Source organism: Equus przewalskii, chromosome 1, assembly GCF_037783145.1.
Source record: "Equus przewalskii isolate Varuska chromosome 1, EquPr2, whole genome shotgun sequence".
Classification (NCBI taxonomy): Eukaryota; Metazoa; Chordata; class Mammalia; order Perissodactyla; family Equidae; genus Equus; species Equus przewalskii.
The window spans coordinates 91,950,511-92,052,727 of record NC_091831.1 but is presented as its reverse complement, the minus strand read 5'-3'; the positions used below and the strand labels follow the sequence as shown (position 1 = coordinate 92,052,727).

Sequence of the window (102,217 nt, the reverse complement as noted above, 5' to 3'; positions counted from 1 at the left end):
CTCTGTGTCTCACTGGCCTGCCTTGGGGTTCGGGTCCATCCCTGAGCCAATTTCTGTGGCCAGGAGGATGGAATGCCTTAGTGAATGGCTTAGTTTGGGTCACATGCAGCCCTGGAGTGAGGTGCGGGGGCACCTTCTTGCAGAGGACCATGGACTGGAAGTAGGACTGGAGCAGACACCCAGAGGAAGATCATGGGCTGGGAAAGTCAAAGTAAATGGATACAGGGTGGTGGGCAAAAGGTAATAGATGCCCAGCATAAGTACATAGTTCTATTGTGCTGCAGTGCCCAGTACAGCGTAGATGGATGAATTGTTGGATGGAAGATGGTTCGGGACCTAGTAGAGTCATTCCAAGGTAAGCTATTCCTGGAGAAAAACTTGAAAGGGCAGGTGTGGAGAGCTGGAGAGTGGGCACAGTTCTGAGAACCTAAGGCAGAGAGAGTGGGACTAGATGCTTTAAACCAGTCACTCTCAACCCTGGCTGAAGATTAAAATCACCTAGAGAGGCTCAACAAGATGCCACGGCCAGGGCCCCACCTCCAGAGAGAATGATTTAATTGGTCTGGGTGATGCCCAGACATCAGTAATCCTTTAAACTCCCCAGGTGATTCCAGTGTTCTGCCAAGGCTGAGAACCATTGCTCCAAGCCTTATGGTGCTCAAAGAGAAGTAGATATGAGCCCCAGAGGCCCGGGAGTTTGGGAACCGGTAGGAACAAAAAGGAACAAACAAACCCTAGTTCACTGGCTAGGTTTTCTTGAGACTTAGGGCTCTGGACCGGAACCAGGAAACCCAAGGAATTTGCGGGGCCAAGGAGGTGCAGTGCCTCGTCTGAGCACAGGGCAGAAGCTATTCACTCTAAAGGCTGTTGGCTCTCTCTGAGAGGGGCTGGAGTTATACAGGTCAGTCGCCTCTGAACCACAGTAGCAGAAAGCTGGGCACCTGTTTGCACATCTGGAGTAGCTGGGACGGGGCAGGCTCAGACAGGTGAGGTGAGATTCCAGAGCCGTGACTGAGGAAGACCCAACAAGACTGGGATGAGTTAAGAAGATGGTAAAGCCCTGTGTAGCACTCCAGCTGGAGACGCTGAGCAGATGGTGATGCTTCTTAAGGACATATGGAATCCTGAGGGAGGGGACCAGCAGTGAACCAGAGAGGAGAGAGGATGAGTGCCATTCTGGACAAGCTGAGACGCAGGAACCTGAGGAACACACAAGAGGAGCATCCAGTGGGCAGGTAGATATAGCGGGTATAGAGCTTGGAAGGAAGATGTGGGAGCCATCGGCAAGACAGTATCAGAACTCAGGAAGAGCAGTTTGAAGGAGCAGAGATAGAAGGCATAGATGGACTCACCAGGGGAGGAGAGGGAGCCTGTGAGGACCAAAGTGTGGCCGTTAGCACCCAGGGGCCATCCTGTTCTAGACGTGGATCAACCTCCTTTCGGCTTGATCCAGCTGAATCAAATATCTTCTTTTTAAAAAAATGAAATAACTCTTTACCAGCAAACTAAGAGCAAAACAAAAACAAACAAAAAGCAAATAATGCAAAATAGAAACAAGTGGGTTTTCAGTTCATTTCAACGTAGCAAATATTTACTGAACGCCTACTACGTGCCAGACTAGCCCCAGATGGCTCAGCTGGCATGGACCGCTTATCAGACACAGCCCCACTCCTACTCTCTTTCCAGCCCCATCTGGGAGGCCACAGTGGCCTCCTGGTTCCTAGGATCTTTGCCTCCCATGAAGCTCAGTTCATCCACCAGTTGTTCTAAGTGAGGTCCCCCTGCAAATCTGGGGTCCTCATGGCAGGTGATACCTTTCCTGAAAGCCACCTGTTTCACATCAGCTGCCCCGTGGGTTTTTGGCTCTCTCTGTTCCACAAAGCCCTTGCCTATGCTGGGCTCTCCAGTAAGAGCTGGCTTCTGCTCCAAGGCCCACCTCCAGCTCTTTTCCAGCTCCTGTGCAGGGCAGAGATGCATGATCTGGCAGTCGGCCCAGAAATGAGTACACCTTTTCTGGCTATATCTGGCCATCTCCAATACTTGCCCCTTTCTGTAAGTTCAGAGTCATAATACCAGAATAGTTAGCAGAAAATCCCTTTGAATCAAGATAATACCTCAAAGCAAGAGGCCAGTGGATCCCTCACAGTCACCAACCGCTCACAAGAGACTTCTCCTTTCGCCCTTTTCTTTGCCATTCCTCATCCCCTCGTTCCCCCAGCAAACACTTCCCTCACCCAGGTTGGTAGCTGAGGGCTGCGTCTTCAACGGACCCTTCCCTTTAGAAATTTGCTTTTTATTAGACACGATCTATTGTTCTCTTTGCACACACCATCTCTTTTATTTGCATAATTCTCCAATCTACCAATTCTTTACCTCCTTGTAAACCACTACAAAGCTGTCTGAGCGTCTGGTCTGCTTTACTCAACTACCCTTTTAAATTCATGTGCTTTTTTATATTTGCTGGTTTATCACTTTGTAAATATCTTCCTCAGTTGGTTTTCGGGTACATTGTCTCCCAAACATGTTATTTTTTTCTAATTGTAGTAAAGTATACATAACATAAAATTTACTATTTTAATCATTTTTAAGTATATGGTTCAGTGGAATTAAGTGCAGTCATGTGCCACATAAGATTTCGGTCAGCAGCAAACCACATATATGACAGTGGTCCCATAAGATTAGTACCATCTGGCTTAGGTGTATGGAGGGCTGTAGCAACAACATTTGTGTAAGTGCACCCTATGATGTCCGCACAACGAAACTGCCTAACGACACATTTCTCAGAACACATGCCCGTTGTTAGGAAATGCATGACTGGACGCTCACATTGTTATGCAACCATCACCACTATCCCTCTCCAGACCTTTTTGTTATCCCTAATCTGGACGAGTTTTTCAATGCCTAGAAAGTATGGACATGTTCAACTTACTTTTTTCCCTAGCTCTGTGCATAGTATGTGCTCCATAAATAATCTTGGCTAATTAGAGCAGGGAAGAGGTTCAGTAGAAAAGGCACCAAATGGGCACCCACAGCCCACCAGGCCGCCTCTTCTAAGATTACTTCTCATTAGAACAAGAAGGGGAAGGCTGACCCAAGAAAAGGGAGAAAACAAATATACACGTACTCTAGCTGGGGCCCCACATCAGGCTACGAGCTGGCCTTGACTACAGTCTAGGAGTCTGAGGCCCCTGAAGAAGGCCCCTGTCATTTCTTCTGAGAGGACATGAGACCCTCATGGAGTCCCAAGTCGGGCCAAGAAAAAAACAGACAGGGAACAAAAGGACTTGGAGGAATGGACTGAGCCCATTGCCACAAAGACACCTTGAACAACCACAGCAGTGTTTCCCAAACTTGCCTCATCGTATTGATCACTCAGGACGTTTATTAAACAGACCAGTTCAGTACTTCTGGGGTGGAGTACGGGAATCCACATGTTTAATAAGTGCCTGGAGTGATTCTTACGAAAGGCAAATTTGGGAAAGAATAAACTAGCCCGTTCCATCAGCAAGGTGGGGCAAACCTAGCCTCCTGGGGCTGTGCAGACAGAGGCTCCCGGCCAGACTGACTTCATGCTCCCAGTGTTAGCGCCACAAACACACGTTCTTTTACACGCCACACAAGAGAGAGAGACCAAAATAAAAACTGGAACGCCAGGCTTATGACAAGGAATGGGTTTATTGAAAGGCAGCCAGATGAAGAGATGGGGGTTCGTGAGAACTCAGATCCACTTCCCGGAAGGAAAAAAGGCAGGGGTTTTTATTTGAGGTTTTAGGTAGGGAGGGGGAGCCTGTGGCCTTGCTGGTGGCGCTTTCCCACCAGCCTGTGTTTGGCCTTGTGAGGGTGCTTACAGCAGGGGGATGGTGAGATGAGGGAACCCGCAGGTGGGTGTCCTTGGCTGTCAGCCTCCCTGGTGGACGGTGGATTCTGGCACCAGGAAGGCAAGGAGTTGGGACCTGGGAAGCTTCAGCTTCCTGATATTCTCTGCACATCAGTTTCTCAGTGATAAACTGCAAAGGAGCAGTAATTAGCCAACACTTCAGTGTGAGCCCAGCATGAGGCCACCTGGGCTCTAACGATTTGTAACTTCTATTTGCCCTGTGGAGCTCAGGGATAGGAAGGTTTTAAAACCCAATATTTACATAGGAATCTAACTTGAAGAAGCGGGGAAAAGGGACGGTGCTTTTGGTTTTAGTCCCACATATGCTGGGTTCAATGTTGGGGAACCAATATCAGGGCCGGCATCACTGGGAGCTAGTCAGACCCTTGGGCTGCTTTCTGGAACCCTCCCAGGCCTAGTGGGCCCCGAGACTCCTGTGGGCCTGCTGCCTCTGCACATTTGGCCCCTCTTCCTTCAACATCCTTCACGCAGGGCCCATGTACACACAGCCTCTTACTTCTGCCTCTACTGCTGAAGGCCTTGGATGATCCCAAGTCCTGGCAGCCCTGTCCCCTGGCTCGGTCCCCTGGCTGAGGGATGACAGTGAGGTGCAGTCCTAATTTAGAACAAAAGAGCTAGGTATTCGTTGGCCAGGTATTAATTAGGGAATGACTATAGATGTCTGGTGACATCATCTTCTACCTTTAGATCCAGCTGGGTCATTGTATGGAAACAAGTCAGGAAGTTTGTATCTATCAAATCTGAGGACACTGTTTACAGAGGGAGACACTGGATACCAGCTCTGAAATTTCACCTTGGGGCCCTTCTGGCACAAGCCTGCCGAGTGGAGCTGGGAAGCTCATTCACATTCAGGTTGCTCCAGGCCTTCCACCGCCCCCCTGTGCCTACAGACAGCGCAACCACCCCAGAGTACAATGGGTCAGGGGGTGATGGCAAGACAGGCTAGACATTCAGCAGTCTTTTAATAAAGCCAGTTAGGCTTTTTAAATTAAAATGCAATTTTTTTAAAAGATTGGCCCTGAGCTAACATCTGTTGCCAATCTTTTTTTTTTTCTCCTTCTTCTTCTTCTCCCCAAAGCAGCAGTACATAGTTGTATATTCCAGTTGTAGGTCCTTCTGGTTGTGTTACATGGGACGCTGCCTCAGCGTGGCCCGATGAGTGGTGCCATGTCCACACTCAGCATCAGAACTGGCAAAACCTGGGCTGCTGAAGTGGAGTGCATGAACTTAACCACTTGGCCATGGGGCTGGCCCCACTAAAGGCAATTTCTGAAATAGCTCCTTATTTATCTTTACTCCAGAAAGTTTACATAAAGCAGTGTTTCCATGGAATGTCAACAGGTGTTATGTAGCAGGGAAAGGTTCCATACTCCACAGGTTTGGGAAATAGTGGGCTAAACGAAGTGAAATAGGTTTCTTTACTGGTCTGTTTTTTTTTTTTTTTAGGAAACTTTAATATGTCCATTAGACTTAAGAAACTTTAAGAAATGAGTACAATGTACTGTATTTTCTAAATTAAAAGAATTTGTTAACAAAGCCTTAAGTAGTTTTTCAGAGCACACATTTTGGAAATGCTGAAATAAAGGATACTGTTACCCAGAGCCTGCTCGAACTATAAGAAACAAGCAGTTGCTCTTGTGATTGCTCACAGGGGAATGTCGCCTCCCTCTGAGGTAGGTTCCCTTCGCAGGGTCATGAGGTAGAGCAGAGCGGTTCAGTGAGCGGCTGTCTGGAGTCTCGCCTGGGCTCCCCCACTTGTTAGCCTCAGGCATGTTATCTCACTTCCCTGTGCCTCAGGTTCCCCATCTGTAAAATGGGCAACACTGGTACCGCCTCTTGAAGGCTGTGGTGAGGGTTAGATAAAGCACACATTGAGCTATTATTATTAAGCAACAGAGGCATCTCTGGAAGGAGGGTGGGTCCTCCAGCCCACCTCTGGGCTTGATTTTCCATTAGACAACCAGCAGTCACTTAGAGGGTATAGCACACTTGGCACTGGGAGTAGAGCAGAATCGAGGGACGAATGAAAGGAGTAAGAATAAACTGAAGAGAGCCATTGTGCCAAAGCTCAGAGCATCTGGGAGGCAATACGGAGGTACAGGCAGGGCGATGGGCACAGGATGAAGAGAAGCGGGCATTAAAAGGTGGAGAAAGAGGGAAATAAAAGAATCAGGTCAACCTTGTAGCAGGTTATATAGAAATACGTACTTATGCGGGTCAGTAAATGCATTATAAACACAAAAAAGGGAAAACAGGTAGAGGAGGAAACGAAAAGAGTCAAAACCTCACAATTTCTCTTAAGACAGCATTACCTGTAACCTGTGATGCCCTTGAGAACCCCATCACTGCCTGAATCTCTGTGATATTTGTCTGGACAATGTGGAAAAGTGAATTCTACTAAGAAGCCTCCAGAGGGTGAAGGATGTATGAAACAAAGATGCAGAAAAGAGAAGATACTAAAAGCCCAGAGAGAGTGGAGAGGTTCTTGCTGGTGAGCTCCGGGGCTAACCTGGGGCCTCTCAAATTAGGATTGCAATCAACTCACCGGCACTTCATGACTGACATCTACTGCCACACACCAGTGTGGGCCACAGCAGGCAAAGGACTTCCTCAGAGACTCTTCAGGGAACATCTGAGTAGAAATGGAACTTTAATAGCATCTTGTCCAACTTTAGTCATCTTCGGATAAGGAACTTTAACTTCCTTAAGATCTCATTATGTCTAAGGATGAACTCAACAGGTCAATTCTGGGAAACGTAGTTTGATCTCTTAAAACCACAACGCAACAAGTCAACTCTAAGAAGGAGATTCGTGAGGCAATCTGGGAAACTGGAAGACTGTTCTTGATGACATTAAGAAACAAGTTTTTTTAGGGATGATAATGTGTTGTAAACAAGTTTTCAAAAAAAAGAGTCCTTAGCTTTTTAGAGATGCACAGTGAAATATCCACAGTTTGCTTGAAAATAATGCAGCAGGAGTAGGGGACCCGTAGATCAGGGTATCAACAGAGTTAGGCTGGGTGTGAGCTGCTCATTGTTGAAGCCGGCTGGTAGGTAACTGGAGTTCATGATACTGTTCTGTTTGTGTGAAGTTTGGGATTTTCCATTAAAAACTCCATGAAGCATACACATCTCATTGCACAGACAAGCCATCTAATGTAAATCTCTAAGTATAATAAGCATTTTATTCATTCATTCAAAAAAATACATATATATTAAATTATGGTAAAACTCACATAACATAAAATTCGCTATTTTAACTATTTTAAAGTGTACAATTCATGCGGCTGGCCCCGTGGCCGAGTGGTTAAGTTCGCGTGCTCCACTGGAGGCGGCCCAGTGTTTCGTTGGTTCGAATCCTGGGCGCGGACATGGCACTGCTCATCAGACCACGCTGAGGCGGCATCCCACATGCCACAACTAGAAGGACCCACAAGGAAGAATATACAACTATGTACCGGGGGGGGCTTTGGGGAGAAAAAACGAAAAAATAAATAAATAAAAGAAAAATCTTTAAAGTGTACAATTCAGTGACGTTTTGTACATTCACAATAAAAATATTCTGGAATTGGATAGTGGTGATGGTACACATCTGTGGCCAATCTTTGTTTTTTTTTCCTCCCCCAAGCCCCAGCACATAGCTGTATATTCTAGTTGTAAGTCATTCCAGTTCTTCTATGTGGGATGCCGCCACAACATGGCCTGATGAGTAGGGTGTAGGTCCATGCCCAAGATCCAAAACAATGAACCCCAGGCTGCCGAAGCACAGTGCTCGAACTAAACCACTTGGCCATGGGGTCGGCCCCCTAAATTTTATTTATCTTTTTATCACTAAAGTATCCAACATGGTTTAAAATTCAAAAGGCACAAAAGGGTTTGGAGCGACGTTTCCCTCCCATCTCTCTTCCCCCAGCACACAGGCCTTTCAGAGGCATCTGGTTTCTTACGACATATCCTTCTAGATGGGAAAAATTCCTTTCCTCCTGCTTCACTCCAACAGCAGCATTCTATACACACTGTTCCGCACTTGGCCTTTCTGCACTTATCTTGGGGTTCCCTCTATAACAGAACAGAAGGAGCTCCCTCCCTCTCTTTACAGCTGCATAGTATTCCATTATTTCAGACTGCCTCCCACACTATGGTAAGTGCTTTGTGGTTACAGAATGAATAAAATATGGTCTTTCTCCCAGGCAGCTCAGCGTCTAAAAAGTACTTTCTTTTGAGAAGGGGAGAAAAAAAGACAAACTAAACGCTTCAGCTTCAAGGTGGATCAGAATCTCAGCTGTCTTCGCAGTTGAGCCCTTGGAAGAGAAAAGAGAGATCTCCAACGAAGGTTCTGAGAAATCCTGGGAGACGAGCTGGGCGTCACCAGCAAAGGTGACAGCAACTGTTGCGTCTCTTCCACATTCCTCTCTAAGACGGAAATGATCACATCACTTGTTTCCTCTCTTCCTTCTTTTCAGATTAGAAAAGGAATTCTCATTGGGAAATTTAGAAAGTGCATGGAGGAGCAGAAATTATCTATTTTAATAGTAGCTGTGTGTAAGAATTTATAATAGCTGCTAAAAACTGCATTGCATTGATACACAATAACTTCCTAAATTACCTGCCCCTTCACTTCTGCATTTTAGAGCTCCAGGAAGCAAAGCCACGACAGATGTTTATTTTAAGGAGACAGAGAGAAATCTAAGTACATACATCAAATGAGACAGGGTAAGACAGTTGGAACCAGATACGTATATTTGAAAATTAGCTCTACAAAACTGAAACCGTACTAATGAATAATCTTAGGGAGGATGCTGGGTGAGAAAGAGAAGAATAGCAACTGACAGTTAAGACTCAGAGATTCCAACAACTACAGGATAATAAAAATAAAAATTAAAAACTCTGCAAATTAAAGAGAGGAGGACTCACTTCAGTAGAGTGGAACCTCTGTGCCCTCGGTAACCACAGAAGCTGCCTTCTGTGCGGGAGCATCTGCTGAACTGAGCTGAACAGGCTGTGAGATGAAGAGGGAGCTGGGACCTCTGCCAGGGAGCAGTAGAGGATTCACGTGCAGAATACTGAGGCCTGCACACGGTCAGGGCCGTACACCGTGACTGGGGGCAAAGGATCCAGCGTACAGTTGTAGCTGAAGCCACAGGAATGGATACGGTTCACATGAGGAGCAGGGAGAATGGAGAGAGGTGACAGCTAGAGTCCTGAAGAGCAGTGTCATGGCAGCCAAGAATGCTGAGCAAGACCTCCTCAACCTCAGACCAGAAATTCTTCTTGCCTGAGGCAGGGGGAGGACAGAGCTGTCAGGAGGGTTGGGGATTTTCAGGTGTCTCCAGATCAGCAGAGGACTTGAGAGGGCCCAAGAGAAGGGGAGGCCTGTTTGGGTGCCTGAGAAGAGGTCCCTAGGACCAAGGATCTTATCATCAGGGCTCTGACAAATGGACAGGACTCTTCCTTCCCTAACAATAATAATTTTCTCTGAAAACAGGCCTAATAATGCACCTTCCATTAGCATCAAGGCTAAATTGGACTCCGCTGACTCATAAGTCTTTTTATGCCTTCAGTTCTGATCCTTGCTTCCCTTACAGCTCGGGAAATGACAGCACTATTCTCTCTCCTGAAGAATCTATTTCAGGGATGGGCGGTGGACGGTCCAGAGTTGTGAGTGCTATTATTACCTGTGGCCCAGCAGAATCCTTTAGAGCATTCACTTCAAATGTAAAGGAAAAGAGAAAACCCAAAAGGAAGCAGAGCGAGATCTTCTAGATAAACCCTCTGAGATGAATTTTCTTTATAATCAAGTCATCTGCATGGAAAAAAAAAAGTCAAACGAGTGGCCACTTCATAAATCTTGCCATGTAGTGTTTGCATAGCTCCTTGTGGCTCAGAAACAGAATTGACTAAGCTAATATGTGGGGTAAAATTATCCAATTCCTGTTTGACCAAAAATGGCTAATGATAAACAAGTTTCATCCCTGGCAGAATGCAATTCAGTTCGGCAAATGTTTATTAAGCACGAACTGTGTTCTAGGGAGGCAGAGGTGGAAAGCCAAAGTCCACGGCCCCGGGTGTAACCCCAGAAAAGGGCGCCCTGGATGACCCATGGGCAGGAAACAGTTCGTTCAAGTGGAAGGTGTATTTCTCATCGGAAATTAATAAACTGGCGTCTGGTTTACCGAGAGACCAGTATGTGCCCTTGGTTATATAAGCTTGGTTAGCATAAGCCAATCCTTGATAACGACAACTCTGATTTCTGGATGTTTTCAGCTGAAGCCTGGGTGCTGGATCATGCCACAGGTGCAGGTAATTAAAATCATTTTGGGAGCATAGGGGAAGCTCACATGCTCCTTCCTGCTGTCTCAACTTTCCACAGGGCGCTAGGGCATGGCTCCTGTTTCTAACACCGTGACTCCTGTCCTCCTTCTCTGAAAAATTCTGAACCAGGTGAGGGAAGAAGTGGTGGTCAGAGGCAGGAGAAGGCGGGGTGGGGGTGTGCAGAGAAAGAGGCAGTGAGAGAGACAGACACACACACAGAGGGAGATGGACAGAGGCTGCTGGGGATGCAGAACCAGCAAGGGTATCATTTCTTAACGTTGAATGCTTTTCAAATAAATTTCAGTAATTGTGGCACTGAGGGCCCCTAGCCTGGATGGCTAGCCAGCCTTATTCTGACATTTTGCTTTATTATTATTATTATTATTATTATTTTGCTGAGGAAGATTCACTCCCAGCTAACATTTGTGCCAATCTTCCTCTATTTTGTATGTGGGTCGCCACCACAGCATGGCCGCTGATGAGTGGTGTGGGTCTGTGCCTGGGAACCAAACCTGGGCCACTGAAGGGGAACGTGCTGAACTTAACCACCATGCCATGGGGCTAGCCCAACATTTCTCTTTAGATGAACTCTTACTGTGGACATTTTATTTAAAAATTCAAATAGATTTTAAAGGATTCCTAGAAGTAAGATACTATGGCTCTTGCTATCAATCTCTGACTCTGCTAAAGTCAGTCCAGGTCTGGACCAGTGCCTCCAAACCCTCTCTCCACTGTGAGAGATGGGGTGGGACACGGGGTGGGGTGTGGGGGGGAACTAGCTCTTTCTGTCACAGCCATTACTAACATCATGATTGTCATCTTCCCAAGGATATCAGGAGGCCAACTACTCAAAGTTAGATGTTTGGACCCTAAGATTTTAATTACTAAATCCTGCTCTTAACATTTTCTGTGTTCTGTGGCCAGTTATCCTGGGGTTTCACTGAAGTGCCTGCCATATATTCAAGCAGATCCAGAGCTGCTTTTCTTTCTTTCTTTTCTTTTCCTTTTTTCCCTTTTCTACGTGCTTTGGACCTGGTGGCATCTCACTTTGTGTGGGCTCTCAGGAGACATCAGAGTCTGGGGACACCTCCATGTGACACAGAAGAGGCAGACACCAGGGAGCCACCCCCCCGGTGCCCCCTTCAGATCCCTTGCACTGCTTGTCTCCTGCCTCAGGGATAAACCGAACTGAAAGTAACTGTGACCCAAGTCCCAGCTGTCACTGGCACCCCGAGACTCCCAGGTCTGGCTCGAGCAGCATCTAAACGGAAGCAAATGGATCTTGGTTCAATGAATGCCACAGAACACCTGTCTTTGAATCTCCCACGACAGAGGGCTATCTTGACTAGCCTGCCGTACAACTCGTCTCTCTCAAATGACAGCTCAGATATGCTGTTCTTCACGTTCCTTGGTACCCCTTCGATGGGAAGGAGAGAGTCGAGTTCAAACCTCCCTTCCTGTTTGCTTGTGTAACCTTGGGCAAGTTACCTATCATCTCTAAGCCTTGTTTGTAAAAGAAGAACATCCACCTAGGTGGGTTATTGTGAGGACAAAATGAGATAATATAGATGTGATGCTTTGCCCAGTGCCTGGCATGTAGTAAATGGTCAATAAACAGTAGTGGTAGTAGTGTTCACATTCTGACAGCTGTTTTCACAGGACGATTGCAAAACATTTGCATCAGAACCTCTCCCTATTCAAATCAGCCAAGCCAGCGTCCTACTGTAGTCTGGAAAACGGTGAGGAAGGAGAAGGGGGACTAACACTTGTTAATCCTCATCATCTGGTGATAGAAGATAATCATCATTCTAAACTCACTTGAGAAATGAGGAAACTGAGCCTCTAACTTGCCTACAGTCCCTCAGGTTGGTCGGCATCTAAAGCCAACGCCCTTCCCACCTAAAAACGCCCAAGATCTCCGTCAGCAAAAGCCCTCTGCCCACCTGCGGGAGGGGCAGGCTCCCACCCACCACAGGGAAGACAGCCAACTCCGTCTAACTAGAACAGCTGAAATCGAAGAGGGACACGCACCTCCCCAAGTGAGCTGGGATCACAGCTCGTGTTCCAGATACGACAGGGATGACCTTACACAGGGGGTCCCGGAGGGCTCTTGGGAGAGGGGAGCAGCAAACGCCCTGTGAGCTGGCCTGAAGGGAAATGGAGCAGCCTTGGAGGCTCTCTCTAGAGAGTACTCAGCGGAAGAATTACCAGTCTCCGTCCTCCACACCCAAAAATCCAGATTCCTCACACGGTCTTAATTCTGGCAATCCATGCAATTTGTTTCCCCTGGTTGACTGCAGGCTGCTCCGATATTTTCCTCTCTGAAGTCTCTCTATACTTAGGCAGCCAGTTGGAATGACCTTTTCCTGGGCTCCATCAGGTCACCGTGCACTAGTTTATATAATGCATATGCTACATCACAACTCTCTTCCACCTGACTCTTCAAATAGGCCTTAAGACGTGCGCTCCACACTTTCTGAATTCTCTCCACTGCCCCCACAGTAAGCCTAGAAACATACTGGATCTTGATAAATGCTTGTGGAGTGAAAAAATAAGTAAGGTCACAAATCTTAGGAGAGTCTTTAGATAAGGGTTTTGTCTAGAGTTCTATCTACACAGAAACAAAATATTAAATAAACGACAAAATTTTGTGTTTAGTTTACAAAAATGAGCGAATGAAAGTGAAATGCTAAAGGAAAAAAATTAATTTTCACTGCAGAGAGATAATGTGCTTCCAGCTCATTTCCAGCCAGTGGGGGCTGAGTCATGGGGAGGCTGTCAACCACCTTTCTGAGAAGCTCTCGAGGCACATGTGTCATTGGAGGGAACAGATGGGACCTACCATCAGATGAAGGGGGCGCCTGTGACTACTGGCATGCACTGTTTTGCCAATGTTCCCCCTCCTTTTGGAGGATTCACCTTCATTCTCACCCACTTCCTTAAATGTTTACCTTTATATTTGCCAACTGTTTGATTTGGTGTTTCAACTGTTCTGACCATCTGCTGGGAGAAAACTTCTGGATTATGTCACAGTTTTGGGAACAACTCATACAGTTTTGGAGTTGGAGGACAACTTAGAAATCAGCAAGTCTGACTCCTTCGTTCCTCTGTGCACAACGCTTCTTCAAGGCTGTGCGTCAGCCCCAGTGCTAGGTGCTGGGGACGCAGAGACAGCACACATGGTGCCCCGACTCCTGGCACTTCCACCCTAGCAGGGAGGATGGCCATGAAAACAGACGGATTCAATAAAGTGATGCGGTGCCACGATGAAGCGGTGTCCAGGGAACGCATGTGCTGTGCACAGGAGGTGGGCTGAATCTTTATATATGGTTGAGCGTTTACTGAGTCGGGAGGAAGTAAGTGGGCAAAGATTAGTCAAATATAAAACTGGAGGGGCTGGCCCCGTGGCCAAGTGGTTAAGTTTGCGTGCTCCGCTGCAGGTGGCCCAAGGTTTCGTAGGTTCGAATCCTGGGCGCGGACATGGCACTGCTCATCAGGCCACGCTGAGGCAGCGTCCCACATGCCACAACTAGAAGGACCCACAACTAAGAATATACAACTCTGTACCGGGGAGCTTTGGGGAGAAAAAAGGAAAAAAATTAAAAAATCTTAAAAAACAAATAAAAAATAAATAAATAAAACTGGAGAGGAAGGTAGGGGCCAGACCAATAAACATTTACGGAGCACCAACTATGTGTCAGGTTGCCAGACTCTAGGCTAATTGCTAAAGAGGTGAAAGGCACAGCCTTACTCTCAAGAATTTTATAATTTAGGTGGATATAAACAAATCACAGTACATTGTGATAAATATGTTGACTACATAGGTTAAAGATATAAAGGAAGAAATAATCAGTTCTGCTTGGAGATGGGGACAAAGTGGGGTTGTATTACAGAAGGCCACCCAAAGATGACGTAATAGGCTAAGGTTTTCCAGGTGGACCAGAGTGGGGAGGTCACTGCACACAAAAGGAACAGCACCTGTACAGCACGGCATGGAGTCTTCCAGGAACTTGAGACAGTTGGATACGTCTGTGCATTCAGTTCACTTAAAGAGAGGAGATGTAGCTGAACAGATAGCAGAGAACAAAATCTTAACAGGCTGTAATGCCATGCTAAGGAGCTTAGAGTGTATTCCAGAAGCAATTAGGGACCACTGAGAGGTGGATAGATGAAAGGATAGATATAATTAGCTTTGTGCTTCAGAAAGAATCTTCTCTGAGCTGGCTGGTAGATACATAAGGATTGGTTATATTATTATCAATTCTTATCTGTATATTTCATAATAATAAAAGATGAAAACTACTAGCAGGGGAGAGAAGGGTCTGGAGGGGAGCAAAGCTGGACACAGGGACCAGTTAGAGGCTGTCACCATGGTCTGTACGAGAAGGGATGAGAGTCAGAACTCAAAGAGGGGCAGAAGGAAAGACAAGGAGTGGACAAACAGAGAGATGGTCAGGAGCTGAAGTCCACAGGACTCGGGGAGGGACTGGATGTGTGGGATGAGCGAGAGGGAGGAGTCCAGGATGACGGCCAGGTTTCTGGTGTGGGTAACTGGGAGGAAGCTTTCTCTGAAAACGGAGAGAGAGGTAGATGAGCAGGTTCAGGAAGAAAGATGAACTCACATTTAGACATGTGATGGAGACGCCTCTTGGACATCCAGATAGAAACTTCTAGTAGGCAGAAGTATTTATGAGTCTAGAGCTCAGCTATGATGGATGGCTGGAGGTCTCCACTGTTGAGTCATCAGCACAGAGCCAGAAGCTGAAGCCATAAAGGAGACCGAGGCTGCACAGGCAACACAAGGAGAGGACAAACGGGGCCACAGGGACACCAACACTTAGGGACAAGCAGGGGAACGAGTCAGCCAAGGAGAGAGACAGAGAGAAGAAACAGCAACCCAGGGCAGAGGACGATCGTGGGAAACTTGGAAACAAAGTGAGAAGAAGGCTTAAGGGAGGAAGGAGATGAAAGCGTCAGTGCTGCACGGATATTAAAGAAACTGAAGATTTTAGACAGATGTCATTGAACTTGGCCCTAGGTCAACCCTATCCTAGCGAACCTTGCCAGAGCGATTTCAGGGGCGTGCCTGGGGCAGAAGCCCGACTGCAGTGAGTAGAGACGGGAGAGCAGTGTCCTACTGCGGGTAGGAAAGGACACCGCGATATTCAGAGGAGGACACAGCACTGAGGGCAGGTATCAGCTCTGTTTTGAGACCAGAGAAACTTGAGCAAGTTGACATGGCTGGGGGGGGAGGGGGCAGAGCTAGTGACAGGGCGAGCTGAAAACGGAGAAGAGAGAAGGAACACCTGCAGGAGCAACGTGCAGAAGGGCATGGGGCGCAATGACCAAAGACACAGCAGGAGCAGGAGACAGAGAGACAAAAGGTGAAAGGGGCAGGAAGAGGTGCAACCATAGGCACGGGACTGGGGAGCCAAGGGCATGCATGCTGGAGCCTCAATTTTACCTGCCACCTAAGAAACAAAGTGAGAAAACTAAGGCCCAGGGAGGTGAAGACTTGCATGACACCCACAGGGAGTAAGATTTTAACTCAAGTTTCTTGACTCTGTGCCTGGTGCTCTTTCTATTCCCTATGTTACACTCACTTATACTGAAGATACTTGCATTAGTTGAACACATTTTAAAATGGGGCTTCTTGTGCCTTTCTTTTGAAAGATTACAAGGCAAGGCTGGCTTCACACAAGGGCAGAACAGGCCCCCTGTCACCAAGGACAGTAAGCTTGCCAAGGCCGTGGACTGAGACTCAGAAGACGCGCCTTCTTAAAATGGGCAAGACAGCAGAAGCTCACCCTCAGAGAAGGAGGCTTACTCACACCACTTGTGAGTGCTTAGAAAATGCTCATAACACTCAAACTGTGATTATCACTTCAATGAAAAAAATTCTGGAAACTACCTGGAGGAGAGAACATGGTAGCAAGGGGCAAGGGGTGGCTGAGAGGGAACTCTGGACAACCGCTTGGTCTCTGTGTACATTTCCAAGGTCTCTTCTAAGTGTAACACACATATCTGATGAAGAGGTAGGTAGGACCAAGATGCTGAAGTAAATGACCAGAGCTAGCCAACGGAGCATCCAGAGACACTGGCCATAGAAAATGAAGGGAGGATACCAAAGGTTAGAGGCATCATTGGCCTTGGATGGGCCCTGTTAAATGGAATAGAAACAGGCAGATATTGTACAACTTCATCCCAAACCACTTCCACTTAAACATAGTCTGTGCCATTATTCACACAACAAACATTAAGAAAAAGGTGAGAAAACACCTTTGTATCACAGTCACAGATTTTAGAACTGGAAAAGATTTCAGTCCAACCCCTTAAGCCCAATTCACAGCTTTTTCTTCCCCAAGATTGCTCATCTTTCCTTCTTCTGTGATTTCCTCAATGATATTGATCAGCTTCTATGGTAGAGCAGTGAACAAACTTGCAACCAGCACTGGCTTGCTTCCTGAACTCTCCTGAGAAAGGTTCCTACACAAAGGGCTCCTTCCGTGGCAGGATGACGCCAAGGTGGAGAAGTGGATTGAGGTTTCGTAATATCTCATCAAAACAATTCCATGCAATTAAAGCTACAGGAGTACAGACGTGAATCTAAACCAATGCCTCATATAGCTTGAAATATCTTCTCAGAGAATAAACACCGAATTAACATATAATAGCTCTAATTATCATTAGCATTTACATAGCGTCTTTCCTCACTTGAGCCTAAAGCACTTTATATGTGTAATAACTAATTCTTGCAACAACCTCACGAAGCAGGAAAGAAGCAAGGACTATTATTCCCATTTTGCAGAAGATAAAATCAGGGCAGGGGAATGTGATGAGAAGTGCCCAGATCAGAAAAAGTGAGTGGAAGGCTGTCATCTTTCAATTCTTGTTTGGGAACTTATTTATTGAGATCCATCCATGTGCTTGGCTCTGTGGAAGATGGTCAGTGTGTTTGTGGATGGGGTGGGGTGCGAGGGTGAGAAAGGGAGGGTGGTTTGAACAACACGATAGGAGGACAGGAACATTTGGGAGTCTGTAATTCCAACTCCAGCCACAGGCACAGAAGTTCAGTTTTGCCACTGGGCACAGTCTAGGAACTACAAACTCAGCGACGCCTGTCTTGTCCCAGATATGACACAGATATTCACCTACTCACTTATGAAGGAAATGGACATTAAAAATAAACCGAGTATTCAATTTATACATTCCTGACAGGAGGAGAAAGGGTGAGCGGCTCTGCCTTATAAGGAAATGAGCTGAGATGAAAACTATACACTCACACATTCCCTGACAATGCTATCCAAAGCAGCAGCCCGTTGCCCTCTGTCCCCTTGACTTAATTCTTTTTTTTTTTTTTAACAGATTGGCACCTGAGCTATCAACTGTTGCCAATCTTCTTTTTTTTTCCTGTTTTTTCTCCCCAAATCCCTCCAGTACACAGTTGCGTATTTTAGTTGTGGGTCCTTCTAGTTGTGGCATGTGGGACGCCACCTCAGCATGGCTTGATGAGCGGTGCCATGTCCGCACCCAGGATTCGAACCTGTGAAAACCTGGGCCGCTGAAGCAGAGTGAACAAACTTAACTACTCGGCCCTGCGGCCAGCCCCTAATTATTCTTCATAGCCTTATTTGTATTCAGTGTTTTTATTGTCTATCTCCTCCACTAGAATGTAAGCTCCAGGAGGGCAGGCCTTTTATCCTTACTGATGTTTTCAGGGCCTACAACAGTGCCTGACATCTAATAGGTACGCAAAAAATGTCTGTTAAACCAAAGAAGAACGCCTGAAGGTTATAGTTCCAGTTTTGCCACTGGTCAATTCTGTGACCTTGGAGAAGTCATTTCGTCTCCTGGGGCGTTACCTTTAAAAAAAAAAAAAAAAAAGCATTCAACCAGAAAATCCTTTTCAATGCTTCCATGTTGTGATTTTATGTATTCAATGAACCATAATACAAGGCAAAACATGGTAAGTGGTACACTAGAGTGTAGTGGGTAACGGTCCCATTTCCTGTCTGTCCAGCATCTTCAGAATACCTTTCTTCTGTTTAGAGAATTTGCTATCTTATGAGTCCTGGCTCTTTAAGGAGGAAACCAGAAGCTCACTCACCCAGCCTTCCTAAATTTTGCTAGGGACCAGCCATAGCACTCGGGTTATGCCCATGACATGCACCTTCAAGAGTTTTTTTTTTTTAAAGGTGAGCAATGTGAGGAAACAGGTACCATGTGGAGCTCAGTCTTGGGGAGGTTGCAGGGGCAGAGCTCCGCCTTCCAGGGCTCACAGCAACCACGTCCTGGAAGAGACGGGGCAGTGCCGCTGCAGCCGAGCGGTTTAATGTGGCTCAAGATTTGTGGAGCAGGGAATGCAAAGGAGAGAACAGTGTTTCAATGAGGAAAAGCAAGGCTTTTTGACGTATCACAGATTTAATCCAAATCCTGCCCTGCCACTTACCGGCTACACCCTCGAATAAATTATATAATCTCCTGAGCCTCAGTTTCATCATCTTTAAAATGGTCATCATCCAAAGCCACTCAGGGCTTCTGACAGCAGGGCTCTTTCAATGTCAGGATTCCCCAGGGACTTCCGCTGGTATGTTTTGCCTCCAGATCACCAGGTAAAGGTGAGGCTTAAAATGACGGGTAAAATTAGGTTAATTTACAAAATTGCTAGAAGATAAAACACTGAGATTTAACACTAATAACAGAGCCACTCAAATCAACTAACAAAAGGCAATCTTTTCCATGAATATCAACAGGCCCAAGGACATTATTACATCTAGCAGAATATATTAATTGATGCTATAACAATGACTTTTAGTTGCCAAGCAAAGACTAAATTATGGCTCATATACTCTGGTTATGGCAGAGAAATCAGTACTACATTTTATGCACATTTCCATCAAAAGTGGTTCCAATAAAAACATTTTGGTGCTTAAAGACTAAGTGTCAGTTATCTGGAAAATTCCCTGTCATGGAACAGATTATTTCCTAGTGATGCCAGAAAGTGAGATAAAATAACTGACATCAGAATATGAGAAGACATTATGGGCATAAATAGTTTCACTTGAAAATTGGCTGGAACACTTAGAACTTTTCACAGAAACTCTCAGAAGCCTAGGAGCTCCTGAGTGCCATTTATTAATTTAAAGAAAAGAGATATACTCTTTTCTGTGTAAGTCCTCCTTGCCTAGAACTAACGCCAAAATAAAATCATAAGGAACAAGGCAGCCGACCTTTAACGACCCTCCTTTTCCCAAATATCCTCCCTGACTCCTGATACCAGGTGAAGAAGCATTTTTCTGAGCTTTTCAAATGTTACATTGCTACCCATGTATTTATTCTAATCTCCTCTTCAAGTTTATATTTCCTGTTCCTGCCTCCTAAATATGGGTATTTCCTGAGGCGTAGGCCTTGGCCTTCTGCTCTTCTCTATAAATACTTTCTCCTTTGGAAAGATCACATACACTGATTATTTCAACGGTTGTTTCTTCATGGATGACTCACATATTTACATATTTAGGCACAGCCTCTCTTTCCTCAGCTTTAGTCCTGTATTCCTAACAACCCCTAAAAATCTTCTTTTGGATATTTCACTGCCATCTCAAATTCTACAAATCTTTTTGAGCTCAGAGCTCATTTTTGCTTTAAAACCAACTCACCCTATGGCTATCCCTTTTCAGTCCCAATTTCCCAGGCTTAAAGAATTGGAGTCTCCTCTGATTCCTCCTAATCCTTTTCTCCCATCATCCACGCAGTTACTAAGGATAGTACTATTCACCTATTGCAACCTTGGTCTTTCCACTCTCATCTTGACTACCCAACATCAAGACTATCCTATATCGCCATCCATACCGTCCTACATACTTTTGCTAGGTTAATGTTTCTAAAACATGGCTTGGGACATTCGTAGTTCCATCATTCATTCCACACTTACTGAGTGCTTACTTTATACAAAGCACACTGTCACCCACTCCAGAATGCAGAAATGAATCAGATAAAGGTCTGTTTGTAGTCTAGTAGGGGGAAGACTTTACATAAATAATTTTAGTTCAAAATTAGAAAGCAGTAATAACTGAATAAATACACGAAGAATGGTTCAGAAAGTATGATGGACATTCAGTAGAAAGAAAAATTATTTCTAGATGGAGATGTCACTTCGTTTGGCTTTAAAGAATGGGAAGAATATAGGGGCCGGCCCAGTGGCGCAGCAGTTAAGTGTGCACCTTCCACTTCGGTGGCCGGGGTTCGCCAGTTCGGATCCTGGGTGTGGACATGGCACTGTTTGGAAAGCCACACTGTGGTAGGTGTCCCACGTACAAAGTAGAGGAAGATGGGTATGGATGTTAGCTCAGGGCCAGTCTGCGTCAGCAAAATGAGGAGGATTGGTGGTGGATGTTAGCTCAGGGCTAATCTTCCTCAAAAAAAAAAGGGGGAAGAATTGAAAAGATGAGGAGGGAAGGGTATTCCAAGCAGAAAGAGACAGGAACAATCTTTAGAAAGGTAATGCATAGTTCATGCACAAAGTGCCTCACATGGTCTGGTTTGCCACGGACAAAGGGAGAACGAAAGGGGGATGGCAGAAAACTAAGTCAGAGTTTTGAATACAAGTTAATAAACTTGGCCTTTAATCTACAGACAACAGGAAGCCAGCGAAGATTTTCGATCACAGCTGTGCTTGAAAATGACTAAACCTACAGCACTTCTATGTAAGCTGGGCGAGTGGTGGAGTGATGCTAGAGGAAGGGCATCAAAGAGAAAGGTACTGCATTTCCACTGTTCAGGGAATGATAATGAGAAATTTGATTGGGGGAGGCAAGAGTAAGGAGAGAGGATGGACGCCAAAATTAATGCAGAGGTAATGGGGGCAGAACTTGTCAAGTGACGGGAGCAAGTAAAAGAAATAAATGGCATTAAATACAGACATCGATGTTTCCAGGCTGGAAAGTGGCGGTAATATCAACAAAAAGAGGGCAGAGTGTGGAAAGCAATTTGGGAGGGCGGGGACAGGTGATGTTTGGCATATTCAGCGTTTATACACCTGCAGAACATCCAAGAAGAAACAGCCAAGACTCCTGGAGGTAGCCGGGCCCAAAGGCGTAAGCTGGAGCAGACGGCGGGTGTGTTCCGGCACAGACACACACACAGCGCACTACGGCGACCTCACCGCCGAGGTTCGTCCGCGCAGGAGTGCAAGGTGCAGCGCGACGGGTCATCCCTGAGCGGCGGAAGTCATCCACGCGCGCCGGCTCTTGCGGGCCGCGCTCTCCTCGCGCTGCAGAGACCTGGGGGCACGCGGCCGGGAGCGGCCTTTCCCTCCCTGCTTTGCCTATTTCCAGAACTTCCGTCCCGACCCGTCCCCGGCTCCCGAAGGGGCTTACTATAGGGCGCGGTCCATTCCCGCCCAGTCACCAGGCAGGCTGAAAGCGCAGGGAGGGCCTCGTCGCCCGCAGCCCGCCACGTGACCACTCCTGCCGAGCTTCGCGCGTCGCACTAGCGGTCGAAGCACTGGGCCAAAGCCACAAGGCGAGCCTTAGACCTCGCGAGAGTTGACAGGTCCGCCTCCGCCTTTTCCGGCCGGAAGCGGAAGTCAGGTGGCCGTCGGCTCCTGGCGGAAGTGAGTCGGTTACCGGGAGCGCCGGAGTGGAGCGCGGGGTGTAGGGCCGCCTGGTGGGCCGCAGGTGGGTGTGTTTCTTGCCTGTTTGGCCGGCGGAGTCCGGCCCGCGCCGGAGCGACGCAGCCCTTGGCCTGCGAGTCGCCCGCTGTGGGCGGCGCGGAGGAGGGGCCGGAGGGCCGCGCGGCGTGGGGAGGGGCGCTTCCGGTCTGGGCTCCTGGGCGAGCCGGGCGCCGCTACCCCTCGCGGCCTGTCTCTTGCCTGCTGGGGCGGAGGGGCCGGGGACGGGAGCGGAGCTGTCGCCGCCTCTGGGCGGTGTGCGAGGACTGACGTGAACGGCAGGGCCTCCTCTCGGCGGAGCGGCGCCGGCCTAGTCCGCGCGAGAGCGGCTGCTGGGGCCGAGGCCCGGAGGACTGGCCTTGGAGCATCTTCTGGCCCTTCGCTGGCTCCTCGAGCTCGGGCTCCTCTCTGCAGTGGGCGTTGGAAGTCTGCAGGGCACTGTTACTCCAGCCCCTTCGTTGACGGAGGCCCTAATGGCCGCCCCCCAACCCGCACCCCTTTTCAGGGTTTCCTTCGAGGGAGCCAAGTTGTTTTTGTTTTTCTTTTTCCCCTCCCACAGATCGAAACAGCCTGAACGTTAAACGGTGCAGCTGCCTCAAATCCCTGAGGTAAGTAAAGCTTGGGTCCGTTAAAATTCTGTTTAAATTTTCTTCTCCTGAGTGATGATGAAGATGGTCTGGAGGGGGTCGTAGGGGAACGTGAAAATAGGGTGGCGCGTTCGCCTTGCCCTGGGACTTTTACTGCCCGTCTGGTTAGATGTGGGTCATCTTTCTAGTGGTTTCTGTGATTCCTACAGAAATCCAGGCACGAGTTTAATTAGCTGGATTTATTTTGAATCATACCTTGGATTTAAGAATGTGGCGTCAGTTTGCCGATCCCAGACGCGTTGAAAGTCTGGTATTTAGTGAGGCGCGCGCTCTAGAGAGCAGCAGCCTAAAAGGGAAGACGTCTATGTGCTGCTTCTTGCATCCAAACAGTAATCTTGGTTTAATTTTGTTGGGATGAGGGCACTATTATAAATGTTAAAATATTTGTATTTGTTTTGCGGGATTTGGAGAAAAGACAAACTAAGGGAGAAGCTGTCTTCCAACATCACCTCTCTTTGTCAGAAACTTATGACTATAAACTGAAGTAATACAGGAAGAAAAATAATTTCAGGATGTCCGATAAGAGGGAGAGATTTGATTTTAAAGTTTTAGCGCGATATCACATATGCCCCAAACCATAAAACGGCTTTCAGGAGTCTTGGGGCAAAGAGCAGGAAGATGGGGTTTGGGTTAGGAGAGGCAGGGGATGCGAATACTGACCAGAACTTGGTCAAGGAAGACTGGGAAGTGGGGGCTACCCACGGAATACTCCACGGCTGGCTTCTAGGTCTTGGGTGAAGATGAAAAGATGTCAGCTCCCTCCTGGGCGCCGCGGCCCCACTGTGGGTAGCCGTGCCGAGGCTGGTCACCTGCCACCGGTATTTGCTGTGGTTTCTCGAGGATTAGGCCTTCTGCAGCCTAAGCCAAATCTTTTCCGAGAGGTGGAGGGCCCTGAGAATGTGGGTGAACAAGTACTGTTTGAGTGAATCCATAGATGGCCTGGAAAACCCAGCTGATACAGATTTCAGTTTTTAGAGCCATTAGACAATATCTACAGTATTTATTTTTCCTTTGTCACAGTTTCTGGAATAAGAATACGTTGGATACCAGTGTAGTAGTTACCCTAGACTGTTGTAGCTGTGTATTTAAATACCTTTCTAGGGGCTGGCCCCATGGTTAAGTGGTTAAGTTCGCACACTCCTCTGCGGCAGCCCAGGGTTTCGCCGGTTCGGATCCTGGGTGCGGACATGGCACTGCTCATCAGGCCACACTGAGGCGGCGTCCCACATGCCACAACCAGAATGACCCACAACTAAAAATACACAACTATGTACTGGGGGGCTTTGGGGAGAAAAAGGAAAAAATAAAAGAATAAAAATAAAAACTTTTAAATACCTTTCTATTGTCATGTCTCTTCCGTATTTTCATTCGTTCTCTTTTTTGTTCGCTCCTTTTTTCTTTTCCTATAAACACCCTTAGGTATTTTCTCCTGGGAAAAATTAGAGATAATCTTCTAGTAACTCCTTAGGTACTGCCCTGTCTTTTTTCTCCTGTTCAGCCATGCTTCTTGAAAACTTAGTTTATAAGCAGTGTAGATTTCTACTTCTTTACTTTCCAGTTGCTTCTCAATTAATTGCTGTCCTGCTTCAAATCCCTACCACTCTAAAAGAGTCACCTCTTAATGGCTAAATCCAATTAATTTTCTCTTCTTGGTTGTTTCTACCACTGTACCATTCAACACTGACAGCCATTCAGTCTTTATTCTCTTGCCTTCTATGATAATCTCTGCTGCTTATCTATCTGTGTGTTCTCTTCTTATCCCTTCATCTTCAACTTTTTTTGTGTGTGAAGAAGATTCGCCCTGAGCTAACATCCATTGCCAATCCTCCTCTTCTTTTTCCTTAAGGAAGATTAGCCCTGAGCTAACATCTGTGCCAATGTTCCTCTCTTTTTTGTACACGGGATGCCTCCACATCATGGTTGATGAGCGGAGTAGAACTGCACCCAGGATCCAAACCCGTGAACCCGGGACCCCAAAGTGGAGTGCCGGGAACTTCACAACTCAGCCACTGGCCGGCCCCTTCAACTTCTTTATATTTTGATATTCTCCAGGATTCTGTTTCTTTTTTTCTGGCGCTTAGGTAACATCTTGCCAAGCTTCCTCTTTTTTTTTTTTTTACCCTCCCAAAGCCCCAGTACATAGTTGTATATCCTAGTTGTAGGTCATTCTGGTTCTTCTGTGTGGGACACCACAGCACAGCTTGACGAAAGGTGTGTGGTCTGTGCCCAGGATCCGAACCGGAGAACCCTGGGCTGCCGAAGCAGAGCGTGCGAACTTAACCTCTCGGCCATGGGGCCGGCCCCCCAGATTCTGTTTCTTGCTACTCTTCTTATTGCATAGTCTTCCTGAGGAATCTCATCCATTCTCACGGCATTCACCACCAACAGAATTGCTGCTGTCTCCCATATTTGTCTTCAGCCTAGTTTTCAGTCCCAAACACTAGTTAACTGATTCTCCATGTGAATGTACATACCATAGCTGACTTCAAACTGTGTGTGTGTCCTCGCCCACCCTTCTTCCTGTAGTTCTTATGGCACCATAGCCTGTCCAGTCATGTGGCCAGAAGCCTGGGAGTTTTCCTTTAGCCCCCTGCCCCCAGCGTCTAGTTAGTGGTTAGTTCCTCCTGGAATTCTTTTAAAATTGTTCTCAGAATCACTGCCTCAGATGAAGCCCTCAGCATGTCACCTACGTTATTGCAGTAATCTGCTTTTAGTCTAATCTCACTTACCTATTTTCTCCGCTGTTGGAAGGTGATCCTTCTAAATAGTAAATTTGCTCTGGAGACCTCTCTGCTTAAACCACCTACGACAACCCATCTCCTACCAGAAAAAGTGCAAAGTTGTTTGCATTGGACACAAAGTTTGTCAGTTTGACCCCTGCCTGCTTTTCCAGCTTCATTTCCTGATGTTCACTGCTCCTCCCTTCGTATTTACACCGTGCCCGTCTCTCCTGCTAGACTGAGCACTCTCTAGGTGCAGGGTCCATGATGTAGTGTTTATCTTTGTATCCGGCTCCTAGTTAGCACAAAGCCTATATGACAGAAATCAAGAAGTACTAAATTGAATGTCTAAAATCTGTCTTAAATTTAAAAGTACACACAGACTTTTATGGATGCCCTGCCTGTTCGCTTCTTGGTTTTTCACCGTCTGATAAGATAGTGCTCTTTTTTTAAAAAAAATTCTAATAGATATTAAAAACTGTAAGAATTTCAGAATGACTGACACTTCTGAAGCTGTTCCAAGTTTTGAAGAGATGTTTGCCAGTAGATTCACAGAAGATGACAAAGAGTACCAGGAGTACCTGAAACGCCCTCCTGAGTCCCCTCCAATTGTTGAGGAATGGAACAGCAGAGCTGGTGGGAGCCACAGGAATCGAGGCAACCGGTACGTATCTCTCCAGAGGGAGACATGCAGCTGGCTAGGCTGGGAGAGTGTGGCCCTCGTCACCAGCCCACAGGCCAGTGAGGCGGGGCCAGTGCTCTCCTCAGTGGGTGTGCTTGGTGCCTGGAACAGTGCCTGCCGAGTACGCAGCTCCTGAATATTTGCTTTAATATTTTGTCAGCACCATATATTTTTTCCTTGCTGTTCAGTTGTGTGTTTTAATGTTTTTTAAAAAATATTCTTTCTGTGGACTGTTTCATTTTCTTTGGAAACATACTTTCAAAACCCAGAGTCTTCTACAAAACTTTGTGTTAAATTCCATAAAGAAGGTATTGTTTCTGGTTTCACTTTAGAAAGAAGTTTATACAATGGAGGTTACTTCTATTTAATAATTCAAAATAGAAAGAATAAATTACTGCTTTTGTACAACTGAACAGATCTCAGTTTGCTTCCAAACTGTCCTGTCGTTTTGGTTTTGGTGTTGCAGTCTGCCTCCTCCTCTGTAAGTGTATCTGGTATCATACTGGGAGAATGACTTAAATACTAGGAAAGTTTTGAATAACTGGTGCTGTAACATTCTGTAGAGAAAAACATTTATTACTCTCTTGTTTACTGAGTATTCAATTGAGAAATAAAATGCACTGAGGTAGATTTGTCATCTGTTTTTTTTAAAGAGAAATATAAAAATCTTTTTGTTTTGTTGTAGGTTGCAAGATAACAGACAGTTTAGAGGTAGGGATGGCAGACGGGGGTGGCCAAGTGACAATCGATCCAATCAGTGGCATGGACGATCCTGGGGTAACAATTACCCACAGCACAGACAAGAACCGTATTACCCCCACCAGTATGGACACTGTGGTTATAACCAGCGGCCTCCGTACGGCTACTACTAATAGGAGTGTCAGCAGCTTGCAGTACAGCCACTTACTATGTTAACGTGACGCCGGTGCGCGCGTGTGTTCTGTTGGCCATAGTTTTACAGCTTCATTTCAGAGAGTGGATTATTAATTTTTTGGAACTTGAGACTTTAAAAAAAAATTAGATCTTACTAGAGAGATGTGATAGTTGCCCAGAATAAATACTCCCCTAAAAAGGTTGTGGCTTATATCACTTGACCTCTACCTCAGATTATTTGTTTCATGACTTGTTTGACCTCCAGGAGTTCTGTTTTACACAGAAATAAAAACTTTAAAATAGAAAATGCTTGCTTTTACTTTGTAAGATAAGGAAGTATCCATATACTCGAATGTGCTCATTCCTAAAATCTTAGGTTGGTATGGTCGACTCCTGAATGCACAACTGTGCTTACTTGTAATGTACATAACATCAGCAGGCGGAGGGTGGAACAATTATGGTGTATTTCTTTGGGCTGTTTTTGTTATGTGATGCTGGTGCTGTGTACTTACTTACTGTATAGGTCTGAGTCAGCCCCACGACCCTTTGGTCTCTTTTTAGAGGGACATCAAGAGTGAAGCCGTAAAATGAGGAAGGAGTCGCTCTCAGCTTCAGTGTCTTGGTCTAGTGCTGGGTCGGATTAGGGCACGCAGTCATTTTGTACAAACTCTAAGGCTTTTTGCCAACTTAGAAACGTAGCAGGTCAAAATCCATATGTTATACAAAAGTTTAACTGTAATGTTTCCCTTTTCCTTTTCAATCGTGTAAATGATGCTGCATTTTGACTCTGCTTATTCTTATGGTATTTAATGTGGGTTGATTTCACAATGTTCTGTTCACTTCCATATGTGCACCTTTGCTGCTTCCTATTCTGTAAATACAGTAATGCTGTAACTTCCTTTCAGAGTGATCATTATATTTCAGATCATTTTAATGGCCATTACAGTGGTTTTATTCAAATAAAATACTTGTAAGATTATTCAAATAAAATACTTGTAAGATTAAGCAATTTCTCTGTCAAGTTTTGGCAATTAGCCCATTCATTAATGTGGGGAGATGAGCTTTTTGATTTCTATTACTCTGTCCTTCATATCTGTTGAAAATGGTTCATTTGGTTTAAGAGTAATATTAAAAGTACAAGTTTCATCATAAGGCAAGGGAATTAAAAGGCAGCTTCCTAAATCTGCCTTCTCTCTTAGCATTCCCACCTAGGCCGTTGAGGTTGACTTCTCCATGTTCTGGATCCAGCTCTCCCCTCCACCCCCACTTCCTGAAGAGCCATCCTTTCAGGTAACTATTTTATTGTAAAGGATCTAATTAATAAACTAGGTAGTCACACTGAGAAGTAAATAGAATTTAAACAATAAGATAAGGGTTTTCCCTGTACCCCTCTAATTACGTCAATAGGCAGTAAGCCAGTGCTGTTACATAAAGGTAGGTCTTGATGCTACTAATACTTAGCCTAGAGAACTAAGAATGGCCTGACTGCACCCCAAGATCTTCTCTGAAAGCAGATGGATTATTAAAAATAGCTTTCAATTGATAAAACACAGGCACTGACCAGTTGGGAGTAGCTGACTGGAGCGTTAGAACAGGATCCTGGGGGCCCTCTGCTCTGTCAGCTCTTGGCACTAATTAAGGAGATCTGTGGGTCCACGGAGTAGGGTTGGAGTGAAGGGTGCATCTCAGGAACCTCAGAAGAAAGATTATTTTCCCACAGTATTTAACTATTTTAACACTGATACTCAGGCTACATGTACCCTACTGTATCAGCCTTGCTTGAAAATATGGTAAGAGTTCTTTTATCATGAGTTATTTCTGCGTTCTGCATGAGTAATCTGTGTGGTGGTGGTTTTTCTTTCCCTTTTTTTTAAACAGCAGTCACCATCAGACTGCCTCTGTATGTGTAAAACCAGGAGGAAGGGGCCGGCCCGGTGACACAGTGGTTAGGTTCGCACGTTCTGCTTCTCGGCGGTCCGGGTTCGCCAGTTCAGATCCCAGGTGTGGACATGGCACTGCTTGGCAAAAGCCATGCTGTGGCAGGCATCCCACATATAAAGTAGAGGAAGGTGGGCATGGATGTTAGCTCAGGGCCAGTCCTCAGCAAAAAGAGGAGGATTGGCAGTAGTTAGCTCAGGGCTAATCTTCCTCAAAAAAAAAAAACCAGGAGGAAATAAAACACATGGTTTCTGCTTCATGTGGGAGAGACAGAAAGCAACATCAAAAAAACTTAAGGGTAATTTAAGAGTGAGAAGAAAGAATTAAAATAGTGTCAAATGGAATTAATCTCAAATAGTCTGTTGTGATACTATATAGCATTAAGCATAAGGAGTCCTGGTGTCCAGTCCTGTGCTTGCAAGGTATGTGACCCTGGAAAATCACTTAGACTCTGAGCTTTTTTGCTCACCTGTAAAAATGGGGATAATACCCACCCTGCTGTTCTTACAGGATTGCCATAAAGATAAATGACCAACTTACCAGAGCTTGAGAGTAGAAACTAGAGCTTGTGACCATTAACCCCTCAGTGGCCCATAAGTGGTGCTGTATAAACATTTTTTGAATCAGTGGGAAAGAGTATTTGGTAAGTTGCAGAACATACTGTTGGTGTAAAGGATGCAGGGTGACTGAGATGAGGTAGGGCAGGAGACTCGGAATTAAAGATTTGTGATTCTTATGTGAATTAGTACATGAATTAGCAAAAGGAGAAATTAAATCCTTCAGAAAATAACAAACACTTTAGATACGGAAGAAAGTTTCTGTGAAAGCTGAGCTAAAATAAGTAGCCTTTGCTGTTTGGAAATTGGCACTGCCGTTAAGATGTTGAATGTTGATTATGGAACACATCAGATGAATGTCCTTTTGAGACCAGCTTCCTGGGGACTTGAGATACAGAACTTGTTTTCTTTGTTCCCTGAGTGTGAGGAGGATTTGAGGTTATCCAAAATGTGATAACCATGGATCACTGGTCTCAGAAGTTTCTGGGTTCTTGAAATCATACGGGAAAAAGACGTCCGGTGAGATTTCTAGCAAGGCTTTGGTTTCCAGAGCTGCGTTCCTTATAAGACAGTGCTCAACAGACAGGATGCCATTTTCCCTTTCTACTTTATTTGCCTAAAGGAACATACAGAATTTTATGATAGAATTAAGAGTAATGAAATGTCAGTTTTAAGTGTAGAATACTAAACTGGAAGGAACTGATCTTTTGCCCTGAAGGTGACTGATATTACTCATTTTGAACTCTTTATTAGCACTACTCTTTGTTTCTAAATACAGCTTTTTAACACCTTAAAAATCTTCCTAGACTTTCTATTCCATTTGACTCAGTCCAAACAGGTTTGGCTTTGTGTGGAAATCTATTCCCCGGGCCTTTCACTTCTTTTAATGAGCACTATTGTTTATAGTGAAAGGGAATTCTTTTTCATTAGGAAATGTAAGAAATAAATACTTCCAGCTTGAGGTGGCTCGTAGTACTATTTAATAATATCAGTTAGCTGCAAGTGTTACTTGGGAAAGTGCTTACGTTGGTAATGGTAGACAAACTGAGGTATTATAAACCATTCACTGAAAAGCTTATTTGGGATTTTTCTTTGACTATCTTATATTTTAACCAAAGAAGCATATTTGCTATATATTACATATATATATAAATGGGGACTTTGAAATACTAAGTAGACTTTGGTTAATTCTGTGTGAAAAACCTAATTATATAGGTCACTCAGAGAATTTTTCCTTTGTTTCCTTAGAAACGTATACTTTTACAATCCTCTAGTTTTTAATTTAGAAGGGATTAAGACCAACAGGAGTAAATAGGATTTATTGATGTTAGTTTTTAGATTAATACTTCAGGATTCAGATATACTCAGATGTGACATTCTCTAACATCTAAACAAAGATTTCTCCTGTCTCCTGCTGTATTACATTATTATGGAGCCAGATCAACAACTAGATTTAAGTAGGAGGTTATACCAACTCCAGGGTAGCCCTGAGAGCAAATATTTCCTCCTTTCTAGAAGTCTGGTTGACCTCTACTAGGGCCAGCTTTGGGGAAAAGAGGGATGGGAGCAGAGATCTCTTGACGTGTGGATATTGTGGGAGAGAAGGGCCCTGGGCCAAGCCGGCGGCCTGGGTCTCAGTCAGTCTGGCTGCGCTGTATCAGGATACGCCAGAGTAGAAGAGGAGCGTCAGCTGCTGCCGCACTGCTGAGCCTCTCGGTGCGGAGAAACATTCTCGTCTGAGGAGTGAACGAGCAGTGCCGTGAGACTTGGAAAGTGGAGAGCGCTGTGGATGATACCCTCAGATTCTGAGATTCTCAGAATGGTATGGGAGGAGCAGGTAATGAAGAGGACGGCTAGTCTGTGACTAGCCTGCCCCCTGGCTGGATTACGTGAAAGCGCTTGCATCAAGTACTGCACTTGGTGGGCACACGCTAGGTGCCCGTGCAGCGTGAGGCGTGGGCTTCCAGCAGCAGTGTGGGGTAGCGCCAGGTGGACCTTTGACCAGCGTCTCTGTGGGCTGATGGGCTAATTCAGTTGGTGTTTTCCTTCCTGTCCCTGAGGGGCACAGAGCGCCCATGTATTAATTACCAGTGAGATGTTCTCTGGGTTTCACGTCTTCTCCTGGGACAGCTTCAGGGGACGACGCGAGAATGATCTCATGGTTTTTTCCACTGCCAGTGCCTTTAGCTCCCTAAGGGATCTCCAGCCTCTGTCTGAATTAGGTAAATAAAGCTGCTCTAATTGCTAAAGGCCAGAGCTTGTTCATTTTTGTGTGTTTCTCTCATTTTAAAATTGCCTTCATATGTTGTGTGTATACAAAATGATAAATATAAAAAGTCAAACAGTACAAATATGAAGAATCTGCATCCATCCTGTGATTAGGTCTGCTGTGTCTGCTGCTCTCTCACCATGCCCACACACACATAAACTAGATAGACATATATTTTTCCTCTTTTTACTGAAGTCAGGTTATATTATATAGATACACACACATGTATATTATCCTTTGTTCATGCAACAGAATATAACAGACATCACTCCAAGTCAGCAGCTATAGATTAAAAACTAATGATTTAATTTTCATAACAATATTCTGTAGTGTGGATTTGCCACTGATATATGATTATTCTGCTATAGGTAGACATTTTCTCTTTTTTGCCCTTGCTAACAATCCTGCATTGCTTTTGTTCATATATTCTTTGGCGCTTTTATTTTTATGTGTTCTGGGAGGTATTCTCAAAAGTTGGGTTAAAAGACCTGTTTTTTTAATTTTAATAAATGCTGTCACATTTTCTAAAACACTGTAGCAATTCACATTCCCATCAGCAACATGAATGTGTGTATGTGTCTCCCCTCTCCTTCCCTAGGACTTCAACTTTATTTTTCCCCCCTGAGGAAGACTGGCCCTGATCTAACATATGTTACTTATTTTCCTCTTTTTGTTTGAGGAAGATTGTCGCTGAGCTAAGATCTATTGCAATCCTCTATTTTGTATGTGGGATGCTGCCACAGCATGGCCTGATGAGTGGTGCATAGGTCCACACCTGGGATCCGAACCTGCGAACTCTGGGCTGCCGAAGTGGAGTGTGTGAATTTAACCACTATGCCACAGGGCCAGCCCCTTCTACTTTTTGTCTAGACGGCCACAGGCTTTATTTTTGAAATGAGAGAACTTTCCTAGGTTGTGTCTCGTTGATCATTCTTTGCCAGTGTTTCATCTGGGACACTGCACTTTTTATTCCTTATATTCATCTTTTATTTCTTCAGTATTTTTTTGATTATATCTTTAAATCTTTGTTCCATTTTTTTTGCTCTCTTCCTCAGGATGCCAATTATATATGTGTTGATTTTGCTTTGTTTGACTTCTGTCATTTTCCTTTCTTTGCTCACCTTTCTCTGTCCTGCCATCTAAATTCCATGCCATGTGTTCAGCCTCTTCTCTGTTGCGTTGTTTCTAACATGGCCTTTATTTCTATGATGCTTTTATTTTTAAACTTGATCAGCCACATTTCAAGTGCTCAGTAGCCACCTGTGTTGGCAGCACAGTTCTAGAAGAGGATTAAAGGCTTGGAAGCAGTTCGGTTGTCTTGACTCACTCCCTCATTCTCCGACCCCCCGAGGTACCTCTGGGGAAACTAAGGCTGTGAAACAATGGAAGCCACTGCGATGGTAAAACCACATCCTGCATGAGATGAGTTTCATGTAGGAATGACCGTGGGCTCTGTAAGCTGTGCTGCAAGTTTGGGGATTCCCCCTGCCTAAACTCTAGGATCAAGGGGCCTGCATGGAGCCTGTGGCAGGCAGCTCGAGTAGCATGATGAAATGCTGATAACCTTCTCAATTGAATCATAAGGCTTGGCTGAAGGAGGCCTGTGTGGGCAGAAGTAGGTGGTCTTCCTGGAGCCTGGGAAAAGGGAGCTGCTGTGCTCTGAAGCATCAGTGTCGTGTTGTCCCAGGAGAGGGGCTGATACAGTGGGCCCATCCCTGCAGCATTAGTGGGAACTCCAGATGGGCAGAGCACCCTGGCCCTGACCCCTAGTGTCCCTGGCTCTGATCCCGAGCTCTCTAAGCGGCCTTCAGATGATGACTGGCTTCTTGGAGAGATTTCCCAAAGGGACAGAACATACTCCCTAGAGGATCCCACCACAGTCTGTTTGGCAGATGTGTTCTTCACTGTGGATAAAGTGGCATCTTGTTTAGAAATTAGTTCCTTGCCAATTGCCCAGCCTAATTCCGTTTCAAAAACACTGCCTGAGTGGGATTCCCGAAAGCTGCAGGACGAGGAGAGGCACTCAGGACCGTGTGGGCAGCAGTGAAGCACTGCCCTGCACTCCTGGGCCCCGGTGAGTGCTGGGCCATTAACCCCACCCCTGAGGGGAGAGGCCTGAGGAACGGCTCCAAGAAGACCTGACAAGAAGGATCAGAGTGCGTGACGCTGGGAGTCGGGCGCTACAGAAGGGATTGCCCGAGCACAGCCCACTTCAAAGGAAGGAAGGGTCAGTTCCTTCAAATTCTGTGACTTTCTGCTGTGGCATTGTGGTGCCACCTCTTGGATATAAAATTGAAGTCTAGCTGCTTAAATTTTAGCCTCTAGTTGCGTGCACTAAGAAAACCTGAAGTGGGAGCCATCGTGGGTTCGAAACTTTATATTCTAAATGACCATCGAGGAACCACATGACCACATCCTGAACTCTGCTAAGAGCCAGAGTGCTGGTCGCCCAGTCCAGAAAGGACCTGCCTCCTGAAGGTGCTGAGTTTTTAGCTGTTTGGAACTTGAAACACTGCAAACGTGCCAGCCTCATCCTCGGGTCCTCTCGCCCTCCCCCAGCTGGCAAAGGAGTGGGGAATGGCCCCAGGAGGCAGGAGTCCAAGTTCTCTGTCCCGGCCTCTGTGCAAGGGTGAGCAGGTTTTTGCTTCTCAGTTCTGTCAGTGTGTAGTGTAGGCAAAGCACCTAGCAGCGCCTGGCAATAGTAGGCACCCAAGTTATTAATAAATTACTCATAAATCATTTTTGCAGGAGTAATTTCTCATTTATTCAGGTGGGGGTGACAGACGGCAGATGCAGTGCTAGACTATCACCACGACACCAGTCACCAGAGCTGGATGAGTATCCTTCAGACCTCATTCATGGGCTGCCTGAGGCTGGGCCCGCGACACAGGACAAGAAAGGCGGTGTAATCAAGTCACTTTATAGACTGTCGAGCGGGTAGTCACCTAAAATTAACAGGGGTGGGCAGGCTAGAATCATGTTAGACAAATGCTATCGGGGTTGGCGATTTTGAGTCCTTGGTCCTAGGTCACTGGCCCTGCCTGAGTATTCCTGGAAGACAAAGGCCGGCTGAAGAAGGCCGCATTAACTAAACTTCCGCAGCAGATGGAGGTGCCCAGGCCTTAGCGGTGGTGCTCACTAGTGGGGAAGGGCCCTGTGTGGGACGAGAAGGCATTAGACTGCTGAAGGCTTCCTCGTTTGCTGAGGAGGAATGGGAAATCCTGTCCTCGCACACAGCTCCTGAGCTAGTTCCTACCTCCAGCAAGTTTCTGATGACAAAGTGTCATTAGATGTATCTTTATTGAGAGAGAAGTCTGTTTCTTGAAAAAAAAAATCAGGCAATAAAGTTCCTATGTTAAAATATGGCCATTTAAAGTGAAGTAAGTGGATTACTGTGATGGATATTTGTTGATTCCTATCCAGCATCTAGTCCTTTCTCCATAACTTTTCTCAATTTTTGTTCAGAGATCTACTTCTCTACCCACTCCTTTGCTTTCTGAGTAGGCTGGCCCCATCTCCAGCTCGAGGATGGGCCTTGATTAGTCTAGAACAGTTAGGGTAATCCTCCTCCAGTCGCTGGTGTAGGTAACTGGTGTCACAGCATGGCACCCCGACAATTGGGGTGGTTTGGAAACTTCGTGTGACCTCACTTGGTCTGAGATAAAGCCAATGAGAGCTTTTGGAAAAGAAACACCACAGCTCTTGAGGAGCCGTTTTCCCTCCTGGAGGGGGTAACCTGTGGACATGGAGCCTGGAACTGCTGCCTTAAATTTTACCTCCGTAAAGGAAGTGGACCTGAGGAGGAAGCTGGCACTGCTAACGTGAGTCGGGTCCTTTCTGACATCCCTGGGCTGCTGAATCAAACCCATCCTGAGTGAGCCCTGCTCCTGCGCTTGCCGGGCATATGAGCTCATAGCCCTTTACTTTTCAAGCTGGCTCGAGTTGGGTTTCTCTTCCTTGTCCAGAAAAGCATCCTGACCAACAGCGATCCCTGGGAAAACCACAAGTCAAACGCCTTGAGAGCACATCCTGGGACAGAGACGAAAGAGCAGGGAAAGTTCTTATCCATGACCGTGTCACACAAGCACAGCTCGAGGTGGTGTGGCCAGTGGCTCTGAAGAGAAGGCAGCTGAGCGTCACCGCGCTCTGCCGTCCAGTGTACAGTGACCTAACTTTTCCTGTCCTTGGTTCCTATGAACAGAGTAAGAGCTGACTGGATGAGTGTCCCCAGCTCTTTCACCATCAGGAATTGTCACTGTGGGTCCTTCTGGTGGATTTTGTACTTTTAAAAATTTTGTCTATCAATACGTTTTCTTACGTACTTAGACAAAGCACACAACTGCACATTAGCTCTTCTGACAACCAAGGCAACCAAGTTATTATTCACCTTACCAAATCACTATAATTTGCACTGAACATTTAAAACAAGATATTTATTAGCTTTTGAAGCTTAGATATGATTTCTGATAGGCTTTTACAAATACTGAAAATAGCTTCCAGGTCCTCCTTCTTCTAAGGATCTTTGGAGATGCATAAGAACTACTAGATTTGATGATTGCAGTTACCATCCAAGGAGGAAGAACATTCGGTGACTTCTCAAAACCGGTAATTAACATTAAATGACAAGTCTTGATTATTATTTACTTTTTCACAAAATGCTCACTACAGCTTTAAAATGACGCAGAAAAAATTTTTGCATTTAGGTAAGCATTTTAAAATATAAAGACTACAAAGCAGTGTGACTTGTCACTTATAAACTGGATTAGAAGGCAGTCCACAATCAGGATAAAGTGCACTCAACTAGGAGTCGAGAGATCTGGGTTCTAGTTGCCATCTTGCACAGTGTGATCCTGAACGAGTCTCTCCACTTCTGGACGTCAGAAGCCCCATCAGGAAACGAACAGGGCTGAAAGAGGGCATCTTGGACATCCTTTCCGCTCTGTCATTCTGTGACGCGATGAAGTCTGAGTAACGCGTTCCAGGCTGTTCGCGGTCAGGGGTTTTAGGAGCTATAGTCAATGTTCAGTACTTTCAAAATTCCTACTTTTTTGAGTCCTGTTCTTATTTCTCCATGTTCTGTGCATTTAAAGGTATTTTCCTATTTAGCAGCTTTTTCATCAGCAGCAATTAAAAAGTTCCTCAGGGATGCACTTATCATTTCTTGCTTTTATTTTTTTTCGACTTCCTTTTTTAATTTCTCCAAGATCTCATCTGGAGTTGTGGAGGCCAAAAGCTTCACCACTTTTTCACGAGATTTACCACCCTGGACCAAAAGGAACAGACAGTGTCAGGACAACACACTAAACTTTCTCCCGCTGCTAGAGACAGCAGCCCTCGCCGGGAGGGTGAGGGGACCAGAGCTGTCCTGACAGCTTCTCTGCCACTTTCTCCTCGTCATCTGGTCTAGCCAAAGACTCTCTCTTAGATTCCACCTTACTACAAACTTTTACAACTCTCCAGGGTTTTTTCCTTCATACATCAATTTCTGTAATAATAAAAGCTGGGTATTAAAATGTCAAAATGACTAGGGAGTCCAGATATATAATATTCTGGTTTCAAGTAATTCTTTTGTTTAAATTAAAAGTGGAAGTTTTTTAAATTACCAAAACAAATATTGCAGTTTTATATAAGCTTTAAATAAAAATAGTTCCAAATATAGAAAAAATTGCTATTCTCTATACTGTTACACATTTCTGAAAACTCCAAACAAAAAGCAACTACAAATCCAAGTGCTGTAGTTCCACAACCACTTACGACAAGTTTAAAAAGGATCTGTTTGGAAACACATCCTTTAAGGTACAATCTGAGCCGGGATTTATCTAGCTGGGGAGCAGCTGCACAGGCAGCGGAGTGGGAAGTGCATCCAGGCAAATGCCAAGCATGTGCGCTGGCAGAAAATCAGAAGTGACCTGCCCCAGGCGGGGTGCTGAGGGGAGGCCCCGATCGGATGGATGTTTAGGTGCAGCCCATAATCAATGACTGAGTGCCCGCTTGCCCCTCGAGGGCGCTGTACAGTGCAGCGCCAGAAAACGAGTAGAGCTTTAAGAACCATGCATGCGGCTGCGTCTCACGCCTGCAGACTCGCTTCCATCAAGTCGAGGGCAATGCCCAGGGGCCTGTGTTTTAGAAACCATTCCCCAGTGACAGACCCGCCCCACTGCAGGCCTGTGGTATTAATGACTTCATATGAGCTTTCTCTGTCCTACTGAGCTGCTCCTGGTGAGGACGGATAATGTGGGACCAGAGATACTTGATGGACTTACTAATGGGCATGACAATCAACAGGAACCATTTAGATTTTTTAGTATGGTGAGGACTTGAAGGAAGAGATGAGCAAGATTAATCTGACAGAGCAGGTACAGGAATGAATTGAGAAGGGAGAAAATGCTGGAAATGGTGGCAACTAAGGAATATAAGAGTATGGACAGTCTGAATAAGGATTGAGACAGTATGAATGAAGGAGACTAGGAAGAATTCACAGATTTTAGTGATTAAATGAATCTGAGTTAAAAACAACTGGCTTTTCAATTATTTGGAAAAGAAAAAAATCAGTCTTTTAAAAATAATGACTGATGTGTAATAACCAAAGACGTAGAGAGTCCCACCTTATCCAAAACCACATCACTCTTCCTGAGGTCCAGGACCTTGGAGAGGTAGCGACAGAGCTCTGCGTTCGCCTCTCCTTCCGACGGAGGCGCAGCAATGGCCACACTCACAGCCTCGGCCGTCACATCTGCAAGGAAAACAGTGCGGACTTGATCCCTGCGTTCTTCAGGAAGTGAGGCTGTTCTGTACAAGCGTTTGCCTTTGCCTGGCACACAGTTTTCAGTTAATAACGCTGAATGAAGAAATGATTAAACTGATCACACTTAAGGGAACGTAAACATGATAACCGTGCCTCCACCATCACGGAAAAGAAATCCGAAGAAAAGTGCTATTTACCCACCCTGCTGACCAGGATGGGCCTACAGTGCTGGGCAGCGTCCTGGATTCAGGCAGCTGGCAGCCAAGGAGAGTGGAACAGGCAGAGCCCAGGAGGGAGTCAGGAGCTGGGCTTGACCCTGCAGTGGCCCCGAGGCAGCTCACGGGGTTCTCGGGGTCGTCCAGGTGTCCTCATCAGGAGAACGAGGACACCGGGCTAGACTCCTCGCTTACGTGAAATGCCTCTTTAATGTTTTTCAAGTGTAATATTTACTTAAACATTTACACAGCACTTACATACCCCAAGGGCACACAGACATGTTTTTAGTGCTCTACAAACATTAACTGGTTTAACCCTCATAACCACTTTAGGAAGAAACCAGTAATACCATTATCATCTCCATTTTACGACGAGGACACTGGAATTGAGAAGTAATGTGCCCAAGGTCACATGGCTAGAAAGTGATGATGGGATTCAAAAATAAAGTTGCAACACTCTGAAATCCCGGGACAAGGAGTCGCTTTTGAAGAGTGGTGCGGGCCCCTCATCCGTGCAGCCTTTATGAAAAGCCGCCGCCTGCAGTCCGCACTGCACTCGTGGGAGAGCATTTACTCAGGGCAGCGTGCGAGTGAGCTTGCGTGGGCCACAGCTGCGGCTGCTCGGGCTCCCACACTTGGGCCTCACCCGAGGAAACGACGTGGCCGCAGGAGCCACGGGAATGAGGGGGGAAAGCAAATCTCCTATCCTGTCACTGATTCTAAAATACAGTTTTTCACATTCTATCATCTTTGAAATCCAGATGTGTCCTACAATAGATGGAAAAGTGTTTAGTTCATATGGGTTTTGTCCTACTTACTGGTACATAACATACCCGTGTACCTTCTGGTTGATGGCATCTTAGATTTGATGAAACTTGGTGTCCAACAGTAGACAGTGCCCACAGGGACCACTTAGAAAATGCTGACCAAGGAGGGCAGAGCCGTGGCCAGCTAACATGGCCATTAGCACACACCAGGCCCAGCGCCCCAATTCTGAGGTCTTGTTTTCAAAATATTTTTTTTTAATTGGAATACAGAGCTTTAGAGGTGAAAAAGACCTTCAAGATAATTCAGATCAATGTTTTTCAAACTTTCTCCCCACCCAGAATCCCCCCCACCCTAATTTCCCCGGGAATCCCAGCACTTAGATGTGAACACAGCCACTCGGGAGCCCTGTCTGCGGCCTCCCTCGCCCCCTCAGAGATTCCGGAGGCTCCTGGGCTCCAGGGAATAGCCTGAAAGCCTAATGACTTAACCCAGTGATCTCATCTGACAGGTGAAGGGACTGGGCCCAGAAATGTTTCTACTGTTGTGATTTAAAACACGTGCATACAGGTTGCTGGTCGGGGCTCTCAGAGCTCAGGTGTTCTCTCCCTCCTCAGACTACCGGTCATTACACTCGACCGAGATGTCTCTGCTTTCTTTCTCTGGCCAATGTCTCCAGTTTGTAATAGGACAAACTAAAAATAATCTAGGCTACACATTTTCTCTATGTGTCATTTCTAAAATACCCTTATTTTTTTTTTTGAGGAAGATTAGCCCTGAGCTAACATCTGCTGCCAATCTTCCTCCTTTTTTTTTTTCTTTCGTTTTGCTGAGGAAGACTGGCCCTAAGCTAACATCTGTGCCCATCTTCCTCCACTTTATACGTGGGACGCCTACCACAGCATGGCTTGATGAGTGGTGCCATGTCCGCACCTGGGATCTGAACTGGTGAACCCCAGGCCACCAAAGCAGAACGTGCAAATTTAACCGCTGTGCCACTGGGCCAGCCCCAAAATACCATAGTTTTTAAAAAGGAAAAGATTCAATAGTTTTTAGTCTAGCTTGGTATGCTTTAAATATTACACATTCACTCTTCAACACTGGCTTTACACCTTTACACTAGAATCTAGAGTCCGACAGTGGAGAAGCCTCTAACTGCAGGTGTGAAAATGCCCTCGACCACACAGGGTAAACTTCCAGCGAACCAGGCAGAGGCGGGGTGGAGGGACACTGATTGATACGTGACTCCCACCTCAGTGTCCAGACATACCTGTTACAGCGTTTTGTTTGGAACCAGGCTTGGCATGGATGGCTATGGTGACACAACCTTTAGGATCAGCTGCCACAGGACCTAAGGGAGGAAGTGATGTCTCTGGTTTCTTGCTCTCACTTTTACCCTAAAACGACAACGACCACCACGCTACAACTTCACAGGTTACAAAATATTTCCCCACACATTTGACCCTTCCACTACCGCCCTTTCACCCTTAACCAAGAGAAACGATGCTCATCAGTCGTGTCCAGGAACTTCCGACCACCTAGAATGATTTCTCAACACCTTTCATGGCTCAAATCAATTCTTCCATGAAGCCTTCCCACGGACCCCACAAAGCGTTCTTTCCTGCCTTGGAAGACCCGACTCTGGCTTCCGCACCTCGTGCTGGCTCCCACCGTGTGCTCTGCATTTCCCGTTCCTCGGGGCAGAGACCATTTGTTATTCATCTTTGTAGCTCATGCGGCACGAACTAATAAAGGTTTGTGAACACCTGTGGCTGGAAGTGTCTGCGCGTGCATCTGCGGGGAGGGCGGAGAGGAAGGGGGGACGGTGATGCTGAACGCCCTACTATGCGACAGAAGCTGTGCTAGGCACTTTTCATTCCACAGACAGGATCTAAGGCCTGGGGCGGGATGCAGGCAAAGGGCACGTAAAGATGAGTAGGGACGCACGTTCCTGCCCTCGAGGAGCGCGGGCTGCGGCGACCGGAGGGGACACACATCCCTGACACACTAAGGGCCTCCAGCGCAGAGCGGGGCAGGCAGCCCAGCGCCGGGACGCGGGCCCAGCGCAGGAGCGGGGGGCGGTGCGCCCTCGGCGGGTCGCGAGGCGGAGAGGAGCCTCAGGAAGCTCGGCCCGGCGGCGCTGCCCGAGCACGAGGCGCGGGCGGACCGTCGGGGGCGGCGGCAGCAGGAGCCCGGGACCCAGGGAGCACCCTGTCCCGCCCGCGGTCCCACCGCCACGGCACTGCCACTGGCCTTATTGGTCGCACCAGCTTTCTTCGGCATCTCGGCGCCCGAGCGAGCCGGGCGGAGGGGCCAGCACCAGGTCCGGCGGGTAGCCGCCCCAGCCCGAAGAGCGACCGCAGCATCCCCGCCGGGAGGCGGGGACAGGCGCCGGAAGAGCCCTCTGCGCCTGCGCACTGCGAGCGGGAACCGGCCCCGCCGGAAGAGTCCTCTGCGCCTGCGCACATCGAGCGGGAGCGGCCCTGCGGGTCGGCGGACGTGTCTGCTGCGGTCGGAGCGCGCCCCCTGCCGGCTGGCGGGGCAGGCCTCCGCGTTCCTCCAGGACCTGCGCGGGCCCCTCCCTCCTGGAAATTGGCCCCGGAGGCGGAAAGTGGCTCCGGTCGCGTCCTGACCCCTCCCCACCAGCGGCGGGAGGGCCGTGTGCCTCCGGGCTCCTGTACCGTCCTGGGAAGACGGACTGGAGCGAGCGGCAGGGAGCGCGCAGGGCCAGGCATCTTCCGGCCCCTGCGGCCGCCGGGGGCGCGCACAGCCCCGCGGGTGGAAGGAGGGCACCCGCCGCCGGAGCCTGCGGGCGCATCCCGCGCGTTCACGGGGCACCCAGCGCGAGCTGGGCGCGGGGATCCCACGTGTGAAAAAGGAGGAAATACATTCAGACGTGCGATGTGGCCGGAGATGAGACTGGAGACGTCAGCAGAGGCTAATCGCCGAGTCCTTGAAGGGTCTGAGGCCAAAGATGGGTACAGTCCAGTTGGTTGTTTTAGAAAGATCACTGCCCGCAGAATGGCCCATGGAAGAATAGAGGTCGGGAGATCTGCCACAGAAGTGGAAGACGGTGGCCTGGGCCAGAGCAGTGGCAGTGGAGATACAGAACTGGGAGCTGATCATTTCAAGGATGTTCGGGAACTGGGGTGATCAGAGCTGGGGGAAGGACTGGATGTGGGGATGAGTAAAGGGTCAAGGAAGATACCCAGGTTTGGGAGTCTGAGATGAGTTGTTCTGTTTGGGACATAATGAGTTTGAGATGCCTGTGGGACGTCTAAGTAGAAATATTAAGGGCAACTGAAGCTTGAGAGATCTGGGCCAGTGATAGAATCTGGAGCCCTCTGAAAATAGATGCTAATTGAGGCCATGGAAGCTGATGAGAGAAAGGCTGAGAGAGAGAGAGTGCAGGGCACGGGGGCGCTCAGGACAGAACCCGAAGGGAAGGAAGAGAAGCCCCCGAAGGACATTGGCCAGATGTAGGCATACACGCAGCCAAGAAAGGGTACTTCAAGAGGGAGTGGCCAACAGTGACAAATGCAAGAGGACAGGTCAAATAGCAACGAGTGGTGTTGGTGACCCAGCCAGGAGCAGTTTCAGTGGAGAGGAGGAACGGAGGTGACAGAGTAATGCAGCTTCACTGTGAAGGGGTAACCCGTATCTGGAGGGGCACGTGGCGTTAAGCCCCATTTTTCATCTTTAAACTGGATGAGAGTTAACCATATTTGAGTGCTGACAGGAAGAAGCCGGGAGAGGAAAGGTTAGAACCGAGGGAGGCGGTAGGGTTCTGGGCGCAGCTGGAGAGACTGACGTGTCAACAGGAATTCTGACGCCCCTCTTTCACAGAGAAGGGAAGCTCAGGTGCACATGTTGGTGTGTTTATAGGTTGGTGGGAGCGGGGTTTTCTTTCATTAGCTGAAGGAGAGGGGGTTGAAGATGTGAGGAGAGTGGAACAGATTTAAGTAGTCTGGAGAATGGCAAAAAGCTGATTAGTGAAACCCTCAGCTGGCAGCACAGATGGTCTAGTTGAACCTGGAGACTGTGAAATCATCATGGTCCAATCTGTACAGTTAGATCATTTTGGTTTTATTATTTTAATTTTTTTTTTTGAGGAAGGTTAGCTCTGAGCTAACATCTGCTGCCAGTCCTCCTCTTTTTGCTGAGGAAGACTGGCCCTGAGCTAACATCTGTGACCATCTTCCTCTGCTGTATATGTGGGACACCTGCCACAGCATGGCTTGATGAGCAGTGTGTAGGTCTGCACCCGGGATCCGAATGGGCAAACCCTGGGCCGCCGAAGCGGAAGGTGTGAACTTAACCACTGTGCCACCGGGCCAGCCGCTGGTTAGATCATTTTAAATGCCTGGACTGAGTAGCCAGGAAGTTGAAGACAAGGCACATAACTGGATTCATCCAGGTGGGTTTGAGGGTTATTGAAGTGGTTAAAGTGATCAAGGATCAAAAGTGGAGAAGGAAAAAAAAAAGATCAAAGGTGGACTCTAATTGGGTAGGGAAGGAAGAGGGCTCACAGCACAGTCAAGGGAATGGCAGTCTGGAGGTTCAAGAACAGATGTAACTGGAGTGCAGCTGAGAGCTGTGGGCAGAGCGGGATGTCTGAATCTGCTTCTTCAGGGGCAGTGCAGGTCCACGTGACAATGTGCACGGCGAGGTCATGAGGAGCGGCTGACGTGAAATGGGGAAGGTGACTGGAGGTAAGGAAGGAAGGGAAAGCTGTTTGGAGGGGCTGTCCACCCCACAGGGACTCTGAGGCCACTCAGCTTTGGTAGAAGAAAGTGAACGGGGTGTTAAACCAAAGCCCTACTTTCCTTGTTTGAAATCACTTGAGAATTGAGGCACAAAAGCTGAATCAGCATCATATAGAATTGGGGTTAAGTCATGACAGCCTCAATTACAGCTCTGACAGTTACAAGGGAAATAAAGGGCGCACTTGCGATGGTGAGTTATTCATGGTATCTGGCAGTTGACTAGATGGGTGAAGGCAGGGAAGCGGTGCCAAGAACCGTGCCGCCTCTCCCACAGGGGACTCGGGAGTGGGGAGCAGGGAGGGGGGAGCCATCAGCCCCATTTGCCACCAGAAACCATGCACCTGACCCAAATCTGTCCCAAATCTCTGCCTTTGGAGGGGAAAGAGACAGGGTGGGAAGATATGTTGCCCAATGGTGTGGGGAAGAAGAGGGGCTATGATCCAGATGGCTGAAAACCCATTCTAAATATGTTTATACTGGTTCCCACTTATTTTTTTTGGGTGAGGGAGATTGGCCCTGAGCCAACATCTGTGGCTAATCCTCCTCTTTTTGCTTGAGGAAGATTGTAGCTGAGCTAACATCCGTGCCCATCTTCCTCTGTTTTCTATGTGGGACGCCACCACAGCATGGCTTGATGAGTGGGTGTGTAGGTCCATGCCCAGATATGAACCCTGGGCCACGGAGTGGAGCACGTGAACTTCACCACTATGCCACCGGGCCGGCCTCTGCTTTCTTTCTATCTTCTTTCAGTTTTTAGCAGAGTTCCATTTAAAAACCCCATCTTGTCTTAGCTTTGCCAATGGAGAAAATGGAAAATGGATTTCAAAGTGTACACGCTAGACAAGAGAGTAAATGAGCCGGGTAGCTCTGGGGCTGGGATCACCGTGGCGCATCCCCTCTGATGAAGGGTGCAGTTTGTCTAATGCAAGGAACGATTCCTAGGTTCTGAACCTGGGTGACGAGAACAGAGAGAAGAAAGTGGTTTAAAAGAGAGCCACTAGAAAGGGAAGTGGAACAGAAAGTTTCAGACACGTTGCATTTAACACAGTGAGTTCGGAGACCTGGCTCTCTAATGTCCTGCAAGCTTGTCTGTTCTCAGGTGAATTTTTTTTTTGAACAGTACAGCCACTACTTATGTGGACCTACAAGAAAGAACACTTTGATAATGCAAATAATCTCAATTTGCTGAGGAGATACTAGAATAATCACACTTTTAAAAAACAGAAAATACTCTAGTGAATACAGATGAGCCAAGTATCTTTTTGGGTCGTATTGTGAAGTGTGAGAATGATGACATAAATGTTATTTTGAGAGCCGGCAAAATAGTATTTTCCCAGCTCAGCTGGGGAGGCAGACCTGGGTTTAAATTCTGCCCCCACCACTTACTGACCTTTCTACACGGGAATTTCTTTGCCTGTGAAATGGGTTTTCCAACAGTACGGCCCTCATGCTGTTGTGAGACACAACTGAGGGCATGTGCACAGTACTCAGGGCAGACCCTGCCACTCAGCTGTCACTCAGCAGCTGCTGTCAACACGCAACAGCGGCGAGACAGTCGTCACGCTGGAACAGAGCAAGAGCAAGAGCAGTCTGCTTGCCCGCCCTCCTGGGACCAGGGGACCAGGACGAGGGAAGCCTGAGCACGAGACCGAGAGCAGCAGAGTGGCACTGGGCGGAGCCGCCTCCAGGCAGCCGCAGCATTCTTACCTGTGTTGCGTTACTTCCGTAAATTAAAAATAAGGTTAAACCTCAATTAACTAGAATCCTCATTCCAAAATGCTGTCTTACCCTCAATTTTTAGAAGAAAAAGACAAGTGACAAAAAAATAAAAGGATAATAGACATTTATTTTTTAAAAATTCCAGGGGATGTCCCGTATCAGTGAACAGTCCTGTTGCGCCTGCTATGGCTGCCTTCAATTACAATCGTTCAGTGCAACGCACTCGAAGCCTCTGAAATGCCTCAAACATCGAAAGACCAACTTGTCTCTGGCATACCATACTGTTTAAGGCAGAAGTATTTTCTACCCCATAATGGTTACTACAGAATATCTGCTGGTTAATCTTTAGTTAACCAGAACCACACATTCCATAGATATTCCAGTTAACTGAGATTTATACGCCCAAGGTCATGTTACCAGAAATAGGAAAATTTCCCTTTTCTTCAGCAATATGAAGAGACCTCTGCCACCAACACACGTCGCTACCTTCTTGAAAATATAAAATGAAATACTACTTTAGATGAAGAATTTTTATATCCTAAATAGCATTATTTAGAAAAAATTCTTGACACTTAAAAGAATTGTGATTTTTAACCATCTTCCACAACTATTTGATATACCTTAAACTTAATTACATCTAAGTTTTTTATAAGATAATCACTTTCAAGGGAAAAAAAGAATGTTATTTATATAAAAATTTTGCTTTACAAAAAAGTGTATAAATGTCATTCTGCCAGATGCCCTTCCTACCCCCTCCTAATACAGCTGTAGCTGCGGACGACAGTGAGGTCACGAACATTACACAGACTTTACTTCTTGGATAGAACTGTGTAGGTGACAGAATGTATACTTTTCAGCACGAGTGATTTTGTTGGCTATCTTTAAAATTTCAAAGTAGTTGTTAGAAATGTTAATATTTCATTTCATTTTCTGCTGTGTGAGATTATCACCACCATGAACTGATGTCTGTCTGCCAGTCACCATCATCGTCACCATCCTCATCTCAGTCTCGGGCGTTCTCGGCAGCATCCCCCATGCGGACAGCCAGGGACAGTGGTGCAGTGGGATGAGAAGGATGCAGTCTGAGACCATACCTTTAGATCGGTTTATATCCCATTATTGTGAATTTGTACAAACGCCATTTATAGTTTAAAACTGTACTATGTAACAGAGGACTATACTATTACAAAATAGCCTTTTCTGTAAATGCACTGAAAAGCTTCTTGGGCATTGATTAGGCCTATTTCTAGCAATATTCCAACAGATATTTCAAAACTCCAAATATAAAGTCAGTTTTCTTAATTTTCTGAAATGAGTTAATTCTGTAGGAAAACTGACGCATCTGGTATCTCAAGTAACCTTCAAAATAGCTAAGCCTATATACCCATCTCATCTAACCTTCAAAATAGTTAAAACAAAAACAAAAACTACTACTAACAACTACTTTATATATAACAAGAATCGTTCAATTATAAAACTGTTGAAAGACCATGAGTCAGCTGATCTATGAAATTATACAAGATAAAGCTGAAACAGCTGCAGGTTTTTTTAATAATTAAACCCAGTTCTCTTTTTCCCTAAGGTTATAAGAAAACGGAAATCTGCCTTTAAATCATGCAGAGATTTAAATCAATGTTTTTCTATCTCCTCTAAGAAACTAAAATGTTTCTTATCTTACAATTATAAATATTCATAACACTCAGACTCCTTTTTGTGGCCAGTTTTTTATGCCTTTGAGACTAGACTGTATGGTTCTATTTAGGCAAGATGTGTGATAATGCTACATTATGTATAAAATATTATTTCTGGTATTTGTCCATCTTCTATTGAAGTGCCATTATTATTGCCAGGGGAACTGAAAAAGAAAAAGACAGTCTTGCTAGCAGTGGGTGTTTCATGAACTACTTTCTTCAGTCCTTTTGTGCCGTAGTGGGAATCTGGACCCTAAACGAGAACAAAAGCTTCATTAGTAATTTTCATTTAATAAGCACTCAACTTGATGTGGTGTTTTAATTAGATTAACGATCTACTATATTTCCTTACAGCTCTTGTATAAAATTTTATGCCAAGTCATTTAATGAAAAATGAAGTTTTTGAATCAAAGCTAATTAATGATTAAAAATACTGAATGTAGAACTCAGCTATTAGGGAAGAGTGAAATGGTTTTAAGAAAATAATTATTTTCTCTTCCGTCAACCATTCAGTCTCCTACTCAAACAAAGGGCTGCTGAGGAGGAACCCTTTCTCCCGGAGCAGAGCTGTGCCGAGGCGCCTCTCTTCTCAAAGCACCGGGGCTCTGGCGCCCAGCTCCCCTCCTCCCCGTCTTCCTAAAAGGCTCTGTCAGCAACTCCCCATGACAGCCCCGAGGAACGCTGGGCCCCATGGGCTCCCCGTGTGGCGCCCCAGACGACTCGTACCTTGAGTGTCGCACACGCGGTGTAGCACACGCTGGGCAGGACCTCTATGGGCTCCTTGAACATGACCCTGAAGGTGTTAGCAGTCCCGTCACAGCTAAATCCAGTGTCATTCTGTCCCAGGGTTTGTTTTTTCTCATATTCAATGATCTGTAATTTTTAAAAGAGACGTTACATTTAAGTTAAACCAACAGACACAAAATTTCATAGAAAAGAATATAAAGCCTTTAGGAATAGCAGAGTAGACGACTACATCTCTGTGTTGTAACTTTTTCTACTTCTCTCTAATCACCAAAGATGGCTTTCAACATGCTGTCAGAAAATGGATATTTGTCACTCATCGCAGAGAAGCTGGGGAGAATGTCAGGGGGCTGGGGCTGGGCTGCAGGAGAGAGGAGCTTCCAGGCTTTGGAACTGGTTTTTTTTTTAAGGAAGATTAGCCCTGAGCTAACGTCTGCTGTCAATTTTTTTTTTTTTTTTTTTTTTTGCTGAGGAAGACTGGCCCTGAGCTAACATCTGCATCCATCCTCCTCTACTTTATATGTGGGATGCCTACCACAGCATGGCTTGCCAAGCGGTGCCATGTCCACACCTGGGATCTGAACTGGCAAACCCTGGGCCGCTGAAGTGGAACATGCGAACTTAACTGAGGTGCCACCGTGGTGGCCCTCACAACTGTTTTTTGAGAATGTCTGCATTTTATTTTATTTTTTTTAAAGATTTTATTTCTTTCCTTTTTCTCCCCCAAAGCCCCCCAGTACATAGTTGTATATTCTTCGTTGTGGGTCCTTCTAGTTGTGGCATGTGGGATGCTGCCTCAGCGTGGTTTGATGAGCAGTGCCATGTCCGCGCCCAGGATTTGAACCAACGAAACACTGGGCCGCCTGCAGCGGAGCGCGCGAACTTAACCACTCGGCCACGGGGCCAGCCCCGAGAATGTCTGCATTTTAGATACCTGAGGGAAATGAGCCTTTGCTCCTTGCTACCCTATGTCTTGTTGCTAGGAAATTCCTGTAGCATTTCCTATGTCTAAATGTTATTTACTGAAATTAAAATAACCTTAAACGCAGTATTCACGTATGTGGATGTTGAAAATGTGAAAATTCTGTCTTCACTCTAGTCCCATAATCTGCGCCAGGCACGGCGGGACACCCTCAAGCAGTTTCCAGCCACGAGAGCAGACGTGCAGGCGGCTCGGCCCGGTGCCACAGCCGGAGCCGTGAGAAGACGGTGCGGGCAGGGGAAACTCGCTGTCAGGAGCGCGGCTACACAGAGGAGAGCGGTGCAGGCTCCCGGGCACAGAGCAACCCGCGCAGAGGCTGCGGCTCACAGCCTGCCTTTGTGCACAGAGTAGACAAAACAGTAGTCGTAAGACAGGCCAAACCAACGTCTGCAGCCACGGCTCAGGACTGCAGGCCTGCCTCTGCAGGGACAGCGAGCAGAGAAGACCATGAGGGGGCTCGGGTGCTGTGATGTCCTGTTCCTTGATCTGGCTGCTGGTTAGACAAGTGTGTTGTTTGCGAAAAGGAAGCCATATGTACCACTTACAAACGTGCACTTTTCTCTATGTTTATCACAGTTCAATAAAAAATTTTAAAGACAACACAACAGTGCCCTGAAAGCAGCAGTGCGACGCCAGGTGGCTGTAGCAGTGTGATCTAGAGCAACGCACTTCCCTGCTCTGAGCCTCAGGTGGTCTTTTAATTTGGGGCGACCTTGCTTTGCTTTCTTCCTAAGCTGTTATGAAAGTCAAATTATGAGACCAAGCAACAACGACAGCAACAGACTACGTTCCAAACCCGTTGCATCTCACTGTCCCCACAAAACCACAAGGCAGGCACCACCAGTGTCACAGCAGACAAGGAAACTGAGGCTGAGAGAGGGGCATAATTTGCCCACAGTCATATCCTGGAGGTGGTGCAGCTGAGACTCAAACCCAGACCATCTATCTGGTGGTGTAGCTGGAGGGTGCATGACACCAGCCACTGGGGCAAGAAAATAAAGAGAAGTCCTATTTCTGTTCAGTTTACTCCGAGTATTCACGTTTTACCACTTAGTACACCTGTGACCCTGATGATGCCCTCCCTCAGTCTGCGCTGAGCCTGGTGTCTGAGCTAAGGGATGAGGTGCAGTGGGGGGAGAGCAGGCTTCCACACCAGCCAAGGCTGACAGCGGCCTCGCTCCCTCTCAGGCCTGCAGGCTAGACAGCCTGCTTAAGTGGGTTTCTGGATCTCATTGGATAGGATCTTGACAACACTTTTATAAAGTATATAAAGTGAAATGGGGAGTGATCATGAAAATCTTTTACACCCTTCAGAGGTTTACTGTGGTTTTTCTGCACTTAAAAAGATGGAAACAGAATTTCCTAACCTGCTTTACAATCTGTCAAATAAACAATTTCAGTGGGTTTTGAACCTATTTGTTAAAAATATTAAAAATGGGGGCCAGAGGGCCGGCCTGGTGGCACAGCGTTAAGTGTGCACGTTCCACTTCGGCAGCCCGGGGTTCGCCGGTTTGGATCCTGGGTGTGGACATGGCACTGCTTGGAAAGCCATGCTGTGGTAGGCATCCCACATATAAAGTAGAGGAAGATGGGCACGGATGTTAGCTCAGGGCCAGTCTTCCTCAGCAAAAAGAGGATTGGCAGCAGATGTTAGCTCAGCACTAATCTTCCTAAAAAAACAAAAAGGGGGCCAGCCGCATGGCCAAGTGGTTAAGTCCGCGTGCTCTGCTTTGGTGGCCCAGGGTTTCTCCAGTTCGAATCCTGGGCGCAGACATGGCACTGCTCATCAAGCTATGCTGAGGCAGAATCCCACATACCACAACCAGAAGGACCCACAACTAAAAATACACAACTATGTACCAGGGGGCTTTGGGAGAAAAAGGAAAAATAATATCCTTAAAAAAAAATTAAAAATGTAATTTTCAGAGCTGGCCCCATGGCTGCGTGGTTAAAGTTCTGCGTGCTTTGCTTTGGCAGTCCAGGTTTGCAGGTGTGGATCCCGGGCATGGACCTATTCCATCGTCAGCCTTGCTGTGGAGGTATCCCACACACAAAAAATGGAGGAAGACTTGCACAGATATTACCTCAGGGCGAATCCTTCTCACCAAAAAAAAAAAAAAAAAAAAAAAAGGGTAATTTTCTAACTGTGTTGTAAGAATGACAAATTGACATGAGTGATGTAAATTTATCAGCTGAATTTCACTATAATCCTTAGTGCACAGCATTAGAAAATGAACATGACTTCATCTAGGAGATTCTTTCATTTGGAACAAGGTCTCTTTGAGGTAGTGACATATCTTTCACCAAATCAGAGCTTTGAACTGCTGTGCATTTCAAAAACTAATGATGCATTTTGATCACAGGGCTCACCTAGGTTTTTACTTTTAAAAATAATATATAAATAACATTTTACAAAGGGCAGTTCTTTCTGCTGATAAAAGTTTGAAAGATTGCTTTCTTTTCTCATTTCTATCTTTTGTGTTTTAATTTATGTGTAAGGACAGTATGGTATATGTATAGTTTGTAAATAAAAGTACAATGAAGATGTGTTTCAAAAATAATTTTCCTAACTGGGTGTACCCTCAAAAGGGTGCAGAACACTGGTTTACTGGAAGGGAAAGAGGCGGTATTTAACCTTCTTCCAGATTAAGAAATGAGGCAGAGCCCATCTCGAGATGAGGCAGGGAGCATAGACAATCAGAAACCAGAGGGTGTTCACAGGAGTTAGAAGAAACAGACAGTTTCAAGCCCTAGAGTTCAAGTGCCATGAAAAGGCAGGGGCATCTTAAGCCAGCCAAGGCACAGCAGGAAGGACCAACAGAGGGGTTCCTGGACCAATTCCCTGAAACTACATTTTTTTGATCACTTGTAAAACAGAACTCTCTAGGCTTAAAATGCTACTAAATTACAACATCTTTGTCAAGTTACAATATCTTATTGTAAAATTACATGTTTGTTATATTTCAAGATGATATATAGTGGGGAAAACGTGTACCTGTATATTCACTTGATAATCCGTGGGACCGTGAATAGATCCATATAAACCAAATCCAACTATAGAGATTCTTCGATTAACTGTGAACCTGAGAGAATGAAGCCAAATATAAAATAACATACATAATTCAGTAAGTTCATATTCTCAAGGCTTATCAATTTTTTTAAGTACTACCTGGAATATCTAATTTTACTAATAAAAACTATCACAAATCAGATATCCTTGGAAATGTCATCTGCTTGCAAAAAAAACCTTTCCAGAGTAAATTTTAACTTAAAGGGAACTTAAGTAGAATTTATTTTCTATACTGTACATTTTTGAGAGTCAAAGGAATTTATTTAACCTAAATACCCACTTTTCTTGTAATAATAATTTTAGTCCAAATATGTTTGCACATCTCCTTCATGAACACAGCGGTGGCACCCATTGGCCTGAAGCCCAGCATCCCAAAGTGTGACTCTTCCTCAGCACGGTGAACACTTACTGAGGCCACCCGTGCGTTGGTGCTGGGGAAATAACGGTCAACTGGGCAGTCTCCACCCCATGGCACTTACAGCCTAACGGAGGACATTGACGATAAACAAGTAAAGAAAGGAATAAATCAATAATTACAAACTGTGCTAAGAGCTGTGAAGGAAGCAGGCTGCTGTAACAGCACTGGTGGTGGAGGCCTGGGGACAGGACCCCAGGGAGATCAGAATGCGATTTCACAGTGGAGCAACTGGCAAGTCCAGTTTGGTCATAATAGTTAAGAACTACACCCACCCTACTCCCTTTTATAAATGTATAAAAACTGACATCAAGTACAAATGGCACTGAAAGACTGTATAATCAGAGATAATTTGTAATATAAATTACTGATCCTCAACATTTTCGATAACAATTTCAATATTATTGTGATGATTATCATCACCACACCCCCACCACTTTATGGGCACTTCCTGTGCTGGGCACTGAGCTTCAGTTCTTTACATGAATTATTTCCTTTAATCACCATAGCAGCTCTATAAACTAAGTAATACAGTATTATTTTTATTACCGTCAGTTTTTATAGTTGAGGAAACTGAGGTTGAGAGAAATTAACTTGCCTACATCAAAAAGTGTGGCGGAGCTGGGACGTGATTCCAGGTCTGCCGGGATCAAAAGCCCACGCTCTTGGCCACTATGTTAAACTCCCAGGGCAGTATGAAGACCTCCTCAAAATTTTTAAAATGCACTTTTTATAATGTAGTTTTTTCTTATTATAAAAAAGCAACATATTCTCTGGAAAAAAAACTTAGAAAATGTAGTTAAAACCATCAAGGGGGAAAATGTAAAGCATCTCTAAACCCATCATCCAGAGCTGGGCTGCTTCCCCTCGGCACACATCCCTCCAGTCTTCTGGTTCTCTTTTTTAACAATAGGAAAATAGACTGTTTTCTATGAACGTGTATTATTTAAAAGTCATCAGAATATATATATTTTTATACCTTTATTTCATGTAAAAAGGCAAAAGATTATCAGTGATTCACCAAATATAGCTAATCCCTAGCTGTTGGACAATCTAGGTTACCTGCAGTTCTTGTTACAGAACAATGCCCTGATGACCGATCCTATACTAAATCAGCTTGCAGAGCCTAATTATTTCCTGAGAATAAATGCCGAGAAGTAGAACTGCTGGTGGGAGTGAAAGGCACATTCTTGAGGCTTCACACAAACACTATTGGTTGCGTTCTGGGGAGACCACTACATTTTACACCTATGAGAAACAATGATCGTTTCTATCTCGCTCTCAACAACCATGAGGATTTTAATTTCTTTTTGCCGTTGAGAAACTGACAAATTCTATTTATATTTCTTTGATTATTAATGAGTTAAAACATTTGCTAATATGCATACTATTTTCTCTTTAATGAAATATTCAAGTTCTTTCCCTATTTCTCTCTGCTGCTGAGTGTCTTTTTCATGTGAATTTGAAAAACCATGTTATACAGTTATGCTTTGTCAGTAATGTCCATTACAAAAAGTTTCCTGTCATTTATCTCTTGTAGGGGCTTTGGACATAAAAATTTTGGATTATCTGTAGTCAAATTATGATCTATGCCGAGTTTAGACAGGCCTATCTCATCCTCATAATAAACAAACATGCACCTGTTCCAGCACTTTCATTGTTGTAATGTTAAAAATACAAATATTGGTAGATGGCTCTAACCATGTTTTCCCAGTGGTTAACCCCTACTAAGACTCTCTCACTTATGTCAGGTGGGTTTCTGACCTCTGTGCTATATTCCATACGACACTAACTTACTGTAGCTTTACAATACTTTCCATGTTTGATTCCTACTGTTCTTTGTAAAAAAGAAACATTTAATCTTCCAGATTAACTTTAGAATAATTTTGCCAAGCCACTCCTCCTTGCCAAAAATATTTGACTTCTGAAAGGAACTGCATAACATGCATAGGTTAATTTGGAGGGACACTGTCTGACTCTAGTTGAAGTTCTCCAGTTCTTCATAAAGGTACCATACTGTACATTTCTTACAGGATTCAATCCTGCTACTTTATGTTATTTTTTACTCTTGTAAGTGGGATCTGTTTTTACTCAATATTATAACTGAAAATGTAAACAAAAATTTTTTTTTTTGGCAAAATAATATAACAAAATGTGCCATCTTAACCATTCTTAAGTGTATAATGCAGTGGCATTAGTACATTCCCATTACTGTGAACTAGCAGCAGCAGCCCCGTCTGTAACTGAGCTCTGACGACCTGTGTGAACGTCACTGGCTTCTACATCTACATTTTAAAGAGGCCACTATTCTCTTCTCTTGGTGCTAATAGATTTTTAGCAGATCCTGAGGTTATTTAGGTGGATCCGTTGTTCTCAAACGAAGCTCCATCCCCAAGGAGGCTCGCTCTGTCCCATGAAGGTTTAGGGGCAGAGAGCCAGGGACACCAGATCTCCTGCAATGCTTAGAAAGACTCCTAACACAGGGATCCCAGCCAACTTTCACGTGTCCTGTCAGAATTCACGTAGGTGAAAACCTTGTTTATGAGACTTGACCCTAATTCCATTTTATTTATAAACCAAAGTTTTTTTGGCAATTTTAATATTTGCTGACTTTTACAAGAGGCACCTACCACAGAGGAAAATCATGCAGTCAGTTCTTGCTGTTTGTGGTAGTTACATTCTATAAAGTTGCTGCAAACACAGAATTAGCAAACACTAAACCACTGCTCCTGGGGAATACGTACACAGCGTCCCTCACACAAATTACAATCTTCAATCCTAAAAACAATTCGGCCTAGTAGATTCCATTTCATTTTACAAAAGAGAAAACAGAGTTCAGAGTGACTTGCCTGAGGCCACCCCACTAAAAGGAGCCCGCACTGGGATTCAGACTGTCCAAGGGCCCAGAGCGGGAGTGTCCTCCACCGCCTCCACCTCCATCCCCATCCCCGTGTGAGAGGAAACAAGGAGGTGGGGCATCCCCTCAACAGACCCCAGCTGGGAACACGCTACACCCCACCCCCACCCCCACCCCCCCCCGCCCCGGGAACTAGAATCTTCTCCTGCCAATGACTAAGAAAGTGCTCCAAGTATTGATCTGGGGCTTATAAATAAATTTTGGTGAGTAGGCGAGTTCGCAAATGCGGAAACTGAATAAATAGCACTGACCGGACTTTATCGGGAAGCTTTAAAGAGAATGATAGAATTGGCAGCAGTGCTGTTCGTGTAACGTCATGAGACATTAATATGACACGCCTGTCCCCTGCGATGGTAGCTGGTTAGCACGCCGACACAAACCCGTACTGCAACCGACTGCTTCGTTTGCCCTCTATGTGGTCTCGTCCAATGTCTACATATTCAAGTACGCATTTTATTCTATCCGTTACATTTATAGGCCATTATATCGATTCAAAGAAAAAAAACATGTGAAGCATACTATCCATGAATTCCATTTCAGGTCAGTAAAGGGGGAATACAAAATATTTATTATAAAAAAGGAGAACTGGGTTTTATGCAGTTCAGAACTACTGATGTACATTTTATCTGCAAATAATGAAAAAGATCTCTTCCTTTCCAACATTCCAGGCTCTAATTTCTTTACCCTAATACGACCTCAATCGGAAGGATAAGAACGCTGCTGAGGAACAGCAAGGTGAGCAGGCACTGCTGAGCTAGGGGTCAACAGTCGCCGTGTTGAAGACGTATTCTTCTAGACCTGGTCTATTAGTAGGTACATCTGGAACGAAGGTGAAATCGTACCGAAAGTCTTTTTGAATCTACTGAAATAATCGAATTGTTTTTCTTTGACCTGCTACTGTGGCGAATTACGTTAATAAATTTCCTAATATTGAGCCATTCTTTCAATCTCCAAATAAGCTCTATTTGCTCAGACAGTATTACTCTTCTAAGGTGCTGCTAGATTCGATATGCTGATATTTTACATAGAATTTCTTCTTCTACGTAGAGTAAGCGAGACTGATCTAGAAAATGGTCTCATCAGATTCCTGTATAAGGTTCTGCTTCCTTCCGTAACTAACCGAGAAGTATTCCCTCCTTTTAAGGCTCAAGGAAACGACCTGTTCCTTGATGGTTTGATACAACTCACCTGTAAAAACCACCTTGTGAAGGGACAGTTCTTTGATAACTTTTAATTCCTTCCATGGTAACTGGTCTATTCACGCTTTCTTCTTCAGTCAATTTTGATAATTTATATTTGCCTATAAAATGATCCATTCCATTAAGATGTTCAATTTATTAGCATAGGGTAAATCCAGAATTAAAATAAAAATTTACTCAGTATATGATTATATTCCCACTATTATTTCTAAATATGAGTATGTTTTATTACCTTTGCTTATTTATTTTATTGATCTTTTTAAGGAACCAGCTTATGGATTTATCGATTCTACTGTTTTTAATTCATTAATTTCTACATTTATCTATTTCCTTCTTTGTTCTTATGGTTGTTTTGCTTTTCATTTTCTAGCTTCTTGGGTTGAATGCTTAAGCCATTTATTTCTACTCTAATTTATTTAGTAAAAGCAGTTAATTATTACTGTTTCTTTGTGTGATGCTTTGGCCTCATCCCTAAGTTTTCATATACAATGTTCTCATTGAGAAGGATTACTAAAGTCCACAAATACAGTTTTATTTCCATTTTAACCCAGTATTTATGAGTCCTCTCCCCCTCGGAGTTCTATTTTTTAATAAACTTGTTATTAGTTTCTAGTTTTATTCCAAAGTGCTACAAGTGGAAAATCCAAGAGGCATGTTTATGAAGACTGGTACTTATTCTGTTTTGACATTTAACCTAAGGAAACACAGTGAAGCACACATAAATTCCTCAACAGGATTATATGCATATATCTTTCAAGATTCTTGATTTTTTTTTCCCCATTCAAGCTTTTCTAAACAGATACTGAGATATTTTCCATGCAATGTCTATAGAAAGGAAAAACTCACACCAAACATAGTAAGACTGAATGTATTAAATTGTAGCCCTAAGACTGTAAAAACAGCGTTTGATCAAGTAAGGTCTAGGCCTCGGCTCACCAGCAGTGGCAATCCAAACAGAATTCATGTGCAGAAAGCCCAACCCAATCCTTTCTCAATTTACTTGGTTCCTAAGATGTCCTCTCACTCATGATTCAGTGAGGAGACTGGTATATCTCACAGACTTCTTGACTCCTGTACTAACTTAGAAGTTATTAAACAAAGAATAAAATAAAATGTTGGTTAATTAGCTCCTAAAACATGAGGATAAAAGCCACATGCTGGCCGCCCACATCCCCACGCCCGCCATCTGCGGGTACCTGATGCGGTCACTGGTGCCACTGTAGCCCCAGCGGCTCTCCACCTGCTGGAACCTGTTGATGCAGCACTCCTTCCCTCTGAGGCAGCACCTCGGCCGATCGATATATTCAACTCGGGGTTTAGGATTGACAGTAAAATGAAGAAAGAGATTTACCACTTCACGGTCGGACAGAATTCCAGACTGAGCAGGACCTATAGAAATAAAAATATAAATCTCAATAAAAGCGACTTGATTTCAATCCCTAACTTTGTAATAATCCACACAATAAAGTGAATTCAAATCTGGAAGATGTAAAGTAACAAGGTAGAAAAATCTTAGCATATATAATTTTAGCATATATTTAATTTTAAAGTTTTTCTAAATTCATGTAAGGTTAAGCTAACAGAACGTAAGTACTAAAATCATTAATAAATCAAAGCTTAGATGAAACCCAGAGGAGCACAGAGAGACCTCTGGATTTTTCAATCCATACACCCGCTCTTAGTACCACAGATTTTCCTTCACCAGAAAGAGAGTCATTCCCTGTGGTGGGGAAACGCTTACGATGGCAGCCAGAGCTATTGTTCCTTCTCTGTTCCCCAGCTAAGACCTGTCTGAGGTTGTAATCCAAACAAGGGAATATATTTAGAGGTGGAACTAGATGGGCTAGTGCTTTCATTCTGGGGTTCAGAAATCAGCGGGGGCAGGAGCTAAGCCTGGAAGAGCTGTGGAAGCAGAGTATAGTGTGTTACAGTTTCCCCATTGCACTGCTTCTGAGAAAATTTCCAAATAGCTTAAACTTATCTAGGAATAAATGCTGTTCCTCATAAAAGATGCCAAGAGATCCCTTCCAAGGCTGGTAAAAACAATCTAAATAAGAGATTGCAAAACACTAGATTTCTAGAAATCTGGTTTAGGAAGCCATAAAGTCAGATTTTAACGTAAAACCTCCATTTTTAAACATTAGATTAAGATTTTTAAAATACTGCACACAAAATATCAAAAGCCCATGAGACCGGGCCCAAGGTTCATATGCAGTCTCTGGATAAGGAAAGGTTGTAAAGAAGGAAAAATACAATTACAAACTTAAAACCTGCATTTTAGCAAAAAAGAACAGAACTGGAACTGCATAAGATCGAAAAAGAGATGTGGATGAAAACTCATGTAACTTTCTCAGAACGACAAGGAATAAGACAAAAGAATTAAAATGTAGGATTAAAAAGCAGAGACCAACACACAGGTAACCAGTGTTCCTGAAGAACTAACAAGAAATAGGTGACGCAATAATTCAAAACTATAATAAAATTTTCTTAGTCGAAAAAAAAGTCTTCAGATCATGAAAAGCACTCTCAGATATGTACCATACACTTACCTAAAGAAAGTAATCAAAGATACACTCCACCTAGCAGCAGGGTGAATCAAAATAAAGAATTCAGGAAGGCGTGTCATAAAAGAACTGGGGATGAACACTGAGACCAATACAACCTAGAATTAACTCTCATATAGTTGTATTATTGTAATGTGGTGCTTGCACGTGTATGTGTGTGTAAAATCAGCTACAATGAATCAGTCTGGAAAGGTTTCAGCTGTCTTACAATGCTGAGAAAAATCCCCAACTATTTGACAATTAAGCTATATACTCTAGCCCGCGGACCAAGAGGAAAAACTGGAAGACTCAATACTATGAGAATGTCAGTGATCTCCACAGCAGTCTGTGGGTTCAACGCAATTCCAATCAAAATCCTGCATGACTTTTTTTGGTGAAAACTGACATGCTGATTAAAAAATTTATTTATATGAAAATGCAAAAGAAGAGCCAAGATAATACTGAAGAAGAACAAAAATGGAGGACTTTCACTACCAGATTTCAAGATTTAGTATAAAACTACAGAAATTAAAATTATGCAGCATCAGTGCAAGAATAAACAAATATAACAGTGGGACAGTATAGACATTCCAGAACTAGATTCATTCATATAGTCATTTGATTTACAACAAAGTTGGCACTGCAATGTGTTGGGGCGAGGATAGTTTTTAAATAGCTAGCTATATGGGAAAAAAACGAACCTTGACCTTTACACCTTAGCCATACACACGTGCGAAAAAACAACACAAAAACCAAAAATTCAATTGTATTATAGACCTAAATGTTAAATGCAAAACAATAAAGCTCCTAGAAGAAAACCTGAGACTATCTTCATGACTTTGAGGCAGGCAAAATTTCTTAAAGAGGACACAAAAAGCCTTCATCTTGAAGGAAAAAGATTGATACGTTAACGTCATTAAAATTAAGATCTTCTATTTATCAACAGACAGCATTAAGATAATAAAAAGGCAACCCAGAGACTGGGATATTAGTAACATCTGACCTGTATCCAGAATATATAAAAACTCGTACAAATCAACAGAGAAACAACAAAAGCCCTAAGAAACATCTCATGAATGAGGATACCCAATTACTGGTAGGTTCAACACCACTAATCATCAGAGACACGAAATTAAAACCACAAAGAAAGAGGTCCCCACCCTTCCAAGTGACTCAAGCTACAAAAACTCATCATACTGTTTTGAAGAGGACGTGGGGCAACTAGAACAAGCTCTTCACTCTCAACTCGGCAGCTGAGCGTGAACTGTCCCGACCACTGAGGGCAGCTGTTGGGCAGGACCTGCCGCTGCTGCGCATCCACCCACTCTCTGACTTAGCAACTCCACCCTACATCTCACAGCAATGTTTACATGTGCACATGTACACCAAGGGACACACACAAGACTGTTCGGACCAGCCCTCAAACGGAAACAACCCAAACGTCCAACACTAAGATGGATAAATAAATCAACACACATCATACAATAGATTATGCAGCAATGAAAAGAATGCGCTACTGCCACACAAACCCATGGTTGAATCTAACAGATAGAATGTTAAGAGAAAGAAGCCACACCCGAAAGAACACATACTGTATGTATGATTTCCTTTATATTAAGTTCAAAAGCGGACAGAACTAATTTACAGAGGTCAGAAAGGAGCCACCCTTGGGAGGGAGATTAAGACCTTGGAGGAGCACGACGGAGGCCTCTGGGGTGCTGGTAACGTACTACAGTTGTACAAGTGTGGTTAATAGGTGCGTTTTTACTATATGGCTATTTCAATAAAACAAGTTTACAAAAAGAAAAAACAAACATTGATTCTGACCAGCAAAAACAAAAACTTCGGAGCAAATTGAAACATATATGATAAATCAGTAAAAAAAAATTGAAAACCCCAACAGAATAAGTCATGAATGTTACAAAAAAAATACAAATGGCCAATAAACATAAAGAAATATAACTTTAAACAATCATGAGATATTTTTTCTTTTAAATCAACCTGGCCATGACTTAAAAGTAGATAATACTCAATGTTGATATGGTAATGAGAACTAGTCATAGAACTAAGATTCAAAACCAGGTCTGTCTGATTTTAAATCAGAAGCACCAACTCTGAGAACCAGAAACATCTGTCATTACAACCTTAGGCAAGGCACTTAACCTCTCTCGGGTTCAGTCCTCTAACCTACAAAATACATAACTTTTATGTATTTATAATATATGACATTTCAAAAATATAAAATATATATATTTTTTAAATGTATAACACATATAACCTATAATATTATCTTGAGGGGCTATTTGGAGAATTAAACCAAATTACACACACAAACACCCTTCATGTATCACGGGATTAGAAGAACGACTAGTACTCAACAAACAGCTTCTTTCCTTCTCTTGCACGGGGAGACTGACCGCCTGCCCATTAAAACAGTTCCACATGCATTCTGGTCAAGTCACAGCCATACCTGCTGCAAACTCCTCTATGGTCATCAGTGGGAACCGGATCAAGGACAGTGCTTTTCCTAGAACTTTCTGTTTGTTTCCAAAAGTCACCGGCAATTGTTGTCTTTGACATTCCGCTTCTGCCCATCGTACCACAGCTCCAAAAAGTCGACTTTCTCTAATACTAAGTGTGTCTCTTTCTAGAACTGCACAGAGTGTGTCTATAGGTAAAACGCAAAAATAAATCAAATTAGGAATATTTTGCTCTTTAACAAAACAATACTGAAAAACATGCTTACATATATTAAGTTTTTAAATCTCAATAAAAGGTTCAATACTTAAAACTATAGACTATAATTAAAAATATCAAAGAATTAATATTTTTCTTTATTGCAAAATTTTTTTTGCAAAAATACTGCAAAGTTTTCTTTAAAAAATTACTACGAGGTTAACGTTCAACCTATTACTTACCATACATGGAAGCTTAGATATATTTTATATATTCATGCAATTTATCAAGCAAACTCAAATATCCAGAACAAGATTAATAATAAGTCAAAGAAAAAGCCTCCAATTAGTAACATACATAAATTCATAAAGTCTACAGAATACAACTCATTCACTCATTCAGCAAATATTTCTCACGAAGCACTCACTATGTGCCAGGCACTGTTGCAAACACTGAGGATCGATCATGGAACAGAAAGTAAAAAATCCCTTGCCTTCAGGGAGCTTACATTCTAATGGGGGGGGAACAGATTAAATAAACTTAAGTAAACTGTAGTATGTTAGGTGATAAATCTAGGAAAAAATAGCAGGCTAGGGGGATCAGAAGTGCAGTTTAAAACAGGATGGTTTGGGGGCCAGACCGGTGGCATAGTGGTTAAGTTTGCTCACTCTGCTTTGGCAGCTCGTGTTCACAGGTTCGGATCCCGGGGCATGGACCTAGTGCCTCTTGTGGGCAGCCATGCTGTGGCGGCATCCCACATAAAATAGAGGACGACTGACACAGATGTTAGCTCAGGGCCAATCTTCCTCACAAAAAAAATAATAATAATAAAATAGGATAGTTTGGGTAGGCCTCAGGCGAGCTAAGACTTGAAGGAGGTAAGGGGGAATAAGACAAACAGACACCTAAAGAGAAGAAGCATTCCAGGACTGCCAGTGTGGAGGTGCTCACGTGAAAGTGTACCTGGCCTATCTGAGCAGCAGCCAGGAGGCCAGTGGGAATAGAGCGGAGGGGCAAGAGGGAAAAGTAGGAGGCGATGGGGCCCGAAACATGGGGGAAATGGGGTACAGTGCTGAAGCACCCTGTAGATGGTTCTGCTTTTACTGAGTGAAAGGGGAAGCCCTGGAAGGCTGTGAGCTGGGACACTTTATGTTCTACAAGGATCACCCTGGCAGCTGTGTTGAGACGAAATGAGTAGAGACAAGAGTGGGAGCAAGATCAGTTAGGAGTTCTTGCACTGAGCCAGCTCAGAGGTGACAGTGGCCCGGACCAGGAGCCGGTGGTAGAAAATGAGCAGATTTAGGATATATTCTGAAGAAGACTCAATGAGATTTCCTAACAGACTGGACACAGGTGGCAACAGTGGGAGTCAAGGATTATTCCAAAGTTGATAGTCTAAGCAATGGGGGGATGCGGTGGCATCATCAACCGAGATGAGGAGGAACAGGTTCGGGGACGGGGCGGTTAGGGGAGACCTCAAGCCTAATTTTGGACATAAGAAGTTTAAAATCCCCATCTGACACCCAAGTATAAGTGTCATGCCCGCACCTCAGGCCCTCACTCAGAAACCTTTCCTTCTTATCACAGGGAAAATTAAAATAAGCCAGTTATTTTTAAGCTACAGGAGATCAGAAGCAGTAAGCTCAGAGAAAGAGGCTTTTTTAGAGGCCAACATACTAAAATGAAATAATAGGCTGAAATCTAACAGGGACAGAGAAGAGAGGAAATTTGTGAAAAGGAGACATAAGAACTTGAAAAGCACCACAGTCAAGAGTCTTTTATGCAAAGAGAAAGAGATTAAAAACAACAACAAGAAACAACACTAGAGAGGCCTGCGGCTTCACTGTGCAATAACTGATACTCATGGTAATGGGCACCAATAATCACCAGCAGCCTCAACTATAGCCAATACACATCGCTTAACAAAGGCAGGTGAAGTAAAATATGTTTTAGATCTCTTTCTCAAACGGCTAAAATAAATACCTTGGTTCTAAAAAAAGATGGTTCTAGAGGTACAGGAAAATTACACACATGAACCGGCCCTGTGGCTGAGTGGTTAAGTGCACATATTCCGCTTTGGCGGCCCAGGGTTTCACTGGTTTGAATCCTGGGTGCAGACATGGCACCGCTCGTCAGGCCATGTTGAGGCAGCATCCCACATGCCACAGCTAGAAGGACCCACAACTAAAATATATACAACTAGGTACTGGGGGGATTTGGGGAGAAAAAAAAACTTCAAAAAAAAAAGAAAATTACACACATGAAATCTTCCTTTCTAAAAAAAACCTTGATAAAATAGGCAAATAGGCAGTATCATAAAATATCTAACAGTTATACTTCAAATTTAATTTAATTTAAATAAAAAGGAGGATGGCATACTTATATATAGCAGCAATCAATGAAAACATTAAATATGATTAAATTACCCAGAAATACACATCTAAGAAAAATTTATTTTAAAAACATTCTACTCTGCAATGGCCCACACATTCATACTAGAAGCAAATATTGGTCAATATCAAACATAGCTATGAGTCCAGCAAAGATAGCACGGTCCCCAGAACACAGCAGGGGGTCAACAATACGTTAAAAATGAACAGGTTAAACATAATTGAAAAAGAAAATCAGCTTTTTTTCCTTCTCTTGTAGCTGAAGAGACAAGTATAAACTAAGGCTCCACGAAGCCTCTTCCCAAGTTAATGAACGTGAACCACGATCCCTCAGTACCTGGAGGATTAGGACTACAAAATGACCACAACGTGTACTCACTCAAGGGAAAACAGACGACTTTGGACCTACACGTCTCTACCGTGTATGCTAATAACTTCAGGAAACGTCAACACAGAATCTTAAAATAGGACCAAAAAAGGGGCACATCACACTGCCCTTGGCATAATGTGAATTCATTTTGGTCTATCAGTGTGACGTATTATCTTCTTCTTTAGCAAAAAGCTATGAGAGAGAAACAGTGTCTCCCTACTTGCAAACTGGGAAGCACATCCCTCCAGAACACACGTTCCAATCCCAGAGCAGAAAAAGCACCCCCAGAATCTAGGACAGCTGTAAAAAAGCTCCTGAAGCCAGGCCCTTCTTTCTCTCAGCTCCTAGACTTCTCTCTCATTCCCAATTTTTAATAAGTACATTTGAGGCAAACAACTATGGGGTGGAAACAGAGGTCTTCTATTGGCAGATATGTTATGATAAGAAATTATAGCTGAGAGCCTAATAAAGATCATAAAAACAGAAGATTATGTTTTATAAAGATCATACTGGATTATAATATAAAGAAGTGTGAGTCAAATCAAATACACAAACATTTATAGGGTATTCCCAGGTTCCCTTGGCCTGCTTAACACCGGAGCTATTTACAAAACAACCCCCAGGAGTAAGTCACCCAGATGAAGGTGGTATTATTTCAACTGAGAGTAGACTGAAGTACAAATGTAGCACTTGAGAACTCCTCAAGGAGAAAGAAATTAAGACTAAACAATGCTTCAAACACCCAGTAACTTAGACATTCAACGGCACACGCTGTCTACTGGGGAAGAACCCAACCCAGTGCCTGCTTTTCAGGATAACGCAAGATGAGCATGAATCCTGCCTAAGGTACCATGCAACAGACAGGCAAACTAGCAATGGGATGTTATCATGACAGAGGAATATACCAAGTGTCATGGAAGAGGGTGGGGTGTCAGTTCTTAAGAAACCAGTCAATGCAGAAGTATAAGTGGAGCCAAGACATTAAGACTGAGTGAAGGTGCTGGCCTGGTGGTGTAGTGGTTAAGTTTCCATGCTCTGCGGCCCGGGGTTTGCCAGTTCAGATCCCAGGCACAGACCTATGCATAGCTTATCAAGCCCTGCTGTGGCAGGCGTCCCACATATAAAGTAGAGGAAGATGTGCACAGATGTTAGCTCAGGGCCACTCTTCCTCAGCAAAAAGAGAAGGATTGGCAGCAGATGTTAGCTCATGGCCAATCTTTCTCAAAAAAAAAAAGAAAAGAAAGACTGAGTGAGAATGAGCCAAGGTGGGAAGGAAAGGCAACATTCTAGACACAGTCAGCCAGTCCAGTTGGTCAACAAATATTAACTGAACACATACTATGTTCTACTCTCTTCAGTGCTAGAGATACAGTGAGAAACTAGACAAAGTCCCTGCCTTTAAAGAGCGACAATCAACATAAACACACAGAGACAAAGAAGAATTTCAGACAGTGTCATGCATTATGAGGAGAATAAACCAGAGTAACGAACAGGGACTGTTTAGGAGAACGTGGTGCCTCCTTTAACTAAGTAGGTCTGAGATGCCTCTCTCAGGTCTCATCCAGCCTGAGATCTGAATGATTAAAGGCAGAAGCCACACAGGGATTCCGAGAGGAAAGGTGCAATGAGGAGGAACAGTAAATACAAAGGCTGAAAACAGAAATAACCCTGGCCAGTGCATACCCAACAGTGGATGAGGGGGAGAATGGCAGGAGATACGGTCAGATGCAGACAGGTTGGTGGCGACTGCCAGCTGTTTACAAAAAACCTGTTCTCTCTTCTTCTTGAGATGTGACTAGTCCACATCTCCTAGCCTCCTCCAAAGTTTGGTGGGATCATGTGACTGAATTCTGGACAATGAAATAAGAGCCAAAATGAGGGTGCCATTTCAAGGTCAAAGCTTTTAACATGTGGGTGTTTTTCCTGCAAATGTTTTCTCCCGTCTACCACCGAGACACAGATAGTAACGAGGCCCTAGTGAATGGCAGAACCACAAGATGGAAGACAGCTCCTTGCTGGCCAGTAACACAGTCTTGGGACTGTTACATGAGTGTGAAACAAACTTCTATTGTGCCTGAGCCAGTAGCATTTTTGGGTTTATTCATGCAAACGTGTTGAGCGTGCATTTTTGGGGTCTATTTGTTATCACAGCCAAGCCTGGCCTACCCTCACTAATACAAGGCCTGGTCATGTAGGGTCTTTTAAGCTTTGTAAGGAGTTTGAATTTTATTCCAACTGCAGTGGGAACACACTGGAATTAAGGAGGTGATACCATATGATTTAGGATGTAAATCTGCTGCTGTGTAGAGAATGGACTGTATGGATGGAAACAAGGAGACAACAGGGCACCACAGAGGTTATCCAGGTGAAAGAGAAGAGTGGCTTAGACTAGCTGGCAGTAGTGGACATGGTAAGAAACGGTCAGATTCAGAATACATTTTGAAAGTACAGCCGGGAGCACTTGCTGATAAACTGCATGGGGGGTATGAAAGAATGAAAATAATTACGAATAACTTCTAGGTTTTTGGCTTGAGAAATCAGACGCATGGTGGTGTCATTGAGAGTGAAAAAAATTGGAAAGAAACAGAAAAAACTTGACAGGGAGTGGGGGAATCAATGGCTCCCTGTTAGCTGTGTTGTCTGAAATGCCTAAAAAATCTCCCAATGAAGATGTTAAGTAAATGGCTGGGGATCTAAGTTTGGAGCCCAGAAGAGGACAGGGTTGAGGATCTACATTTTGGCTTCATCACGATGAAGATAATATTTAAAGCCACAGGCCTGGATCAGCTTGCTCTACTCTCCTACAAGACAAAATTCAAACGCCTTCCCGTCATTAGACGGTCCTCCACAGCCTGGCTCTGACCTGCCTCACAGCTCCCTTCCTCCACATACCCTCCTCATGCAGTTCCACGTTCCTCTTCCTTATTCAAATACTATCCCTTCTTTGAGCCCATGTCAGCACCTCCTCTGTCAAGATTTTCCTGACACTACTCCCATTTGAGGGAATCTCTCCACGCTACGGATTTCCAAGGTAATTATCTTCTATGCATCTAGTTCAGAAAAGGCAAAAATCACATTTGCCCTATGCCGTGTCTTCTATTAGGTCTTAAATCTTAACTTTTACATATTTGCTCCTTGATTCTCCAATTAGATGATAGTTTCCTTAAGAAAAATCACATTTTACTCTTTGTATTTCTAGAAGGACCCTAGTGTAAAGTCATGCATATGGCGAGCATTCAAAGAATATTTATTTGATTTAATATCTTTTAAAAGGCAATGATGTAGTTAAGACTTTCAGGAATATTTCACCAAAACAAAGAAAGCAAAACTCTTAAAGAAGCAGACTTAAAACATTTGGAAAAAACACTAATTTAAAAACTTTGTCCACCAAGAAGGCTGACTAGTAAGGCATTACTGTACTTAAAGGGCAAAATTTCAATTCATAGTAAACTTACCTATATCAATGTCAGTAAACCCTTCTGCACTTATTGCATCCATCGTGCTTTTGTCTATTGTGTCTAGACAAAGGCTGGCAAGCTGAGGTTCATCAAATAATCGAGCCTAAACATAAAAAGATAGTTATTCTATTTTCATAGTTATTTTACCTTCAGGCTGTACATATTCAAAGTCAATACTGTAAAGAGTTATAATTACAAATTACATAAAAACACTTACTTAAAATACAACTATAATGTCTATATATTCTTAAAAATTTTCATTCCACAATCAGAAACGAAAAGCCAAAAAAGCACAAATGCTCTGCTGAGATAACAACAAATTCGCAGCACCACTAACAACCCTGTTATTTCTATTTTCATATGCTTATATACACAGTCATGCACTGCATACTGACGTTTCGGTCAATGACGGACCGCATATATGACGGTGGACCCACAAGATCAGTAGCATATAGCAGACTACACCATCTAGGTTGTTTTTTTTTTTTTTTTAAGATTTTATTTTTTTTCCTTTTTCTCCCCAAAGCCCCCCAGTACATAGCTGTATATTCTTCGTTGTGGGTCCTTTTAGTTGTGGCATGCGGGAGGCTGCCTCAGCGTGGTTTGATGAGCAGTGCCATGTCCACACCCAGGATTCGAACCAACGAAACACTGGGCCGCCTGCAGCGGAGCGCGCGAACTTAACCACTTGGCCACGGGGCCAGCCCCTACACCATCTAGGTTTGTGTAAGTGCACTCTATGATGTTCACATAATGACGCAATCGCCTAACGATGCATTTCTCAGAACATATCCCCATCATTAAGCGACACGTCACTGTACATTGTCTAGTTTCTTACACATTACTTATTTTGATCCTAAGGAACACTCTAGGTTAGATAAGGCAGACATTATCATCCCATTTTCCACATGAGGAAACAGAGGCTCAGAGAGGGGTACTGATTTACCTAATATCATCTAGCTAGTTATGCTGCAAAGCCAGTACTTAAAGTCAAGTCTTATGATCTTTTCACTAAACGATAATATCAGTTGTCAAGCATACCAGGACAAACAGATCAGGGTCTTTTTTCCATTTCCTGTTTTGACTGGGGGAGAGAATGAAGCAAAAGAATTTTAGAGCATGAAAGCTCTGGGAACCTAAGCAAAAACTAGGTCTAACAACAGAAGAGCAAATAAATTCACACAATGGAATATTACACAACAATGAGAATGAACGACCTACAACTACACACAACGATATGGATGAATCCCACAAATGACAAGCAAAAGCAGCCACAGGAGGTATTGAGCAAGAGAGTATATACTGCATGATTTTAGCAAAGCTTATGTAGGCCTTCAGAAGTCAGAAGTTGAAGTTGAGCTTATAATATGTGCTTTATCAGGCTGCATATTATAATTCAAAAAAAAACAAGTTTAAAAGCCAAGGGGTCGGGGGAGGAAGAGACTGGAATCCAAACTCAAATGAGATTTTAGAAAACCATCTCCACTGAAAAAGGAGACATGACGACAGGTCTGCCAATGACCAGTCTTTCATTCTGGCCCAGGGTCAGCTCTGTTTACATTTAACAGCAGGGACAAACACGAAATGCACAGAGGTACTCATGCTGGGTCATGCAGAAACCTGCTGAGAATATCGCCAATTAGCCATACCATAAACGACACCGTTATTTGGCATGGCTGATGACTCTTCATTTAATCTTAGAGTAAAATTCACTTTCAAAGGATTTAGTAACTCAGATGCTACTGAACAAACGATAAACATCCCTAACCTAAACAGTTACCATGTATTTTATGGGGGAGAGAGGACAGCATTAAACACACTGGCTTAAATTTAAAACATATATATATTATATATGATATATAATTATATTTACTATATAAAAGTATATATTTTTAAATTAGTAGAACGTTTCTTAAAATTATAGAATAAATACATTTGAAATGCTCTTCTTAGATTATATACTGAGCTTGTTTATATTAATTTGCTTAGTCAAATTTTTAGTAAACTTAGCTCTAAATAATATAAAATCTGTATTAATAGAATCTTAACTCATGCAATTCTCCCTTATAAACTTTTTTATTTAGAAATAATTTCAAATTTACAGAAAAGTTGGAAGTAAAAAGAATACCCATATACCCTTTAGCCATATTTACCCATCTAAATGTTATCTAACATTTTGCCTGATTTGTCTTATCATTTGCTCTCTGTGTGTGCGCGTGTATACACATCTAATGTATACATGCATATACAAATAGGATAATAACGTCTGCCTTATTTAACCTAGAGGTTTTATTAAGGATCAAGATAAGCAGCGTATAAGAAAACAGGCAAGAATATGTGTGTGTGTGGGGCACGTGCACATGCACGCATATACTGGAGGAGCGCCCTGAACCACTGGAGAACAAAGTACAGGTATCGGAGCCCCTGCCCTTAAACACTTCTGTGTCTATCTCCTAAGAATAAGGACGTTCTCTTATATAACCACAGTGATTAACTTTGGTAAAGAATGCCACAATACTTTTATCTAATCTGTCTGTATTTCAGTTTTCTCAGTTGACCCAATAATGTTTTTTGTAACACTTTTTCATCTAGCATGGGATCTAGTCTAGGATCATAGTTAACGTACTTTTAAAATATGAAAAATAGTACATTTTTAACAAGTGAAATTCTAGTATCAACAGATATTTTAATGGCCAACTATATTTTTAGTGTTCATACAAAAATTGATCTTTCACTCTAGGAAAAACAATTTTTTGTAAAAATTATTCTATTCAGAGTAGCAATATTTCAGTCACTCAGATTACACAGGCAATATCAAGTTTCCTATGGAATCTATTGTTGCTACTTAAAGTAAAATAGATTTTCTCCAAATTTAGTTTGAGTCTAGCATTATCTCTGATAAAATATCACTATGATTGTATCACTTCATAAAAAATGTTTTTCAGGGCCAGCCCTGTGGCATAGTGGTTAAGTTTGGCATGCTCCGCATCAGTGGCCCAGGTTCGCAGGTTTGGATCCTGGCACAGACCTACATCACTTGTCAGTCATGCTGTGGTGGTGACCCACATCTAAAGTGGAGGAAGACTGGCACAGATGTTAGCTCAGGGCTAATGTTCCTCAAGCAAAAAAAAAAGAGGAAGATTGGCACAGGTGTTAGCTCAGGGGTAATCTTCCTCAGCAAAAAAAAAAAAAAAAGAGAGAGAAAAGAAAAAAAGAGTTTCCCCCCTATAAATCATGCTGGTACAAGATACTGACTCTGTTTTACAGTGAAGCCGGCATAGGTCCTTTCAAGTAAATGAACTGGCTCAGTTCAAATGAGCTACTTGACAGGAACAAGAAGCTCACAAGACAATTTGTGGGCTAATTCACCTGATCCTATCAACGAAAAATGTGGAATAAAATTGGGTTCTCAGACACACAAGGCCCTGAAAAGTTCCTTTTCCCTCACAGTGACATCTGCTAACCCTTGCTATTCAAAGTGTGGTCCAGAAGCACCAGCATCATCTGAGAGCCTGTGAGAGACGCAGACTCTCAGATCCTCCTTGGACCTACTGAACTAGAAAGTGTATTTTAATTGTCAAAGTTTAATTTATTGGTTTCTGAATTTTATGACTTAACTTTTTCTAGAAAAGTAGTTAAGTGATCCTCTCTACACACAATAAAACCCCTTGGACAGTAAGGAATCTTAATAATATCAACTTCTTTATTAGGTTTTCATCACAAATTCAAAAGAGGAAAAAAAAGCAGGGAGCTATCGCATATTACTGATATGACCCTGGTCAGGTTATTTCACCTCTCTGTGCCTCAATTTCCTTATCTATAAAATGGGGATAATAAGAAAACCTTTACCACAACACCTACACCTCCTAAAGTTATTGTGGTGATTAAATGAATTAATGCATACAAAACACTGAGAAGGCGCCTGGCACACAGTAATCACTCAATACATTTTGCTATTATCATCATCAATATCATCACACCTTAAGAACTCTTGGTTTAAAGTTGAGACCTTAGTTTTACCACTTGCTGTCTAATGTTATATATTTACCTCTCTAAGCTTCCATTTCTTCACCTGTAAAATGGGGATAAGAGTAAACAATACCTCAGAGCTGTAGTGAGGAGAAAATGTGATAACACGTAAAAAGACCAGCTCAGTGTCTGGCATCCCACATATACAGACACGGAGTTCTGTGATTATGTCCAAGAAAAGGTGACACCAGCATGTTCCTTCTTCTGTAACTACAAATACTTGATGACAGAAGACTTAAAAAAAACCCAAATGGTGCCATCAGACATTTTCTATGACAGAATGAATGCAGAACTGGGAAACACAGCCCTGGGCTCTGGCCCCACCTAGCCTGTTAATGAGATTTTGGGCAGGTGGCTAATTAGCCCAGGTTTTAGTTTTTCTATCTGGAAGACGAGAGGGTTGAGCTAGGGGACACCCATGATTATTTCTAGTACTAATATTTAACAGGATTACTTATTATCAGCTTAGAATTTTTCCCCCTCATTTGAACTTGCTTACCTCTATAAAAACCCTATCTCCAAATAAGGTCACATCCTGAGGTACCGGGGACTAGGATTTCAACACATGGACTCTGGGGAACACAATTCAATCCATAACATGTGGCTAGAGGCTAGCTTGGAAATTTTTAAACAACTTGTACAAGGGTATTATAACATCGTCTAAAAAGAAAAACAGCAATATACTTGAATCTAAAGTGTAAAGCTCAGATTAAAGGCCTTTAACAAATGCTAAATAGTGTATGTTAAGGGCTGGTTACTGGTTCCATAGGTGTGTTCAGTTGGTGAAAATTCATCAGACTGTAAACTTAGGATACGTGCACTTTTCTGTATGCACACTGCACTCAGTGAAAACTCTGAATGTCAGAGACAGAATACTTCCCATAACCCGAAATTCTCAATCCTCCAGGAGCAGGTGAGCAAGCTCACAAACACAAGTCCAAAGGTAAATCTTAGAACCTTTCTGGACTCGAAATACTCAACCTTGACTTCAGATCCAACACCAAAAACTGACAACACAGATGTCCAGAAAACCTCCTGCTTTCGCACCTCAGTCACGAGGTAATGACACGAGATCCTAATGCCATCTCCAATCCTAAATAGCTACAGAACTGTGAGTCCTAACACCCCACTCACATAAGGATTTGGTCTCTCTACCTGGATGATACTGTATTAACTCTAACCTGCTTTTCTATTCCAAAATCACATGAACTGTATATGGTCCCCTGAATGGTATTATAAGAATACTTACATATACTTTAAAATAATGATCTAGAACTAATTCTCCAGGAAACACTAAACATTCATATATAGTTAAACTCAATTCTTAAAGCTACAGTGATATATACCTTAGCTACATTTACTTACCTGAGTGAGTAACATAAAGGCATTATCTGCCCTAAGATGTTTCGTGAGAAATTCCACACAATGTGCTTCCAAGGCTGGGACTGCATACTTCTTAGCAGTATAAAGAGTGGTCATCACTGTTTCTGGGCCGATCTGAACTTCATCTGAATATAGAAATCTGGAAAGCAATTAGAAATTGCAAAGGTGGTCAGTAATTTTTTTTTTTTTAAGATTGGCACCTGAGCCAACATCTGTTGCCCATCTTTTTTTTCTTCTTCTCCCCAAAGCCCCCGAGTACACAGCTGTAGTACAGGTGTAGGTCTTTCTGGTTGTGCTATGTGGGATGCCGCCCCAGCATGGCCTGATGAGCGGTGTCATGTCTGAGCCCGGGATCTGAACCAGGGAAACCCTGGGCTGCAGAAGCAGAGTGTGCGAACCCAATCACTCAGCCACGGGGCTGGCCCGGTCAGTAAGGTTTTTGATAGGCAAGTCATCAGAGTTAAACCTCTGAGGAATATTTTAAAAGATAACGAGCAAACTGAAAAATAACCTGAAACGCACATCAGACTTGCAGGGTATTTACACACACATCACCTCATCCTATCTTTGCTCAGTCCCGAGAGGCAGGTGGTCTCCATTTTACAGAGAAAACTGAAGATCATGAGACAGACTCGTGTCTCTGAGGCAAATATGCAGAGGTCTTTTAGCCCCCTGAGCAGCTCAGGACGCAGTGGTTCCCTTCTCTCTCCCTCATCAAAGGAGGTTTACTTAAGCAAACCTACAGACGGCTGAAGTTCACATATTTAAATGTCAAAACATTCATTTATTTTCTGATAATGGTGTCTTCTTATTCTGAGAATCTTTTAACCTTTCATTGTTATCCCAGAATTAGCATTATGAGAAAGACTAGAGTACTAGGGCTTTGGAGAATAAACAATTTAACAGTATCTTAAACGACCACGTGTTGCTATGTGCTTTGGGGTATTTAGGTCCAATCTTCTCCCAAAATACTACCAGCCCAATACTGCCTTCCCCCAGTTCGCTGCTTCTAACTGCCAGGTCGCTAAGATAATTCAGCTTCACAGAACTACAGATAAAGCAGAGAGTCTCAAGGAGGCGCGGGCAGTTCTTGCTAAACCATCCCAGGGCTTTTACACGCAACTCAGGCCCCCTCTGTGGCTCCTCAGAGACCCTGAAGAGGCCCAAGGGCCTGCTCCTCAGTGGCCCAGTTCTCAACTATACTCAGGACAGCCAAGGGGGCTGGAGAAGTATGTCATTAAGAACGACTATTTCATTTTAGCGATGCCAAAGATATTAGAACATTTATTACACTTACATTTCCAGGGCCCAAGTGGTAAAAGAAGTGTTTAAGAAAATTCATTACCTTCTTTCAGAACATGCCGTTACAGGGAAGCGCGCAAGGAAAGTCAGTTCTACTCCGTGTTCTGACCATCCACCTTTCCATTTCCTCCTTTTTTATTCTCGTGGCCTCATCACCACCCAAGATGAAGCCTGAGCGCGTTTCCTGCCCTGACCAAATGCTGGCACTCTCTAAGAAGTATCGCTGTCCTGACCAGGGCCTCAAGTGGAGGCTGCTCATTCTCATCCTCTTCCACATCTCAGGTCCAAACGAAGGCTTGCTGTTTTCCAAGATTACACTGTTTCAAAGTTCTGTTTCCAAAACCTTTCAGAGATTCCACTCGTGGTCTGCATCACCCTCATAACACTGGCTTAACCTTACATGCCACACTCTGTGAGGGCCCACGGAATTAAAAATCAAGTAACCCACAGGCCCTTGGTGTCACGGCAAGTGGGACAAATAAAAAGAAAAGAGAGAAAATCAGCATTTGTTGAGTGTCTACCATGTGAGAGATGCCAATTGATTTAACCCTCCCACGAGGAAGGTAGGTGCTGTTATCTGCGTTTTCAGATGGGGAAACAGGCTGGGGCAACACAGGAGCCGTCTACCACAACACACCCCTGCCGGGTCTGACCGCATCCAGGGCCACAGTGCCACCAGGCCCACCAGGCTCGGCGGAGCTAATGTGTGTGGACTCAAGAGGACAAGGCTTGGGTTTGAGCTGTTCCACCACTTGGCAGCTATGCGACTTTAAACAAGCTATCACCATCCTGTTCCTCTCTGAAAAGTGTTAACAGTATCCACCTCACAATGCTCTGGTTAGGATTAATATAAATTAAAATTCATAAAGTGTTCTGAACAGTGCCTGACAAATAGCCTCAGTGTTAGCTATTTATTTTTATATTGCTCCTTTTTTCTATTTTCCTCTGCGTTTTACATTTCCTTGCCATCATCTTCTAGCCCTTTCCTTTTTCTCCTCAGCAAATCATGTTTAAATTTCTAAGAATTCTTGCTTCTTTCTTGATTGATCCCTTTTTTCCTCCACAGCAATGTCTCAGTTTTATGGATGCAAAAATGTTCTCAAGTCTCCAAGATGATATTAATCAGTTTTAAAAGTTTCTTCTGTTCCCTGAATTACCTATTTCCTTGAGGATCGGCTGTTCTTGGTCTTTGTCATTCATGTTCTGATGTTCCTTGCGTCAACGAGTAATGATCGTCTCCAGTTCAGTCTCCTGGTAGCTGGTATGTTTTCTTTGCTGTTGTGTATCGTAGGTCTGTTTTCCTAAACCATCTCCAAAATGGAACGGGTGGCTGGGAGCTCTGTGTATGTGGGAGGCTTGCTGCCTGGCACTTTGCATTAGACTGGAAATTCAGCCTTTGGGTCAGGAACCCCCCTTAACGCCATTACCCTGAGTCTGTAAGCCATCCCAGCAGCCTCGTTCTCCCCAGGCAGCCTTTCGGTTTCTTTAAAGATGAGCCTGTCCGTTGTCAGCGGGAGTTAGTCTGCAAGAGCTGGCTAAGGGATGTTCTATAAGCAGGCTTTAAACCAATTCCCATGGTTTTAGCCCTACCTTCTCATCTTCACCCTCCTCACTACCAACTCCCAGCCTAGATCCTTGACGGAATTGGGTCCTGCCAGCAAAGGCAGCCCCAGCTCCACTACCGTTCCTCATGCTCCGGATTCTGGGCTCCAGATTCATCCACTCCATTTCATCAACATGCTTCCAACCGCTTTGTCCCTTTTCTATGTTGTTGGCTTCCAACCCCTCTCCCTTTCTTCTCTTCTCTGTAATGCAATTATCGTCTTTTGTATTTCTTTATTATCACTTTGAATGGGAGAGAGAGAAGGCTAACATCATGCTCAGTTCCCTTCTTGAACTAGTAATCTATGAAGTTTTTCTTTTAAGGGCAAGGTAGGAAGAGGTCTTTACATCTGCCCTAATTTTTTTTAAGGAAAAAATTACTAGAGTTACAAAATATAGAGCAGAAGTGTGGGGCCTTTATTACCATTTGCCTTTGTATTTGAGGAGATTCAAACTTAAGGAAACAAGTCCCATAAAGCTGAAGTACATGGTTCTCGAAAGCCTATAACTGGGGGCTCCGACAGGGAGATCTGGAAAAGCTTCCTAGACGAATTTCTACCTGAGCTCTAGAAGATGAAAAGAGGTTGGGAAGAACCACCCAGGAATAGAAAGAACTGTGTTTTTAGACTATCCTATGAGATACCCGGCCCCATTCAAATTGCTTTTACTAAATTACACTTTGGTAATATACCTTTGGCTTATATCAAGGAATATTTTTAAGAAACATCTAATATCTATATCTAAAGACATAGATTGAGGACATTGTTCATTTCAAGAATGCCGTCTTTACGAGCGGACCTCATCAGGAATCTTTTTTCACTGGTCTTGTTATCAGATAGAGTTGTACCTCTCCGAAGAAGCTGGTTTGCTTTTAATCTGATGAACACTATGAACTATAACTGACTCGCCAGGCTTCTCTGTTTGCATTAGCTGCTGAAAAGATTAAAGCGAAATCTGTGGCTTACCTACAGCACGCATTCCTGTACTAGCTTCACCTTGCCTCTGTTTTATTTCTCACCCTTGGGTTTCTTTAAGACATTTTACATTCTTTTTGGAGCAATGCAAGTTAGAGATAAATACTGTACTATAAACAACAAGAAAAGGAACTCTGTGCTTCTCATATATTTTTTTCCCTACATCTTTCCTACAGCACTAGGCACAGTGTGGGCACATGGCTAAAACTTAATAAATACATGTTAACTGACTAGACAACTTAGCAGACATTTCTATGCAAGATTGAGAGGGAAACCATTTTCATTTCTAAGAAGAAAAAAAGCTACTAAAAAAATCCAAGAGTCATCTTGGTTCATATTTTACTTACATGTTTTCTCTACATTCTATTTAATTATTAAAATTGTTATAATAAAAAATTTAAGTAAGCCAAGGTTTAAAAAATATAATTAAAAATGACACTACCACAATTCTTTGTAATCTAAAGCAAACATTTCAGTTCTGATACGCTACCTCTAAGGACAAGAGCACAGAGAAATGATTAGTGTCAAACTATTCCTGTTTTCTCCCCAAAGATTAATGGTTTTCCAAAAAGACAAAACTTAGGTTACATTTAATCTAATTTAAAAGACTCAAGTGAAAACTGGATTGTAAACTATAAAAATCACAAGATCACGTATTAGAAACTTTGTATCACTTCTGATTCATTCATTTTACTCAAAAACATTTAAGGGACTGTACTTCAGGGACTGTGAAAGGTCCCAGAAATACTAATATGGGAAAGACAGTTCTGCCCATAAAAAGCTTATGGTTTGGCAATGAAATGATTAAAAAGTAATGCCATAATTATAACAGAATGCTACATCAGGCACAGGGTGATAACGAATCTCTAAAATGGCCCGAAAAATCACGCCTCCGATTATCCAAGGCCTTACGTAGATTTGTCCCATAATGAAGTCGGGCTAGTCCTGTGTGACTGCCCCTTTAACCAAGAGAACGTGGCAGAAGTGACATTATGCCAGTCTGGGGCCTAAGCTTTGAGGATGCCTGGCAGCTCCTGCTTTTGCGTTCTCAGCAGCCATAAGCTGTTCAAGTCATGCCACCCTACTGGAAAGATCTGCTGGAGAAGCTACACAGGGAGGGGAAAAGGCTGGGCCACCCCAGAATCTGAGTCAAAGCTCCAGATGACTGCAGCCCCGAGCACGCTCAGACTACGAGTGCACGGGAGACCCGAAGGAGAGGCCCCGGGACACAGCCAGCTGCCCTCAGCCAACCGTGGAAGGTGACAAAACTGCGTGTAAGCTGCTGCGTGTTGGAGTGCTTTGTTCTCCAGCAACAGATACAAAACTTGCCACGAGAGACCAGGTGAGGCAGTGCACACGTCTGCCTGGGGGTGGAATTCAGTGATGATCTACAGAAGAGGGAGAGGCTGGGGTCTGTCTGAAGTGTAGGCATTAAGTGTGCAGCTCTTCAAGGCAGAAAGGCTAAGACATACAAAGGCAAGGAGCCTTAGCAGGCAGGTGTTGAAATATGAAAAAGGCCATCAGCAGTGAGGGTTGGGGCACTGAGTAGATGGGGAGGAAGGGGAAGAAATTGAGATCAAATCATAGAGGTCTCGGGTATCTGCTAAGTGTTTAAACCGCACCCTATAGGCAAAAAGAAGTCACTAAAAGATTCAGGGGAACCATGTGAGAATATCTGGATAGTAGAGAGAGCGCTTTGCTAACAGTGTGAAAAATGGACAGAGCTAAGTCTAAAGACAGTGATCTGGTTGAAGAAATGCCAAAAAAAAACTAAGAGAAGGTGGTAGAATCTTCATGATTAGTCCAAAAAGGATGAGAAACAGGTGGAACAGACTGGAACCAAACTACGGCTTGGAGCCATGGCCATCCAAGTGTATCCCCAAATGACCCACAGAGCAAGAACATTCATGAGCAAGAATATTCATGAGCAAGAATAAACGACTGGGCTTTTTTTTAAGCCTCTCAGTTTTGAGGTGCTTTACAGCATTATTGTGGCAAAAGCTGACTAATACAGCGCATAATAATGAGTGTGCCTGCCTCAAAGACTGTTCTGAAATTTAAGTGAGGTCACGTAGGTGCTGAGGAACAGTAAGAGGCACACAGTAAACACTCCTTAAAAGTTAGATATTTATTTTTGTTTTTTAAAGATTGGTACCTGAGCTAACATCTGTTGCCAACCTTCTTTTTTTTTTAGTTCTTCTTCTACCCAAAGCCCCCCAGCACACAGCTGTATATTCCAGTTTTAGGTCAAACGTTAGAAATTTTTATCATTGACACGTTCATCTGCATGGGTACTAGACACTCACTTGTGAACGTCCAGCTGCAAACTGGGTTCTGGAGCGGAGCACAAGTCTGGCAGTAAGGCTGAGGGAGTACGGAACGGGTGGGTTAATGGGAGACAGGAAGAAGATGGCTCAAGACAGAAGCCTGGAACAGTTACCCCACGTTTCCCACCAGCCACCACTCCACTTCCCTGTTCCTCTTTGCAACACAACTCCTTGAGCGGATTATTTATACTAGCTGTCTCCAGTTCCTCACCTCCCATTTCCTCCCCAATCTGCTCTAATCCATTTGCTGAAATCACTCTTTCCAGGGTTTTCAATAGTTTTCCATTTTGTCAAACCAACAATCAATTCACAGCGCTCATTTTACCCAACTCTCAGCAGCATTTAACCTAGTTGACAACTCCCTCTTTATCGGGATGCTGTCTTCAACTTGCCTTTCAGGACACCACGCTCCTTGCTTTCCCTCCAATTCCACTGACCCCTGTCTCCCAGTCTCATTCTATGCTCCTCCTCCTCGGCGACATCTCTACATGGTGGAGGACCCGAGGGGGCATTCGTGTACCTCCTTTCTCTCCACAATCTACATTCCCTCCCTAGGTAAGCTCATTTGGTCTCATGGTTTAAATACCATTCACTCTTAACTTTCAAATTCATGTTCAGGAAGAGACTCTTCCCTAAGCTCCAGGTTCATATTTCTTTTGTTTTTTAAAGATTTAATTTTTTTCCTTTTTCTCCCCAAAGCCCCCCGGTACATAGTTGTATATTCTTCGTTGTGGGTCCTTCTAGTTGTGGCATGTGGGACGCTGCCTCAGCGTGGTTTGATGAGCAGTGCCATGTCCGCGCCCAGGATTCGAACCAACGAAACACTGGGCCGCCTGCAGCGGAGCGCACGAACTCAACCACTCGGCCACGGGGCCAGCCCCCAGGTTCATATTTCTAACTGTCTACTCATATCCTTCCTTGGACGTCTTGGAAATCTTCTTGGTTCTACCTTTAAACTATATCCAGGATTGGACCACGTCTCGTCAAGTCCATCCCTACAACCCTGGTGTAACCCACCACCATCTCTTGCCCGACTACTGCCAAAGCCTCTTAATTCAACTGCCTGCTGCCCATTTTACTCCATCCTCGGCCTCATCTCCAAACAGCTGCCGGAATGAGTTTTCAAAATGTAAATCAGGTCATCTCTCTCCCCTGTGCAGAGCCCTCCACAGGCTTCCCGGCACACACCGGACGACACTCACGGGCCTTCCACAGGCTCGGCAGCCTGCAGGAGCCCAGTCAGCCTACATTTCTGACCTCATCTTCTCCTTCCGTCCCCCCATCCACTCTGCTCAATACACTGATTTGCTCTTGCAGTTCCTCCAAGAGGAGAAATTTAGGGCCTTAAACATGCTTCTCCTTGCTTAGAATGCTCCTTCTCTCATGACTTGACCATTTTTCTTCAAAACACTTATCAGTACTTGACATGATATTCTACCTTTGTTTCTCCTCCCTGGACTATAAGCTCCATGAAGGCAGGGACTTTCTCTTGTTCACTGCTGTATCCAACATCTAAAACAGTGACTGGCACAAGGGAGGCACACAGTGTTTCTCAAATGAACAACTGACGAACATCACTGAAAGGTCAGGCAGATAAAAATGGGTAGTTTCTCAAAGTGCTTCAAACTCAAGTTCAAAAGCCTTTGAGTAATGTTAACTAATTCAAGTTGCAGGCATAATAAAAGTACCACCAAGCCAATCTGCTTTTTCAACTCAGCAAATATTAACTATGAGACATCTTTTTGTCACACAATAATAGGTAGGCACAGCATCTGTGTTTCACAGCCAGCCAATTCCCAAGCTAAAAATCAGTCCAGACATCACTTTCAGAATAGAACAACGACTGGAACCTGAAGGACAAAGGAAATTTCAGGAACTCTAAAATTAATTCACGTATTTTCTATTGACAGGAAAAACTGACTAACAGCTTTGGTGAAAATATGAAATAATCATTTTTCCCTCTACATTCTTATCCTAGCAACCTCAATATTTTTAAAGCAAAAAGCTACCCAACAATATTTTTTATCAGCGGCTCTGAAATTTAGCCGGTTGTCACTATTTAGGGACAGTATTAAAAATGCTCTCAAGGTCGCACCTCCAAACATTACAATATTGAAGGAGGGAGAAAGGGATCAACAAATTCAACAAGCACTCTGGGAAGATTACAATGCAAATAGACCAACAGATCATTTTAAAATACTTCTAGTCTAGAAAATCTAAACAAGCTATAACCAATCCTCCTGGTCAACTTCAAACCAAAAACCAAAATGACCTAGAAACTAGCTTTTGAGTTGTTTCCCCCCCCCCTTTATAAATGTAATTGAACTAAATTACAGACAATAAGGGCATCAAAGAGAAAAGAAGAAAGAAAAAGGCAGCACCATCTTAACACTCCAGCACAACTTAGGTTCACATTTTGGTACATTTCCACTCTTATCTCTAGGTACATGTTTGTTCCGTTTCTTTAATCATGGTGCCCACAGCCTCAAATGCTATTTATTACACACATTTTCCATGTGAATATTATCACCTCGTCATACTTAGTAGCTGCATGACATTCCATCAAACGCCCTAGCATTATTTACCTAACCATTCCCTCCAGTTGACTACTGTGTCACTACTATAAATAATCCTGCTGTACATATTTTTGTACAGAATATCTTTTCAGTACTTGAATACTTCCTACCTGTGGGAATAAAAAAACCTATGGTGCCAAACTGTTTTACCCCCACCTTTGTCACAGAGGGCTCATCTGATGTCATCCTCCCAAAACTGGAGGGGAGGGGAGTGTTAATAGAAAAGTATTTCGCTTTTAATTTGCAATTCTTTAATTACTAGAGATTAAACATTCTCTGTTAATTAGCTGCATTCTCTCCTTTCCCTAAGCTAAGCTATCTATCCTGTCCTTTATCCATCTGTTAACGGGATCCCAGCATTTCTTTTCTACTTGTGTTAACTTTGTATCCAATTTCCTAATGATCTTCCTGATGGAGCCTCTGCAGACTGCCGTCTGTTCCACAGACCCACCTGTTCTGGCCTCAGCACCACCCAAGGCTCGGCCACTAACAACACGTTCTACTCCGGCAGCTAAGGCCATTTGGGGCCAATGACACACACAGTCCTCGGTGTGAGCGGGCTCCATCACCTCGGGCAAGTCGCTTGACTTTTCTGGGCCTCAGTCCCATTTGTAAAATCGTGGAAAACAATGCCTATCCTTCCCCAATCGGACTTTCGCGACGAAAAGCTAACAATGCCAAACTACCAGCTCCCTTCCATTAAATGAAACCAATCAGGAGTCACTCCACTCCCCTCCAACAGTCAAAAAGCAAACCCCACCACCGACGGCGGCACTCGTTTCCAAGCGAATGTGACCTTGCTGCGGAAGCGCGGAGCAGGGCAGCCGCACTCGCTGCTCTGGCATTCCCTTTCCCAGGCCTGACAACTAACACGCCAACGAAAAAGGAACCAGATTATTTATTTGCTTAAAAAAAAAGCCCTCGGTGCTACAAGACTTTTCAACGATCCTCCTCCCCCAACAAAAACCCAGGCAACGGGGCCATCAGGACCACGCGACCCGCACTTCGTCCCTCCCGTCTCTCCGTCCCCGAGGCCCGGCGACAAGCCCCCGCTGGACCGCGCCAAGCGCACGCCGACGGGGCCGCCGCCTCCTCCCGCGGCATCCCTGTCGCAGCCGCCTCCTCCCGCAGCATCCCCGGCGGCGGCGCGGGCCCGGCGCGCGCTCACCTCAGCAGCGCCAGGAAGGCGGCGGGCTCCACGTCGGGCAGCTCGATCTCGGCCGACGTGGTGGCCATGCCGCCGTTGAACATGGCGTCGAAAACGGCGCTGCCGGCCGCCAGCACGAAGCGGTGCGCGGGGATGCGCTGCGGGCCCCCGGCGGCGGCGGCGGCGCCGCGGCCCTTGCCCAGCACGAAGCGCACATCGCTCAGCAGCTCCGAGTTGAAGAGGAAGGCGAAGCGCTCCTTCAGCGACGCCTTGGTGGCCTGCCAGTTGTAGAGCGGCTCGCGCGGCAGCGGCAGCAGGGGCCCCAGGGAGGACGGCGACGGCGGCCCCGCGGCGCCCGCCTCCGCCTCCGCGCCCGCGCCCTGCTCGCCCGCAGCGGTCGGCCCGAGCGACGCCATCCTGCGGCGGCGCGGCGGCTGCCTAAGGAGAGAGCACCCGCCGCCCGGCCGCCATCGCCGAGGCCGCCCCGAGCCTGGCACCGCCCCCCTGCCTTCCGGGAAAGGCGCTTCCGGCGCCGCGCGCGGCCGCCGGCACCGCCCCACCGAGGCCACGCCCACGCCCCACCAGAGGCCACGCCCCCGATGCTCGAGTGCGCGCCCCCGCCGGGCCGGGAGGCGGAGGCGCGCGCGGCTGCGCGAGCAGGCGTTAGGGGGCCTGCCCGCCGCGTCCTGGGCGCGCGGAGCGCGGCGGAGCCCGAGCTCCAGGAGGAGGAGCTGCTGCGGCCGCGCGCGGCCACGCCCGAGCCCGAGGCGCCTCTGCAGATCTGCGGGCGCCCGAAGCTCCTGCCCTTCCTTCCCTCCCCTCTCTGCCAGCTGCAGCGGCCCCCTCGTGTCCTAAGACTGGTCCCCAGGCCATCCCGCAAGGGGTTTCTCGCCTGGCAGTGGAGGGGGCTGGAGGGCATGATTCCTCACAGCCCACGACCCCAGTGATGTCCAAGTCACCACTGCAGAGGACACTGCTCTGGTGTAGTTTCCGAGGCTGAGCCTGGAACTCCCTGCATCTAACAGCTGACCTTCTGCAAAGAAGAGCCTTCCCTTTGCTTTCCTCCTTCTTCCTCTATTCTGTCTCTGTTTTTGAATGTCAGTGTGGACTCATGGATTCTCTTTTTTTAAATGTTACCCCAAATTGACAATATTTTAAATCTCACAAAACCCTCAAATGTACCAAAGCAAAAATAGCGCAGGTATTATCTGGTACAAAACAATAAAGTCATAATTTAATAGCAGAAAATATGAGGACGCTGCATATCAAAACTTATGGAATGCAGTCAAAGCTGAGCTCCAGGCTAAAGAATAGCCAAAACCACTTTCTTTACTAAACTGGAAATAATAAAAATAAGTGAAGTGGAGGAATCTGGGCAGATGCAGAGTGAGAAGCACTGGGAATCTGTCTTCCCACTTAGACAACAATTGCACTGGCAGAATCTGTCTGATTCTAACTATTTTGGAACTCTGGGGTATGTTGAAGGCTTGTGACTTCTAGAGGAAGACTTGGACAGTAAATGGCTGTGATTTCCAGCTCTTTGCACAGTAGCAGTTACCCACCGCTCACCCCCAGCTGCATGGCAGGCAGCTGTACACATGTTCCTGGAGCAGCTTGCACACAGCTTGTGGGAGCCAGGGGGTGCAAAAAGGATCCTGTCCTCCAAATATCAGGGATCTGTGCTCTGATTTCTGCTTCTGAACACAGAGGTGTAGACAAAGAGGCTGGTAGCAATTGTTGTTACACCCCCCCCCCCTCTGTTGTTGCAAGCCTCTGCCCCTCTGGCTGAAGTGACTTCCAGGGGATTTAAAGAACCAGCATCCTTTTTTACCCCCTCCTTCATTTTTCACTTTTTCCTCTTTGGGGAGACATTAAAAATTAGTACATTAAAAACAACTGCATATATGGGGAAAATTAGAACGTGACCGTCCAAACCCAGGGAAAGACTGAGAGAAGACCTTAAGTTTACACTTCAGGCTTATCCTTTGCAGAGATAGCTTACAGCAATCAAAAATACAAAAACAGACGCCAGACCAGTGACATAGTGGTTAAGTTTGCACGCTCCACTTTGGTGGCCCAGGGTTCTTGGATTCGAATCCCGGGTGCAGACCTACACACCACTCATCGAGCCATGCTGTGGCAGTGTCCCACATACAAAAAGATAGAGGAAGATTGGCACAGATGTGAGCTCAGTGGGAATCCTCCTCAAGCAAAAAGAGGAAGATTGGCAACAGATGTTAGCTCAGGGCCAATCTGCCTCACCACACCCCCCCTCCCGGAAAAAAATATAGAAAGAGTAACAAAATTCAGCAAACCATAGGGAAGAGGGAGAACCTGATTTCCAGAGTTACCACATTACTAGATTCAAATGTCCAGTGTTCAACAAAAAAAATCACAAGGCATACAAAGAAATAGGAAAGTATAGCTCATTCAAGGAAAAAAAATAAATCAACAGAAACTGTCCCTGAAAAAGAGCTAATGGCAGATCTACTAGACAGACTTTAAAACAACTGTCTTAAAGATGCTCAAAGAACTTAAGGAAGATGTGGAGAAAGTCAAGAAAACGATGTGTGAGCAAAATGGAAATATTAATAAAGAGAAAGAAAACCTAAAAAGAAACCAGAAAGAAATTTTGGAGCTGAAAAGTACAATAATTGAAGTGAAAAATTCACTAGAGGAATTCAAAGGCAGATTTGAGCAGGGAGAAGAAACAATCAGCAAACTTGAAGACAAGACAATAGAAATTGTTGAGGCAGAGAACAGAAAGAAAAAAAGACTGAAGAAAAGCAAAGAGAACCTGAGGGACATCATAAAACGAATCAACATATACATGTGGGAATCCTAGAAGAAGAGAGGAAGAAGTGGGCAGAGAGAATATCTGAAGAAATAATGGCTGGAAACTTATGAAGCAGAAACGGACAGACTTGAAGGGAGAAATAATAATACAATAATGGTTGGAGACATCAATATCCCACTCGCAATAATGGATAGAACAACTCAACAGGAGATAAGTAAGGAAATAGAGGACTTGAACAACACAATAAACCAACTAGATCTAAGAGGTACACAGCACAATCCACCCAACAACGACAGTGTACACATTCTTCTCAAGTGCACGTGGGACATTTTCCAGGATAGATCGTATGTTAGGACACAAATTAAGTCTCAAAAGATTTGAAAAGACAGATATTATTATGCTAAGTATCTTCTCTGACCACAACAGGATGAAGTTAGAAATCAATAACAAAATGAAAACTGGGAAGTTCACAAAATGGTAGCAATTAAAGAACTCATGTTTAAACAACCAATGGTTCAAAGAAGAAATCACAAGGGAAATTAGAAAATACTTAGAGACGAATGAAAATGAAAACACAATATGCCAAAACTTATGGGATACAATGAAAGCAGTGCTAAGGGGGAAATTTATAGCTACAAATGCTTGCGTTAAAAAACACGAGGGGCCGTCCCAGTGGCATAGTGTTTAAGTTTGTGCGCTCCACTTCAGTGGCCTGAGGTTCACCAGTTTGTATCCTGGGCACAGACCTACGCACTGCTTGTCAACCCGTGCTGTGGCAGGCGTCCCACATATAAAGTAGAGGCAGATGGGCACAGATATTAGAGCAGGGCCAATCTTCCTCAGCAAAAAAGAGGAGGATGGGCAGTGGATGTTAGCTCAAGGCTAGTCTTCCTCAACCAAAAAAATAAATAAATAAAAATTTAAAAAACATGGAAGATCTCAAATCAACAAGCTAACGTTACCACTTGAGGAACTAGAAAAAGAAGAACAAACTAAACCCAAAGCCAGCAGAAGGAAGGAAATAATAAAGATTAGAGCAGTGATAAACAAAATAGAGAACAGAAAAATAGAACAGAAAGTCAATGAAACTAAAAGTTGGGTTTGAAAAGATCAACAAATCTGATAAACCTTTAGCTAGATGGACTAAGAAAAAAAGAGAGAAGACTCAAATTACTAAAATCAGGAATGACAGCTGGGATTTATAGCCAACAAGCAAAGTGAAGGGGTCAGTAGATGGAAAATTACTAAGAGGAGATGTCAAGGGTAGCGGAGTTCTTGCTAAACTAACTTCAAATTCTTGCTGAAGGCAAGCCAGGGTGATCAGTTATCAATGGTGGGGAATAGCAAACTTGATAGGATTTCAGGGGTAATCAGCTAAATGGCAAGGGCATTCTCACTAAACAAACTTAGTAGGATTCTTGCAAAGATTCAAAGATGGGGATATAGATCCCACCTCTTGATGGAGCAGTATCAAAGAATTTATGGACATATTTTAAAACCACACCACTACTAAAGCTAAGCGTACCTATATCCTATGACCCAGCCATTCCACTCCTGGGTATTTGTCCAACAGAAGCAAGTACTTATCCCCCTACCAAAAGAAAACACATGAATGTGCACAGCAGCTTTATTCATAATAAGTGACTAAATGATTATCAAGAGTAGAATGGATAAACAGTGGTATGTTCATACAACAGATGAAAAACCCTCATACTGTAACAGTGTGAATTAATTTCATAACCACGTTCAGCAAAAGAAGCCAGACACAAAAAATGCATCGTGATTCCATTTACGTGAAACATCACAATAGGCAAAACTAATGTGCAGTGCTAGAGGTCAGAACAGCAGTCACCTTTCGGGGGGCTGTTGACTGGGAGGGTGTATGAGGGAACCTTCTGGGATAACAGAAATGTTCTATATCTAGAACTGGTGGCAGTTACATGGGTGTTGTTCTGGTTTTCCATTACTGTGTAACAAAGCAGCCCCAAACTTAGCAGCTTAAAACAATTATTTGTTTTTCTCATGAATCTGCAATGTGGTTAGGGCTTAATGGGGAAGGCTCATGTCTGCTCCACCCAGAGTCATCTGGGGCGGCTTGACTGAGGGCTACAGGCCCCGCTTCCAAGAAGGCTTACTTACGTGGCTGGCAAATTGGTTCTGGCTGTTGGCTGGGAGGTCAGTCGGAGTTGAGGGCCCAGGACCTTGGTTTCTCTCCACATGAGCCTCTCCATGAGACTGGGCTTCCTCACAACATGGTGGCTCCAAGGGCAAGTAGCCCGCGCGTGACAGAGCCAGGAGACAGGCTCCATGTCCTTTTATGACCTAGCCTTGACAGTCACACAGCATATCACCTCCACACTGCGTTTGTTGAGGTGGTCACAAAGGCCTGCCTGGGTTCAAAAGGAGAGGACCATCTTCTCTTGATGGCAGAGCAGCAAGGCTCATGGTGAGGATGCCACATGGGATTGGAGACATTGTTAAGTCATCTTTACAAATACAATCGGCTACAGGTATTTACATATGTAAAAACTTTTTAGCTTTATACTTGAGATTTGTGTCCTTTACTATATGTAAGTTATACCTCAATAGAAAAGTAAATAAAATGTGAAAAACTTGTGGAAGAATATCTAGAGATTAATGTATAAAGATCGACAGTTCTTGCCCTTTTTCCTGTACAACCACCCTACAGGGATCACCACCCTTGTCTGTCTGATATATATACTCTTTAACTTTTTCCTGTATACTTAAGAACATTATCTATCTATCTATCTATCTATCTATATCTATCTATCTATATCTATATCTATCTTATTTATATCTATATCTATCTATCCATATTAACACATACACCCCTAAGTACAATTTTTAAAAAATAAAATGGTATCGTACTACGCACATTGTTCTGAAACTTGCTTTTTTTCACTTACTACATTGTGGAAATCCTCCCATGCCAGGCAGTTTGGGAGTGGAATGCCTTCAAATGTCAAAGGCTAGATGCTAAGTAAACTAGTGAGAGCTTAGATGATGAATTTCCAAATTCACTTCATAAAGTTAGCTTAACGCTGATACCAAAACCTAACCGAGAGAGCTCGCAGAAGGGAAACTGTCAGCCAATCTTATATACGAACATAATGTGAAAATCTCAAATAAAGTAACAGCAAATCAGTTTGGCACTAATTAAAAGCATAAGTAACCACAACTAAGTAAAACTTATTCAAGTAATTCAAAGGGAGTTCAATGTAATGAAATGGCACTGGCAATTACCGCTCAAATATGGACGTCTTGACCCAAGTGTCAAAAAGACATCCCCACATATCCTTTGACACAATAGTTTCCCCCCTGGATATTTATCTGATTCCAATATATTTGTGAAATGACACAAGCACATGGATATCATGACAGCTTTATTTGTAAAAATAAAAGATTGGTATTTCCACCAAGAAAGAACCAGTTGAACTATTGTATATTCATGTAATGGAACACTGCACAGCCGTTAGAAAGAATGAGGTAGTGTTATGTCTACTGATGTGGAAGCACTTCAAGTTGTATTGTCCAGTGAAGAAGGAAGATTAAAAAGATAAGCTAAAATGAGTTATACAGCTGAAATAACACAAAATTTAACAGGGCATTATACTGTACCGCAATACTCCTATGTGACAACGTATTATCCAGCTGTTGGTCTTGACTTCTCTCTACCTTAGTTTCCTCACCCCTCAATTTATTATTAGATCATAATAAAAGCTGTATCATAGAGTCAGGAGTGGATCCAAGTTTTATGGGTCTGAAGCTTATCCAATTGTGTGTGAGGGGGTGCTTTTCAAGAAAAAAAAAAATTTCAAAACTAGACAGAAAATTGGGCTATATGGGTCTTCATTCTACAAGTCTTTCAAACTTTTCTATATGTTTGAAATTATTAGAAAAATTAGTTAGAAGAGTATTTATTTATAATGAGAAAAAAATCATAACAAATCATGCATTTTAAAAAAGCTGATAAATATCACAAACAGCAAAAATGCGGCAAATAACACAATCTTTAGAAAAAGATTTTTTTCTTGAAATTTTTTTTCTTGAAAAGCACCCCCTCACACACAATTGGATAAGCTTCAGACCCATAAAACTTGGATCCACTCCTGACTCTATGATACAGCTTTTATTATGATCTAATAATAAATTGAGGGGTGAGGAAACTAAGGTAGAGAGAAGTCAGGACCAACAGCCGGATAAGTAACTGCCTGAAACATTTCTAGAATCCTTTTCCCCTGCAGTTTTGGCTTCATAGTCTTTGATTGTCTCTTTACATGAAAATGATTTTGGAATATCATTTTCTAGAGAGAGAACCGAAAAATGACTTGTTTTTCCTCTAGTGGGATCAAAAAATCTATTATTGGCTATTTAGAGAAGTTTCTTCAGTTTCAGGACTTCTTACTGATAACATGCACATTTTTTTAGGTTACTGCGAAATCTGGGAAACCCTCTTTGACATTTCTTTTCTGAACAAGCTGTGACAGACATTTACAGTACTGCTACAAATTTGTCCCCTACAAACAGGAATTCCAATAAATCCTACTTTGTGTGATGCCTGTCACAAAAGAGTATGATTATCTATAATCGTAATCAAGGAATTATCAAGAATATCCCTGACAAGAGAGGACTTCTGTTTTGACCAAGTGTTAATAAGAACCAAATCCTTCATCTTTTGATGGATTGGAAAATTTTTTTCACAGACTAGCTTCTGTTGCGATTTATTTTTAACCTGGTTTTTCTCCACTACCCACATACTTCTGGGGCTGGGTCCCAGAGGAGCCATTTATATTATAACGAAGGTTCTGGCCCTGCACCTTTGTGTCATGATTCTGAGCAAGCTGGCACAATTGGCAGCAGGAGCATTCCTGGAACCTGTTCCTGTCACGGACACCTAGCAAAAGTGACTGATAACCACGTAAGGATATGCTACATGAAATGGATCCCTGACTCGGCTTCTCCTTAATGCCAGAGCCTCCTTAAATGCCCCCATTGACACAGGGGAATCGTGATGGAAGAGTTGTCAGAAACAGCAGTCTTAACCCACTGTCGTTAAGATACCTTATTTTGAAAATTTTACAAAAATATAACGTTGTGTGAATATATTGCTAGGGCCCCTCCTGGGGTCTGGGGGGAGGTTTGTGCAAGTGAAGAGCCCTGAAGCTTAAGCTTCATCAGTTTCATGATGAATCTCCCTCTGCCTAGAGCTGATGTGAGAATTAACTGAATTAACATGTGGAAAGCATTTATTAATTAATCTATTTATTTGTGGTGAGCAAGACCGGCCCTGAGCTAACATCTGTGCCAATCTTCCTCTATTTTATGTGGGATGCCATCACAGCATGGCTTGATGAGTAGTGCTAGGTCAGTGCCCAGGATCCAAACCTGCAAACCCCGGTCTGCCAAAGCAGAGTGTGTGAACTTAACCACCGTGCCACTGGCCAGCCTCTGGAAAGCACTTAGAACAGCCTGGTAACAGAGTAAGTGCTCAATAAACATTATCTATTATACATTACTGATATAGAAACAATAGAAGGATAAGTACAGAGACTACGAAGTCCAGAAACAGACTCAATTATATATATTATTTATTGGAGTTAGATTATATTTCACTCTCTACTACAAAATATATACCTGAAAGAATAAATCTGTATATTAAAGAAGACAACAATAACAAAGAAAAAGAAGGAGAACAATGAGAAGCCAAAAAAGAACCAAAATAAAGTGCAAGTGAAATGATCTGGTTTTGAGGTGAAGAATGCCTTTCTAAACATAACACCAAAGACGAAATCCACAAAATAAAAATACTAGAAGATTTGACTACCTAAAAATGTTAAACTTCTGTCCAGCTACAAATAAAACATGATAATATTAAAAGTAAAAAGACAAACTAGGAAAATGTTTGTATGACTTATGACAAAAGGATAGCATCCTTAATATATAAAGAGCCCTTACAAATCAATGACAAATACCCAGCCATTTCCTTTTTTTAATAGACAAAGGACATGAACAGGGAATGCACAGAAGCATAACCCTCATGAAGAGCAATTCAGAAATGTGTGTCTGCAGTTTAAAATCTATGTATCTCTTTTTTTGACTGAGGGAGATTATCCCTGAGCTAACATATGCTACCAATCTTCCTCTTTTTGTGCTTCAGGAAGATTAGCCTTGAGCTAATGTCTATGCCAATCTTTCCCTATTGTTTTTTGTTTTTGTTTTTGTTTTGCTGAGGAAGATAAGCCCTGAGCTGACATCTGTTGCCAATCTTCCTTTTTTTTTCCGCTTGAGCAAGATTAGCCTTGAGCTAACATCTGTGCCAATCTTCCTCCAATTTTCATGTGAGTCACCACCACAGTTTGGAATCCAAACCTGTGAACCCAGGTCACCAAAGTGGAGTGCACCAAACTTAACCTGTAGGCCATGGGGCCATGGGGCCAGCCGCCAAAAATCTATGTATCTTTCATCCCAGCAATTCTGCCTGTGGCAATTTATCCTGAGGAAATAAGAGCTAGGTGTAGAATTAAAAAACAACAAGGATGTCAAAGCATTATAATAATTTTTACAAATGGAAACAACCGGGCTGGCCTGGTGGCACAGCAGTTAAGTGCGCACATTCCGCTTCTCTGCAGCCTGGTGTTCGCTGGTTCAGATCCCAGGTGTGGACATGGCACTGCTTGGCAAGCCATGCTGTGGTAGGCGTCCCACGTATAAAGTGGAGGAAGATGGGCACAGATGTTAGCTCAGGGCCAGTCTTCCTCAGCAAAAAGAGGAGGACTGGCAGTAGTTAGCTCAGGGCTAATCTTCCTCAAAAAAAAAAAAAAGGAAACAAGCTAGACAGATAGTAGTTGATTAGGTAAATCATGTTATAGTCGATCATATGATGGAGCAGTAAATATCTGTAGAAGAACATTACTGACATGAGAAAGTGTTTTCAACCCATAATGCCGAGTGAAAGAGCAGGCTACAGAACAAGACACATACCATTTTGTCTTATGGGCTCGGAGTACATCATTTTGTTTTAAATGTCTGTATTATATGTATAAAAAAGAGTCATTAAATTGATGGTTTGCAGGGTGATGGGATTGTGAGCAATTCCTCCCACTTTATATTAATTTTCTTATTTGAGGATAAGAAAGAGGTTTTTTTTTGGCGAGATTTGACTACATACAATTTTTGAATTAGCTAACTGGTAGACGGTAGCAAGGACACTAGCATGTCTATGTCATAAGATGCAAGTTATTTCTCTGACTTCCTCTGAAATGCTGTCATGTGTCACCTTGCACTTGACTAAAGGCAATCTAATTCAGTGCAACGCTCATATTCCCGTGTGCAAGGCTCTGGAGGTGAGACTGCAAGGCTGACTAGAACACATTACTTGCCCCAAAGAAGCTAATAATTTAGTAGGAGAGGGAAACCCATTGAGACCTGCTCCGCTAGAAATAAAACTTTTTAGATTTTTTTTAAAAAATGCAGCCGCAAAGACAATTTGCCATACCCTAGACTAAATTCAGCTTACTTATGGAGCTCTTCTTTCTTTGCTTGTCATCGCTTTCTGGAATTCAGCCTAGGAAAGTAATATATGTCACCATGTGTGCTGGTTTATAATTAGAACAAATGTGAGGACTTAGAAGAAAAAGACCTACTGGCAAAAACCATTTAGTAAAACTCTCGAAAAGGCAGTCAGGAGAAAGAAGCAGGAAGAGATCTATTTTGGAAATTAATTTAATGCTAAAGAAAGAGAAGACATTTGAAAAATACATAAAGGCAATTTTGTCCTTAGGATTTTTATATTTCAGGAGTGCATGAAAATGTAGCTGCTATTGGCTTACACCCCATTTGAAAAGATGAGCATTGTAGCTGTAAATAGAAGCTAAGGTCAAGAAGCTAAAGGCAGAGAGAGACTCACGTGTCCAGCAGAGACTGATAAGCATGCGAAATAACACCCTCTGCTCCTAAGGCTGCAATTATGCCCGTGATCTGAGTTTGAGCTCCAGGGAACAAGGGAGGGGAAAAGTCAGAAGGGCCCAAGATTGCGCTTCTCATAAATCTTAAAGCAGCCCCAGCCTCCACCAACCTTCACTATGAGGACACTAACACACAGCTGAGTCTTATTCGAAGATCTTCGAGCCCTTAGGGTAATTTTCTCTCCACACTTCACCTTTTCCAACTAAGCAGTGACACTTTTCAGAAAGATGTGGTTGACCTAAAATGCAACCTCCCCTCCGTTTTCAGGGTCAAGAGTTTCTGAGACACCTTTCCCAGAGGCATGGCCCCCGGAAGTAAAAACCAACTGACAGGTGGAGGCTCACCCCTCGTCTAAATCAGCTTGATTTTTCCGCCGTCTTTCCTTCCCTTTTCCCGACCCCACATTGACCTCTTCCATCCAGGATTTCCCACGTTCTGCTTTCCGGGCTCAGACAGAACAGAGCCGTTCAGCTTTCGTCCTTCTCCACTGTCCTGTCAGCTGTCCCGCCTCCTCAGGCTCTAACAGGGCATGTTTCCCTGAGCACCTCCCCACTTCCTCCTGCCTTGACTGTCCCCTTCTGCTCCAGCTGCCCGAGCCCAGCTCATTCACTACCTGCACCATCACCACTCCCCACTGTGCATGGTTGCCAGGGTCTCCACTGGGAGGCGGTGGGCCACCTGGACGCTCAGTGGATCTGCTGCTTCTTCTTTGTCCTTCTCTGAGAGGTCTCTTGGCTACACTTGACTCCCATCATCACCTGGTCAGACTTTTCTTCAAGAAGAGGGGAAAGCATGGCCTTTCAGTTCACAGAGTCAACTCAAGTTCTCTAAGTCCACAGCTCTTTCTCAGACGTGCCTCGTCTCCATGAAGAATGTCTCTCTCTGCCTTCACCCAGGAGCCACTCTCTTCTGGACTTGAAGAAGAATGTAATGGCGGAGACACAGATGAGTCTGCGACCTGTCTGAGGAATAGGGGGCATGTCTACCCATCCCAAACAGATTCTCTGCACCTTCTCGCTAAGGTATTTGACTAGCGGCGGGGAACAGCAGGTACTGTCCATGCCCTTTATTTTTTTGGATCCAGGAGGGAGAAAAGTCCTATCTCGTAGGTTCCCTCAGGCGGTAATACTTCTTCTCATCCAGCTTTCTGTGACAGGAACTTGGAGAAGCTGAGGTTTATAACTTGCAAATCCTCCTCGTTTCTTAACCCAAACATCTGTTGAGTTGGCTGGCACCAGAGCCCCAGGCATGGTTTGTCTTTATTGCCTTCTCATTATTTTTTCATAGAAACCCCAGATGCTACAAAATTGTCATGGACTTCTCAAATCTGTTGTCTTATGTCAAAATTTCTCCTCTTACCTCGGACTCTGTAAGAACATGAATTATTTTGGGCCAGTAGAACCAAACTGAATGTTAGATTTTTTTTTTTCTTTTGAGGAAGATTAGCCCTGAGCTAACATCTGCTGCCAATCCTCCTCTTTTTGCTGAGGAAGACTGGCCCTGAGCTAACATCCATGCCCATCCTCCTCTACTTTATATGTGGGACGCCTACCTCAGCATGGCTTGCCACGTGGTGCCATGTCCACACATGGGATCCGAACAGGTGAACCCCGGGCCTCTGAGAAGCAGAACGTGTGCACTTAACCGCTGCACCACTGGGCCGGCCCCTAAATGTTAGATTTTTAACTAAAGTATGTACAGCGGCTTGTTAAATAAAGAGGAGTGTGCAGGGAAGATAGGTTTCTTAATTAGGTAGAAATAGAAGTCAGGGCCATCTGAGGACAGTATGTGCAGAGGCCACAATAATACCAATAAACATACGTACGTAAGCACTGGGGTTATTATTTTTGGTCATCACTTTCCTCCTCCTCCTCCTTCTTCTGACATTACCTCATCACTTATTTTTAACAACTTTCTCATTCAAAAATTCCATTTTTAATTCACTCTGATTTTATCCAACAATTTGGAGAGTCAGGCTAGCCCAACGGGTGGACCACACACTCTGGAGTCACATCGCCCAACTTCAAATTCTAACTCTGCCTCTCGTTGGTGTGTGACCTCGGGCAAGTTGCTTAAACTTTCTACCCCTCAGTTTTCTTATCTGTGAAATGGGGATTATGACATCTACTTTACAGAGTTGCTATGAAGATTAAATAAGATAATATCATAAAGCACTTGGAATATTGCCTGACACATGGTAAGAGCTGTATTTAAATGTTTTAAAGTAAGTAATATATGCCTTTGAACAAGTTAGGGAGTGTAGGCATTTGATTAGTAAGTTTTCCAAGACTTTGCAGACCTGAGAATGTCTTGGTGTCACCTTGTTCTGTGGATGACAGCTTTTCTGAGAAGACAGCCCTTTGCAATAACCCCCACCCTCATCCCCTCCCCTCCCACGCCCTGCAGATGTGGTCCCATTGTGTCTGGTCTTGATGGGGCCCTCAGAAGGAGCAAAGGCATTTCTGACTTGGATTTTTAAAAGTAATCTCTCTTCTGAGAAACTTTGCTAAGTGCAATTTGATAACACCATGGTCTCTAGGCCAGCCTGATTGTGTAGTGGTTAAGTTCCGTGCTCTGCTTCGGCAGCCTGGGGTTCCTCGGTTCGGATCTGGGACACACACCTAGCACCGCTTGTCAGGCCATGCTGTGGTGGCGTCCCACTGAAATAAAAGAAGATTGGCAGAGACGTTAGCTCAGCGACAGTCTTCCTCAAGGAAAAAAGGGAGGATTGGCAACAGATGTTAGCTCAGGGCTAATCTTCCTCACAAAAAAAAAAAAAAAAAGAAAAGAAAACAGCATGGTGTCAGCTTCTGACTTAATTTTTTGTTTTTACTTTTTTGTGTGGAAGATTTCAAATCTAAATAAACATGAGAGGATTCCCTGACTTAATTTTAATAAGGACTCTATTTATAGGCTCATTTTCCCCCTCAAATTCTATTGCACTTTTAGTTATTGACTGTGGAGGTTTGGGCTATCTTCTTTTCCTGAGGTCCAGAGTCCAGACGCTGCCTTCTGTCGTCTCTGAGTTCTGCCTTTTTCCCCCAGTGCAATAAACACCGGGTCTGAATTCTGGCTTGATCGTTTACTGATTATGACTTTATTAATTTTCTCTAAACTTATTTCTTCTTTTTTCTTTTCTTTTTTTTAAAGATTGGCCCTGAGCTAACATCTGTTGCCAATCTTCGTTTCTTTCCTTTTTCTTCTCCTCAAAACCCACCGGTACCTAGTTGTATATTCTAGTTGTAGGTCCTTCTGTTTCTGCTATGTGGGATGCTGCCTCAGCATGGCCTGATGAATGGTGCCAGGTCCGCGCCCAGGATTCGAACAGGCGAAACCCTGGGCCACTGAAGCGGGGCCTGCGAACTTAACCACTCAGCCACGGGGCCGGCCCCTCATTTTTCAAACATAGACAGTAATGCCTACTTCTTCAGATCATTGTTTAGGATAAATTAGTTAATCCTGTATCTCCTTGAATCTGGGACACCAATGATTACAAGACATACCACATTTTACATATCAGTAAGAAACAAAAATGGGAACCAGGTCTGATGGCCTAGTGGTTAAAGTTTGGCACAGTCTTCTTCAGTGGCCTGAGCCGGGTTCCTGGGTGCAGAACCACACCACTCGTCTGTCAGGAGCCATGCTTTGGTGGCAGCTCACACAGAAGAACTAGAAGGACTTACAACTGTAATATACGACTATGTACTGGGGCATTAGAGAGGGGGGGAAATGAAACTCCTAAAAAAAAGAGAAAGAAACAAAAATGGCTGCCAATTAAACTAATACACAATGGTGTTTTTTTTTTTTAAAAAAGATTGGCACCTGAGCTAACAACTGTTGCCAATCTTCTTTTTTTTCCCCCTGCATTTTCTCCCCCAGTCTCCCAATACATAGTTGTGTATTTTCAGTTGTGGGTCCTTCTAGTTGTGGCGTGTGGGATGCCACCTCAACATGACCTAACGAGCGGTGCCGTGTCTGTGCCCAGGATCTGAACTGGTGAAACCCTGGGCTGCCGAAGGCAGAGTGCACGAACTTAACCACTCAGCCACGGGGCTGGCCCCACAATGGGTTTTTTTGTCACTTAAGATTTTTATTTTATACTTATTGAAAAGATTCTTTCAGATTTATTTAGAAATATATTTTTATCATCTATCACTTTTGCAGAATTTCATTACTATTTTCTATTTGACTAAATCTATAGTCCCCCCGCCCCAACTGGATCACAGATACCAATTATAGGATGCATTCTGATTTCAGAGATGTTAAAATGGGAAGAAAGATACATTTAGAATTGATGAAATACACTTTATGTAAACCATTCTGCTTACAATAGGAGTTCAGTGATTTTCTTCTTTTTTTTTTTTTCTGTATAGGGTTCTCTCATGTTCTGAATGTTTCTTGAGTTAAATCTGTTGTGTTCATTGATTTTCTACATCAATTTTGATTTCCAATGCTTCTAATGATGACTTTAAGTAGCCTATTATGAATTTCTTATACTAATTTTAAAAAAACTTAGCCTGTTGTTCTTGTCCTCTACTATCTCTTTTACAAATGGTGAACCTCACATGGTACAAAAATTCCATTCCAGACCTAAATGCAAAAGGCCAAAAAAATCTTATGGCAGAAAACATGGGACAACATACTGGAGTTGGCAAAAGTTTCCTAAAAAGGAAAGCAAAAGTACTTTACTTATCAAAGAAAAATTAATAAATTGGACTATATTAAGATTAAGAACCTCTGTTTATCAAAAGACACCAATTACAAGAATGAGAAGGAAGCTATAGATTGGGAAGAGATATTGGCAACACACATATCTGACAAAGGACTGTCATCCAAAATGTGTAAACTGATGAGAGAAAGGAAGCCAACTGGATAGAAAATGGGCAAGAAACTTGAACAGGCCCTTCATTAATGAGGTCATGCAAATGGCCGATAAGCACACGAAAAGGTGTTCAACATCATCATCATCAGGGTAATGCAAACTAAGACCACAACGAGATACCACTATACCAAAACCAGAACACAAAAGTTAATTGGTGACAGTAACAAGTGTTGGCAAGGATATAGAACAATCAAAATGCTCATATTCTCCTGATGGGAGCGTAAATTCATACAACCATTCGAAAGCTTACTTGGCATTATCTCCTAAAGGTGAATATACACTTAATCTTTGACCTAGAGATTCCACTCCTGGGGCTGTTCCCAATAGAAATATGTGCATATGTTCACCAAAAACACACCCAAGAACCTTCACAGGAGTACAATTTGTAATAAACAAAAGCTAGAGAGCATCGAAGTGTCCGTCTTCAGTAGAACAGAACATAAATTGAGGCAGATTATCACAATGGAAATCTATACAGAATGAACTGATACATGCAATGATGAATTCCACAAACGTAATATTGAACAAAAGGAGCCAGACCCTAAAGAGAATGTACAGTGTAATTCCATGTACGTAAAGTTCAAAAACAAGAAACTAATCTTTGGGGTTAGATGTCAAGATATGGACATGACGTGAGCCGAGGTTCAGGGTGTTGTTAACGTTCTCTTTCAGGATCTGGGTAACTTAGGGATGTGGACCTGCTTTTGAAGATTCACTGAACTATACACTTAGGATTCGTGCATATTTTGGTGTGTATGTTAGACTTCATTAGAGTTTCCAAAAAGATATTGATTTTTTCTCCAAATTCTTGCATTTCTTCTGGATGATTTAGTCAAGAAGTTTTTCTTAGGTGCTTACTGTTTTTTGCTGTCGTTGTCCTTAGATTACTTTTTGCTTGCTTGACTACTGGTGACAATATTTTTGCACACAATAAACAGGTGTATTTTATTTCCCTCTTAAATAATCTTCCTTACGGCCTCCCCTTTCTGAGACAGAAGGCTTATCTTCCCAGCTCAGGAAAGAGTGAATATTTGGCCTCCTTATCAAGGTGACTGGTTTAAAATTAGGGTGGCCTGGAAGAAGATCTGGTGTTCACTTCTGACCCTCTTTTAGCCCCCGGGAATGTAGAATTGAGAGCCAGCAGCCCAGCCATGGACCTGCTGGGTGGGAGTGAGGTGACTGCTTCCTGGACCTCCTGGTCAGGGGCTGGATGGACCACGTGGCAGCAATTCAGTGGAGCCCACAGGTCAGTGAAAACTGAGCCAGCCTCAGGTGAGGCCGAGTCAGCTGGAGAGCAGCCCTTAGGCTCTGATCGAGAGAAACAAAACTGGGCTGCAGGTTAGCGCAACTGCAGAGGTCAGCTGTGGTCACCAGAAGCCAGGGCCAGGGTTCCACCTCAGTGGTCACCAGCCTGCACATACCGAACGGCCAGCTTGAGACCATAATATCTTGAGGTCACATCAGCCTCTTCCCTGTACCCAAATGCTACCTTAGGGATAAGCTGGAGGAGGAGCGTAGCACCTGACAGCCTGAGTCCTTCTGCCTCCGAGGCAGCCTGACTTAAAGAGACTGCCCACATTCCTGCCTTGGACTAATTGTACTGCGGTGGACTGAAATACGTTTGTTTCCATGACACCTGAGTAGTGGGACCTGGTAAGACGAGATTGCTTAAAGATCAATCAAGGAGCCACATTCCCTCAGCACTTCTGAGTACAGTGTGGCTACATCTGTAGCCCTCTTTCTCTCTTCTGTTTATTTTTCCTTGATTTTACCAACTTAAACTGTTGTTGCTGCTGAAAATAGTTCATTTTAGGGATTTTCCTGGTAATTTGAATAGAATTAGAAAAGAAAGCTCCTGGCGTTGCAACTCTGCACAATCATTCCTTTATTTATTAGCAAGAGAATTTTATAATCTCTCTTACTCTTTTATTCTATTCATCATCCAGCATCTATCTAACCACCCAAACAATAACCGGTTTTTGGAGCCATGGGACCGGTACTGAGCTAGAAGATGGATGACCATCCTTGCCGCCAAGTTTCCAATACAGAGGGTGAGCAGATAACAACCCTGTCCGCGTCCACACCTCCGCGTGTCCAGTGGGCTTGCTTTCTCTTTCGGTGTTCAGGCGCATGAACTGCCAGGCCCTGCTCAAAGCAGTGGGTTTCTGAGTCTTATAACACAATGACAGCAGTCTTGGAGAGCTTCCTTGCTTTGTGGAATGTCAGGATGTACTCTCCTGCCCCAGACCTGGAATCAGCCATTTCTCCACGGAGCCTCGGTTCCCTTTAGTGGGAAATATATTTAGAAACCAGAATCTGGCCTCTAAGGACGCTCGTTGCTTCTAGGTTGGCTATTATTTCCAGGTCTTTTCAGTGGACAGAGAGGAGATGAAGAATATTAGGGGAGGAGTAGATTTTGGAGGGTAAAGGAAAGACTAACTTTTGTCAATCATTTGTCTATTATCCATCATTTAGATTGTATTTTTTATAATAATAATAAATAATCTGTTAAAATACTTTTAATTACAGTTTTTTCCCCTTCGAATTCATTTGCTTAGAACAATTTACTTTTGTAGGTTTATTAGGACAGAGGACAGGAGCACCCTGCTGTCTTGCCTAATTATTTCCCCATAGGATATGTATACAGGATCAGCTACGGAATTTGCAGGGCCCAGCGTAAAGTGAAAATGCAGGGCCCTCGTCCCCAAAGCAGTCAATAAGTTCCACTAAGGTACTAAAACATAAAGTTTTTTTCTTTCTTCCGCTGTCCTTCCTTTCTCTCTCCCTCTCGTCTCAGCCTTCTTCCTGTCCTGGTCGTTTTTTTTGTTTGTTTTCTGTTTTTTTGAAGATTGGCACCTGAGCTAATATCTGTTGCCAATCTTCTTTTTTTTCTTTTCCCCAAAGCCCCCCAGTACCTAGTTGTATATTCTAGTTGTAGGTCCTTGCAGCTCTGCTATGTGGGACCCCGCCTCAGCATGGCCTGA

General features: G+C 44.0%; 3 protein-coding genes and 2 long non-coding RNA genes across 6 annotated transcripts; 2 read left to right on the top strand and 3 right to left on the bottom strand.

Moving 5' to 3' along the window:
• Nucleotides 1-17,089: 17,089 nt before the first annotated feature.
• LOC103546235 (uncharacterized) lies at nucleotides 17,090-21,776 on the bottom strand. The gene is made up of 4 exons (XR_543640.2): nucleotides 21,585-21,776; nucleotides 18,659-18,833; nucleotides 18,430-18,500; nucleotides 17,090-18,071 (listed from the first exon to the last, which is right to left on the bottom strand). It is a non-coding gene; the product is annotated as an uncharacterized lncRNA (long non-coding RNA).
• RAMAC (RNA guanine-7 methyltransferase activating subunit) lies at nucleotides 21,755-27,804 on the top strand. The gene is made up of 4 exons (XM_008512688.2): nucleotides 21,755-21,884; nucleotides 22,437-22,485; nucleotides 25,730-25,908; nucleotides 26,612-27,804. The coding sequence occupies exons 3-4, from the start codon at nucleotides 25,739-25,741 to the stop codon at nucleotides 26,796-26,798; spliced, it is 357 nt and encodes a 118-aa protein (XP_008510910.1). The 5' UTR covers nucleotides 21,755-21,884; nucleotides 22,437-22,485; nucleotides 25,730-25,738; the 3' UTR covers nucleotides 26,799-27,804.
• A 6,498-nt stretch (nucleotides 27,805-34,302) lies between these two features.
• On the bottom strand, nucleotides 34,303-42,414 carry C1H15orf40 (chromosome 1 C15orf40 homolog). The gene is made up of 5 exons (XM_070623022.1): nucleotides 42,271-42,414; nucleotides 41,542-42,207; nucleotides 40,559-40,685; nucleotides 38,169-38,296; nucleotides 34,303-36,826 (listed from the first exon to the last, which is right to left on the bottom strand). The coding sequence occupies exons 1-5, from the start codon at nucleotides 42,412-42,414 to the stop codon at nucleotides 36,731-36,733; spliced, it is 1,161 nt and encodes a 386-aa protein (XP_070479123.1). The 3' UTR covers nucleotides 34,303-36,730.
• A 3,466-nt stretch (nucleotides 42,415-45,880) lies between these two features.
• Nucleotides 45,881-88,832, bottom strand: BTBD1 (BTB domain containing 1). Of its 2 annotated transcripts, none has more exons than XM_008512690.2 (8): nucleotides 88,505-88,832; nucleotides 73,623-73,779; nucleotides 68,226-68,331; nucleotides 61,805-62,002; nucleotides 57,988-58,180; nucleotides 52,186-52,273; nucleotides 48,191-48,337; nucleotides 45,881-47,717 (listed from the first exon to the last, which is right to left on the bottom strand). In XM_008512690.2, the coding sequence occupies exons 1-8, from the start codon at nucleotides 88,672-88,674 to the stop codon at nucleotides 47,559-47,561; spliced, it is 1,218 nt and encodes a 405-aa protein (XP_008510912.2). In that variant the 5' UTR covers nucleotides 88,675-88,832; the 3' UTR covers nucleotides 45,881-47,558. The 2 variants fall into 2 exon arrangements, with proteins under 2 accessions (XP_008510912.2, XP_070426299.1); XM_070570198.1 differs by lacking the exon at nucleotides 88,505-88,832 and adding an exon at nucleotides 83,590-84,085.
• On the top strand, nucleotides 88,768-101,284 carry LOC103546239 (uncharacterized). Its single transcript, XR_011525438.1, has 3 exons — nucleotides 88,768-88,875; nucleotides 95,248-95,373; nucleotides 101,180-101,284. It is a non-coding gene; the product is annotated as an uncharacterized lncRNA (long non-coding RNA).
• Nucleotides 101,285-102,217: the final 933 nt, after the last annotated feature.

Excerpts from the sequence above, each read along its gene's own strand:
- RAMAC (XM_008512688.2), top strand. The coding sequence starts at position 25,739 with ATGACTGACACTTCTGAAGCTGTTCCAAGTTTTGAAGAGATGTTTGCC. Across the intron at positions 25,909-26,611 it reads CACAGGAATCGAGGCAACCG|GTTGCAAGATAACAGACAGT; the intron begins GTACGTATCTCT and ends GTTTTGTTGTAG.
- BTBD1 (XM_070570198.1), bottom strand. The coding sequence starts at position 83,984 with ATGGCGTCGCTCGGGCCGACCGCTGCGGGCGAGCAGGGCGCGGGCGCG. Across the intron at positions 58,181-61,804 it reads CATAGAGGAGTTTGCAGCAG|GTCCTGCTCAGTCTGGAATT; the intron begins GTATGGCTGTGA and ends TTATTTCTATAG. Across the intron at positions 48,338-52,185 it reads ATTATCAAGTGAATATACAG|ATCATTGAATATGAGAAAAA; the intron begins GTACACGTTTTC and ends TAAAAATTACAG.
- C1H15orf40 (XM_070623022.1), bottom strand. The coding sequence starts at position 42,414 with ATGATCAGCTCCCAGTTCTGTATCTCCACTGCCACTGCTCTGGCCCAG. Across the intron at positions 42,208-42,270 it reads CTAAAACAACCAACTGGACT|TCTCATCTCCGGCCACATCG; the intron begins GTACCCATCTTT and ends TGACGTCTCCAG. Across the intron at positions 36,827-38,168 it reads GTGATGTGGTTTTGGATAAG|GGTGGTAAATCTCGTGAAAA; the intron begins GTGGGACTCTCT and ends CTTTTGGTCCAG.